Source organism: Muntiacus reevesi, chromosome 1 (genome assembly GCF_963930625.1).
Source record: "Muntiacus reevesi chromosome 1, mMunRee1.1, whole genome shotgun sequence".
NCBI lineage: Eukaryota > Metazoa > Chordata > Mammalia > Artiodactyla > Cervidae > Muntiacus > Muntiacus reevesi.
In genome coordinates, this window is record NC_089249.1 from 47,708,844 (window position 1) to 47,849,324 (window position 140,481).

Genomic DNA, 140,481 nt, shown 5'->3' on the forward strand with positions numbered 1-140,481 from the left:
CTGAAGGCAGGGAGTCCCCGGAGAAGGAATTGCCTCACTTTGTAGACCGGAATCATCGGCTCCCTGAAGAACGTTTAGGGAGATGGATTGTGAGTGTGTTTAATTTGGGGGCTGTGTCTTTAGTTTTGACATTGCAGAGGCGGAAGATCATGTTTGTGTTGAGGCCAGGCCACTGTTGAACGATCACATATGGCTGGGTGAAAGCCACTGTAAAGTGTATTTATCCTAAGAGGAGGGACTACTCCACTCCCCCTATCAAAGCCAAGTGGAACATTCCAGATGAAGTGGCTTATATGCTTCATGTACAAGCCCCAAGGACTGGCTTTAGGATGATCCGGCTACTCACCTGATGAACATGTTCATTAGCCGGTTGTAGGAAATGTTATGATTATAGGGTGTCTTTAGTACACACCCTGGTGCCTCAGCAGGTAAAGAATCCACCTGCAATGCAGGAGACCAGTGTTCGATTCCTGGGTTGGGAAGATCCCCTGGAGAAGGGAATAGCTACCCACTCCAGTATTCTTGCCTGGAGAATCCCATGGATAGAAGAGCCTAGTGGGCTACAGTCCATAGGGTTGCAAAGAATTGGACACAACTGAGCAGTTAGCACTTTCACATTTCACTTTAGTATGCATACCTCATATAATTTTCCTGCTGCAAAATTGGACAACAATAGCAGAAGCCCTATCAAACTTGATGTTTCAGCTTCCTTGTGATTCTTTTTTTTATAATTTAAATTTATTTATTTACTTATTTTTGGCTGCACCAGGTCTTCCTTGCTAAGCAGGGGCTTTCTCTGCTGTGAGCGGAGGCTACTCTCTAGCTGTGGTGTGTTGGCTTCTCATGTTGCAGCCATGGGCTCTAGGTGCATGGGCGCAGTAGCTGTGGTGCACGGGCTTAGTTCCACGTGGCATGTGGGATCCTCCTAAACCAGAGATAAAACCCGTGTTCCCTGCATTGGCAGGGGGGTTCCCAACCACTGGACCACCAGGGAAGTCCCCTTGTGTGATTCTTACTGGTACTGAGAACATTAAAGTAATTAACAAGAAAAAGGGGTGAGATGGAGGGGAGCACCCTGGGCTGTTCCAGCAGAGAAGAAGTCTTTAGATGGCTATTGAGAAATGAGGGGAATGATGGTGGACTTTTGATGGTGTTGAAACATAGTTGTTGATAAACTCCACTGAAGTTTATCTGATGGACCAATTGGATCCTCTGCTGGTCCATCAACATTAAAAGGCCCCAAATTAATTTATTCCACTTACTCCATTGTGTAGGGGTTTTACAGATTGGAAGGCAAAAATTATGAGAAGTGTGCAAGGCAGCAGTTAGCTTAATCCAGGTAAAGACTGATGGATAGGCCAGTGTCATCTTGGTCCCACCTCCCAGTTGGGGACTCAAGGCCATATGCATTTAAGTGGATAAACAGCTGGGGTGTCTCAGGGAGGCGTTTCTGGGACTCCTTGACAGGAGAGCTCAATACACTGTGATTCCACTGACAGATGAATGGATCAAGAGGAAGTGGTACATATCTACAATGGAGTATTACTCAGCCATAAAAAAGAATAAATTTGAGACAGTTTTAGTGAGGTGGATGAACCTAGAGTCTGTTATATAGAGTGAAGTAAATCAGAAAGAGGAAAACGAATATAGCATATTAACGCATATATATGGAATCTAGGATAATGCCTTTTAAAAAATTTCTGTGTAAAGCTTATTTATTTAAATTTATTTTTAATTGAAGGATAATTGCTACAGTATTGTGTTGGTTTCTGCTGTGCATCAGCAGAAATGAGTCACAGATGAACATGTGTCTCCTCCTTCTTGAACCTCCTCCCACCTCTCACCCCATCCCACTGCCCTAGGTTGTCACAGAGCTCCAGTTTGAGTTCCCTAAGGCATACAACAAATTCCCACTGGCTCTCTATTTACATACGGTAGTGTATATGTTCCTAGGCTACTCTCGGCATTCGTCCCACACTCTCCTTCCCCACCTGCAGGATAATGTCTTTTAATGAACCAGTACATTTACACAGTACAAACAAATAACTGATTACACTATTTTTGCCAGGGTAGGGGGAGATGAAAGAAATAAACTCCAAATTTAGTTCAGTGTTTGTCTATATACAGGTCGGTACTCAGCAGAGACACTTGCCGAACCAAGAGCTGACTTGCAGCTGCCAGTGCAAAAAATGAAAGTCCTCACTGCTAACGTGTGTTGCTAGGGAATGAAGGTGTGAGTGCTGGGGGCAGGCAGGGCTGCTCCAAGGGTTATCACTCCAGGAACTGTGGGTTATCACTCCAGGCATTACCTGTGATACTGCCTAGGAGGAGTGCCTCTTGGAGGCAGGAACAGAAGCCCTTTCTCTTCCTGAGACTGCTAGCAGTTTTAACACTGCCACCACCAAGAGTGGCCTGGCCAGGGCAAGAGCCAGTGTTTCAAAACTGTCATGGAGCTGGATCAGCAAACGGTAGCTTTTGCCCAGACGGAACTCTGGATATTTCTCACAAACTCTCAGCACTCACAGCCTAGATGTCTCCTTATCCAAGTTGCTTGTCCACGTGTTCTTATCCTTATAAGCCCCCGAGGGGCCCCGCAGAAGCTTGCTTATGAAAGACAATAGATGAGGTAGGGGCATCCTGACCCAAGGCACTTCATTCTTACATCAAAACAACTTTCTATTTTTTTAAAGTAATAGGTAAGAGTAAGACTTTTTAAAAAAAAATTTTTATTGGAGTCTAGTGGCTTCACAACATTTTTTCTACTGGAGAACAAAGTGAATCAGCTATATGTATACATTTATCCCCTGTTTTTTGGATTTCCTTCCCGTTTAAGTCACCACAAAGCTCTGGGTAAAGTTCCCTGTGCAGTAGGTTCTCATTAGTTATCTGTTTTATAGTCTTCCCTGGTGGCTCAGTGGTAAAGAAATTTCCCTGCTAATGCCGGAGACACAGTTTCGATTCCAGGGTTGGGAAGATCTTCTGGAGCAGGAAATGGCTATCCTCTCCAGTGTTCTGGCCTGGAGAATCCCATGGACAGAGGAGCCTGGAAAGTTACAGTCCATGGGGTTGCCAAAGAGTTGGACATGACTTAGCGACTAATCAACAGCAACAAATAGTATCAATAATGTATATATATTAAATCCCAATCTCCCAATTCATTGCCCTCCCAAGCAATTTTATTTCTAAAACAATCTTTTTGTTAAAATCTTTACCCTGAACTAGTGGATTAAAACAGCTTCACTGACATAAATAAGCAGATCTGAAATCATATCAAACCAATACCCAATAGGATTTCCATCTGAAATGGAACCTGGGGAATAGAAAATGGAGACACACATGCGTACTCAGGAGAAGGGAACTTAAAAACGAGAGACTGAATTCCATCAAATGCCTGACTTTCGGAGACAAAGACTTATCTCCTGACCAATGAATGCCCACCAAGATTTTTTCCCCTTCTCAAGCCAATGAACCTACTGCTCGGACCCTGCCAATAAATCTAGCACCCCCCAAATGCTCAACCTATAGCTTGCTGGAGATTGCATTTCCCAAATTGCGATTCTTTTACTGTTTCAGAATAAACTCAATTTCTGGTCATTGGAGCTTGCCTCAGTTTATCACCTTTGGTTCAGATCAGCACTGACAAGGTCAAATGGCAGCCTGAAAAACTGAGTGGGCAGTGCCCTGGAAGGCCTTCTGTTCATACGATATGATGGGGAACTAGACCAACGGTCAATGACCAAAGGGAGCTGCAGGGACTGGCCAGTATCTTTGAACTCCTATTTTTCAGGCTACGTCTGTTACGAAGGGTATCACTTGGGAAGCAGTTTCTGACAACTGCTTCCTGCTGGGCCTTCAGACTGGGTGGTGTATGGCTCCCAACAGAATTATGGCTGTGCAATTATAAATCTTGATGATCAAATTCATAACAAGGCCCCTGATTAGACTTGACAAGATACAATGGCAGCGTGCATGCCCAATGTGCCATTCCCATTGGGTGCTGTGCGCTAATACACATCACCCTTGTTTTGTGGATGGAAAGCTATTTAGCACAATAGGGAAGAACAATGAGTACTGGATGGAATTAAAAGAGGGGGACATCACGTGGTGGACTTGAGTTCCTGGAGACTGGCCCTGCCCTGAGACGTGGGATACTGCGAGAGGCCCCCGGGGCACACTCAGACTAAACTACATCTAGATGTGTGTGCTCAGTCATGTCTGACTCTTTGCAACCCCATGGAGTGTAGCCCACCAGGCACGAATACTGGAGTAGGTTGCCATTTCCTTCTCCAGAGGGTCTTCCCAACCCAGGGATCAAACCCACCATCCCTTGCATCTCCTGCATTGGCAGGCAGGTTCTTTACCACTGAGCCACACTCACCTAACCCCTGTGTGGGGTTACCCAGTGTTTTTGGATGCAAAACATGTATCCTAACTGCACAGGGGTCATTAGTACCCAAAGGCAACAACATGTACAGTGGACTGGCCCAGAGGACGGGTAGAGGCCTTAGGGGACATAGGTGCTGGTCTAGGTGTCCTGGGACAAATTGGAGATTGCTTTAATGAAGAGTGACATTCAAAAGAAAAGATTTATTAATTACTCTAGGCAGAACGAAGGGGGTTCTCAGGAGCAAAGCAAATGATATGAGTCAGCTTGGAAAAACAATGAGGCTTTAGCAAAGTGGGTCAGGCAAACTCAACCAATAATGCTGCATAATGCTGGACCCAGCATTCCCATTTCCTTTCCCATTGGGAAAGGGCCTGTACCCTGGCTCAACAGACTGTCTTGACCATTTTTTTACAGATGGAGGTTGAAGTGGCCATGGGGCAGTGGCCCTCTATCTTAGCTGTTGAAGCCCAAAGGGCTCACCTGTGGGAATCATATGGCCCCACAAACTTATGGAAGTTCTTTAGGGGGTTGTCTCAACCCAGATTAAACCAAAATAAAACATATCCTATGGTGGTTCAGATAGTAAAGAGTCTACCTGGGTAGAGACCCTGGGTCAGGAAGATCCTCTGGAGAAGACAATGGCAACCCACTCTAGTATTCTTGCCTGGAGAATCCCATGGACAAGAGGAGTCTATAGTTCATGGGGTTGCAAAGAGTCACACAACTGACCGACTAAGCATGCATAGTATAGTTAGTATAGCTATTCCATAAACCTAAAAAAAATCTGTCCTATAAATGCTATACTCAGTATAAATGCTCTGACAGATCTCATCAATTTGCTGTAAGGAGTCTGTTGGCCAGAACTCCTACTCAATATCATACAAGATATCATACGAGGTAGCCAGTGTAATAGTGAAAGTCACTCAGTCATGTCTGACTCTTTGCGACCCCATGGACTATACAGTCCATGGAATTCTCCAGGCAAGAATGCTGAAATGGGTAGCCTTTCCTTCTCCAGGGGATCTTCCAAACCCAGGGACTGAACCCAGGTCTCGCACATTGCAGGCAGATTCTTTACCAGCTGAGCCACAAGGGAAGCTCAGCCAGTGTAATAAGTGAAGAAAACAAATAAAAGCCATACAGATTAGAAAAAAAGAAAACTGTTTTTTTGAAGACAACATGACTGTTTATTAATCTACAAAAAGTTTCCTAGAACTAAGAAGTGAGTTTAACAGGGTTGTAAGATACAAGGCCAATATACAAAAGTCAATCATATTTCCATATATCAGCGACACACAATTAACATTTGAAATTTTAAAAATACAATTTGTAGTAGCTTCCTCTCTCCATAAAGTACAGATCTTGCATACAAAACTTATGTGTAGGATCTGTATGCTGAAAACTACAAACCACTGTTAAAAGAAATCAAAAAAGATGTAAATAAATGGAAAGATATGTTTATGGGTCGGAAAACTCAATATTGTAAAGATGTCAGTTCTCCCCAATTTGAATCATAGAGTCAATCATCTTCACTCAAAAATCACAGCAGGTTTTTTTTTTTTCTTTTTTTTTAAAAGAAATTGGCAAGTGGATTCTAAAATGTATGCGGAAAAGAAACTGAAAGGGACTAAAAAAAGAACAATAATTGGAGAAATTACATCACCCAATTTCAAGACTTAGGAAGCTACAGAAGTCAAGACTGTGATGTTAGCAAAAGGATAGACACAGGCCGATGGAGCCAGCAAAGAGTCCAGAAATAAAGTGTCACAAATATTATCAACTGACCTGACAAAGAAACAAAGATAATTCAACTGAGAAAGAACAGTCTTTTTAACAAATGGTGCTGGAATAATTAGACATTTATATGCAAAGACCAAATACTTCAACACATACCTCATACTTACACACACACAAAAAGGCTCATAAGCATAAATTTAAAAAGTGAAACTGTAAAACATCTAGAAGAAATGTTTCCCTTTTATTTATTTATTCAGTTCAGTTCAGTCGATCAGTTGATCAGTAGTGTCCGACTCTATGACCCCATGGACTGCAGCACACCAGGCTTCCCTGTCCATAACCAACTCCCGGAGCTTGCTCACTCATGTCCATTGAGGCGGTGATGCCATCCAACCATCTCATCCTTTGTCGACCCCTTCTCTTCCTGCCTTCAATCTTTCCCAGCATCAGGGTCTTTTCCAATGAGTCAGTTTTCGCATCAGGTGGCCAAAGCATTGGAATTTCAGCTTCAGCATCAGTCCTTCCAATGATATTCAGGGCTGATTTCCTTTAGGATTGACTGGTTGGATCTCCTTGCAGTCCAAGGGACTCTCAAGAGTCTTCTCCAACACCACTGTTCAAAGCATCAATTCTTCACTGCTCAGCTGTCTTTATAGTTCAAGTCTCACATTCATGCATGGTTACTGGAAAAACTATAGCTTTGACTAGATGGACCTTTGTTGGCAAAATAATGTCTCTACTTTTTAATATACTGTCTAGGTTGGTCATAGCTTTTCTTCCAAAGAGCAAGTGTCTTTTAATTTCATGGCTGCAGTCACCATCTGCAGTGATTTTGGAGCCCAAAACATAAAGTCTCTCACTATTTCCATTGTTTCCCCATATATTTGCCATGAAGAGAAGGAACCGGATTTATTCATTAAGTTTTTTTTTTTTAATTGGGTAACTTCTTTACAATGTTGTGTTGGCTTCTGTCATAGAACAATATGAATCAGCCATAAGTGTGTGTGTGTGTATATATATATATATATATATATATATATATATATATATATCCCCTCCCTCTTGAAACTTTCCTCCTCATTCCGGGCACCATTTCTTAAAAAAAGTTTCCTCCTTTTATTTTGTTAAAAAAAAAAGTATAGTTTTTAAAAAATCTAAATACCCTGGAACAATGATTAAGGAATCATACTGTCTGGCTCTAGGCTATGGCAAGAGCAGGAGGCTTTCATTCTCTGTCTAAAAATACAGCTCACATTATTTACTGCTCAAAAAAGGAAGTTGGATTTAATACTTTCAAGGTCAACCTTAAATAACCCATCCGCTGGGTTGGATCTGAAGACTCCTGGAGTGTGTGCCTTGGAGCTTCCCCACCTTGAAGGGCCCCAGCAACAGTCATAACATTAGACCCAGAGGGTGGCCTTTTATGGAAGGAGCAGTCAGCTGCAGCAGCTCCCCTCTCAATCTTTCCAGCTAAGACCGTTTCTACTGGGCAGCACGGTAGATAAATTCTGGGGCCCCAAACATTTACAAACAACAAGAGAGCCTGAGAAGATCTGGAGTTCTTTGGGGGAAGAAAAGAAAATACAAGCATATTTGGAGATGCTGTGGTTTGATACCAGACCACTGCAATAAAGCGAGTCACACGAATTTTAGGGGGTTTCTCGCTACATCTAAACGTTATATGTACACTGTACTGCAGCCTATTAAGTGTGCAATAGCATTATGTCTAAAGACCAACGTACATGCCTTCATTTAAAAATACTTTATTGCTAAAAATGCTAACCATCATCAATAATTCAGGGTTGTCACGGTTTGTTTTTAAAAACCCACAATGTAGCGAGGTAAGCCTGCAAGACAAGAAGAAGTAAAGTAAAAGTCAGGATGCTTCTTCTGGTTGAAGGAGGCCGGCCTCCATCTCTTTATCAGCAGAATGTGAACTTGGCCTCTCAATTTATGTCTAAAGCATGGATCTTTCCCTTCACCCAACCTTGCCAAATACGGCCTTCTCTGGTGTTCCAGGGGCTATGACTCCATGCTTCCAATCAGGGTATAGGTTTGATCCTTGGTTGGGGAGGTTTGCTGTATGTCACACGGTGCGGCAAAACAGACAAAACAGAAAACCTTGCCAGACACTTTTGTACTTTGTTTTGAACCTGGGGGTTTGAGAGTCGGCTGAGGACTTCATGCCTGCGGGGTATGGAGGAAGTCTGATGATTTGAGAAAACCAGTCCATTTTATCTATTCAGAGAAATTCTCTTTTTTTACCTACCAGGACTCTAGAACCAGTCTAACAGGGCCTATCCCAACCATGTGCAGCTAAACTGGGCAACTGACTTACCCTCTCTGGGCCTCAGTCTCCTCATATGCTAAATGGGAATAGTCCTCATACCTGCCCCCTGCGGGTCTTGTGAGAGCTGCATAAGGTAGGGTTGCATGGCATTGAGAACACTGACTGCCACATTGTCAGAGATTGTTGGCCAATACTGTCTTCTCCTGAATTCCATATACCAGCCTCGTGGGATTATAGGTGATAACATTTTATATTCCATAATTTTGACCTGTGCCTCTGACATGGCTCCAATGAAATCGCGTTTCTCTATAAATCCCAAGGAAATCAATGGCCTAGGTCTCAATCTCCTCTTTATTTGTATGTGGGTACAGTTCATAAATATACTCACCAATTTTTTTCCTCCCCATCCCAAACTCGCCCTTATACCTTGAACCCCACCCAAGCCCTTGGCTAGAGAGACTCGCTTTCCTGTCGAGGAGGGGAGGGCGGGTGGTCCTCCTTGTCACTCCGGCTTCTTGTTGGGTCTCTCTCCGTCCATTGAAGTGTGGGCCCTCAAAGGGCCTCTGAAGCTTGGGAATGTTGAGCACCATGACTCTGCCAGGGGGTCCCAGTTCTTGAGTGACCGTGTGGCTGGCTCCGTTCCATGCCAGGCTTGGGATTCAAATGCCAGGGGGCAGCGGTTAGGGTCACACGCCCTGTCCGTGCCTGAGGCCGAGCCGGTGCGGCCCCAGCGGGCAGGGAGTCTGCAGGGAAGTCCTGGGCCTGCTCAGGTGGCCTTGAGAGTCCCGCCGGGGCGCCGTTCCCAGCCAGCGCCGGCCCTGCTCTCAGAGAGGCAATGTCTGAGGCCTGGCCCCTCAGGGTCCAGCTCTCGGGGCCCTTCCCAGGCCCTCAGTCAGGCCTGTGCGGGGAGGGCGGCCTCCCTTCTCCTGGCTCCTCCAGACACCGTCTGGCATGGCTGACGCTTTGGGTCCTTGGCCGTGTCAGAGGGCATAGCACCCCAGTGTCTCTGTCTCAGCCAGGTGCCAAGCCTTGCCATCCTCCTGGTAGGGCATGGAGAACCCGGGAGGGCGGGGGGCACCCTCTTCGGGGATGGGGTATGGAGGCTCTGGGGGAGCGGGGGGGTCTCCGGGGCCCCGGGCTCCCCCCAGGACCGGCCCGTTGTAGATGTAGATGTTGCCGGTGACCGTCATAGAGCCGCCGGTGACATGAATGCCGTTGGTGCCTGTGGGAAGGAAGGCAGAGTGAGGGGCCGAGGCGTCAAGGTTGAGAGGGCCGCCGCGCGTTGCCAGCACGGGACTACCCAGGGCCCCATCCGCCATCTCCCCTTTCCTCCTTCTCCATGCTCTTTGGTTTCCTGAGCTGTGTTCATTCCGTTTTCTTGGTTTTCAGTCTCGTCCCTTCTCTGTAGTCAGGACACTGGCTGTTGCCATCTCCTCTTTTCTGCCTGGCTCACACACTCTCCCCCTGCCCACCCTCCCTCCCTGTCCCTCTTCTCACCGTGGGCCACCTGGCCTTGTTCTGGGGGCTCAACATCCAGGTCCCTGGCCTGGCTCAGGGGACTCTGCTGTTGGAGCACCTCTTCCTCCAAATTCGGGTTCGCTGGGACGCCGGCCGAGGCCAGGGTCAAGTCTCCAGGGGTGGGCAGAAGTGGCTTTACCAGGTCAGGAACATGTGTGTTGAACCTTGGGGGCTCCCAGTTTCCATCAGCAGGATTTGATTCCTCTCCCTGCAGGACAGAGGCCGAGAACCAGCCAAGGACGGGGGCCTCAGACTCCATCTTTCTTTAATTCCCACCCCCACCCTGTGCCTAGGCAGCTCCATACCCTCCTCATCAAGCTTCCTGCCTCAGGGCCTTTGCACTTGATGTTCCCTCTTCCTGGAGCACCTTCCCTGCTACATCCTGCTACAGTCGGGCCCTCTGTTTTCTTCAGCTCTCTGCTCAAATATCAGCTGATCACAGAGGGTCTCTCTGTCCACTCGAAGATAGTATACCCTCACTGCTTGCCACTGCCACTGTCCCCACCACCTTCCCACCCCAGCATGCTTTATTTAGCATTTGGGCTCAGTTGCTCAGTCGTGTCTGACTCTTTGCAACCCCATGGACTGTAGCCCACCAGGCTCCTCTGTCCACGGGATTCTCCGAGCAAGAATACTGGAGTGGGTTGCCATTTCCTTCTCCATATTTAACAGTTGTCACCACCTAATACATAGTCGTCTAACTTTATCCTTGCTCCACTGGTAATAGACTCTGGGAGGGTAGAGACTTTGCTTTGCTCACTGCTATTTCCATAGTGCCTGGCACATCGCGGGCTCAATAAATTATTAGTTGAATGATTAAATGGATGTTAAAGCTGCAGATTCTTTTCCTGCCTGCCCCCCACCCCTATTCCCCTGTCTCCTGTCCCCCTTGCTGCCTCCCTAGCCTCCCCATTACCTCTGGGTGCCTCTTGAGCAGGGATCCTGGAATAGAAAATGAAATGGCAGGCCTCAGACCCCCAGGCTTACCCCTCCACACCCCACCCCACAGCATAGCACTGCCCACCCTGGGTTCCCAGAATGATCAGTCTGTCATTACCCTTATCTCCAGCCTCAGAGTGAGGGGGCTGGTTAGATGTGATGTCTGCGTTGGGAACAAGTGCTGGGTGTCTTGAGGGTGTGAAGGAGCAGAAGTGTTGGCCCTGAAGGAGCTGAATATTCCCTCCAGCCCCCAGCCCCAGCTGGATGCGCACAGACCCAGGCAGACATCCCTGCCGGCCTCTGAGTCTTTCCTACCCAGCTTTCTGCAGAGAGAGGGGTGGCTCTTCCAGGTGTAGACGAAGACGGTGGTGAGGAGCAGAAACAAGACCAGAGGCAGCACGATGGCCAGCATTAGCATCGTTCCTGGAGGACAGCAGACAGGACGAGGCGTGAGGACCCGAGGAGAGCAGTGGGTGGATGGGGCAATTAGGGAGCAGCTCTCCAGTTCTCAGGCCACCCAGATGGAAAACGGGGAGCAGGCTTCCCCTCCTGCTACTGCCACTGCTCAGTCCTGTCCGACTCTTTTCAACCCAGGCTCCACTGTCCATGGGATTTTCCAGGCAAGAATATTGGAGTGGGCTGCCATTCCCTCCTCCAGGGGGTCTTCCTGACCCAGGGATGGAGTCTCTTACGTCTCCTGACTTGGCAGGAGGATTCTTTACCACTTGTGCCACCTGGGAAGTTCTTTCCCCTTGTAGACCCACTGCAGTTCCTAAAGGAAGAGTTGGGGAAACTTCCCTTGGGTTACAGAGAAGGGGCATGGAGCCTGACCGGGGTGGGGGGCACACCCCTCACCGAGAACCAGGAGAATCAGGAGGCTCTGCCTCGGATGGAGATGTTTGGGGTGAGTGTGGTTGGCCACCGGCGCAGGGCAGCCCTGTGGGTGAGGACAGGCACTAGGGCTGGAAATGGGAGTGGGAGGCAGTAGCGGAGGGTGGACTTGGGGTTGTGAGCAGACTCAGGCTGCGGGGTAAAGCCACGTTTCTGCAGATGTGACTGTCTGACAGCAAGATATGCAGCAGTAGGAGCTGAACCTGTCCTTCTGTAGCCATGGGAGTGTTTACAGGGCTGACAGAGCCGGTGTCCCAGCTGCTGAACTCTGCCTGTTTTGGCTGCCTGGATGAGGGGGGCTGCTGGATGTCCACTGGCTTGCTTGGGGCAGCTCCCAGGAGTGGGAGGGGAGGGGAGGCTGGGCTTCTCAGGCTTCCGTGTACAGCCATGGGCAACCGTTGTCTTCCTGTGGGCCTTGTACTGCCACTGACAGCATGGGTCCACTGTGCCAGCCACTTTTTCTCTCACCTGCTCCTGCGGAAACGCAGGAGGACTTGGACACTGGGAGTTCACCCTTGGCGGTCCATCTAATTCTGTGGCCTAAGTGAGTCCAGAATGGGAGGTGTGGGGAAGAATTAGACCGAGGGTCTTGGACACCTGGGTTCCTGCCCAGTTGTGTGTTTTTCATATACAAAATGAGGAGATTAGCTTACGTACTCTCTGAAAGTCCAGCTCTAAATACCAATCTGAGAATTACAGAGCCAAGGACATGAAGACCTATTAGCATCAAAAGATGTGTGCTTCCAAAGAAGCATATATTCAGAAGTGTTGCATGGATATGCCAGCTGATGGGAAGGATGGGGGGAAGGGATAGTTCGGGACTTTGGAATGGACATGTACGCACGGCTATATTTAGAATGGATACCCAACAGGGACCTACTGTATAGCATAGGGAACTCTGCTCAATGTTCTGTGGCAGCCGGGATGGGAGGGGAGTTTGGGGGAGAATGGGTATATACATATATGACTGAGTCCATCTGCTGTGCTCCTGAAACTATCACATCGATAATCAGTTCTGGTGGAGGTGGTTTAGTCGCTCAGTCGTGTCCGACTCTTTAAGACCCCATGGACCGCAGCCCACTAGGCTCCTCTGTCCATGGGAATAGGCGAGAATACTGGACTGGATTGCTATTTCATTCTCCAGGGAATCTTCCCAACCGAGGACTGAACCCAGGTCTCCTGCATTGCAGGCAGATTCTTTACCGATCGAGCCACCAGGGAAGTCTCGTTAATCAGCTGTGGGGGTGGTTTAGTCGCTAAGTCATGTCCAACTTTTGCGACCCCATGGACTATAGCCTGCGAGTCTCCTCTGTCCATGGGCTTCTCCAGGCAAGAATATGGGAGTGGGTTGCCATTTCCTTCTCCAGGGGATCTTTCCAGGCCAGAGATTTAACCCAGGTCTCCTACATTGCAGGCAGATTCTTTGCCAACTAAGCTATGAGGGAAGCCCTAATCAGCAATACCCCAAAACAAAAGAAAAAAAAAAAAAAGCCAATCATTTTTAATATACATTTAAAAATTAATAATAGAATGTAGAAAAGGTTATGATATAGTTGGATGAAATATTAAGTTACAAACATTCAAATGACTCCACTTTTAGAAAAAATGGTTTTTTCTATTGTGTGGAAAAATGTCAGGGAAGATAAATTCAAAAATGTTGCGTGGATATGCCAGCTGATGGTTCTGCAGGTGAGGTTTAGTTTTGTTTATCTGAATTTTCTAATCTTCTACAGTCTGCATGTATTATGACATGGGTTTTGGAGTAAGAAAGACCTAGAACAGGTCTTCCTAATACCAACTACCACATGGGTGATCTTGGGCAAGTTACCTAACCTCTCCGGGCTTTGGTTTCCTCATCTGTCAGTAAGGATAACAATAGGACTATTTCATAGGATCATTATGAGGTTTAAATGAGTTAGTGAAAGTCAAGTCCACAGAGTGTCTGACGCACTAGCTCTTATTAAATGGAAGTTATGATTATCAACACTCAGCCATTTTTTAAAATTAAGGAAATAAACTTTCCCCTGATTGATAACAATGACAGTCATTAGAAACATCCTATAATTCTCTATAAGGCTTCCCCAGTAGTTCAACAGTAAAGAATCCGCCTGCAATGCAGGAGACGTGGGTTCGATCCCTTGGTGGGGAAGATCTCCTGGAGGAGGGCATGGCAACCGACTCCAGTACCCTTGCCTGAAGAATCCCATGGACAGAGAAGCCTGAGGGCTATGGTCCACCGGGACACAACGATAGCGACTAAGCACGAGCATGCATAATCCTCTTGCAGGCAAGGAAAGCAATAATTCCACAGAAAAAACCAAGAAAGCATCACATGTAGAATCTTCTCTCTAGTGATGGAAGGTGTAACCTACTATACTCAGTAACTGGGTTATGTGAGGGTGGCATGTCCAAAATGATGACGGTGATATCAGATACAGTTATATCTATATCTATATATCTATAGTTTATATCTATATCTATGTCTCTGTGTAGATGTAATATTGTATGTAACTTTTAAGTTATATGTAGAACATATAACTTTAAAAGTGCATGTATATGTGTGTAAGTAACCTGACCCAGGGATACGCCATTGTTTCTTTGAGGAGCTTCTTGCAACTCTGAGAGGAAAAGGTTCATCATTTCCCCATTTTTTTTAGGTGGGTGGAATTAATGCATCTTCCCAGATGCCCCTCCCTATGCCCCTGGGCCCTCACCTGGCATGTCGGGGGGCTCTTGTGGATTTCTGCAGCTGGTGTCAGACTGGGCGGTGCCCGGGGCTTCCTCCACGAGGCCCTGGTCCTCACACCTGTGGAGGAAAGAGCCCAGCTCAGGGGGGCTCCCGGCTGGGAGCGGAGCTGGTCTATGGAGCTGAGCATGAGGTGAACTGTCATCGGCTGGTGCTGGGAGGGTGGGAGGAATGCAAACCGGGCACGCTCACCTTGTGTGGGGCTGGCAGCGGGCGGTGGGAGAGGAGGTGTTCTGGAAGTGTCCAGCTCTACAGGGGACACAGTTGGTGTCAGCCTCCGTGACTTCATCTGGCAGGAGAGAAGCGCGGGGCAGCCAGGGTGAGTGGGCACAGGGGGCTTCCGTCCAGCCGTGGGCTTCTGTGACGCCCGCTGGGCGGCCCCCGCCCCACCCACCCTCCCTAGTCTGTACTCCGCAGCATCTTTCCTTCCCTCCCCATTGCCCAGGTTCCTCTCAGTTCTGGGAGCACCTCGAACCCTGCACCGTCCCAACTCCATTTCTCTGGAGGTTCCATCTGTGAGCCTTTCTCAGGGAGGGAGAAGCATTTTATTACACAGAGAACTAGCCATCTGGGACGTCACCATGGACACAGCACCCTGCACCCAGTCAAGAGCGCCCGCCCAGCCTCCTTCCCACCCTCTGCTGCCAGTGACCTCTGACCTTTGAGCTCGGCTTCGGTGCCAGGCGGGCAGTTGGAGAGTGGCTCGCAGTGCTCACACTCAGAGTTCCAAAAGACGCAGTACATCCCCGGCTGGCAGTGGCACTGGGTCTTGCGGTCGCTAGTGCAAGGCATGATCTCCACGAAGCCCAGCACTGCGGGGGTGATGGGGGGGGGTGCTCGGCCCAGTGGCTGCACTCCAGGACATCCCAGCCCCCCACCCCCACCCTGGAACACCTCACTCACTCTTGTCACAGGGGCGGCACAGCTGGCAGAAGGAGAGATGATTCCAGTGCTCGTTGTACGAATTCTCGGGGCACGTGGCACAGATGGTGTTCTGGTGGCGGCTACATTCGGTGGAGACGTATGTGCCTAGGTTGTGAGTGGGGCAGAACAGTCAGGGGACTGGGGTTCCCGCGGTGCCCTCTGCTGCTAGCTACGTGACCCTGGGCCTGTCCCGGTGTCTACATAGGATGGTCGGCCAGTGTCTCTCGCTCTCTGTTTCTGCCAGCTGATTTCCCTGGGAGCTGGTGTCCTGTGTCTATCCGAGGCAGCAAGGCGGGCTGGAGCCCCCTGTACCCCGCCTCCCCATCCCAGACTTCCTCTGGCCCAGGCCTCTCACCTGGGGGGCAGCGGGAGCAGCAGAGGCGATGCTTGGACTCGTAGTATTCCTTTTCCTGGTCTCCGCAGCTTTGGTTCTCCGTGTGGTATGGGAGCCCCTTCAACAGGAGATGGAATCAGGGGGGTGAATTATTCAGGGGTCAGCTGGGAGGAGCAGAGGGACATCAGAGAGGATGGCCCATACCCCTCTCCCCTAGCCAAGCCCGCCCCCACCTACCTGCATGGGCGCCCCCCTCACCAGCTGGGGCTGGGATGCGGCCAGGAGACCCCAGACGCCCAGGATGAGTAGCCCCCAGGCCAGGCCGCGGTGGGAGGTGGCCCACGGCAGGCGCATGGCGGCCAGTCAGCCTGCCAGCCGAGCAGATGGATGGAGGCCTGGGAGGGAGGTGGAAGCCTGGACGTCCGGGCCAGTGGTGGCAGAGCCCGGAGGCTGGGACAGGACTTGACGGACGCACCCCGGGGGCCGGAGTGGCCGGGCCTGGCCTGGCCTCCAGGGCTCCAGCGCCAGCGCCGGGGCTCAGGAAGTGGGAGTGGAGGGCCGGCGCGGGGCGGGGACAGGGAGCCGCTGGAGCCCGGGCGGCCTCTGTCGCAATCGGGAAGAGGAACAGGCTTGGCTGGCCGACGACGCAGGGCGGGAGGGGCGGCCGGGAAAGCACGTGAGGGCAGCAGGGCCGGAACCGGGGCCTCCTCCCTTCTCCGCAGGCCTGACTGGAGAGGAGGATGCAGGCCAGGCTGGGCCGGCTGGTGGGAAAGGGGTGGCGGAGCCAGCGGATGATCCTCGGATGGTCACTCGGGAGCCCAGCTGGGGCAGAGGGGACCCGGGAGCAGATGGAGTTCCAGACAGAGCCGTGTCTGACCAGATCTGAAAAAATGGATGGGCTTGGGACTGTCAGACTTGGAGGGTGCAGAGACCCACAGGGAGCCACGGACAGCCAGCCAGACCAGCATCTGGGAGCCAGAAGTCCCTCTTGGCAGACTTGCTGGACTCCTGGGTTCCCGCCCTGTTGTATGAATTTTTAACATAAACTGCAAAAGAGTTGCCCCCCCGCCCCTCCCCTGAGTCAACCCAACCCACAGAGCGGAGGGCACGTGTCACCTAGGAGACACTCCAGAGGGTACAGCAGCCCCTGCCCTTCCCCCCCTCCACCCCCATGTCCTCAGAGAATGCGGGGATGTGAAGACCAAGTTCCCATGGTCAGGGTGGCCAGGCCGGGGCTGGGCAACCACCCCCCTCAGTCCTGAGACCTCACCTTGGAGCCTTCGGATCCCTGAGCTGACAGCCCGCCTGTCCAGGCCTCTCACCTTAAGGATGAGGACCCTGAGGCCAGGATGCCATGTAAAAGAGACCAGGATTTCAGGAGGGCTTGGTCTGGCCCCTGCCCTGCTTCTTCCTACCATTTCCCTGCAATTCATTAAGGCATCCTCGCCCTCCCCCGCCCATGCCAGGGAGTCTGGTTTCCACGTTTCCGTGCTCCTGGCTAACTCCCACCTGTCACTGAGGCTCACCTGGGCTTGGGGAGGCACCCCAGCCTGGGCTGCCCAGCCACTCCGCCCAGACCCCTCCTTGTGGCCCGCTGCTTATCATCCACCGGCCACTGGCCTTTCGTGCTTGGGAACAGCCTGCCCTGGAACTGCAAGTCTGGGTTCTGGGAGCTTCACACGGAGTCCGGTATGGACCACGTGGCCAGTACATATTTATGGACTAATCTGATGATACCTTGCCCACGTCACATAGCCAGTCCATGGCAAAGTGAGCCTAGAGTCTGGGCTCCAGATGTCTGGGTCCTAGCTCAGTCCAGCAACTGCTTCCTCATGACTCAGGGGAGCCCCTCTAGGCATGAGCGGTTGACTTGCTGGGCATACCTCCTTACCCTGGTTGGTCTGACTGGCTGGACAGGCTCCTGGTGGAGAAGCAGGGGAGCCCTGGGCAGGGGTGCACCTGTGGGGTCAGGGGAATCACAAAAGAGTGAAGTGGCCTGCCTGAGTTCTAGACACCTCTCTTCTCTCCTGGTACAGGCCCAGGACTCGTATTCTTCCAGTGAATGTCCTGGGTTGCCCTGGGTGGCGGGGGGAGAAGTGTCAGAACAGGCATGCACGGCTCAGGTCTAGGAAATGGAGACTGGGACTGGAGCAAATAAATGCAGAAAGATATATGTGCGTTTTGACTTTAGATCCATTTTTCTGTTTTTTAAAGACATTTATAAAAATTGAATTTTAGTTTATTTACAATATTGTATTAGTTTCAGGTGTTGCTGTTTAGTTGCTAAGTCATTTCCAACTCTTTTGTGACTCCACAGACTGTAGCCTGTCAGGTTCCTCTGTCAGTAGGATTTCCAGGTAGGAACACTGGAGTGGGTTGCCATATCCTTCTCCAGGGGATCTTCCCAACCCAGGGATTGAACCTAAGTCTCCTGCATTGGCAGGTGGACTCTTTGCTGCTGAGCCACCAAGGAAGCCCAGTTTCAGGTGTACCGCAGTTATTTTCCCAGATTCTTTCCCATTATAGGTTACTATAAGATAGTAATTATAATTCCCTGTGTTATACAGTAGGCCCTTGCTATTTATCTATTTTATGTGTAGTAGTGGGTATCTGTTAATCCCATACCCCTAATTTATCACTCCCTGCTCTCTTTCCCTCTTGGCAACCATAAGTTTGTTTTCTATGCCTATGAGTTTGTTCCTATTTTGTATATAGAATCATTTGTATTTATTTTTAGATTCCACATTAGTGATCTCAGATCATGAACTCCTTATTGCCAAGTTCAGACTTAAATTGAAGAAAGTAGGAAAACCACAAGACCATTCAGGTATGACCTAAGTCAAATCCCTTATGATTATACAGTACAAGTGACAAATAGACTCAAGGGATTAGATCTGATGGACAGAGTGCCTAAAGAACTATGGACGGAGGTTTGTGACATTGTACAGGAGGCAGGGATCAAGACCATCCCCAAGAAAAAGAAATGCAAAAAGGCAAAATGGTTGTCTAAGGAGGCCTTACAAATAGCTGTGAAAAGAAGAGAAACGAAAGGCAAAGGAGAAAAGGAAAGATATACCCATTTGAATGCAGAGTTCCAAAGAATAGCCAGGAGAGATAAGAAAGCCTTCCTCAGCGATCAATGCAAAGAAATAGAGGAAAACAACAGAATGGGAAAGACTAGAGATCTCTTCAAGAAAATTAGAGATATCAAGGGAACATTTCATGCAAAGATGGGCACAATCAAGGACAGAAAATGGTATGGACCTAACAGAAGCAGAAGATATTAAGAAGAGATAGCAAGAATACGCAGAAGAACTATGCAAAAAAGGTCTTCATGACCCAGATAATCACAATGGTGTGATCATTCACCTAGGGCCAGACATCCTGGAGTGTGAAGTCAAGTGGGCCTTAGGAAGCATCACTACAAACAAAGCTAGTGGAGGTGATGGAATTCCAGTTGAGCTATTTCAAATCCAGAAAGATGATGCTGTGAAAGTGCTGAATGCAATATGCCAGCAAATTTGGGAAACTCAGCAGTGGCCACAGGACTGGAAAAGGTCAGTTTTCATTCCAATCCCTAATAAAGGCAATGTCAAAGAATGTTCAGACTACCGCACAATTGCACTCATCTCACATGCTAGTAAAGTAATGCTCAAAATTCTCCAAGCCAGGCTTCAACACTACATGAACTATGATCTTTCAGATGTTCAAACCGGATTTAGAAAAGGCAGAGGAACCAGAGGTCAAATTGCCAACATCTGTTGGATTATCGAAAAAGCAAGAGAGTTCCAGAAAAACATCTACTTCTGCTTTCTTGACTATACCAAAGCCTTTGACTGTGTGGATCACAACAAACTGTGGAAAATTCTTAAAGAGATATGAATACCAGACCACCTGACCTGCCTCTTGAGAAACCTGTATGCAGGTCAGGAAGCAACAGTTAGAACTGGACATGGAACAACAGACTGGTTCCAAATCGGGAAAGGAGTACATCAAGGCTGTATATTGTCACCCTGCTTATTTAACTTATATGCAGAGTACATCATGAGAAATGCTGGGCTGGATGAAGCACAAGCTGGAATTAAGGTTGCCGGGAGAAATATCAATAACCTCAGATATGCAGATGATACCACCCTTATGGCAGAAAGTGAAGAACTAAAGACCCTCTTGATGAAAGTGAAAGAGGAAAAAAAAAGAAAGTGAAAGAGGAGGGTGAAAAAGTTGGCTTAAAGCTCAACATTCAGAAAATTAAGATCATGGCATCCAGTCCCATCAGTTCAGTTTAGTCACTCAGTCGTGTCCGACTCTTTGTGACCCATGAACTGCAGCACGCCAGGCCTCCCTGTCTATCACCAACTCCTGGAGTTCACCCAAACCCATGTCCATCGAGTCGGTGATGCCATCCAACCATCTCATCCTCTGTCGTCCCCTTCTCCTCTTGCCCTCAATCTTTCCCACCATCAGGGTCTTTTCAAATGAGTCAGCTCTTTGCATCAGGTGTCCAAAGTATCACTTCATGGCAAATAGATGGGGAGACAGTGGAAACAGTGACATGCTTCATTTTTTTGGTCTCCAAAATCACTGCAGATGGTGACTGCAGCCATGAAATTAAAAGACACTTGCTCCTTGGAAGAAAATTTATGGCCAACCTAGACAGCATATTTAAAAGCAGAGACATTATTTTGCCAACAAAGGTCCGTTTAGTTAAAGCTATGGTTTTTCCAGTAGTCATGTATGGATATGAGAGTTGGACTATAAAGAAAACTGAGCAGTGAAGAATTGATGCTTTTGGACTGTGGTGTTGGAGAAGACTGTTAAGAGTCCCTTGGACTGCAAGGAGATCCAACTAGTCCATCTTAAAGGGAATCAGTCCTGAATATTCATTGGAATATGATGCTGGAATATGATGATTCATTCATGCTGAAGCTGAAACTTCAATACTTGGGCCACCTGATGTGAAGAACTGACTGATTTGAAAAGACTCTGATGCTGTGAAAGATTGAAGGCAAGAGGAGAAGAAGATGACAGAGGATGAAATGGTTGGATGGTATCACTGATTCAATGGACATGAGTTTGAGTAAACTCCAGGAGTTGGTGATGGACAGGGAGGCCTGGTGTGCTGCAATTCATGGGGTTGCAAAGAGTCAGACATGATTGAAAGATTGAACTGAACTGATATTATTTTCCTTCCTCTGTCTTATTTCACTTAGTATGATATCCTCTGTGTCCACCCAAGTTACTGCAAATGGCAGTATTCCATTCTTTTTTATGGCTGAGTAATATCCACATATGTATATATTTATATGTACACACAAGCACACACACACGCATGCACACACACACTGCATCTTATTAAACCAACTGTCTGTTGATGGGCACTTGGGTTGCTTCTGTGCCTTGCTTATTGTAAACAGAGCTGCTATGAACCCTGGGCTGCACGTATGTTTTCAAATTAGTTTTTGTCTTTACTGGATACATGCTCAGGAGTGGGATTGCTGGATCATATGTTATCTCTATTTTTAGGTTATTAAGGAACCTCCATCCTGGCTATATGCAGAGCCAGCTGGAAAGGACTTTGGCAACCACCTGGGCTGCCTTACACACTCCACCCTCCTGCTCTCTCCTTGAGGAGCCTGGGCCCCACAGTGGCAAAGTGTCATTTAAAAAGTAATTAATTAATTCATTTGGCTGCACTGGGTGTTCTGTACTTGGGATCTTTGACCTTCATTATGGCATTTGGGTTCTTTTTTCAGTTGCAGCATGTGAGATCTTTAGTTGCGGCATGCAAACTCTTAGTAGTGGTGTGTGGGGTCGAACTTGGACCCTCTGCTTTGGGAGCTCAGAGTCAGGGAAGTCCTGAGTGTCATTTCTGAAGTGGTATAGTTTAAAAGTAAAAATGGAAATCATAGAATAATGTCTGTAACATAGTCCCATTTATGGAAAAGCTATATATTTTGTTTTTTTAAAAATACATGGAAGTCTATAAAAGCACCCAAAAGAGATACAGATGGACACAAATGATAGTAGCACCCAGAGTCAAGGGGTGGGAATGGAATGGGACTGAGAGGCTTTTATTGATCTGCAAACTTCTGTGTTATTGGAAAACTGTTATGAGGAAAATGTGTTCAGGTTTTTTTCCCCCTGTGCCTTAAAAGATAATATTTAAAACGGAGCTATGACACAGGTGCAGGCCTCAGGTTTCCATTTTTTTTTCACCAGAACAAGCTTGCTCTGGCCCATTCCAGATCTGGAATGCTGCTGTCTCTAAGCTGCCACACCTCGGCAGGTGCTTCGGGGACACTGAGCTCGCTCCCCAGCTCAGCCCAGACCGGGCCTTGCGATCCTGCTCACTGAAGCTTTGAAGGTAAAACTATTTGTCTTGCAGCCTTGGGCCAGTGACTGGATTTCAGGCATCAACTGGCAAACGGACGTGGCAGGGACGTGTCTCTTTGAACCTCTGAGATGGGACAGGCAGGGTGCTGGTTACTCCTCCTGTTGGTAGGATGTCCTTTGGGAAGGCGGGGATAGTAGACAGAGCTTCTTAGGGAGCCTGGGAGACAGTCCAGGACCCAGATGGCTGGTGGGAGTATGTGAACCTGCCTGACTTTCAAAACCAGGTGCAGGGGAGCCCCAGTTCCCCACGAGACTGTGGCTGGTCTGTCTCGGGGTGTGTGGCAAAAGCCCTAAGCAGACAATCCCCCACTTGCCGAAGAAGAATTCTGCTTCTCTTCTTCATGCTACTGCTGTTTGGTTTTGTGTCCACAGAAAACTGGCCTGACTTTGCAGAGGGTACTTTCTTCAGCTGGAAAATGAAGAAAAAGCCAGTCTTTCCCTTCTCCACAGAGGGGTCCCCTAAGGCGTTGGGGAAGCAATGGGGTGGGTTTGGAAGCCTGATCGACAGCAGCTCTCACTTTAAGAGGCCACAGGAGACTGGCCACAGATGGGAGCCTTCGTTTGTTTTGCAAGACCCAGCTGAGATGGCGCCTTCTCCGGGAAGTCTTCCTGAATCTCCTGGGTTAGTGCCTCTCCCTTCCGCCTCACCCCCAGGCTCCCTCAGCACTTGGCTCCTCTCTCTGTTACCAGGATCCTTGTCTTATGACTTCATGACCTCGAGGGCCTGTCTTCTTCTATCCAGCTGCATCCAGGCTCAGACTGGGCATGTCTGCATGTCCCAGCCCCCCTCCTCCCGGAGGCGAGAGGAGCCAGTGGCTACCTCCTTCGGGGTCACAGTGGCAGACCTCTGGCCTGGGCTGTGTGCTTGGGTCTCTGTGCCTCCTGGGCCCTTCTCTGATCCCTTCCCCCTTTTCTGCTTGGTCCCTCACTCAGAGATTTTGGAGGAAAACCATGGCCCCACGTTGAGTTTTTCCTTCCTTCCAGGATTGGTGCAGCCTTGGGCCAGGCTCAGCTTCTTCCTCCCCACTCTCTTCACGGTCAGATCCCTCCTGCCTCCTCGGTGCCCGCTATCCTGGGCTCTGCCCAGTGCCCTGGCGGCCCCTCTTCTCTGAGCACACATTCCAGCAACCCCGTGACCACAACTGGGGACGCGACACATTCCTGGTCCGGCAGCCAATGGCGTAAAAAGGAACAGAATGTCCCAGGGCCCCGCCCAGCCCCCAGCTGCACCTGGGCCCCTCCCTGGGCTGGACAGGCTCGGGGTGGGGGTGAGGGGTCAGGAGGGCAGGACCAGCTGGGAGAGGCAGAGGGGTGCTCCTGGGCGGGGTCGGGAGGTGTTCACACCTTAGTGAGCCGGGAGGAAGCCTGCGGGCCTTGCCTCCTTCTTCTCCAAGGCCCAGGGGTGAGGCTGACCCAGGGATGCCCTTGGAAGGATTCCCCAGGGAGGGGCCCTGGTTCTTGGAGGCCCACTGGGGGCAGTCCCTCCCCCTGCCTCTCCTTCAGTGGTGGGGGAGGGGGACTCCTTTTGGGGCTGGCTTCCTCCTCCTCACCCCCCTTTCTCTGCCTGTCCTCCATCCATCCCTCCCTCCCGGTCCTTCCCCCTCTCCTCCGTCCACCCACCATCTGGCCTTCCCTGTTCTCCTGGTCCCCACACCTTAGTCTCACTCACCCTGGGTTGTCCTTTTTCCTTGCTTTGCCCTCCTGTCTTTGCGTTCAGCATCACCTCCAGGTTCAAGACCTCCATCCCTTGCCTGCCTTCTAGTCTCCCGGTCTCCCTGCCTGCTGGCTTCCCAGGATTTCCAGCCCTGACTTTTCTTCTCGCTTTTCCAGTCCGGGTGCTGCAGGTCACCTGCCCTCAGGAGCCCTCCTCCCTCGGGAGAGCTCTCAGCTCTGACTCCTCCTCGGCCCCTCCTCCTGCCCGGCTCACCTTTAATTGAGATGCTAATGAGGCTTCTGCTGCTTCCATCCCGGCCCGGCGGGCTGGCTCCCCAGTCTGGCCGCTGCACCTGTCAGGTGAGGGGGAGGAGAAGCCGGGCTGCCAGATTCAACTGGAAAGGAACCAGTCCCAGTCCAGCCACAACCTGGGAGTGGGAAGCAGAAGGCAGCCCAGATCTCTCAGAGCCCGGGAGGGAGTCAGGTCACAGCCCGAGGTCAGGCCCGGGGGCCAGAGGAGAGAGTCCAGACCGCAGGGGAGAGAGGGCCGGGTGGGGAGGGAGAGGAAGAAGGGCAAGATCAGAGAGCCTGACACCCGGAGAGGAAACCGGCAAGAAAGAGAGCCGAGAGACCCGAAGAGAAGCGAAAGGCAGAGAGAGGGACAGAAAGAGAGAGACGGAGGCAGAGAGAAGCTAAGACACAGATATTGGAGGAAGAAGACCAAAGACAGAGATTGACTGAACAGAGGAGACAGAGGATACAGACAAGGAGAGTCTAGGACAGAAACCAAAGGGAGCCTTATCAAGGAGGCAGAGAGGCCACTCAGGGGAGGCTTGGCTCCAGCTCTTCTGACCAGACTCTGGCAGGTCAGCAAGCTCCCGGGGACGGGGCCCGGGGAGGAGGGGGAGAAAGTGGGCAAGAGGTGGGAGGAGAGTGGGATGAGGGCACGGGCCCCAGGTGATGAGGATGGAGGAGGCACCCAGAGCCCAGAACTCAGCCTGGCCCCTTGCCCTCCCCGACCCCCACAAGGGCTCATGAAGGGAGACAAGCCTGAGGAGCCGGGGCCAGGCCCCGAGCCTTCGGGCCCCCCGCCACCCACGGAGGAGGAGGAGGCCCTGCTCGAGTTCCACCGCTCCTACCGGGAGCTCTTTGAGTTCTTCTGCAACAACACCACCATCCACGGCGCCATCCGCTTGGTGTGCTCACAGCACAACCGCATGAAGACAGTCTTCTGGGCCGTGCTCTGGCTCTGCACCTTCGGCATGATGTACTGGCAGTTCGGCCAGCTCTTCGGAGAGTACTTCAGCTACCCCGTCAGCCTCAACATCAACCTCAACTCGGACAAACTCATCTTCCCCGCTGTCTCCATCTGCACCCTAAACCCCTACAGGTAACCTGAGTCAGACGTCCCTCTGGGCAGGAGAGGGGAGCCCTCGACGTGATGGGCCGGCCACTCTGCCCAGGGAAGACTTCTTAGTGCCTGGGTCTTCTCCAGTGCGGGCTTGTTGGATCGACAGTCTCCTCCTCCACCCCTTCATCCTCCTGAAAGTGGGAGGGAGCGCGGATGAGGTCAAGATGCTGATAAGTTCAGAAGGGCAGGGTAGGAATCAGCCCCTCCTCCTTATCAGGAGATGAATCTGATGGAAATCCTGCAACGAGATGATTGCAGGTGTGGTGGGGGGGCGGTAGTGGTGGTGGGAGCTGGCTGGGGCTGGGCCCTGGCAGGGTGGTCTGGGTTGAGAAGGGCAGTTTGTGTTGGAGAAAGCAAAGTGTGGGAGTGGTGGTGGTGGAGGCTTGCATTAGCCTCGAGGCGAGGTTGGGGGGTGAGTGGGGTGTAGTCACAGAGCCAAGACAACAGGGCAGGATAGAAGCTGCTCTGGTCAGGCTGTTGCCCCAAAGGCCCAGGTGACCCTGCTGAGCTTTGCAGTCCACCTGTCCAGGTGTGGTGTTTGGGTGTGTCCTGAAGTTTTGGGTTTCACCAGCGTTCTTGGCCAATTTTCGGTTTGGAAGCCAGAGGGGGTGGAGGTAACCATGGAGAAGACAGGAGGGCAGGGTTGGGTGTTTACACACACCTTTTCTGTGTGTTCACTCGGTCCTGCCACACCTCACATCTTGGGACACCTGCGGCAGGCCAGACACGGCTCTAGGCACCCAGCGAATGGGTTCATCAATAATTCCTACAATCGTTGCTGAAGGCCAAGTACTTTGCTAGGTATTGAAAGATAAGATGGAAGAGATAGGCATACAAATAACCTCAGCGCGCTGTGACAGGTACCATACACATTGTGAGCTAGAGTCAGAGTGTAAGGTTTATGAGTTACTGTGTATGTGATCGCATGAATGTGCGTGAGCAAACAAATGAGGTGTGTGTGCAATTGCAAGTGAGTGGGATTGGTCACATATCAGGGGTGGTGTAGTCTGTCGTGTCCAGAGGTGTGTCATGAGCTGATCAGGGTTGGGACATCCTGTCCTGAAGAGAAAACACTGCTCTGTCACTTCACTTATATAAGGCCCTCCTCCTCCTGCATGATGCCCAGGTTAAGAGGCCAGTTACTGAGAAGCTGCTTCATGCATCAAACCACTGGACGCAGTTAAGAACTCCTCGGGCAGCTCCTTTAATTCTTTCAACAATCCTTCGAGGCAGATATTGTTATTATTCCTGGGTTACACTTGAGGAAACTGAGGCAGAGAGAGCTAAGGCACAAGGTCACAGACTCCACTGTGACTTTCCCTGTTTGTGGGGGTTGTTCAGTCACCAAGTCGGTCTGACTCTTTGCAACCCCATGAACTGCAGCACCCCAGGCTTGCCCGTCCACTATCTCCCTGAGTTTGCTCAAACTCATGTCCATTGAGTCAGCGATGTCATCCAACCATCACATACTCTGTTGCCCACTTCTCCTGCCTTCAATCTTTCCCAGCATCACTGGTCTTTTCCACCCTGTTTGCCTGATTGCAAACCCCTGCCTCTTCTTAATACCCAAAATACGGATGTGGAATAATGAAGTTTCTGCTCAGATGTTACATCTCATTTCTTATTCCTTGTCTGGGTTTTTTTGTTTGATTTTTGTTTGTTTTGTGCAGCTTGTAGGATCTTAGTTCCCTGATCAGGGATCAAACCTGCACCCCCTGCATTGGAAGCGCAGAGGCTTAACCACTGGACCACCAGGGAAGTCCCTACATCGCATTTCTGAGCTTGTCTTATTCCCTCTCTCAGCCTTCTTTCTCCTCCCCTGGTGCCTGCGGCTTTGCTTCTTTTCTTCCCAACCTCAGTGCTCCCAGACCTCTTCCTTCCCCAACTTCCCCCACCCTCATCCCCTGGGGCAGTGGGGAGGGGAGGGCAGGCAGGCATGAGGAACTAGCCAATAGTAGGCTCTCTATAAAGACTGTGGTTGAAAGATGTGGGTGAGAGATGGACAGTGCAAGGATAAATCTGTTGAGGCCTGCATATTTTCCAAGGTTCTGCAGGGTGCAAGGCCCTGGGCAGTAAAGGAAAACGCCCCAGGGAATGAAAACCAGAGCCCTGGCCTCTGGGGCTTGCAGGCTGGGAGGCAAGTATTCTCACCGATTAAAACAATCCCTCCTGCAGGAGTTAGTGGGGAGACACCCAGCACGCTGGATAGGAGGGGTGTCAGAGAAGGCACCTCAAAACCGGGGAAGGATATGGAGCCCCTACTATGAGTTCGGTCCTGCACTGGGAGTTCTCTAAGCACTACCTCATTTAATCTTGACAGGTCCATGGAGACAGGCATTATTATCATTTCCATTTTGCAGATGAGGAAGTAGAAGTGAAGTGAGCAGGGTCAAACAGCAAGTGATAATAAAAAATAACAACGAGAACTTCTCTGGCAGTCCAATGGTTAAGGCTCCGCACTTCCAATGCAGAGGATGCCAGTTCAATTCCTGGTCAGGGAACTAGGACCTTACATGCCATAGGGTGTGGCCAAAAAAAAAGAAAGAAAGAAAGAAAGAAAAAACACCAATGATAATGGCTAACACACATAGTACTTAATATGTGCCAAACAAAAAAAATTTATATTAATCAAATTATTTAATTTTCACAACAGATCTCTTATGTAGATATCAGTATTACTCCCATTTTATAGATAAGGAAACTGAGGCCCAAAGAGGCTAAGTAATTGCCTAAGTTCACACAGGGAACTAGTGATGAAACAGATTAAAAAATCTGTTGCCACCCCCCCCCCCCCACCGTAGAAGCCAGTGAATCTAGGAGCAGTAGCTGAGTCGAAGACCAAGTATGTTTGCTTTCAAAGTTCTTTCTCCCATTGCAGTTTAAGGAAGGGCCAGGCAAAGGTATCCAGAGGTGGGGGCTAGTGGGAGCCTGTGGGGAGCAGCAGGAGTCCAGAGCGGGGGAGAGGGGAGAAGGGAAGGATCCGGGTTATTGGTTCCTGTTCCAGGAGAGAGGCAGGGGTGGGTGGACAGGTTGATGCAGCCTGGTGGGTGGGGACCTGCGTGTGACTCATGCTGCTAGCTGGTGTGGGTGCTGGAGGCAGAGGCAAGATAGGTGACTCGGACTGGGGAGCAGGGAGGGGGTGGAAGTCGTGGAAGAGATAGAGGAGCTTGTGAGATAACTGGAGACAAAGTCAGCCCAGGTGCCCACCTGCAGGTGGCAGGAGTGTGGCCAGCAGAGGGGGAGGGGTATTCTGGGCTGCTCTATAACTGCCAGGAAAGGGGATAAGGCTGAAGACCTTCATACTAAGCGAGGAGGTGTTGAGAGTCCAATGTGAAAGGTCAGCCACAGCGATCCCCATCCCCTTTCTGGTTAACAAAGGGCTTTTTTCACCCAAGAGAGGGGGCCAGACAAAGCCACATCCTCGGCAAACAGAGCCCAAGAGCACATACTTTTCATTCAATCCTGGGAGGGACTGAGGCTGGTTTTAAGGAAGAGTGTGGCATTCTTGTGGCAAAGAAGGTCATGGAATCTTCCTTCCCCCCAGAGAGCTGCACTGAGGGAGGGGAAGGCTCTGAGCCAGGCCATCCAACCTTGACCCTGAGGTGGACCCTGTACTGCCCCCCACTCCCCCCAGGATCTAGAAAGCAGGTTCTGCATTGGCAGGCCTGGCAGGGACTAAAAGCCCAGACTTTTAGAGCTGGCACCTCGCCTCCCCACCCACCCACCCAGTGATGGACTCCTTTGTGTCAGGAATGTCACTTATCTCTGCTGATGGAAAGTTCTTCCTTAGGTAAAGCTGCAGCTTACCTCACCGTAACTTCTGCCCTCTGGCCCTGGTTCTGTCTTTGAAGCAGCTCTAGAGACATCTCCTCCTTCTTTGCCCAGTGGTCATCAGTTCAGGGGATCCAAGGACAGCAGTCACCAGGCTGTCATTTCGGCATCCATTATCATGATCTGATCTCTGTCACAGGCTTACTGGATAAGGAGGGAACTACCAGCCCAGAGTCAGAGGAGAACACAGAGGCTCTGAGAAACATACAGGTTTTGCAAAGGTCACCCAACTGTTTAGGTGGACGAATCAGAATTGGCACCTGGTCTTCGGCTCCACTTTTCAAAAAATATTAATTAATTAATTTATTTTTGGCTACACTTGGTCATCGCTGCCATGTGTGGGCTTTCTCTAGTTGTGGCGAACAGGGGCGCAGGCTTCGCATTGCCGTGGCTTCTCTTGTGGAGCACCAGCTCCAGGCGAGTGAGCTTCAGTAGTTGCAGTGCACAGGCTAAGTTGCTCAGCCCCATGTGGGATTTTCCCCTCCCAGAGATCCAGCCCGTGTTCCCTGCATCGGCAGGTGGATTCTCAACCACTGGGCCATCAGGGCAGTGCCTCTACTTCCCTTAAGATCACAAAGTCACAGGGCTGTTGAGTGGCAGGCGGTGCTCTCCTGTCTCCTCAGCTTTCTCTTCTCCAACAATAGGTTACTATTATTTTACTATTGTTCTTATTGAAGAACAGTTGTGACCATAAAAACAATAGCTGCAGTTAGACAACACTCACTCTGCCAGCTCTTTTTCTTCCTATGTTTCTCATATGTTAATTCACTTAGTCCTTATCACCACGCAGGTAAGTGGTAAGGCTAGGAAATGAACCTGGGAAGCTGATTAGAACTCCATTCCTATAACTTTTACTGCTTTTTTTAAAAAAAAACTTTTAATGTTATATTGGAGTATAGCTGATTAACAATGTTGTAATAGTTTCAGTTGCACAGCAGAGCAACTCAGCCATACATACACATGTATCCATTCTCCCCCAAACTCCTCTCCCATCCTGCCTGCCCCATAACACTGGGCAGAGTTCCCTGTGCTATACAGTAGGTTCTTGTTGGTTATCCATTTTAAATATAATTGCTGTTCTTTTAATGACCAATAACAAACAAATCTCAGAATGTCAAACACACACCTTTGACCTCAGCTACATTTTTCTCCTATGAGAGGATGAGGGGCAGCCTGCTAGACTTTTATGAGGGAGATGGTGGCTGAGGACTGTGAGGTTTGGACTAGGCAAATGAGGACCACCATGTGTGTGTGTGTTAGTTGCTCAGTCTTGTCTGACTCTTTGTGACCCCACAGGCGCAAAGGCTCCTCTGTCCATGGGATTCTCCAGGCAAGAATACTTGACTGGATAGCCATTCCCTTCTCCAGCGGCTCTTCCCAGCCCAGGGATCGAACCCAAGTCTCCTGCATTACAGGCAGACTCTTTACCATCTGAGCCAACACGGATTGTCCTCCATATCGGTGGTACCATTTTAGACTCCCGCCAGCAGCAATTTCAGATGCTCCACATTCTCACCAACACTTGATGTCATCAGTCTCTTCATTTGAGCCTAATGGATGTTAAATGGCACCTCATTATGGTTTTAATTTACATTTGGGGACTAATGATGTTGAGCATCTTTTCATGTGTTTAGTGACCATTTGAATATTTGGGGGGTTCCTTTTTAAAACAATGACATTTTCTTTTTGATTTGTAAGAGGTTTTTATATTTCAGGATTTCTACTTTAGATATTTTTTTATTCTAAGAAATTTTGCCTACCCCAAGGTTGTGAAGGTATCTTTGATGTTCCCTTCTATAATCTTTATGGTTCTGAATTTTTTGTTTGGGTTGCTTGACTTAATTTTTGTATACAGACTAAGGTAGAGGTTGAGGTTCTTTCTTTGTTTTCCCCCTTTTTTCATACAATATCCAGCATCATCTTTTTTTTTAAAAAAATTATTTCCTCATTGAGCTGAACAGGTGCTTTGGTCAAAAATCAGGTTGACCATGTATATATTTGAGTTTATGTCTGGACTCTATTCTGCCCCATTGATCTGTTTATCCTTACATAAGCACTACACTGTTCTTTGATTACCATGGCTTTACAGTCTTAAAGCGAGGTAGAGTAAGCACTCCACCTTTGCTCTTCTTTTCCAAACTTGTTTTGGCCATTCTAGATTTGTGCATTTCCAAAGCAATCTTAGAATTGACCCGTCAATTTCTTCAAAAATGTCTGCTGGGTTTTCCGGGTGGTTCAGTGGTAATGAACCCGCCTGCAACGCAGATGTAGGTTCAATCCCTGAGTCTGGAAGATCTCCTGGAGAAGAAAATGGCAACCCACTCCAGTATTCTTGCCTGGGAAATTCCATGACAGAGGAGCCTGGTGAGCTACAGTCCTGGGGTCAAAAAGAGTCCCACACAACTTCTCCACTGAGCATGCATGCACAGCTTGAATCTAAAGAGCAATTTGTAAGGTGGCATATGAGTTCCTGATCTACTAACGTCTGCAACTCCTTTTATTTTGGTCTTTGATTTATTTCAGCAGGATTTTCAGTGTACAGGTCTTGTACGCCTTTCATCAGATTTACTCCCAGTATTTCATGTTGTTTATGCTATTTAATACGGTGCTGTGATTTCATTTTCCATTTTTTTGATCGCTAGCATGCAGAAACATTTTTTGCATATTGGTTTTATATCCTGTAACCCTGTTTATTTATCGGTCCTAGGTGTTTGTTTTGTTTTGGTAGATTCTATCCCTAAGGTCCTGCTACTTTGCCTGGACTTTCATGATGGAGACGATATAGGCCCTGTATTGAGAAGGAATGTGAGGATTTATACTGGACAGTGTTTAACTCACGATTCTTGAGCCCCACCTGAAACTCCTTAAAACTGAGTCTTTGGTGTAGGAGGGCGGGGAAAGGATAGTGTGTGGTATCTGTATTTTTAAAGTTCCTCGGAAGGTTCTAGACGTGCAGTTGAGACTCTCTGATTTAGAAAGTGTCAAGTGGCAGACGGTCAAAGGCCACCCTCGCGAAGAGCGGGGCGGATGGCCCATGCACCATTTTGGTCTGTGGGAGTGAGTGTCTGGGCCTTGCCGGCCCACCCCCTCTTCTGCCCGGGGAAACGGCAGACAAGTTCCGGGTTCCCTTACAGGCCAGGGCGAGTGGGAAGAGAGCACCTCCCGCCTCTCCCTTACGATAAACATGCGGCAATAAATGCCGTCCCCGCTGGGGCTCACTGTCGCCTCCAATCACCCGGAGGCGGACACACCTGTCTGCGCCTCCCCTCGCCCCCGAGATAGCCCAGGAGACCCCAGAGCTATTCCCCGCCAACTTCTCTGGGTTGAACTGATCTCACCCGTTACAGACGGGGAAACTGAGGCACGGGAGATAGTGGGGGGCGGGGGGCGGGCGAGGATTGTCACCAGGCCGCCACCTCCTAGTCCGACGGTTCACCATCGCCCCTTCCAGGTACAAGGAAATTCAAGAGGAGCTGGAGGAGCTGGACCGCATCACGGAGCAGACGCTCTTCGACCTGTACGAGTACAACTCCTCCAACACCCTTGTGGCCCACGCCCGCTCCCGCCGCGACCTGCGGAAGCCGCTGCCGCACCCCCTGCAGCGCTTGCCAGTCCCGGCTCCGCCCCACGAGGCCCGCAGAGTCCGCCGCGCCGGCTCCAGCGTGCAGGACAACAACCCCCAGGTGAACAGGAAGGACTGGAAGATCGGCTTCCAGCTGGTAAGGCCCCGCCCAGGCCCCGCCCACCGCCCGGAGGCCCCGCCCCTCCCCTCCCCTCCCCCTGCCCCCACCCCAGCCCGCTGGTTCCGCCTGCGCGCAGGAGTCGGTTCAGCTCCCGGCCCTGCGCGACCCGCCTTCGCTGCCAATGATTGAGGCGGGAGTCGGCGCGCTGGCAAAATAAATAGGTTACATGTATGAATAAATTTGAAAATTAAAATTAAATAACGTCTCTCTGGGCGCCAGCTTGTGGAGGCTCCTCGATGGGGGCCTCTGTGGGAGTGTTTATGGGGATGGGAAGTCAGATCTACTGTGGAAATGCTCTTTCTGAATTCTGATCCCGTGTGGGACTCACTTGGGACCTTCCAGGGTGATGGGGCCTTGGGGTTCCAGCAGGCCCAAGACAGAGAATTGTCATTGTTGTTTACAGTTGCTCAGTTGTGTCTGACTCTTGGCGACCTCTTAGACTGTAGCCCACCAGGCTCCTCTGTCTATGGGATTTCCCAGGCAAGAATAATGGAGTGGGTTGCCATTCCCTTCTCCAGGGATCCAACCCAGGTCTCCTACATTGATAGGCAGATTTTTTACCACTGAGCCACCGGGGAAGCCCATATATCTATATCTATATCTATCCTCTCTCTTAAGCCTCCCTCCCATCTTTATTTATTTTTTTTTTAGTTTTCTTGCTGTCATCTCCCTATTCTCTGTCTTGGGCTTCCCCGGTGGCTTCCTGGTGGCTCAGATGATAAAGAATCTGCCTGCAATGCGGGAGACCTAGGTTCGATCCCTGGGTCAGGAAGATCCCCTGGAGGAGGGCATGGCAACCCACTGTAGTATTCTAGCCTGGAGAATCCCCATGGACAGAGGAGCCTAGCAGGCTACAGTTCATGGGGTTGCACAGAGTCTTACATGACTGATCGACTAAGTGCACACACACATATATATACATATATGTATATATATATTTATGGCTGATTCATATTGTATGGCAGAAACCAACACAATATTGTAAAGAAATTATCCTCCAATTAAAATAAAAATAATAATAAAGATTAAAAAAAAAAGGGGAGCGAAGCAGAGAGAGTACCCAGAGACCAGGGTTCCAGTCCCCTCTTTGATACTGGGACAAACTGCTTGATCCTTCAGTATTCCTATCTGTGAAATGGGGAGAAGAATCCTTGCTTCACCCTCCTCAGAGGCTGCATAAATGACCGCAAGGTGTGTGCAGCTCCCAGTCTCCTCCATCAATCCCATGCTCTCCAGGTCTGCTGTCCTCCAGGCTTTGGCTTCTCCCACCCTGGCTGCCCGCCCCTTTCTATCAGTCATTAGGACCCCAGACCATTCATTGCTTGACCTTGCCCCACCCTGCTTACCCTTGCTGCTGGTCCTCTGATGCTATGGTCTCTGTGTCCAGTGCAACCAGAACAAATCGGACTGCTTCTACCAGACGTACTCGTCAGGGGTGGATGCTGTGAGGGAGTGGTACCGCTTCCACTACATCAACATTCTGTCCAGACGGAGACAGGACACCTCTCCCTCGCTGGAGGAGGACGTGCTGGGCAAATTCATCTTCACCTGCCGCTTCAACCAGGACTCCTGCAATGAGGCGTGAGTCCTTCCCTGCCGCCAGGCTTCCTGCTCTGCGCCCCCCGTCCCCCCAACCTTGGGTCTCCTTTGCTGGATCATCCTGAGACCCAGCATGGAAGGCACCTTGGAGTGCTGGTTGAATAACTGAATGCCTGCAGGTGGGGAGGAAGGGAAAGTATTGTCCGAAGGTCCAAACCTCTGCCTGGGGAATGGCCCTGCAGGACATGGGTGGCTCCCTGCTCCCTGGGTCTTCCGCAGTGTCAGATGGGAGCCTTGGGAAGGCCGGGCTTGAAGTCTGGCTTTGAGAATCCAAGGACTGAAGCATGGCTCCCTATTTTCCTGAGGCGTCTTTTTCACTGGTATCTAGCTCGAGAATGCCTGGAAGGTCATCTGGTTCCCTGCCCCGCTGGCTCAGATGATGCAGGCAGCAGTGGGTTGCGGACATAGCATGGACTGAATCAGGGACTAACCCTCAGTTCCTGCTCCGGGTCTGTTTCTTCTGGACCAGGTGACTCTGGGCATTTCACTCCACTGTTCAGAGTCTATGTTTTTGTTTGTGAAATGGAGGGAAATGAGATTCTTTCAGTGTTCATTGAACCAATATTTTTGACTATCTGGACTATGTGCCAGTCATTGTTCTGGGCATTTGGGATACGTCAAAAAAGAAGGAAAAATCCTTGCCCTTCTGATTCTTTTTCTTTCTTTGGCCACACTTGGTGGCATGCAGGAGGATCTTAGTTCCCTGACCCGTGCCCCCTGCAGTGGCATCTCAGAGTCTTAACCACTGAACCACCGGGGGATTCCCTTGGCACTTTTCCTTGAACGAGGAAGATGATAACATCTATCTCCGAGTGCATGAGATAGAGTTTGAGGGCACTTTATATACTGCAGTGAGTCATGGGTCTCATGCCTCATGGGAAGTGACAGTCACGCAGGTGAAGTGACTTGACCTTGGACACCAGGCCAGCCAGAGCCAAGGGTCCCCCTCACACTACTGCATTGCCCGCCTGGCATTCTTTCAGTCATATCTCCTCTCATAATGTCCTTGCAAAGAGGTCATGGCTGCTGCCAGCTCTCTGAGGGCTTGGGGGGAGGGGGAGGCTAGGAGTAAGGGAGGTCCCCTTCTGAAGCCTCTGCTCGCCCCCACCTTCCCGTCCGTATTCCTCAAAGTTCAGGCACCATCTCCCTGCCTCTTCCCGGCCGCGGAAGGGCCCGAGGCAGCATCTCCACCCCACAGGGACCCTGTCCCTTCCTTGTCACTGAAGGCTGTCAGCAGGGCCAGGTGTCACCTGCTTCTGCCCCCTGCTCCCCTCACCTGGAGCACACACTCTGCCCCGCGCACACCTGTGTTCCTGGCTCGGGTTTGTGTGTTTGCTTGAGCACAGGTGAGACGGTAGCAGCACCGGAGCCTGTGGCAGCCCACACCTGCCACCGAGTCGCTCTGTCACCCTCTCACTTTGCCCGCCCCAGGCTCCCGCCTTCTCTTCAATGGAAAGTCCATAGTTCATCTCAGTCTTGACACTTAGGTCACTTCCTCACTTCAGAGCCTCATCGTTTCTCACTGGGGTTATCATAGCCCCCTAATCTGTCTCTCTGCCTCTCGAGCCTCCCTTTATTCTGCGACCGCAAGAAGCTTTATTCTTCAGCGTTCTGCCTGCGCTTCACTGCACTTAACTATTCCAGACAGTCCTGTGTGAAATCCGTCAGTGTCTCTCTGGCCTTCGGGATCGAGTTGAGGTTCTTTATCATGACTTTCTCAGCCCTTTCCTACTCTGGATTCAATTCTCTTGCCTCTCTCTCTATGACCTTTTCTTTAATAACAGTGTTATTGAGTTGTACTTTGCATACCACAAAATTTATCCTTTGAGTGGATACAATTCAGTAGTTTTTACTATATTTACAGAATTGTGCAACTATTAACACTGTCTAATTTTAGAATGTTTTCCTGTCTCCCTATGTCATCCCCTCCTCCAAGCCTTGGGAACCATTAATCTACAAACCACTGTCTCTATGGATTGCCTACTGGGGACATTTCATATAAATGGAATCACGTAATATGTGGTCTTCTCTGACTGGCTTCTTTCATTTAGTAAGGTTTATCCATGTTGCAGCCTGTATCAGTAATTCCTGCTTTTTTTTTTTTTTTGACTGCGTCACAAGGCAAATCTTAGTTATCCAACCAAGGATCCAACCCTGGTCCCCCCTGCAGTGGAAGTGTGTAGCCCTAACCACTGGACCACCAGGGAGGTCCCCCAGTTCATGCCTGTTTTTCACTAAATAGTTTTCCATTGTATGCTTATGCCACATTTAGTTTATCTATGCTTTGGTGGATGAACATTTGGGTGTCTTTCACCTTTGACTGTTATGAATAATGCTGAATGCTGCTATCAGCATTCCTGTACACGTGTGTGTATGGACGTAGATTTTCATTTCTCTTAGGTAGATACTTGGGAGAAGGCAATGGCAACCCACTCCAGTACTCTTGCCTGGAAAATCCCATGGACGGAGGAGCCTGGTAGGCTATAGTCCGTGGGGTCTCGAAGAGTCGGACACGACTGAGCGACTTCGCTTTCACTTTTCACTTTCATGCACTGGAGAAGGAAATGGCAACCCACTCCAGTATTCTTGCCTGGAGAATCCCAGGGATGGGAGCCTGGTGGGCTGCTGTCTATGGGGTCGCACAGAGTCGGACACGACTGAAGCGACTTAGCAGCAGCAGCAGGTAGATACCTAGGAGTGGAACTGCTGGGTCATATAGTAATTCTATACTTAACATTTAGAAGAATGTCTGACTCTTTTCCAGGTATCTGTACCATTTTACATTCCCACCACCAGTGTGTGAAGGTTGCAAATTCTCCACATCCTTGCCTTGTTATAGCTGTCATTTTGGCTTTAGCTGTCTTAATGAATCCCTATACCCTTTTTTTTTTTTGGCTGCACCATGAGGCTTGTAGGATCCAGCCCCGACTAGGGATTGAACACGGGCCCATAGCCATGAAAGCTCTGAGGACCACTGGACCACCAGGGAAATCCCTGATTTCCTATACTCTTAATAGCAAATTTATATAGCCCTTATTCAGTGCTAAGCACTGTTCTAGGTATCATTTAATCCTCCCAGAATCCCTATGAAGTCAGCACTAGTATCATCCCCATTTTACAGATGAGGAAACTGACACAAAGAGATCAAGTGCTTGGGCTGGTCTCCCAGCTGACAGTCGTTAGAGCTGGGGTTCAAGTCCAAGTAGCTTTGCCCTGGAGTCTGTACTCTTCACCATCATATTACACTCTTCTCATACACCCTTGTAATGCACTCAATGTGTTTCCGTTTGTATGTGTTTTTACCAAGTGTGTGTGTAATGTGGACATAAATGGTGTTGTATTATGTATCTCATGTTGCCTTTCACTTTTTAAACTAAGCTCTGTGAGTTTAAGATTCACCCATGGTCTGCTCTGTGGATTCCACCTGCGGCAGACAGCCCGTGGTGTCCCTGTCCCCTCCCCTCTGAGCAGGGCTCCCAGGCCTTGTAGGACTGGCCTCTTCCTCTTTCATCCCTCCCTGAGCACAGACTGTGCTCTGGAAATGCTGCCGTCCTAGCTCTTCCCAGAATGTGCGCTAGTATTTCACACCCTGAGCCTTTGCTGTTTGAGGGGATGGACTATTCCAGATCACTGAGTTCCATCTCCTCGTTTCATAGACTGAGGACAGTGAGCTTAAGAAAAATGGCTTGCTTAAGGCTATGTTGTCAGTGCCCCCTTCCTCATCTCTGTCCAGCCTTCTTCCCTCCCCTACTTCTCTTCCTTCCTCCTCTACCTCCCCCAGCCCAAAGCCACATCCCCTTCTTCTCCCTGACGCCCCCATGGCTCGGGAGTTAGAACAGATACTCCCTGTTGGCTGGGAAGTTCAGTTTAGTTCAGTTCAGTTGCTTAGTTGTGTCTGACTCTTTGCGACCCCATGACTGCAGCATGCCAGGCTTCTCTGATTGCCTTCCTTGCCAGATGACCTGCATCACCAATTCCCAGAGCTTGCTCAAACTCATGTCCATCGAATTGGTGATGCCATCCAACCATCTCAACCTTTGTCTTTGTCGTCCCCTTCTCCTCCTGCCTTCAATCTTTCCCAGCTTCAGGGTCTTTTCCAGTGAGTCAGTTCTTGGCAAAGTATTGGAGTTTAAGCTTCAGCATCCAGTGAAGCTGAAACTTCATCTTCAGTAAAACTGAATATTCACCTTCCAGTGAATATTCAGGACTGATTTCCTTTAGGATTGACTTGTTCGATCTCCTTGCAGACCAAGGGACTCTGAAGAGTGTTCTCCAGCACCACAGTTCAAAAGCATCAATTCTTCGGTGCTCAGCTTTCTTTATAGTCCAACTCTCATATCTGTACATGACTACTGGGAAAACCATAGCTTTGAGTTAGATACCTCCTATTCTGGTGTGGGCTCTGGCTGCAGTCCACACAGCTTCCCTGTTGGGGGGCATGTGATTTGCTGTCAAATCATGTTCCTATTGTAGCAACACAAATCTAAGACTCCTTTCTCTTTGTTCCCAAGCCTGTCCCAGCCCTGCTTTGGACCTCCCAGTGGGAGGCATGCTGTTGCAAGACTCGTTCCTGCCCTCGGACCTGACCTTCCTGGTCTCACTGTCTTGCCCCCTCCCCCCACCACTTCCTTTCTCTTCCATTCATTCATCAACTATTTGTTCTCGATCTCCGTTTCTCCTACATGCCAAGAACCACGCCATTAACCCAGAGACCATTCAGCCATGAAGGCAATGTGTTTCCTGTCCTCAAGGAAATTATAATCTGAATGGGGAAGTAAGATGTAGACATGTGAGAAGCCAGGGATGCTGCAAGAATTCATAATGTAGTGCAGCATCGAGATGGGAGAGGCCACAAGGCCAATGATGTCGGGTGGCCTGGGGGAAGGAGCCTGGGTGAGAAGGTAGCTGACCCGGGTTTGAGTCCCGTCTCATGCTCGCTGCTCACCTTGGGCAGCTACTTGATCTCTCTGAGCCCGTGCTTCCTCTCTTGTGAAGTGGGGATGATGCCTAGTGAGAGGGCCTGGGTGAGGCTCCAGCACCACGTCTGCACATAGTAGGTGATCAGGAAACAGAGTGCTCTGAAAGTCTTGCTCTCCCTGACCCCTGCACCTCCCCTCTGACCCCCCCCTCTCTCTCCTGAATAGGAATTACTCTCACTTCCACCACCCGATGTATGGAAACTGCTACACTTTCAACGACAAGAACAGTTCCAACCTCTGGATGTCCTCCATGCCTGGGGTCAACAACGGTGCGCTGTCCCGACCCCAGCCCCAGCTCCTCCACTGCCCTGTGTGCCCACATCTACCTGCCTTGAGCTCCTGTCCTAGAAATGCTCCAGGCCTCACTGCAGCACGCCCATCTATATCCTGGAAAATCCTCTTTGCTTTTTCTCCCCTGTGGGTATCACGTATTCCACCCCAGGTGTGATAGGAATCCTACCCTGGCTCTGCCTGGCTCTGCACCCCAAATCCAGCTCGTGCATGTACGTGCTCAGTCACTAAGTCGTGTCTGACTCTTTGTGACATCATGGGCTGTAGCCCACCAGGCTCCTCTGTCCATGGAATTCCCAGGCCGGAATGCTGGAATGGGTTGCCATTTCCTTCTCCAGGGGATCTTCCTGAACCAGGGATCAAACGCATGTCTCTTGCATTGGCAGATGGCTTTTTTTACCACTGAGCCACCAGGGAAAGCCCCCGAATTCAGCTCAGGGGTTGCCAAATCCATTTGTAGGTCTTCCTAACTTGCTGCCCTAGGAGGCTTAGAGACCAGGCAGGGTGGGAGGATGGGTTTCCACACCCTGATGCTTCTCTCAGCCAATGTACCCTGCCCCCTGGCTCTGTCCCCCCCCCACCCTTCTCCCCAGGTCTATCCCTGACACTGCGCACAGAGCAAAATGACTTCATTCCACTGCTGTCCACGGTGACTGGGGCCCGGGTGATGGTGCATGAACGGGATGAGCCTGCCTTTATGGATGATGCTGGCTTTAATCTGCGACCCGGCGTGGAGACCTCCATCAGCATGAGTAAGGCAAGGATGCTGCCCGGGAGACCTGGGGAAGACCCCAGATGAGGGGCAGACAGAGGGCTTGCAGGGGTGACGCCAGAGGACCAGAAGAGGTTGTGATGGGTGAGCTTCGAGCATGTAGTGGACTTCGGGAGCAGAAATCTGGGGTGAGGGGCCGGGCTGAGTGGGCATTAGGAAATAGGTCTCTGAGGAGTGCGCGTGGGATGAGAGCACTGGGAAGGGGTTTGGAACATGCTGAAGGTTCCAGGGAATGCTCCAGGCTCCCTAACACCTTCTCGGAAGTAGCCCTGAGGTCATGTTGCGAAATGACCAGGAGGGTAGGGAAAGATAGCCGAAGGACATACAGCCTGGGACTGAGGGAAGACAGAGGTCAGGAAGAGGCCTGGACCACTTGCTCTGACCTCTGACCTCTGACTGCTTGGTGTCTCTGGGTTCTTAGGAAGCCGTGGACAGACTCGGGGGCGACTATGGCGACTGCACCAAGAATGGCAGCGAGGTCCCGGTGGAGAACCTTTACAATACCAAGTACACGCAGCAGGTGAGGCCCAGCCTGTTTCCATGGCAACTGTGTCCAGCGTGGGTCAGACGTAGCCACCAGGTGTGCATGATGGGCGATGGGGATGGTGGAGAGAGGGGTGGAGGCACACTGGGGGGGCTGGTTTGTCCTCCCCTCCCCTGCCATCCTGGAGTGGGCAGGCCTGACCCCATCCCCCTTCACGCTCCCCTCCCCCAGGTGTGCATTCGTTCGTGCTTCCAGGAGAGCATGATCAAGCAGTGTGGCTGTGCCTACATCTTCTACCCACGGCCCGACGGCGTAGAGTTCTGTGATTACAGGAAGCATGATTCCTGGGGTGAGACTGCGGGAGGCCAGCCCCCGCTCCCACCCGAGCCCAGGACTCTCCCAGGAGCCCTGCACTCTCAGCGCCCCCACTGTAGCTGCCGGCTCCCACGTTCCCCAACCGGTTCTCCCACTGACTCCTGTTCACTGGTTCTGAGATGCCACCCTGTCCGTTTTCCTCTCACTCTGTCTCTCTTCTCTGTTCCTCCCTCTCAGTTTTTCTCTCTCTTTTGACTTCTGGGTGTTTATAATCAGATGTCCCCATTTAAAAGTAACTTACGGGACTTCCCTGGTGGTCCAGTGGTTAAGAATCCGGCTTGCAAAAAAGGGGACGCAGCTTTGATCCCTGGTCAGGGAACTAAGATCCCACATGCTGTGGAGCTACCGCGCCCACGAACCGTAACTAGAGAATCCGTGAGCCTAAAGGAAAGATCCTCATGACACAATTAAGACCTGACCCAGCCAAATAAATAGATAAGCAAATAAATATTTTTTAAAAATAAAAATAACTTGCAGCAAAAGGAAAGAAGAACACGTGAGGAAGATCACCCTGGGTTCCTTGCCCTGCGGGTGGCATCCTGCTCACTCCCTAGGGTACCGGCAGGGCTGGTGCTGGGCGCTGGTGAGACAGTGCTGGTCGCAGGAAGAAAAGACTAGAAATTGTGTGAATCTGCCTCATTCCCTAACACCTTCCGGTTTATGTATGTTTTATCATGCACGTAATGTATCAGTTCAATAGGAACAGGTGTATCATTTAGAAATGACTTGTGGAAGAATTAAAACGTTAAAACTAGAGGAAAGCACAGTCAAAAGAATCTGGAAGACACTAGATTCTCCTCCTGGTCCTGATCTAGGAGCAGATCAATCTTTTTTCCTTTTCTTTACAGTTGAGTTATTCAGCAGGGAAGCTGAGAGAGAAAGAAAGTCCCCAGCAAGAGAACACAGAACATAGAGGGCGAGCGTCCTTGGTCCACACCCCCTTATCTGGCACAGCCGACCCCTCCGAGGGGAGAGGGCAGGGACACGGCAGATCCAGAGTGGAGAGCAGCCTCCATCTGTGCATTTCTCCGCCTGCTTTCTTTCCTGGTGCTGCTCTCTCAGTCCTCCCCCGACCCATGCCCTGCAGTCTTGGCCTCTGATTTCTGGCTTTCTGGCCTTGGAGAATCACAGCGCATCTGAGCTGGAGGGAAGCTCAGAGGTCATCTTGCCTGATGGGCCCCTTTCTCAGACGAGCAAGCTGAGGCCCAGAGGGAAGACGGGATGTCCCAGGACATGCAGAGCAGGCACTCTGCCCACTGTTCCCCGGGCCCCCGAATGCTGATTGCTAAGTGGTTGTGAGTTTGAAAAAGATCCTTGAGAGAAAAATGAGCTTGCTGTTTGCTAGAAGCTGTGAGGATGAGGGAGAGAAACTCGGCCGAAGACACAGTCTGCAGAGTTTCCTAAGGACTGCTTGCTCCTCAGCCTAACTGCTTCCCAGTCTTCCTAATTAATTCTGTGATTAATTACATAAACCCTGGTATTCAGAGGGATTTGGGTCAGAAATGAGGAATGACCCGGGTGACTGAAAGTATCAAGAGTAACAAAAAAACCTTACTTAGAGTCTGGGAAATAGGGGTGAAGGGGAATCCATGATCCCAGTGAAAGTGAAAGTGCTCACTCTTTGTCACCCCATGGACTGTATAGTCTGGAATTCTCCATGCCAGAATACTGGAGTGGATAGCCTAGCTGTTCCCTTCTCCAGGGAATCTTCCCAACCCAGGGATCGAACCCAGGTCTTGCTGTATTGCAGGTGGATTTTTTACCAGCTGAGCCACAAAAGAAGCCCAAGAATACTGGAGTGGGTAGCCTATCCCTTCTCCAGCAGATCTTCCCAAACCAGGAATCAAACTGGGGTCTCCTGCATTGCAGGTGGATTCTTTACCAACTGAGCTATCAGGAAGGTCCTTAAAAGTGAAAGCCTCTCAGTTGTGTCCAACTCTTTGTGACCCCATGGACTTCACAATCTATGGAATTCTCCAAGCCAGAATACTGGAGTGGGTAGCTTTTTCCCTCTCCAGGGCATTTTCCCAACCCAGGGATCAAACCCAGGTCTCCCGCATTGCAGGTGGATTCTTTACCAGCTGTGTCACAAGGGAAGAGCATGGTCCCATTATTCATTTTTTGGTAACAGATGTATTGAGATAATTCGCTTCCTGGATAACTCACTCATTGAAAATGTACAGTGCAATTTTAGTATTGTGTGTGCCTAGTCACTCAGTTGTGTCCGACTCTCTGTGACTCCATGACCTGTAGCCCTTCAGGTTCCTCTGTCCATGGAGATTCTCCAGGCAGTATAGTTTTAGTTTTTTTGCATAGTCATGGAACTGTGTGACAATTGTTGCAATCAGTTTAGAACCTTCTCACCGCTCCAAAAAAAAAAAAATTTGTACCCGTTAGTGGTCTCCAAGCTTGCCATTCCCTGTATCCACAGGCCCTCCCCCTGCCCACCCCCCCAGCCCCTCAGAACCACTCAACTACTTTCTCTCTACTATAGATTTGCCTCTCCTGGACATTTCATAGATCACAATATGTGATCCTTTGTGCTTAGCTTCTTGTACTTAGGTTTTTCAAGGTTCATCAACCTGGTATCAGGGTTTCCCTGATAGCTCAGCTGGTAAAGAATCTGCCTGCAATGTGGGAGACCTGGGTTCTATCCCTGGGTTGGGAGGATGCCCTGGAGAAGGGAAAGGCTACCCACTCCAGTATTCTGGCCTGGGAAATCCCATGGACTGTATAGTCCATGGGGTCGTAAAGAGTTGACTGAGTGATTTTCACTTTCACTTTCCACCTGGTAGCATGTATCAGTACTTCATCCCCTTTTATGGCTGAATAATATTCATTGTATGGATAAACCTCATCTTGTTTATCTATTTATCAATTAATGGACATTTGGGTTGTTTCCCCTTTTTAGCTGTTGGGAACAATGCTGCTGTGAACATTTGTGTACAAGTTTTTTTGTGGTCAATGTTTTCAGTTCTCCGGGGTGTGGAATTGCTGGGTCATTTGGTAGGTTTAGGGTTTCTCCAATGGGTCAGTGCATAAAGAATCTGTGGGCACCTCCAACTAATAAAAAAAAAAAAAGAATCTGTGGGCAATGCAGGAAATGAAGGGCACATGGGTTTGATCCCCAGGTTGGGGAGATCTCCTGGAGAAGGGCCTGACAACCCACTCCAGTATTCTTGCCTGGGAAATCCAATGGACAGAGGAGCCTGGTAGGCTAGAGTCAGACCCGACTGAGCAACTGAGCACACATGCATGTAGTATAGTTTTTTATGTTTAACTTTTTGAGGAACTGCCAGACTGTTTTCCACAACAGTGGCACCAATTTATATTGCCAGCAGTGATGAGTTACAATTTCTTCATGTCCTCATTGACACTTGTCATTGTCCTTTTTCATTATAGCCATCTTGGTGGTGGTGGTTTAGTCACTAAGTCGTGTTCAACTCTTCACAATCCCATGGACTATAGCCCTCCAGGCTCCTCTGTCCATGGAATTTCCCAGGCAAGAACATAGCAGTGGGTTGCTCTTTCATCTCCAATAGCCATCTTAGTGGGTGTGAAGTGGTATCTCATTGTGGTTTAATTTCATTATTCTTATACAAAAATTGTTCCCACTTTTCTTTTTCATTTTTCAACATTTGTCTGTATCCAGAATTTGCCGGCAATGTGGGAGACCCACGTTCAATCCCTGGGTTGGGAAGATTCCCTGGAGAATCCCATGGACAGGAAAGCCTGGGTGGCTATAGTCCATGGGGGTGGCAAAGAGTTGGACCCATGACTGAGCGACTAACACTTTCACTTTAACAAGGGTGTAGCCTGTTGTTTTTATTTTTTGCTGGACTTGGCTTTATTTCTTGTTCTGGTGCTGTCACTCAGGAGCCCTTCCTGTTTTGCTCCATAATACTCTTGTGCAGTGGGTGCCAGAGGTCTTGGGAGACCTGGAGGGTGTGGGTGAAGAAGCTGGAGGGGGTCTAGGATTATGAGCACGTCTCTGTACCCGCAGGTTACTGCTACTATAAGCTCCAGGATGCCTTCTCCTCAGACCGCCTGGGCTGTTTCACCAAGTGCCGGAAGCCATGCAGGTGAGCATCCCCTCCTGGAGCCCAGGTTGGTCGTCTGGGTACCACAGAGGATCCTTGGTCCAACTTTGAGTGGGAGAACTCCACCCCTACCCCCTTCACTGAGCACCTTCTCCATCCCCAGTGTGACCATCTACAAGCTCTCTGCCAGCTACTCACAATGGCCCTCCGTGACATCCCAGGTAGTGTATGTGTGTGTAGCACTGCTGTCTTCTTTGGGCATATGTGTATGAGTGTGTTTGACCCCACCCCCAGCTCTGTAAGCCTGAAGAGTATGGGGGTGACCCCACTGACACTTCATCCCCTCCCAGGACTGGGTCTTCCAGATGCTTTCCCGACAGAACAACTACACCATTAAGAACAAACGGTCAGTTCTACCCTGGTCCCCAGACTTCCCTGCCCACTAATGCAGGAGTCTCAGGTTTGATCCCTGGGATGGGAAGATCCTCTGGAGAAGGAAATGGCAACCCCTTCCAGTATTCTTGCCTGGAGTATTCCTTGGAAAGAGGAGCCTGGCAGGCTCCAGTTTATGGGGTCCCGAAAGAGTCGGACATGGCTAAGTGACTAAACAGTGACAATAATTCCTTTCCCTGGGTCCCAGCCTGGGGAAAGGAATCTGTGGGAGGGAAAGCAGACCCAGGAAGAGGGATGGGTACAGCTGATTGGAGGAGAGTGTTTTTGAGCAGCAGAGAAATTAACCCTGGGCTGTCTCTTCCCCTACTCCAAAGGGATGGAGTTGCCAAACTCAACATCTTCTTCAAGGAGCTGAACTACAAATCTAATTCTGAGTCTCCCTCAGTCACGGTGCGTCCTGCCCCACTGAACCTGGGATTCTCCGGGGGCGGGGGGTCTTTGTCAGGGGCCTGTCCATGAACACAGGGGTTACCTCTGTGGGGCCTGAGGGTTTGGGCCTCGAGGTGGGGGACCAAGGGGAGAGGGGGAGCTCTAGAAGGGTGGAAGGATGCTCGCTGGGGTGAAGTCTCGGGGCGGGGCAGTGACGGATGATGGGGAGAAGCCTCTCGAGACAGGCCTGGGTGTCGGCCATCCCCATGGTGGCCTCATTCTTGGTTTTCCCTGGAAGAAACCAGCCAGCAGTCCTGTGCTCCCAGAGGAGGGGAGCAGAGGCCAGGGGCCCTGGGGCCAGGAGAGGCCGAGTGGAGTGGAGGATGGGCTCCCTGCCAAGTGCTCAGCGTGCCTCTTGCCCTCACAGATGGTCACCCTTCTGTCCAACCTGGGCAGCCAGTGGAGCCTGTGGTTTGGCTCCTCCGTGCTGTCCGTGGTGGAGATGGCCGAGCTCATCTTTGATCTCCTGGTTATCACCTTCCTCATGCTGCTCCGGAGGTTCCGAAGTCGATACTGGTCCCCGGGCCGAGGGGGCAGGGGCACCCAGGAGGTGGCCTCCACTCCAGCCACCTCCCTCCCCTCCAGTTTCTGCCCCCACCTGGCTTCCTCCTCCTCATCCCCGCCGGACCCTGCCATCTCCCCAGCCTTGTCAGCCCCTCCACCTGCCTATGCCACCCTGGGTCCCCACCCAGCTCCATCAGGCTTGGCAGAGGCCAGCGCCTCTGCCCACGCTTCGGGGGAGCCCTGAGAGGGAAGGACGGTGTCCCCTCCCCAAGGCAGGCACTTCCCTTGGTGGGAGGGACCCGGCCTTGGCAAGATTCAAGAATGTTTGGCGGCTTCCTCTCAGAGCTGCCCAGCTGCCCCTGGTGTGTGCGTGGGTGGTGGTGGGGGGGGGTGGGGGGTGAAGCAGGATGGATAGGGGGCTACGGAAATTGCCTGGAGACCCCCGGCCAGCATCACCCCGGTTCCTCCCCGGACCCGCTGGTCTTGCCTCGAGAACACTTTGCTCTCCCCCACCCCAGTGCAGCCAAGTCCTCTTTTCCCTTGGATCAGCCAAGCCAAACTTGGATCTCTGACAAACAACTTTCCTTGGAAACAACGGACGACCAGAACAAAACAGACAAGGGCACACAAAGGCGTGTGTGGTTTCCTTCCTAAAGATGGCAGATTCGGCTCCAGAATGGCCATCCACACTGCCTTCCAGTGACACAGGCGTTTGCTCCTCTTCTTGAACGGGGGTGGGGAACCCCACCCCAAAAGCCCCCTCAGTTAGTTGCTAGGCAATTCTGTTTGCCTGACTCCCAGGGCAGGGACTGGGGCAGCGCAGTGTAGTGAAGACCTGGATTCCCAGTCAGCCTCACTACCCCATCCCCCCTACGGAGCCTTGCCCAGTGCCTCTGCCCCGCGTCCTTGTCCTTTGTAACTCTGGATATTTGCTCAAGCTATTTCCTTAGCCTGGAAGCCTAACCCCCCACATCTAACCCTCCAGCATCTGCTGGAGAACTCCTATGCATCCCTGAGAACCCTGCTCAGATACCATTACTTCTGTGAAGGCTTCTTCCCCACCCTGTCTTCCCCAGATCTTACCACTTCCCTCTTCCGTGGACTCCCATCACACACCATCACATCTATGGAAGTGCTGATGCTGCATTTAATTTTCCTGTTCATTTGTCTGTGTCCCCAGCATGACCGAGCTCACAGTGGTTAGGGATTGAGTCTTATTCATTCACGTATCCTCACAGTCTAGCCCAGTGTCCCACTTGAAGCAAGTAGGCAGGTACTTAATAAATGTTGCATAAAGAATGTCTGGAGGGACGTCCGTGGGTCAGGGAACTAAGATTCCCCCATGCCGTAGGGCGTGGCCTAAAAGAAAATGTCTGAAGAGCTGGATGGCACCATGAGGGGGCAGGGAGTGGGTGCAAGTCCTGGGTTGCTGCCCAAGCACAGCCCTGGCTTGGGGAGGGGGGCGCAGGATAGTCTCCCATTCCCCTGGCTGCACGATGGGAATGACCATCCTTCAGGGGCCTTGGGAGAGACAAACCGTCTTGCTAGTTCTTCCACAGGCATTGCTGAGCATCTGCTGTGTGCCCATCACCATGTTCAGGTGGGAGGTGAAGACAGGTGCCCTCCGCCAGGAGACCTGCTGTGTAATGCTTGGGGTACGTGTCCCTGTCCACGGCCTGGACCCCTTTCCTTCCCGACCTTGGTCACCACCATCTGTAATCCTCTCCTGCTGAGTACCACTCACCACCCAGCTGCAGCACCCTCACCCGCCCACCTCTCCATCAGCTGCCCAGTGCTGGTGGAAGAGGATGGGACTCAGCCCAGCCTCCTGAGGAGCCTCGAAGCCTGTGTATTCTCATCCTCACATCATCACAGAGAAAGCAGCAGCGGGCATCTTCCCAGCTTTTATTTTAACAAAGGAGACGCTGAGGGATGTCGAGTGGAACCGCGGTTTCCAGACCCCCGACTCCTTCCCCCATGCTGAGGGATGTCGGAGTGGAACCCTGGTCTCCAGACCCCCGGCTCCTCCCCCAACACCAGCATCAGCCCTGGGAGTCAGGCGTCACCCTTCCTCACCCTCCTTAGGACCAAATCCTGATGCCTTGATCTGGCTCCCCTCACTGCCCCCCTGAACCCTTGTGGTCTTGACCTGAGAAGCCACGTGAATCTTGGGAAAGAGGGGGAGATGGCAAAGGGAGGGGGAAGGTAAAGGTCGTGAGGAGGAAATGATGCGATGACTCTGGACTTCCCTTTCCTAGACTCACAGCGATGAGGGGAAAGTGCTGGTGTCACAACAGTTTCCTCTCTGAACCTTCAGGTTCAGCCTGCTCCTGTGTTCTTTGGCCCCAGCCCGCCCTGGCTCCCTTTGCCCTGACTGGGCGGGGGGCGCCTGTCGGACAAAGCTGGAGCTATTAAGGATGACAGAAGGCAGCCCCTACTCCCCATCCTTCCCCGGCCTCCCCCAGTCCTCGCTGGAGTTTCTCCTGCCAAAAAGCAGGTCCACCTTGAGGTCTCCCTTCCATCGGTGTGTTGCTGTTTGTTTTTTTTTTTTTTTTAGCTTTAAAAATAGTTTATTTCCTTCTTCACTGACATCCCCTCCCCACACACACATGCACATCCTGACCATTATTCAAAGCATCGCAAATTCAATAAAAACTGATGTTAATGTATTCATCTGACGCGATTCAAGATAGAGTGGATTTTAAAAGCAAACGGATGCCAATTATGGGGGCTTCCCAGGTGGCGCTAGTGGTATAGAACCCACCTGCCAATGCAGGAAACACAAGAGACTCGGGTTTGATTCCTGGATTGGGAAGATCTCCAGGAGGAGGAAATGGCAACCCACTCCAGTACTCTTGCCTGGAGAATCCCATGGACAGAGAAGCTTGGTGGGCTACAGTCCATAGGGTCGAAAAGAATCTGACACGACTGAAGCGATTTAACATGCAAATGTGGGAGGGGACGAGGGCAGGAACCCGTCACGTGTGGCGTGTATTTTTCTAGAGTGTCTATTTTTTATTTTTTGGCTGCCCTGTGTGGCATGCAGGATCTTGGTTCCCCAACCAGGGATAGAACCCCATGCCTCCTACGTTGGGAGTGCAGAGTCTTAACCACTGAACCACCAGGGAAGTCTCTCTAGTGTTCATTGAAATGGGTAGTGATCAGCACATGTGAATCGTATGAGCAGTTATCCAGAAGGAGCACATGCAGGAGCGGGGTGCTGTCTGTTTCCTCCTTCTCTGTCTCAGGTTGATCAGACGGGTAGAGGAGACAGAGTTCACCCTGTCTCATGTTCCTATGGAGCTTATCAGGTGAAGTGACTTGCCCAAGTTCATGATTTGCACAGAACCAGCTGGGAAACCAGGTCTCCCTGTGACACATGGGGTTGGAATGACTGGGCTGGGGCCGGGACCCACGTCACCGCGACTGGGAGTCCAGTGTCCTTTCGATGACTCTGTGCTGCTGCGGGGTGTGTGACACGTGATGGAGAGAGGGGGCTCTGTTATCTGAAGCTCCTTTCCCTTCAGCCTTTGCTCCACAAGCCCTAATAGCCAATCCCAGTTTGCCCCCTCTTCTTTAAAAAAAAAAAAAAATTTTATTTATGTAGTTTTAGTTGCGTGGGGTCTTAGCTGCGGCACACAGGCTCTCTAGTTGAGGTGTGAGGGCTCAGTAACTGCAGTACAAGGGCTTAGTTGTCCGTGGCCTATGGGATCTTAGTTCCCTGACCAGGGGTCAAACCCATGTCCCCTGCATTGGAAGGCAGATTCTTAATCACTGGACCCCAGAGAAGTCCCCTGCCCCTCTTGGGTTTCTCTGTCTCTCCCTTACCGCGATTCCTTCTTCCCAGGAGGGCTTATGCCTGTGCTCTCACCTCTTCCACAAGACTAGTTAGCTGTTCATGGTCCTAGGTCCACCCACCTCTCACCATCTTTATTAAACAGAATTTTATTGAACAGTTGAATACCATGTTTCTCAAGGCTTTAAGCTTGCTGAGTAAAGAGGCATTTATCCTAAACAATGAAAGAGATTCTCCTTTTGTGCCGGGCTATGTGCAATGGCATTGGCAGTTGGAACAGACTATTAAAAATTTCTTGGAACATTAAAAATAGGACACTGACACCTGAAACTAATACAACATTGCAAATCAACCGTATTTCAATAAAAATTTAAAAGAAGAATAGAAAAAAAAAAAAGCACAGGACATTGAAGTTGTTAGTGTTAATACAAAATATTAACATTATTACCACTGGGGAATTCCCAAGCTGTCCAGTGGTTAAGACTCTGTGCTTTCAAAGCAGGAGTGTGGGTTCAACCCCTGGTCAGGGAACTAGGATCCTACATGCTGAAAGCCATAGCCAAATAAATAAATAAAACACATTGCTACCACTGACTGATCCTAAAGGAAATCAACTCTGAGTATTCACTGGAAGGACTGATGCTGAAGCTGCAGCTCCAATACTTTGGATGCTGGGAAAGATTGACAGAAGGAGGAGAAGGGGGTGACAGAGAATGTGATGGTTGGATGGCATCACCAACTCAATGGACATGAGTTTGAGCAAACTCCAGGAGATGGTGAAGGACAGGAAGCCTGGGGCACTGCAGCTCATGGGGTCACAGAGTAAGACATGACTTAGCAACTGAACAACGACAACAACCACTGATTGAATGCTTAGTATATGTCAAACCCTTGCTAAACACTTTACGTCATTTATCATCCATGCATGCAGTGTGAGGAGTACCAGCAAGCTTCCCATTTTTAATACGAGGAACCTGAGACTCTCTTAGCGTCTTCACACTGGAAACTGGGCAATTTGACTCTTGCACTGTATTTCAATGACTCGGCTTCTTTAAGAGCTCTGCTTTGGATCCACTCATGCTGCACTTGGAGCCTCCCTGGGTGATGGTAGAGGTGATCCTCATCCTCTGTGTGTCCAGCTTTAATCCTCTAGTGTCTCAGAAGCTGGAGGATGGGGTAGAGTGAAGTCAGCCAGAAGTACGAGTATCGGGTTCCATTGACACCTACCTGGGATCACAGAGGGGAGGACAGGAAGGTTCAGAGAGGGTGGATTCCAGGGTTGAGGGTTAGCTGGTGGATCAAGAGAACAATGAGTGAGGAGCTCCGATGCCAAGTCACAAAACCCTAGGCCCTCCTTACTCCGTCTGGTCTCCCTGTATTTCTAGCAGTCTCAGCAGCTGGAGAACCCGGGGCCTGGACTGGGTCTTGGGGATGCTCATCACATCCAGAGAACATTTGGGTTAATGTACTCCGTTGTGGGATTCATCTGGGAGACGTCCTGCACAGATGGGCGTGGCATAAAACATCCTAAGAGTCGAGGGTGGGGTCTGACTGACTCAAAAGGATTGATAGAAAAGTGATGATTATCTATTGCAACAAAACAGGGCCCTTGGTCTGAGGTCAGGAGTCTGCGGGCTGGGCTGGCCCAGCAGGGCACATGACCTGCACGTCTCTGGGCCTCAAAGCATGGAAACATACACACTGCCATATATAAAACAGATCGCCAGTGGGAATTTGTTTTATGACTCAGGGAACTCAAACCAGGGCTCTGTAACAACCTAAAGGGGTGGGAGGTGGGAGGGAGGTTCAAGAGGGGGGGGACATACGCATATTTATGGCTGATGCATATTGATGTATGGCAGAAACCAACACAATATTTGAAAGCAATTGTCCTTCAATTAAAAGTCAATTTAAAAAACAGCAACAACAAGGAGGGGGTCCTGTAGTAGATTATCTTTGAGGGCAGTTTGGATCGATGTATTTGGGAATATTTGGGAAAAGGGCATTGGGAACGTTCTAGCAATACCTGATGGAGTGAGCTGTAATTCCATCAGGCCTCATGATGTCACCTTCTCCATGGAAGCTGGGCCAGGCACTGTGGCTCTCATTTCATGGCTGAGGTCTCTGGGAGGTTCAGCCAGAATCAGCAGTTGGGGGTACCGCCCGGCACAGATCTGATGAGACCTGGTGGAGTGGGGAGTGGGGCAGGTCAGGACCTCCAGTCAGAGTTAAGCTTTACTCTGAGGTTTGGATTGCAGGTGTACATTCCCAAGAAAGTGAGACATTAGGATGTCATTGGAGAACCCTGGGAAAAGGGGAAGAGCCCTGAGGACTGGGATCACGTCTGGCTTCACTTACCTGACTGTGACAGCGTGAGAGAGGGTCTCTTCATTAGGCAGACCGGAACACAGCAGACCACCCCGCTAAAAAAGCAGAGAGTTCTGAGCTGGAACCCAGCGAATCTGACTCCAAAGCCCTGTCTTTCTCCTGTTCACTTGGGACAGGCCGGGCGTTGTGGGAGAGGAGGCGGAGGGCCGGGAAGGGTGCACCTGGGTGTTTGGGGGGGAGGGCGTGGTTAGACCCGGGCACGTGGCTTCTGGATCCCGGAGCCCTGCCTCTGTCTGACTACAAAGGGTTAAGGGACCTTGCCCCCCCACCCCTTTCCTCCCGCCTCCTCCCGCCTCCACCCCAGGCTCTTCCTGTCCTGAAGTTGCAATACCCCATCGGCCTCTCTCCCTTCCCCTCCCACCTCCTCTCAGCTCAAGTTTTCTCGGAGTTCTCCCGGCTCCGGGCCGCAGGGCTGGCCTTCCGGGTTTGAGGTCCTCCGGACTGGGCTGTGTCCCCGCCCAAGTCTCAACCCTCCACTCCCCGACCCGAGGCCCGGGCTCCGCTGGGGAGACGCAAGGACTGTGTCGCTGCCACTGCCGCGGGCCGCCACTGCCCCAGCCCTGATGGGGGATTGAGAGGCCACAGCTGGCCGGACATGGGCCTCCCCACCGTGCCTGGCCTGCTGCTGCCACTGGTGAGATGGGGAGGGGGCCCAGGGCGGGGTGGGCAGGCGGGAGAGGGGCGCCTGGGGCTGGAGAGAGCGGAGGGCCGGGCCCAGCCCCAGGCCTGCGCGGGCCTGCCGGCACACACTGCCCCGTTCACCCGCGGCCCGGAGCCGGGGGCAAGTTTGAAAGGCCAGGAGGGAAAGCGGCCCCAGGCCTGGGCAGGCTGGGAATGTGGCGGCAGGTGCCCATAGGGTAAGGAGGGGCAGTTTGTTAGGAAATCGAAAGGAATGGGAGAAAGAAGGTGGGTCCTCTCAGAGTCCGGATGGTTCTGCCCGGCATGTCGGATGGTTCTGCCCGGCATGTCGTCGTGTTGGGCCGCGGAGAGGCGAGGCTGTCTGGGCGCCGGTCTGAGAGTGGAAAGCAGGGGCTGGACGCCGCTCGTGAAGTGGGGAAACTGAGTTCGGGAGGTGGACTGGGATGTGGTGGCCTGGGGGTGGTGGGCTTGGGATGCTGTGTTGGGGGCATTTGGGAAGGGAGTGGGTAACCACATAGGGGCTGGAGATCCCTCGGCCTCCCCAGGCCCAGGCCTCCCGGCCCCCGGGGGGGCACTCTTCACCCTTGGTCTGTGGCCTCTGTCTGTCGGATGGACCCTCGGAGGAGGAGGCCTAGAGCCCGGGGCCTGTCCCCTGGCCCCCTCCCCCGACCCCAACAACAGATCGCTTGCTTTCATCTTCCACAGCTCAGTTTGGGGAAGTTGGTAGACACTTGTTTTCGTCACTGGAAAATGTCCCTTTCTCTTGCCTCAGCCTTCTTTGAGCGTATCCTTGACCCCTCCGCAGTGGTCCGGGGGTGGAGACCCAGCCCCTCTACCTAGTTCGGGGGACCGAGTTGGCCTCTTTCTCCTGGTTCACTCTTCCTCTGCCCAGTCGCCACTCCCCATCTTGACTCCCCCAACCTCTCCTCCCCGCCCACCCTCCTTCCCCCAGGGTCTCCTGCTGTGTGCCCTAATCATTCCTTCTTTTCTGTCTAGTCTCCCCACAAGTCCAGACTTCCCAGAGTCTCCTTTTTGAACCTTTCTCTCCGGTTCCTCTCTCTTCTCTGCTCTAGTCCACCTTTCTAGACACTAGTTCCTCACGAAGCACCCCTCCTCCCTCTTGATCTCCTTCGTCCATTCTTCCACACCCCCAAGCCCACCTTTCCCTTCTCTCCAGGCTGTCCTCACAGGCTCCCCCCTTTTCCCTCTCCCTGGCTCCTCTTCTCTCCTGGGGCAAACCACCCGATCCAGTCCTGTCTCCCTCAGGTACTAGCTGTCTGGACTTGAACGGGTTATGTAACCCTCCACGTCTTGCTTCTTTATTTCTAAGATGGACAGAATAGTCCTCACCTGATAATGTTGTTGTTTTGGTTTGTTTTGTATTTCATTTTATTATTGGGGTATAATGGCTTTACAGTTTGTCTTAGTTTCTGCTGCATAGTGTCGTTTCAAAGATGACAGATGGATATATATCAGGTATTTCATTCCTTTGTGCCTGCTTGGTGCTGGATAACTGTTTGAGGTGCTGGCAGTGAACATGGTCTTTGCCTTCATGGGATCTCTGATCTAGTGGAGGAACAGTGTATGGCAAACGGAAAGCACTCAGTATTAATGACAGCTTTTCTACTGGTAGTAGTAGAAGTGTGTGTGTGTGTGTGTGTGTGTGTGTGTGTGTGTGTGTATTGCTTAGTCATATCTTGCTCTTTGTGACCCCATGGACTGTAGCCCGCCAGGCTTCTCTGTCCATGGAATTTCCCAGGCAAGAATCCTGGAGTGGGTAGCCATTGCCTTCTCCAGGGGATCTTTGTGATCCAGGGATGGAACCCGGGTCTCGTACATTGCAGGCAGATACTTTACTGAGTCACCAGGGAAGCCAGTAGTGGTGGTTATTGCTCAGTGGCTTCTGCATTTGGAAAACAGAGGTGCAAGGAGCTTGGATAGATAAAGAAAGGTGTCAGGTGCCTGGGGTTGCAGCTGATCCAGTCCAGGTTGGGGTGTGACAGCTAAGGGAACAAGCTCAGCCTGGAACTGGAGGGGACACAGGAGGTGTGCGGTGCTGGGTAAGGCTGTCCCTGGGCCAGTCAATGGGCAGTGCAGGCAATACGGTGTGTGTAAGGGGGCAGAGGGTGGTGGAGGTAGGAAGAACGCAGGAGACACTGACAAAGCACACAAGATCTTGCTGCTCCCAAAGAGCTTACAGTCTTTTAGCCAAGAGAGCTTACAGAAAAAAAATGATTTTAGAGATCTCGGGGGAAATGCCCACAAAAGCGTGATGCGGTGCCCTGGAACACCGATGGGAGGCAGAACCAGGAGCGGGGTGAGTGCTGTCCTGTCTGTGGATCAGTGCCCAACTCCCTCCCCAGTTGCCCATCTCTGACCTAACTAAGAAGTCTTTTGTATCTGCATCTTATCTTCCCTGGCGGTCCTATGGGACCTGCACTTCAAAGGTGCTCCTCCTTGGTTTGTTGAATGAATCAAGAATGGAATGAGGGAGGGAATGCCTCCTGGAAATGGGGTTTTGGAGCTGAGATTTGAAGTCACAGACAAGCAGGAGACTGAAAAAAGGGATACTGGTCTGAGGGAGAGTTTGGGCTTCCCTGGTGACGCTAGCGGTAAAGAACCTGCCTGCCAGTGCAAGAGACGCAAGAGACACAGGCTCGTTTCCTAGGTTGGGAAGATCTCCTGGAGGAGGAGGAAACGGCAACCTGCTCCAGTATTCTTGCCTGGAAAATCCCATGGACAGAGGAGCCTGGCGGGCTACAGTCCATGGGGTCGCAAAGAGTCAGACACAACTGAAGCGACTTAACAGGCACGGAGGGACAGAACAATGGGGTTGTATGTTGGAGACCCAGTGGGGTTGTATGCTGGAGGTGGCAAGAAGCTCAGTGTCTTGACTGTAGGGGTAAGACTCTGTTGAGGAACAAATAAAGTAAGGGGGCTCCCCTGGTGGTCCAGCGGCTAAGACTCTTGAGCTCTCAATGCTGGGGCCCTGGGTTTGATCCCTGGTTGGGGAACTATATCCCACATGCCACAACTAAGACCCTGTGCAGTCAAATAAATAAATAAAAATAAATATTAAAAAAAAGAAAAAGTGAGAAAGAGAAACTTGAAGGAAGTAGGGGAAGGGACAGAGAGAGAATCTTGACTGTGATCCTGGGTAGAGGAATTCCGTTCATTCATTCATTTCTTCATAAATGATTCTCTCATGTCCGCTGTGTCCAGGAATGAATCCAGAATAGTAGTAGGTACCTCTTCAAGTTCTCATTCAGGGAAGGAAGGAGTGACCTATGGAAATGATGTTCAGAGTCAAGGCGAGAAAGATTCCTACACCTGTGGGTGCAAGTTGAAGCTTGAATGCAGATAAGCAAGGGTGTAGGCTGGACCGGAGCAGGGAATAGGCAAGGAGACAGTGGCAATGATCGGGAGTGAGGCAACCCATGGAGACGACTAAGAGATGACGGAGGAGGTCTGGCAAGATGGACTACAGACCTGGATTGCGGCATGGGAGGGATGGGGACCCGGAGGAGAGAAGGGTGGCCAAGACAAGTTGATGCTGTGATATCTGTCTAGATCAGGAGGTTGATGGGTTTTGTCTGGGGGCATGTAGAGGGTCTGGGAATTTGCCAAGTGAAGTGCATATCTGACAGGCTCAAGCAGAGGTTCTCAGACTCTTACCTGCCTTGTGTTCAGGCAGGAATGTTCAGACTCTTATCTGTAAGCGCTGCCTTCACTCACCAGGGATGCTCAAAAGGAGAGGAAGGCTTGCCAGCATCTCCTGTGAGATTGTGCAAGTGGGTGTGCGAGTGTGTGGGAAGGAGGGAGGAGTTTTCCCCTGGAGATAAATGTATTCCTATAGTCCAGCACTGACTCCTATCTTCCCACTATGGTTATCACTAGCTTTTACTGGAGTGGAAGAGAGATAATCATAAAAATTCAGTCAAACCACATTTATTTTGCCTCTACAGTTCTGTGTGCAAGGGATTAGACAGTATCTCTGACCAAAACACTTTCAGATCTCTCATCACATAGTTTATGGTCTACTTGGGGAGATTATTATCTAGTCACCCAAGGCTGTTATGTTATGGTAAGAGCCCAAAATAGATATAATAAATTCATGTTTTTAAAGTTCACGGGGTGGGGTTTGCATGGGATGAGCTGGAAGGGGGAAAGCCTTTACTGATGGGGGGCTTCAGGGGAGGGAGGACGGGCCTCAGCAGAACCTTGGAGGAGAAGCTGTCTTAAGCTCCCCAAAGATTTTGACATCAAATGAACAAAACGCACTTTAATGAAGAAGTGAATGGGGGACGGGACAGTGAGGCGGCTGGTCAGAGCGAGACCACAGGGGCTGCTGTCAGCTCTTCCACCCCCACGCTGCAGCCCCAGGGCAGGAAGTCGCACTTAAAAGCCTCCCCAGGCGGAAGTTGTGGGGGAGTTGGAGGGGTGCTGGGCCACCTCCTCAACTGTCTCTCCAAAGGCACCCCAGCTTCCTGTCTTTGCCCCAGGTTGACTGGGGTCTGGGTGCTCAAAGCTCACCCTCTGTTTCTACTGTTTTACTGCAACCTGCCAATGCAGGAGACATAAGAAACGCGGGTTCTATCCTTGGGTCCGGACGATCCCCTGCAGGAGGGCGAGGCAACCCACTCCAGTATTCTTCCCTGGAGAATCCCACGGATAGAGGAGCCTGGCGAGCTACCATTCATAAGGTCTCAAAGAGTCAGATAGGCTGAAGCAACTTAGCACAACGTGCACTGCAAGATGCAATGACTGAAGCTGCGCTCGGTGCCAAGGGATGGCGCCCACTAGTGGGGGGACCTGAGGCCCTGCCCCTAGGATCCAAGTGGGCTGGCTGGGGGTGCAGGTGGGGACTGCCCCCCCCCTCCACCCCAGAAATGGTGCTGGTTGCCTTCCATCCCTGTTTGATTGCTCCCTCCCTCATGGAACTGGGCGTTCAGAGCTCGGGAGTTTTTCCTGTGCAGCCTGTGGGCTTGCGGGAGGGGCTGAGGAACCCCAGAACTGGCCTTGTTTCCTAAGGATTATTTGAGGACCCCAGGGAGGTCCCCAAGCCCAACCCAGCTGGCCAGAACCAGCTGAGCTGTGGGAAAGCAGTGAACTCAACTGGGAGGGCAGCCTTGGTTCGCTCCCTTCTGGAGCTAGGGTGGGTCAGGGGGCCCTTGTCGTCGTCGGGGGACTGGCAAAGCTGGGAGGAGGAGGGGTCTGGGTGAGGCTGAGTCTAAAGGAAGGATGCTGAGGGGTGGGAAGGAGCTGAGTGGCCCTCCGGGAGGGGGAGGGGCGGGTAGTGACCTGAGAGGGGGAAGCCCGAGGTCACCGGAGACTTCCCTTTGGATGGAATGGGATAGGGAGCCATTTCCCGAAAAAGTGGGCCAAGAGGGACAGAGACCCATGGCCTGGCTGTTTGGAGGAGGAGGAGGGGAGGAAGGGGGATGCTGCGTGGGGATAAGCCTGGCCCCCAGGCGGAGGGAATCAGATGGGATCCAGATTGCGTGCGTGGTCCTGATCCCATCAGCCTTTCAGCTGACTCATGACCCTTGAGGAGCCGGGGAAGCGACGGGTCCCCTTGCCCTCCCCTGGATTCCCTCCCTCCCTCTGGCCTGAGTCACTGGGCGGAGCTGCTGGGAAAAGATTTCCCTTTCCCGGATCTGAGTTAACCCCCAAAGTGCTGGGGATTGCAGCAGGAGGCCTGTGGCCTGAGAAAGCCTCTCTGCCTCCTTCTTGGGAAGCTGATTCCTCACCAACCTGCAGTCCCTGGAAAGCTGCACCCCCCCCCCCCCAACAACCCTGGCTCAGAACTGGACCCCCAGTCCGCCCCCATTCTTTTTCCTGACGCTGTCTCTGCAGGTTGGCTCTGCTTCCAGCCGCCTGGATGTAGTTCCAAAGTCCCCTGACCTTAGGTGCTCTGAGCCCTTCTTCGGGAAAGGAACTGCACGGACAGGATTGGGAAGCCCTTCCCATAAACATCCCCAAACTCTTCCTGTTGCCCTGGAAGCCCCAGGCCTGTTGTCAGGAGCTGTGGCACGGGGCTGGGGTGGCTAGGGAAGGGTGCTGCCTCTGGGTAGGGGAGGCGCCCTAGAGGGTTGCAGCTGGGTTTCTGAGTGTGGCTTCCTCTGGCTGGGGCTGGGGCTGAGGCTTCCGACTGCTGCAGCGACACCCAGAGGGGAACTTGGGGGTGACCTGCTTACAGTTTACCTGCTCTGCGCTGCCAAGCCCTCCTGTCCTGGCTGGGGTCTCTGGGCTCTGATTTCCTGCCAGTGCAGTAGACATAGAAGACTTGGGTTTGATCCCTGGGTTGGGAAGATCCCCTGCAGGAGGAAATGGCAACCCACTCCAGTATTCTTGCCTGGAGAATCCCAAGGACAGAGGAGCCTGGTGGGCTACAGTCCGTGGGGTCGCAAAGAGTCGGATATGACAGTGTAATACAGGAAAGGGCACGACCCTAAAGATTCGCCTCTGTGAATGTTCACAAAGTGAATATACCGTGAGCACAGCACCCAGATGGAGAAACGCCACCTCAACCTTTAGGGTTGCTCATTGGAAGGAAAGAAAGGCCTGTTCTCAACCCTCCAACTGAACACCTGCCCTGGTCCAGTCCTGAGGGCTGGTTTGGGGAAACAAGGATAAAGTACAAGCCGCACCTGGGATCTTCCAGCCTTGAGTTGGAGGAAAAAGGATGGGAAAACGAGAGAACAATGGTGATGGCACAGTGCCAACAGCCTAGGCAGAGTGTGGATGGGGGTGTCCCGGGGAGAAGACTTGAGAAGGCTGGGAAGGCTTTAGACTTGCTACCTCTATGATCCCCATCCTCCCTCTCCTGAAGGTCCTCCTCCATCTGACTCCTCCCCAGGTGCTTCCGGCTCTGTTGGCAGATGTGTACCCCGCAAGGGTTCACGGGCTGGTCCGTCACCCTGGGGACCTGGAGAAGAAAGAGAGTTCCTGTCCCCAAGGAAAATATAACCACCCGCAAAATAGCACCATTTGCTGCACCAAATGCCACAAAGGTAGGAGGAAGAGATCCCCGTGGGACTTCTGTCGGGAGGCCCTGCTTCTTCCTTTGCATTTTCCAGATGTTCTAGAACCTGGCTTGGTTGCCTCTCCTGGTCTGGGGCTTTCTCCCTCCTTTCCTCTCCTAGGGATTTTGGGGAGGCGCCCAGGCTATCCTCCCAGGCCTGGGGCTCCTCCCCTGAGCTCCTGGCTGCAGCCTCATTCCAACTCCCGAATCACAGGTACCTATCTGTACAATGACTGTCCGGGCCCGGGGCTAGACACAGACTGCAGGGTGTGTGCCTCTGGGACGTACACCGCCTTGGAGAACCACCTCAGACGATGCCTGAGCTGCTCCAGGTGCCGGGATGGTGAGTCTCAGGAGGGCGCGGGGCTCTGAACAGACTGGGTCAGGTGGGTGTTCGGAGGGGTGTGCAGTCTGTCTCTAGGGGAGGGGACAGGTGTGTGCTGCTGGGGGCGGGCAGGGACGCTCGTGCACAAGTGACTGAGTGCATGGCTGTGAGTGTGTGTTACACAGAGAGACACACCAGATGAGGAGCGTGGGGGCTCATACCCCATCTCCTCCCCTCATCAGAAATGTTCCAGGTGGAGATTTCCCCTTGTACAGTGGACCGGGACACCGTGTGTGGCTGCAGGAAGAACCAGTACCGGGAATACTGGGGTGAAACCGGCTTCCGGTGTCTGAACTGCAGCCTCTGTCCCAACGGCACAGTGAACATCCCCTGTGAGCACGGCTGTCCCAACCCCGCTCCCCGCCCCATCTCCATCTACAGAGAAGGGTCTCCGCCTTGCGGCACCCCTGCCCCTCCCGGCCCTCCCTCTGGCCCTCAGGGTGAGGGGCGTCCTCTTTCAGCTGTGCGGCTTGTCCCCCCACAGGCCAGGAGAGACAGGACACCATCTGCCACTGCCACATGGGCTTCTTCCTAAAAGGCGCCAAGTGCATCTCCTGTCATGAGTGAGTCCTGCCGCCAGCTGCTGGGTGCTGGATTAGGGTGGGAGGATGGAGGGGTTCTGGGGGTGCTTTTGCTCCTACGGGATGCTTTTTTTTTGTTGTAAATTTTTATTTATTTATTGGCTACAAGAGGGCTTTCTCTCATTGAGGAGAGCAGGGGCTACCCTCTAGTTGGGGTGCACGGGCTTCTCATTGTGGTGGCTTCTCTTGTTGCAGAGCACAGGCTCTAGGGCACTCGAGCTTCTGTAGTTGTGGCACATGGGCTAAAGAGTCGCGGCTCTGAGAGCCGGGGCTCAGTCGTTGTGGCACACGGGCATAGCTGCCTTGAGGCATGTGGGATTTCCCGACCCAGGGATTGAATCCATGTCCCCTGCATTGGCAGGCAGATTCTTAACCACTGGACCACCAGGGAAGCGTGATACTGGCTGTTTGGTATGGGAGACACTTCATGTCGAGATGCCAGCGAATTTTCCCTGCCCCCAACTTGTTCAGAAATCTTACGAAGTCTGAGGAATAGAGGCTCATTCCCCCAAGGACTTGCAGTTCCTTTTAGACATTCAGGTCTTTTTCTGAGGACATTCAGATTCTTGGGTGACAGACTCTGCTATTGATTCTAGGAATACACGTTTACATCTCTGAAATCAGACTGCATCTTACAAGAGTTGATGGCACAGGTGGCAGCTGTATGTAGGATGTAAATAATGATGCCTGTGACTGTTAGGCTTGATGCCACACGGTCTTCCCTTCCCAGTCCTTTTGACCGCGCCTCCTCACTCCTTGCTCTGCACACTTGTTTCCAAAGAGGAAACTCTGAGGGTTCTGCAGTTGAATTGCCCTGGGTTTAAACCTCAGGCTAGCCACATATTGGCTGTGTGAGTTTAAGCCAGTGACTTAACATCTCTGAGCCTTAGTTCTTCTTTACCTTTAAAGTAAAGATAATGACATCAGGTTGGCAAAGTTGTAAAAACCACAAAACATAACTACAAAGTGTCTGATGAGAAATTAGTTTCTTTTTCCCACTAGTCTTTTTCTTAAATCACTTTTACACCCTTTCTGTGTGGTTCTCTGCGTGAGCTTGTGAGTTGGGCAAAATCAGCTCTCCTTGTTTGCAGATTCCTGCGGAGAACTCACCTCCTCAAGTTCCTTCCAGAACCCCTGATGTAGTTCTCATCCTTCTGTGCTGCCTGCTACCTGCTCCCAACATGGGAAGACGTGCTTGTTCTAGTCTGGCTTCCCCCAGCAAAATGTGTTTTTCAATGGTTCACATGCGTGCTAGACCCCCTCTCAAAGTCAGGTGCTGTCATCAGCAGTGTCATCTACAGAAAAAGTTCTTTCATCTCTCTGGCACTGGATTCTCATCAGTAAAACAAGGCTAAAATAATTCAAAGGACTTCCCTGGTGGTCCAGTGGCTAAGAGTCTTCTCTCCCAATGCAGGGAGTCTGGGTTCCCTGGTCGTGGAACTTAGATCCCACATGCCACAACTAAGACCCAGTGTAGCCAAATATTTAAAAACAAACAACAGAAAACCATTTCAATGACAGTCAGCATGTATCAAGCATTTACTATATGTCAGGCATAATTACTTTACTTAATCCTTAGTCAAAGTAGGATCTCTGTTTTACTGATGAGAAAACTGAGGCTTACAGGTGAAGTTATGTGCCTGTAGTCACACAACCAGAGTCTGGTGACTCTGACTTTGACTGGTGGCTCGGTGGTAGAGAATTCGCTGCCAATGCAGGAGACACAGGAGATGCTCATTCAATCCTGGGTCAGGAAGATCACCTAGAGAAGGAAATGGCAACCCACTCTAGTATTCTTGCCTGGGAAATCCCATACAGAGGAGCCTGGAGGGCTACAGTTCATGAGGGCACAAAGAGTCAGATATGACTGAGCACGCACACACTGATTGCTTTTAACTCTTCTCTACACAGTCTCTTCAAGATCAAATCCAGCTCTAAAATGAAATATTTCTGGGATCAGCTAATTTTTTTTCCTTCCTCTGCATCAGTTGCCAAGATAGGATTAATTTCCATTCTATCGCAAGATATCTAAATATTTGTAAAGGGCAGAATTTCAACAATCCGTATGGGTCTTTCTATTTTTTCCCCCTATATTCCTCTTAATGCGGGGCCTCTACTCACCAGCACTGTCTCTTTTAGGTGTAAGAACAAGGAATGCGAGAAATTATGTCCAACCCGACCTTCAACTGGTAAAGACTCTCAGGACCCAGGTGAGGAGAACTATCCTAGTGCCCAACCAAGCCCGGGGGCCCTTTCCTGGTCTTGCCCCCGCCCGCATCCATCCCGTACTGCCCAGGCCTCTGACCACGTTCTGCTCCGTCTCCAGGCACTACAGTACTACTACCCCTGGTGATTGTCTTCGGGCTTTGCCTGGCATCCTTCGCCTCTGTCGTTTTAGCATGTCGCTACCAGCGGTGGAAGCCCAAGCTCTACTCCATCAGTGAGTGGGGACTGTGGAAGAGTAAGGGGACAAGGGAGGGCGGGGTGCACAGGCACGAGGGAGATTAAGGGTGTCCTCTTAGTTCCCTGCTGAGGACCCCACTGGCCCGAGCTGGTCCCGGATGGCTGGCGAGAGCTCGGACTGCATCAGTGATTCTCTCGTCCCTGGGGTCACATAGGCCCTGAAGCGTGTCACCACAAGGGCCCACCACCAGTCCTCTGCGATGGGCGCTGGGGCTGAGAGAGGAAGTGAAATTTGTGACGCTCTGTTTCTTTTTTTCTCAGTTTGCGGGCAGTCGACTCTGGTAAAAGAGGTAAGATGAAACCGGGGAATGACCCCCAGTCTTCCCTGACTGTCCACTGTTACCTTGTAACACCCAAAGCACCCAGAATCAACCCCACGCTCTAGGTCTCCCCTGATTCCCTCTAGTCCGGCTCCCATCCATAATCCAGAAGAACTGGGGCTGTGGGGCTGTTTTTCCTCTTGTGCTAATGCTGTGCCGTCCCTTCCTCAGGGGGAGCCAGAACTCCTGGCCCCGGCCCCAGGCTTCAACCCCACCACCACCATCTGCTTCAACTCCACCCCAAGTCCCACTCCTGTCTCCATTCCCCCTTACATCCCCTGTGACCGGTCCAGCTTCAGAGTCGTCACATCTCCCTCCAGCGAAATGGCCCCGCCCCATCTAAACGCTGGCCCCATTCTCCCGGGGCCTCCGGCCTCCACCCACCTCTGCACCCCAGTTCAGAAGTGGGAAGCCAGCGCCCCCAGCGCCCCCGATCAGCTCGCGGATGGTGAGTTCCTCATTCATCCTCTCTGGGAACCCCGGCCCAGGAGGCGGGTGGGCGGGGCGCCCTGTGTCGCGAGCGCGGCGGGGGGCTGGGCCGGAGGGCTGCCGCTCCAGGCTCACCACGCTGCCTCCTTGCAGCCGACCCCGCGACCCTGTACGCGGTGGTGGACGGCGTGCCCCCGTCGCGCTGGAAGGAGTTGGTGCGGCGGCTGGGACTGAGCGAGCACGAGATCGAGCGGCTGGAGATGGAGAACGGGCGCCACCTGCGCGAGGCGCAGTACAGCATGCTGGCGGCCTGGCGGCGGCGCACGCCGCGGCGCGAGGCCACGCTGGAGCTGCTGGGCCGCGTGCTCAGGGACATGGACCTGCTGGGCTGCCTGGAAAACATCGAGGAGGCGCTGGGCGGCCCCGCCCGCCTTGCGTCCGAGCCCCGCCTTCTCCGGTGAGGCCCCGCCCCTCCGACTGCGGGCCGCCCCGCCCTGCGGACGGCTGCTTCCTTCCTGCGCCAGGCATCCCGGAAGGACCTGCGAGATGCCCTCTGGACCTCCTGGTTTTTTTTCTGGAGAGGAAGAGTCTTGTAGGAGCAGGCACGATCTGGCAGCCACTGACCTGGTGCTACTCCCTCAGTGTACATAGCTTTTCTCGGCTGCCTGAGCACTGCTGGCGGGTCAGCTGTGTGTAGTATGTGTGTGTCTCCATGTAGTGCGTGTCTGCGTGTAGCGTGTGTCTGCGTGCAGTACGTGTGTCTGTGTCTCTGTATGTGCGTCTGTGTGATGTGGAGTGTGCCCGGAGCCCCTGGCAGTGGTTGCGAAAATGAGGGGCACCCTGTCTCATTGCCTGTTTTTTTGGACTTGGAGAACCCAGCAAGGCAACTTGAGGACCCTACGTTCGTCCCTGAGCCGGTTTCGCAGTAGATAAGCCATCTTTGTATCCACTCTGCACATCCACTCATCCATTCTGTACACTAATAGAAACTTTGTCCCCCTGCCTGGACCAGCTGAACTGTCCCTAGGCAAGGGGGGAGCACAGAACAATGGGGCCTCCCAAGGGAGCTGTGGACTTCTGTAAATACACTAAAATCCTCCAATTAAAGCTCTGCCCTGGAGGGAGTGGTTTTTCTGAGTGATGACGCTATTGTGGGAGGCGGGGGAGGAGGAGGCCAGAGCCCTGATCCTGGCGGGGCACAGATGGAGTCACGTGTGCTCAGTCTGTTACAACCGCCCCTGGCCCCCACCCCAGGTTCTCTTTGCTCCGCCCTCATCTAGCGCTGCTTGGACGGTGGATTTCACGCACAACTTTATGTGGGGCTTCTGGGTATCTGTGATACATAAATGTACAGTTCTTGATCCCCAAAGTCCTCTGAGCAGGAGGGGCAGGATGCCTGGGGAAATGTCCTTGAGGTAGAGTCCCAGGGTAGAGGTGGTGACGAGCACTCATCGGAAGAGATTTCCTCCTGGAGAAATGCTAAGGGTCTTTCGTGATTCTCACGCCTCTCTGAAAGGGAAAGAAGCAGGTGTCAGGTAGACGTGGGTGAAGAGTGAGACTAAAGGCTCCTCCCTGCCATGACACCACCACCCCCATTCCTGCTCTCCTTTATTTTTTGCCTTTGTGCAGTGGCTAAGTCATGTCTAAGTCATGTCCGACTCTTTGTGACCTCATGGACTATAGCCCACCAGGCTCCTCTGTCCATGGAATTTTCCAGGCAAGAATACTGGAGTGGGTTGCCATTTTCTTCCGTAGGGGATCTTCCCGACCCAGGGATCAAACCCATGTCTCCTGCGCTGGCAGGCAGATTCTTTACTGCTGAGCCACCTGGGAAGCTCTCCTATGTTGACCCATCTCACCCTCCACCCCCCTTCACTACCGACCACCACCTCTTGTATCCCCGCTGGTTCTACACTGGCCTTTCCCTCCACTCCGACCCAAGCTAGCTTCCTTTCTGCACTTACGACGTGGTCAGGGGTGTGTCCAGGTGTACGACATGAGACCCTCGCATCCTCTGCAGTTGGACCCGAGTCAGCTTCCGAGGCCTGCTGTCCCCAGGCTCAGGGACGCCCTCGATCCTTTGACTGGCCAGTTCCTCGCGGATCTCTCGGAGCATGTCCTCGGGCCGGAGGGGGTGAGGGGAGGGGGTGTAGTCAGGTCCCTGGGAGGGATACCCCTCTTCTTCTTCATCCCCTGAGGACTCCCAGGGGCTTTCCTCAGAAGAGTCAGCATGGGTTGGGGAGGAGGACAGCTGCCCCCGAAGTTGGGCCCTCTGCAAGGTTTCCACCACCACATTCTCGCCCACTGAGGTCTGGTCTTCTTCCTCAGATGAGGTTGGTGGGTCTACCCTGGGAAGACTGCCTGCTTTCCGGACACCTTCCTCGGGCAGTACAGGGGCGCTTCGGCGTTGGGGAGCCTGGGGGTCAGAAGGCTGGGGACGCAGAGGGACATCTCGGAGTTCCAGGGTGGAGAAAGTGAGGCGAGGGTCCCGCCGAAGGGCCCTCAAGCGTAGACGGCTCAGTGGGGAGTGGGGCTCTTTGGGAGAGCCTGGGATGAGAGTGCCATAGCCAGAGTCCGAGGTGTCATCTGGTACCAAGGGGGCATCTTCATCTGTGTCTTCTGTCACCACCAGGTGCGGGATGACAGTCGAGGACTCGCAAGTCCTAGAGTTAATAGCAAATGGTCAGAGTCAGATGCTGAGGGGTCAAGTTCAAATACAGGGAATCTCCCTCGACCCCTCCATTCAGAAATGGCCCCTCCTTCAAACTTATTTTGGTCTTACTTTTTGCACTTCATTGATTGTTTTTCTCATCTCACTGGCTAGACCACAAGCTCCTTTAAGGCATTTTAGCCCCTACATTCAGGTCCAGAAACTTGTTATCAAGTATTTGCTCTTTCCTGAGCTCTGCTGAGTTCCCCACCCCCTCCATGGATGGAGTCTTTTTTTTTTTCTCTGTAATAAACCATGATGCTCAGCAACTGTTATTTTGGATGAAGCTCTCACATTATCTGTCCAGATTTGAACTAGCCGGGTTCCTATAACCCTGACATTCTTGAAAACCCCTGGCCTGGGGAGCCTATTTCTCTCAGGGAGTTTGCGCCTCTCCTGTCTGTTTCTTTTATCCTGTGCCCACCCAAGGCTGGCTAACCCAAAGATGGTCCTTTACAGGGCTGGTGCCAAACTATAGGCTGGGTTCCTCAATCAGGTCCCACCTACCCCCCACCAGCCAAAGTTGTCATTCCTAGCCTCGTAGTTTCCCCTTCCTTTCCTCCCAGCCTGCAGCCCCCCTACCCTGGGAGAACTTGTGCTCCCTGTGGTTCTTACCTGCCCTCCGTGCTGTTTTGAGAGCCCTCCTGGGAAGGCGTGGAGGGCCTGGTGCCTGGGGACTCCCCATCTCGGTCGCGATAGAGAGCCAAGAGCTCCCTCTTCTGTTGGATATACTCCTCTGCCTTCAGCTTTTGCAGGGTGGCCTGGAGTGTGGAAACTTTCATTAAGAGCTCTCCTTTATTGAGCACCTGTTGTATGCCAGGTACCATGCTAAGTGCTTTACAGTTTTATCGTACTTCATCTTCACCACCCTACGAAGCAGATTTTTTTGCTCCTACATTACTCCCAGGACTTCCCTGGTGGCTCACTGGTAAAGGACCCACCTGCCAATGCAGGAGACTTGGGTTCGATCCCTGGGCTGGGAAGATCCCTTGGAGAAGGAAATGGCAGCCCTTCCCAGTGTTCTTGCCTGGAGAATCCCATGAACAGAGAGGCCTGGCGGGTTACAGTCCATGGGGTTGCAAAAGAGTTGGACATGACTTCGGACTGACCTACAACTTTACTCCTGAGAAACAGAGACTCTGAGGTTAAGTAACTACCAAGGCCATGCCTTGGGAAAGTGGGATGGAGCCAAGATTTGAGTTCTTGAGCTGGTCCTGGGGGTAGGTGGGGGAACAGAAGTGCCCTTTCCCAAGCTGTACCATTCTTCCTGCCTCTCATGCCCCTTGGCAAGCCCTGTCTCTGGCTTGTTTTCTCCTTCAAGAAGCCGTTCCTGATTGGTGGTGATAGTGGCATAATTGCTCTGAATGATGCTGGATCCTCAGGTTACTTTTCCTCCTACCTGCAGGATGGGCAGGGCTATGCTTTGTCCTGGGCTGAGGACTCTGCTGTTCCTCAGAGATGAGGGCAACATCCTTCCAAGAGGAATGGAAAGAGGATATACCACATTTTGTCCTCCTTAGCATTTTCCTACGGGCATCATCAGAATAAAAGAGTGATGTCTGAGCAGTTGTTCATAAAGCCCTTCTACATGAATATGGATATTGGATACACATCACCACCTGGCAGGGTGGAAGCATGGATGTTAGCCCATTTTACAGATGAGAAAACAAGACTTATGAGTGGACTTGAACCAGGCCGCACAGGTAGAGAGAAGCCTTTGTGAGTCCTAGTTCAATAACTGCACTATTTTTCAAGGGCAGCCTTAAAGGGTCAAGAACGATGCGAGGACAACTTTTCTCTTGGTGGTGGGGAAAGGCGGCAGCGGAACCCTTGGAGAGGCTGAAGGCAGAGGTTTGGCAAAAAGGCTGTGGTGGCGGCTGCTGCAGGCAGCGCTGGTACCGGCACAGACTGAAATGGCCGTATCACTGGAAATATAGAAGGACTTCCATGCTGGTGAGCAAACGGTTCCTGCCTGAGCCTCACGCCTTCCTTCCCCAAGGTCCAGCAGCTGAGAGATAACATCTGGTACATCGGGGCCGCTAAGACCACACCCCCAAGCTCTACTCTGATTGGTTGAGGCTCATTAAGGAATTTGAATATGCTCCGGCCCCACCCCACCCAGACTTTAAGTACATGAACCCGCAACTCTTAGGCACCAGGACCTTCCCAAAGCCTCTCTAGAAACACAGCGAGGTAAGGGGAGCTGGGTCTGTACAAGAGACATGTTGGAGAAATGGATGAACAGACAGGAAAATGACCTCAGGCTCCTATTTCCAATTTTCCCGCCCTGGCTTCCCAGTCACTGTCTCCTGCGAGGATTCTCAGCCGTCTCGGTCTCGTAAGACTTGGTATGTTGGCCAGAGCCAGGGTGATGGTTCCTGGGGGCAGGAGACCACCACGCCAGGCCAGGTCCAGTGACCTGAGTGTGGTGAGGGAAACGAGGTGGGAGGAGCTGGTCTTGGGGTCGGGGCAGGGCTGGGGCAGCCTGCTTGATGTTCGGCACCCAGGGATCCAACCTACATTTCTTGCATCTCCTGCATTGGCAGGTGGATTCTCTACCACCGATTCACCTGGGAAGCTCCACCCTAGCCCTAACCCCAAATTACAAAATGATCCCCAAAGAGTCTAGTTAATAACCATCACCATATGTTGTTACAAATATTTTTTTCCTTGAGAAAAGGACTTTTTAGGATTTTCTCTCTTAGCAACTTTCATAGTTCATCCTTATCTCTCACCTGAACTCCAGTCTGTTTCCATATTTCCACAAACCCCCCACAAGCCCTTAAATCTCTGGGCTTCACAGGTGGCTCAGTGGTAAAGAATCCACCTGCCAATGCAGAAGATGCTAGAGATGTGGGTTCCATCTCTGGGTGAGGAAGATCCCTTAGAGAAGGAAATGGCAACCCATCCCAGTATTCTTGCCTGGAAAATCCCATGGACAGAGGAGCCTGGCGGGCTACAGTCCATGTGGTCGCAAAAAGAGTTGGACACAACTGAGCACACTTGCACTGCTAAGAGATCTCCACTTGGCTGTCTCCTACGACTTCATTTCCAAAGGCTTCTGTTTAAAACGGAAACCTCACTATCCCAGCCCCACCCCCGCCAGGAAGCAGCAACTAAACAAACAGGTTTCCCTTTCTGATGATTTCAGTTGTCTTTGCCAAAGCAACTTTTCACACAGGAACCTTGCAAGCAAGTCATCCTTTGTCCTTGTGGATCTGAGTTACCATGAGCTGGCACCACATTGCCTGTTTAATCTGAATAGTTTCTTTGAATCTTCCCTGTGAGACAAGGACTGTTATTATTTAAATCCATTTTGCAGGTGAAGAAATGGAAGATGAGCCTCATAACTCCCCCAAGGTCACCCAGTCAGTAAGAGGCAGAGTTGGGGTCTGAACCATGCATTCAATATAGGCTTCTCTTAGTCTCCCTAAGGCTCACCTGTCTCTTCTTTCTTCTTTAGCTCCTTTCTTCTTTTTCGCATCCTGTCCCTAAGGCCATGGCACTCAACCTCAATGTTTCATATCCAAACTAGTACGGTAAATCTCCTGCCACCACTCTCCCTCTCCCAGCCCACCTGTCACATGGCCACCTAACAATTTAAGACCAGACACACAGATTTCACCATGGCCTTCCCTTGCTCAAGAATCTATGGCAACTCTTGTGTCAACCTGCTAACTAAATTCAGACTTGTTCAGTCCACACTCTTCTGCAGGCCCTGGGGTCCCTGTAGAACTCGGCCTGTCATCACTGGCTCCACACAAAACCCTTCGCTCCAGACTCAGAAGGCATGCTTACTGTCCCCCTCCTCCCCCAAATAAATCCAGCCCAATTTCTCCCTTGAGTCTTCTGCCTGGGGTCTTCCCATCCTTAAAGTCCAACCCAAATCTTCCCTCTTCTTAAAAAAAAAAAAAAAAAGTTTATTTATTTATTTAGCTGGGTCAGGTCTTAGTTGCAGCATGAAGGATTTTTATTGTGTCATTCGAGATATTTCACTGTGGCACTGTGGCACCCTGCGGCATGTGAGATCTTAATTCCCGGATCAGGGATTGAACTTACAACCCTAGCAATGCAAGGTGAATCCTCAACCACTGGACCACCAGGGAAGTCTGCTTCCCTCTTCTTTGGCCATTCTGCTCCCATAGTGGGTTGAATAGTGGGCCCAGACAGACAGGTCTAGGTCCTGACTCCCAGAACCTGGGAATGTGGGTTACTTTGCTTGGAAGAAGGGTCTCCGCAGATGTGCACAGATTCTAAGTGAAGGATCTCAAGATGAGGTCTTCCTGGATTTGGGGCTAATGAGTAGTGTCTAAGAGACAAGAGAGGGATACTGGGACACAGAGACACTCAGAGAGCTGGACCATGTGAAGACAGAGGCAGAGAGTGGAGTGATGCTGCCATAGGTTAGGGATCACCTGGAGCCCCTATGAGCTAGAGGAGGCATTGAAGGACGCCCCCTAGAGCGCTGGCAAGGACACCTTGATTTTCAACTTCCAGCCTCCAGAACTGTGATGGAGTACACTTCTGTCATTTTAAGGCACCAAGTGGTAAGCAACACAGCTGCATTTGGGGAACTTCCTTGGTGGTCCAGTGGCTAAGACTCCATGCTCCCAATGCAGGGGGCATCCGGGTTCAACCCCTGGTCAGGGAACTAAAACTCACATGCTGCAACTAACTAAAGATTCCCCATGCCACAACTAAGAACTGGCACAACCAACCAACCAACCAACTAAATAAATAAATATTTTCAAAACTATAGCTCCATTTGGGTCTCGCTGCTTTTGAACTCCTCTAGTTTTTGTTGCAGGAATCTGCCCAGGGTCACTCACTGGGTTAACATTTTCACGGGCTCTGTGTCATTTACAGGACAAAGTTCAAGTGCCCCGAGCATGGCATCTGGAGACCACGTGATCTGGCAGGGCAGTGCTGCCCTTGTGCTGGATGCCCTGGTAACGCCGCCCACTAGGCTGGTGATGGTCTTAACACACACGACTGCCTCCGATTCCTGACCTTCGCACACTCTGCTCTTCATCTGGAATGTCTTTCCCACCCACCTCATTCCCCCAATGTGCCCCAAAATATCCACCAACTGGGCTCAGACAGTAGCTCCTTTTGAAGCCTTCTCATCATCCCTACCCTCTGCACAGTCCCTGTTGCAACCAACCCCCAGACAGAGTGAACCACGCTCTGCTCCGTTCCTTCCACACGTTTCTGTTACATGTATGCCCATTTGTCTAGATGTGTGTATTCCGTGAGGGCAGAAATGGCATTTTATACTTTTCTGATTCCCTAGCCCCTTGCCTTTTGTATGCAGCAGGTGCCCCTCTGCTGACTGGAAGCCCAAGCTCGGCAGTTAATTGTTTCACAGCCTCAAAACCTTCAGGGAAGTGTGTCTTGGCTGGCCCAGAGATAGGCACCCAAGCTGGCCAAAAGCTTTCTTCTAGGCTCTTTTTTCTTTTATACTTTTTTTTTTTTGGCTATGTCCCATGGTTTGTGGGATTTTAGTTCCCAGACCAGGGACTGAACCCATGCTCTTGGCAGTGAAAGCACAGAGTCCTATCCACTGGACCACCAGGAAATTCCTTCTTCTGTGCTCTTAAGGATGGTCAAGGCTGTGTCTTCCTCTGAGGGCACACCAGAGAGGCAGAAGGTCCGGTCTGAAGCTGAGTGCTTCTCCCCTAGCTTCTCTCTCCTCTCCTTGATCCTCCCCTCCTGTGTCTGAGCTCCAGCGCCCTCCCCAACCCGGCGCCCAGCATCACATACCTGGGCCTGCTGGGTCTTCTCCAGCCACCGGGCCCGGTCGGCAGCGCTGGGACAGTGGACAGTGAGGGCGCTGGAGACACACTGGAAGTCAGTGAGGTGGACCAGCAGGAAGCTGCCTGGGGGCAGGAAAAGGTCTGCTTCCAGGGCTGGGCCTCATCTGATCCCCAACCCCACCTCCGCTTCTGCGGCCGAGGGGGAGGGAGACAGAAGAGGGAGACTCACTGGGATCACGGAGCGGCCGGCACACAAGCTTCTCCAGCATGAGGGGCGGGCGGATAACCTTGGGTTTGTCTGCCTTGCGAGGGGCCTTGGTCACCAGGAGCACGTCAGAGAACAGGAACAGGTATACATCCAGCTAAGGGCGCACAGAGAGAGATTCAAGGGTCAGCTGAAGCAGGGCTGGAGGGACAGGGGTCAGGCATGGGTGTGCGGGCAACACAGAGCAGGGAACTGAGAGCCGGGAGCCCCTCAGTGTGGGCACGTCTCTTTACAGGAAAGACAGTGGCTGGCGTGGGTCACAGCAACCAGCAGAGCAAGGCCAGAACCATGTCTTCTTCCCAACACACAGGGAGATGCATGGACACCCACAGAGATATGGACACACACAGAGACACAGACACACACAGAGAAACATATGGACACACACACAGATACACACATACCTAGAATACAGACATAGACACACAGAGACACAGAGAGAGACATATGGACACACACAGACACACAAAAATATACACACAGAGAGACACATGGACACACACACAGACACACACACAGACACACAGATACACACAGAGAGACACATGGACACACACACACACATAGAATACAGACATAGACACAGAGAGAGACACATGGACACACACACACATAGAATACAGACATAGACACACAGAGACACACAGACACACAGACACAGACATAGAGACACACATAGAGACACATGGACATACACACATAGACACCCACATAGACACAGAGACGCACACAGAGACATATGGACACGCAGACACACACACAGACACAGACGAATACACAGACACACACACAGAGACACACACACAAAGACACACACAGACACAGAGACACACAGACACAGAGAGAGAGACATATGGACACACACAGACAAAAACACACACACAGACACACAAAAAGATACACACAGAGAGACACATGGACACACACACAGACACACAGACAGACACATGGACACACACACACATAGAATATAGACATAGACACACACAGAGAAACATGGACACACACACATAGAATACAGACATAGACACAGAAAGAGACATATGGACACACAGAGACATAGACACACACACAGACACACACAAAGATACACACAGAGAGACACATGGACACACAGACATAGACACACACACACATAGAATACAGATGTAGATACACAGAGACACAGAGAGAGACATATGGACACACACAGACACAGACACACACAGAGAAACATATGGACACACACACACAGACACACACACAGACACAGACACACACAGAGAGACACATGGACACACACACATAGACACACACACACATAGAATACAGACATAGACACACACAGAGAGACACACAGAAAGATACACACAGAGAGACACACAGACACACATACACAGACATAGAGACACACATACAGACACAGACACACACAGAGAAACATATGGACACACACACACAGACACACACACACATAGAATACAGACATAGACACACACAGAGAGACACACAGAAAGATACACACAGAGAGACACACAGACACACATACACAGACATAGAGACACACATACAGACACAGACACACACAGAGAAACATATGGACACACACACACAGACACACACACACATAGAATACAGACATAGACACACACAGAGAGACACACAGAAAGATACACACAGAGAGACACACAGACACACATACACAGACATAGAGACACACACACAGACACAGACACACACAGAGAGACACATGGACACACACACATAGACACACACACACATAGAATACAGACGTAGACACACACAGAGAAACACAGAAAGATACACACAGAGACACATACACAGACATAGAGACACACATACAGACACAGACACACACACAGAGAATACAGACATAGACACACAGACACACACAAAGATATACACAGACACACAGAGAGACACATAAACACACACAGACACATGGACACTGGCAGAGATACACACACAGAGAGACAGACATGGACATACAGAGACACACACACACACACACACACACACACACACACACACACACACACACACACACACACACACACAGCCCCCTCCTCCCATTTCCAGCCTCTGATCCAGCCTGGCTCCCAGGGCCTCTCCCTTCCTCCCCTTCCCTTCCCTTCCATCCTCCCCGCCCCTCACCTTCCCTTCACGCCCCTCCTTCACGCGCGCGGGCCCCTCGAGCAGCAGCTGCCTGGTGTGCTCCGGGGCGACCCCCAGCATGGGGGCCATCAGGTCCAGGGTGGAGAACGGTCGCAGGTTCTGAGGGTGCAGTGGGCAGAGCGGGCACTGGGAACCCCGCCCCTTGGAGGACTGCCTCCGGTTCACCCCCCACCCCGCCCCGGGACCCGCCCCCCAGAGGAACGATGGTCACACGCGTAGCCCTTGGCACCTCTGCTCCTCCCCGTCCAGGCCTGGGGGCCGTACTTTCCCGAAGCCCCCTTCCCGCTGTCTCTCTCACCTTCTCCACCTCCTCGCTGGACGGCTCCAGCACCTCGTAGGGCCCGACGCGCCGGGCCGCAGCCGCCAAGCTCTCCTGCTCTTCGCCCTGGCGCACCTGCTTGTTGATGTGCCGCAGAAAGGATTCCATCGCTGCGATCTGGGGGAGCGGGAGGGAGAGGGCGCGGAGGAAGACGGCTCAGCTCCTCGCCCGTTCATCCCACCCACCGACGACATCAGCGCCACACGGGCACATACGCAGGAGGAAGGAGAGTTCAAGGGCTCCCGGAGTTGCGTCCCCACACACCAGCCCCCGACAGCCCCCCTCCCGCAGGGGTCAGCCCTCTACCATGGCGGTCAGGGCCTCCCGGGCCTGGGGCTTGGGGGTCCTCTTGAGCACAGCCTGGAGCAGCAGCGGGTACTTGGTGATGCGCTGGTGGGGCTTGATGAGCAGGTCTCCCAGCATCTGCCTCCCTGAGCGCTTGTGCTTCTCACACCACTGCCAGGGAAGTGGGGCAGGGGTCAGGGACTGCAGGCCACCCTCCTGCCTTGGACCAAGGTCCGCGGTGTCCCCCTTCCCCAGCAACTCCTCTCCCACCTGCACGAAGACGTGGAAGAGAGGGTTGTGGTCCTGCTGCTCCCGGGCGTAGGCCATGGTCTGCCTCACTCGCAGGCAGTATAGGACGTAGGGCTGGAAGCGCTGGCTGCACTGGAGGGACAGGTGTGGGGGCGGGGAGCGGGCAGGGGAAGGAGGGATGAGATACCAGCTCCAGCCACACACAACACGAGGAGCAGCCTGGCCTAGACCCTCCCTCCAGTGCCTGCCAATCCAGACCCTCCTCAACTTCCAGCCCCGCTCCCTGGACTCCAAGGAGGAGTTGAGGTCCTGAGGGGTCGACCCGCTGCTGCCCTCTGAGCTCCATCCTCAGCCCCCTCGGTGTCCCGCTACTCTGGACTTCACCCACCATCAATAATTCAGTGGGATCGTTGTCAGGGCGCTGCAGATCCCATTTCAGCCCAGCTGTGGAGTGGCGACCTGAGGCTTGCCCAGAGCCCTGCCCTGGAGAAGGGGGCCACAGAAGGCCCCCAGGAGACTGTGCCCCCACCTCTCTACCCCAACCCAGCTGGGCAAGGCCATGCCCCCTGGCTGGGGAGCTGGGTGGAGGTTGGAGCCCGGGCCTCTTGCTTGCCAGTGCCCTGTGCTCTTTCACATCCCCTCCCCCCGGGCTCCCAAGGGACAAGTCACTAAGCCCCCAGTCTAGTTCCCTGATGTTTGTCCCTGGATCTCTGTCCCGGACATCAGATTTCATGATGTGTGTAGCCCTCCCCTGAGACAGTTGCCCTCTGGGATGTTCAGAAGCCCAAAAAGCCCTGGGAACAGAGGTCATACTGCTGAAATGAAGGCAGGAGATGAACTGGTATTTGGGGGTAAGGGCCATGTCTTTGGACTCGCTTGAATCACATCAGGATTCCGGCGGCAAGGGCTTGCCTGCGAACAGGACCCCTCGGGGCCCTCCCAGTTCCACCCCATCTGGAAGTGGCCCCTGTCCCCTCCTCACCGTCAGGAAGCCGTCTTGCAGGCTGACTGGGTCCAGAGGCTGGCCTGAGGCTCGTGTCTCCTCTAGGGTGGGCCCCAGCACCTCTTCCCAGAAGCTCCGGTGGGCTCGAATCAGGCTGGGGACGTTTCCAAACAGAGCTTCAGCTGACACCTGGGGGAGGGAGGGGCACTCAGCCATGTGCCTGGGCAGGTGACCCGCGGGCTGCGCTGGCCACGGACAGGCAAGGCCAGCTGAGCCTGGGTGGTGGGGGCTGGGGTCTAGAGCAAGAAGCAGAGTGGGGAGGGCAGGAGGTGGGGGTCCTAGTAGATGGGGCAGTGGCATTTCAGTTCTCTGTGACCTTGCCCTCCCCAGACCCCGGGCTCAGTCCACCCACACCACACCAAGTGCCCACTCACTTCCGTCAGCAGGCCCACGCGCTGCAAGTTCAGCAAACCCGCAGCTAGGAGCTAGATGCAGGGAGAGAGGGTCTTAGCACCTGGCCTCCTCCTCTCGGACCCCAGCCTCACCCTTCACAGCATCCCCACCCCATCTTCAGTACCGCAAACCTTTCTCCCAAGACCCTGGGCAGGGGGCTCTAGGCATCCTGCCCCTCCCTCTCCAACAACCCTGTCCCATCCTGGTCTGGATGATGGGGGGTGATTCGAGGGCCAGGGCTGGGGTCGCTGGGCAGGTGGGTGGGGGCTCACATCCGTCATGATCTTGAGCTTCCGCACGTAGATGAGCTCCGTGGTCAGTAGTTCCCACAGGGCCTCCTGCTGGTGGCAGAGCTCCCGGCTCATCTCCTGGGTGGGGATGGGGCTGGTGAACGATGACAAGACCAGCTGCCGCCATCTGCTAAATGCTACTGGATCTGCGTCCTAGACAGCCTTTAACCTTCTCCCAGTCTTCCAGTGTGGAGGGGGTATTTGTCATCCTCATGTCATGAGGCACGCAGAGCCTTGTTGTCTTGTCCAAGGTCTCACTAGTATGTGGCGGGGTCTCACTAGTACCTGGTGGGGTCTCATTAGTATGTGGGGGTCTCACTAGTACCTGGCGGGGCCTCACTAGTATGTGGGGTCTCACTAGTACCTGGCGGGGCCTCACTAATACCTGGCGGGGCCTGATTAGTACCTGCCTGGTGGGGCCTCACTAGTACCTTGTGGGGCCTCACTAGTACCTGGCAGGGTCTCGCTAGTACCTGGCGGGGGCCTCACTAGTACCTGGCGGGGTCTCACTAGTACCTGGCGGGGGTCTCACTAGTACCTGGCGGGGCCTCACTAGTACCTTGTGGGGCCTCACTAGTACTTGTCGGGGGTCTCACTAGTACCTGGTGGGGTCTCACTAGTATGTGGGGTCTCACTAGTACCTTGTGGGGCCTCACTAGTACCTAGCGGGGGTCTCACTAGTACCTTGTGGGGTCTCACTAGTACCTGGCAGGGGTCTCACTAGTACCTGGCGGGGGTCTCACTAGGGCCTGGCGGGGGTCTCACTAGTACCTGGCGGGGGTCTCACTAGTATACCTGGCGGGGCCTCACTAGTACCTGGCGGGGGTCTCACTAGTATACCTGGCAGGGTCTCACTAGTATACCTGGTGGGGTCTCACTAGTACCTGGCGGGGTCTCACTAGTACCTTGTGGGGCCTCACTAGTACCTGGCGGGGTCTCACTAGTACCTGGCAGGGGTCTCACTAGTACCTGGTGGGGCCTCACTAGTACCTTGTGGGACCTCACTAGTACCTGGCGGGGTCTCACTAGTACCTGGCAGGGGTCTCACTAGTACCTTGTGGGGCCTCACTAGTACCTTGTGGGGTCTCACTAGTACCTGGCGGGGTCTCACTAGTACCTGGCAGGGGTCTCACTAGTACCTGGTGGGGCCTCACTAGTACCTTGTGGGACCTCACTAGTACCTGGCGGGGTCTCACTAGTACCTGGCAGGGGTCTCACTAGTACCTGGTGGGGTCTCACTAGTACCTTGTGGGACCTCACTAGTACCTGGCGGGGTCTCACTAGTACCTGGCAGGGGTCTCACTAGTACCTGGTGGGGCCTCACTAGTACCTTGTGGGACCTCACTAGTACCTGGCGGGGTCTCACTAGTACCTGGCAGGGGTCTCACTAGTACCTGGTGGGGTCTCACTAGTACCTTGTGGGACCTCACTAGTACCTGGCGGGGTCTCACTAGTACCTGGTGGGGCCTCACTAGTACCTTGTGGGGCCTCACTAGTACCTGGCGGGGGTCTCACTAGTACCTGGCGGGGGTCTCACTAGTACCTGGCAGGGCCTCACTAGTACCTGGCGGGGGTCTCACTAGTATGTGGGGTCTCACTAGTACCTGGCAGGGTCTCACTAGTACCTGGTGGGGCCTCACTAGTACCTTGTGGGGCCTCACTAGTACCTGGTGGGGGTCTCACTAGTACCTGGCGGGGGGTCTCACTAGTATGTGGGGTCTCACTAGTACCTGGCAGGGTCTCACTAGTACCTGGTGGGGCCTCACTAGTACCTTGTGGGGCCTCACTAGTACCTGGTGGGGGTCTCACTAGTACCTGGCGGGGGTCTCACTAATACGTGGTGGGGCCCCGATCTGAAGCTTCAGTGACATGCCTCTAAGTGCTGTCCCCGCGGACTGCACTTCCCACGGCCTTTCCCTCCTCTGGGCCAGAGGTGAGGAGGGTGTTTGTGTGTCTCGGACCCCACGGGGACAGGCTCACCTTGTGCCCAGGCACCAGCTCCTTCCAGGACTTCTCAATGGCCACGCTGTTGTCGCTGCCCTCCCCGATCTCCCAGTGCTGCCGGTCCTCCCGGGGCAGGCGGGGCATCCCAAACATGCTGAAGGTATGCAGCCTCACCTGCAGCTCGTGGGCCTTGGTGACTTCCTGGGGGCGCCGAGAGGGGATTAGTCCTGGCGCCTGGACCACCTGGCCGGGCAAGGGCTGTGTGTATGCATGCGTGCGTGTATGTGGGAGAGCTCATCTTTAGGTGGGTTGATAAGGAGTCTGGGGCCCTTGAGGAGAAAGGGGTCTAGAGCACTCCAGAAGGAGAAAGGGGTCTGGGGCTCTCAAGGAGAAAGGACAAACTTTCTACATTGTTTTTTCTTAGTCAATATAACAGTGTATCTTGCTTGAGGGCATGTTTCCCCTTAACAAGAACCTTCTGACTAATCTTGTTATCTTAAGACATATTGTGGGAGTGAGTCTGGTAAGACCTTTCTATTGTTAGTTCTAATCTTAACTTAATATGTATATTGTGGGAGTGGGTCTGGTAAAACTATATAGGGCCCTGATAAAACTAGAGAGGGGGACACTCTCTGTCCCCCTTCTGATGTCTGTGTCAGAAGCTCTCTCTGTCCCCTTTCACTTTAATAAAACTCTGCTACACCAAAGCTCTTGAGTGATCAAGTCTGGTCCCTGGTCCTGAAGCTAAATCTTCAGAGATCATGAATCTGACATCGTTCACCGTAAGTTATCATATGCGTGTGTCTCTGTGTGTGTGTGTGTGTGTGAATGGGAGGTGGCAAGCAGCCCTGAGCATGAGTGGGGACATGCAGGCCTGGCAGGGGGCGAGGATCAACCCTGGCTGGGGTTATAGCAGGGGTCGGCACAAGGCTGGAACCCGCATGGAGAGGCGCCTTGTCTGCAGGAAGGTTCCTGACTCCGGGCTCCCTAATCAGAAAGACAGCTTCCAGGTCTCTCCTGAGTCAGACCCCTTCAGAGGGACCTTCAGGTGGGGGCCAGAAGGGGGCTTAGGGAACCAGCGGTCCCAGGAATATTTGGACACTTGCCCGTAAAGCGGACATTCTTATGAGACAGCCTGGCTGGGAGAAGCTCCCCTGAGAGGGTCTCTAGACAGAGCTGCACTTGGCTTCTTGGAGGGGCACTGGTGTTCTCAGCTCTGATCGAAGCTCAGGCTGGGAGCTCGGTGATGGGAGGAGAGGGATCCCTCACCTTGAGTTTGGGGGAGTGAGGTGTCCCGACCCCAAAGGGACCTCCTTGCGTCTTCTCGGGCACTGGTTCTCGAAGCCTCAGGGGAGACAGGCGTCTGGCCGGGCCAGAACCCGTGGTGAAGGGGACGTAGCCCTGGAGGAGTCGGCGACTGGGATCCTGGAGGAAGAGCAGGGGGAGCTCTGGGCGTGCCCCCTTCCCACAGAGGTCCCAGAGAGACAGAGTGGGGCCCGGCTTAGCTCTGGACAGCGTCCCCTACACCTGCCTGCAAGTTGGGCTGGCTCACCGCTCCCCTAAAACCAGCTTAGTGTGAGCCGCTCCGGCCCTGAGTCACAGTGGCCGCTGCCAGGGAGGCTGCCTAGATGGGCAGGAGCCAGCCAGGCAGGGCAGATGGGCCGGGGGTAGAAATGGCCTCATGCAGAGCAGGAGCAGAGGCACGTACACGACTGGGCTCTGCGTGTTCCCCAGTGCCCCCAGCTCCCGTGTGTTCCCTACACTCTGGCTGTGTGTGTGCACAGGGCCCGGTGCACACGCACTCTGCGACCCACGCACGTGGGAGTGAGGGCACACACATGTGTGCCCTCGCATCCCGTTGGGAGTGGCTGCCCTTCTGTGGGAGAAGTTGGGGCTTGGGCCAGCAGTCCCTCCTGGGCAGGCCTGGTCACATTCCTTGACCTGCCTGTGGCCTTACTTACGCCACAGACTTCCTAGTCTCCCTTCCCGCCCTCGGTGGTGTCCCATGGCCAAACCCTCCTCCAGTCAGACGAGGGATACCCCCGGCTGGAAGCAGAATTGACCTCAAGGTGGAGGGAAGCCAAGGGAAAGACCGCTCGGCCTCCACGCCCCTTTCCTTGGTCAGCGCTGGAGGCTGGCCAGCAAGGTGGAGCCGGGCTGGAGCCAAGGCAGGCCCCCACACCCCTCTCCACCTATAGAGTAGGGACACCTTGAACCTTTGCTCTTCCTCCAGGCCTGACTCAGAGGAAGGCAGGTCTCAGAGAGCTGCTCACAAGCTCTTCCCTAGTAGAGGTGGGAGTCTGGAGGCACTGAACCCTGGGTTTGGTGACCTACCACCCCCAGCTCCGTGCCTCCAACAGCACCAAGGGCCTGGCCCCTCCTGGCTCTCTGCCTCACCTGCCCTGTCTGTCTGGGGTGGGTGTGCAGTCCCGGGACCCTGGGCCCACACAACCATCCTCTCCCTCACAACGCAGGAGGGAAGACAAGGGTGTGGTCTGGGAAGAGTGCCGCCCAAGGCCTGGCAAGGGGACAGAGACTTAAAGCCCGGTGTCCTCCCGCCTGCCCTGCCCAGGTCACCTCTGGGGCACGGCCTGGACTCACCAGCAAAAGGCCTCCTCGGGGATTGACATTGCCTGGAGGATTCACGACCGAGGCCCGATACCTGCCTCCATAGGTCTCAATGCGGGAGGCCACCAGCCCTTGGAGGGGACTCTTATCGGGAGGACCCAAGGCCTGCATCCCTTCTCTCCTGGGTCACCTGCAAAGGGTCATCACTCCAATGTGCAGGGGAAAGGGGCCTCCTGAGGCTGCAGAGAGAATATAAGGATGGAAGGGCCAGCCTTAGTGGAGGGTGCCAGGCTGGAGGCAGAGGCAGAGGGGGAGGGGAAGAAGCAGAAGGGAGGGGGAGAGCCCAGTTTGCTTGTGGGGGGAGTACAGTGGCCTCATCTAGGGCTTGGTGAGGGTTGGGTACACTCCCACATGCTGGGCAGAAAGCCCCTTGGAACCATACTCCCTCTCATTCACATGTGCACACTTGGGATACCAGTTCCTGCACTGACTTCAAAGGATGTTGACATCCTAAAGAGTAGCTGGGAGCAGGGGTCACAGACAGGTTCCCTGCTTCCTGGGTGCCCCCAGGTGAGGGGGATGCCCCTTGCACCTAGCAACACCCTTCCTTCCCCAATACACAGGAGTGGGGGTGGGGTGGGAAGTTGTGGGGGGTGGGGGGGTGGGCAGGGGCAGTGAAAACAGCCCGATCTGCCATCTGTTTTTGCATAGTCCACAAGCTAAGAATGGCTGTTTTACATGTTTAAATAGTTGGAAAAGTCAAAAGAAAAATAAATTTTAAAAAGTAAATAAAATCATGAAAAAGAAGAATAGTTAACAACACAGAAAGATTATATTCAATTCAAATTTCCATGTCCCTAAAGAAAGCGCTATGGGATCACAGACACATTCCCTCCTTGGCCAGTTGTGACTTCCTGCCTGCCAGCTATGACAGAGACCGCAGCGGCTTCAAAGTCTGAGATATTTACTCTCTGGCAACCCATTCCAGTATTCTTGCCTGGAGAATTCCATGGGCAGGCTACAGTCCACGGGGTCGCAAAGAATGGGACACGACTGAGTGACTAACACACACACCCCCGGAAAGGAACGCCCCACCCTTCACCTGGACCCTCAGGCCATGGGCAGGTCTGAGACCGCTGGCCTTAGAGATGAGCAGAGCGGGAGCGGGCTCTGTTGGGTTTCGCCAGCCTCTGGGAGCTCCTCGGTGAGGCTGGGAGACCCGCGGGGGGCTCCCTCCCCTCCCCTAAGCCTCGTAGAGGCCTCCCCGCTCTCTGGGTGGGCGGGGCTTGGAGAGGAGAGACCGCCTAAGCCATTGGGGTGTCGCTCCAGGTGGGCCCCGGAACCCCGCTCCGCCCTCCCCTAACCTCTCCTCTGATTTATGAGCTGGGGAGCGCAGCGTTCCTTGCCTCCCAATAACCCTCCCTCCTTGGGCTCCGAGTCCTTCTCCCCGCAGCCCCGGGTCCCTTCTGAGCTTTGACCCGCTTCCCTTCCTCTGGGGCCCGCGCCCCCAGCCTCCCGTCCCGCCCCGCCCTCCCGCCGCTCACCTGTGCGCGCAGCTGACCCGGCGCCCGCTGCTCGCGCCGCCAGCCCCGCGGTCTCCGACGACGGCTCCCCCGGCGATGCCCGCCCCGCGGCCCGGCCGGGTCTGGGACCGAGCGGCCCGCGGGACCCGGGCTGCGCGGAGCCGGGCCGGGAGGGCGGGGGCGGGGCGGGGGCGGGGCGGCGGGCTGGCTCCTCCCTCTCCCGCGGGCATCCGACCGCCGCGCGGCGGGCGCCCTCGGTCCCTGGGCCCCGGGCGGCTCTGCCTCGCTGCGCAGGGCCCCCTCCTCTCTTCCCCTCGCCCCTGAAGTCTCCACCCACCCAGTCCGGCCTGTCGCCCTCGCGCGCTGCCCTCCGGGTCGGCGGTGGTAACGACTGAGTGACCCGCTGCAGGTGCCCACCTCGCTTTCCGCGTCGGTGAGTGGCCGGCTAGCCGCGTGTCCCGGCCTCGGCCTCCTCTTCCTCCTTTAACCAGGCAGGAGAGCAGGACCGGCAGCAGAAGGGACCTCGGGGATCAGGGACCCCGGGGGCACTGCCCCCTTCTGGCAGCAGAGTCCAAAGTGTGACCCTTATCTCTGCTTGTCGGCTCCAGCCATCTGGCGGAAGGTTGGACTTCACCTTTGCTCCAGGGATGGCGCCTCAAGCCGGGCTGAGGCTGGCCCAACACTTCTCCCACTAACCAAGCCTGGGGGTGGGCGGACCCGATGGCAAACAGCCACACTCCCGCCTTCAAGAGGGCGTCTGAGCATCTACGGCCACTAATAAAATAGACACGGTTTAAGGAAGGGCACACTTCACATTCCCAGTCAGGACACGTAGTCTGACAGAAATACTGGATATCAGAAATCAGAAGTGTCCATAGATGTGTGGTCACTGTCATCTCACACTCAGGGAGCCAAAGACACATTGGAGGGTAGGAGGGAGGTGGGGGCAGGTCTGAATGCAATGGCTCCCGCCCTGCACCGTGTTCGTGGTCTTCCTCCTGTGAGTCGGCTATGCGGTGAGGTATAGGGACACTTTCAAAAGCTCCCTCTCTCACTGTATTGCTGGCTTATTGAACCCACCAGTAATCTCAGGTGTTCCAGTCCTCGTTGACTGCGACAGCTGTGTTTGATGTGGAAGAGGGATCTTTATCCTTTGATGCTTTCTAGTTTCGTCCACCTTCCTCCTATTTGCCCTCCAAGTACTCTCTTGTTCTGAGCTTGCTGTGATGTGATTGCTCTTGTAGTTCAGAAGAGCGATTGGTACCTCCAGCTCTGTACATCCTTATCTCCTGTTTCCTGCTTTCCAGTTGATTCGGATCAGTTTTTAGTGAGAGCAGTAGGATGGGGCAGGAACTGGGATGGAGAGAAGCCTTTATTCCATCCGTGTGTGTGTGTGTGTGTGTGTGTGTGTGTGTGTGTGTGTGTGTGTGTGAAAGACAGAGAAACCCAGAGATAACAAGACTAGCCATGAGGGAAAGACAGCCAGTAAACAGGAGGTGGTGATTACTGGCAGTATTAAATGACACCCCAGACATTGCTGGTGCCAAGGATGCCATCCTAGTGTCTCTAGGAAGGAAGTGGAGGGAGTAAGAATAGAATTGAAATTGAGAGACCAGAGGCAAGCCCGGACTTACAGGCTCTGGGGAGAGCTGGCTGGACTGGCCCAGTGGATGTGAGGGCGTTAACCCTTTCACTTCCCTCTAGGCTGAGATCCAATCTCCACCTGCCCCTGCCCCAGGGCCTGTCTTCAGCCCCTCTGGGAGGCAAGGTTCCCAGGGGAAGCTGGAGTCTAGAAGCTGGGGGAGTGGCCGGCAGGAGTGTGTGGGCTGGGAGGTGGGGCTCCTGTGTTCTGTGTGTTCTGCTCTGGCCTCCTTAGATGGTTCCCCTCACAGTCTCCCTAGTCCTTCGGTGCTGCGGAGAAAAGACCCCTGCCTGTGATAGGCTGAGAGGGAAACACAGCTCAGGGAGCTGAAAGCAACCTAACGACTTGGAGGTTGGCAGGTTGGCCTCTACTGAGTGGAGCTGGGGTGGGGGTGGGGACACCTGGATAGTGTCTTTCTTCCTGGCTGACCCCCACCTTCCCTCACACCCCTCCCTCTTTTTTCTGGCTGCACCACACAGCTTTCAGCATCTCAGTTCCCTGACCAGGGATTGAACCTGCGCCCTCAGCAGTGAAAGCACGGAGTCCTAACTGCTCGACCGCCAGAGAAGTCCCCTGGCTTGAGTCCCATTTCTCCTCTGAGCCTTGGTTTCGGCCCTAGTGCAGATGACCCCATCAAGTCCCTAGCTGGACCCCGCAGCTAACGAAGTGTCTGTCCAGGAGGAGAGCTCTGAGGACCAAAAGTGTCTGTCCAGTATGGCATGAGGGTAACTTCTGGGGCTGGCGTAGGGAACCCCAAGTCCCTGCTGCCTTTCCTCACAGGTGGGAAGGTCAGGGAGATTCCCCTGATCCCTGAACTCTGCCCAGCCCACACCTCTCAGGGCGGGGCGGGGGCCATCTGAGTTAATGAGGTGCTGGCAGGCACTGGCAGCCAGGCAGCTGATCGGAGGTGTGTCCTTCTCTAGGCAGAGCTGGGAAGGGTGAGGTTGGGCGGAGGAGCTGAGGATTCCAGCTGAGAGGCACCAAGTCACGTGAGACAGATAAAACCAGCAGGCCAGGCCAAGGGGCACAGCTGACAGCGCCTTAGATGGGAACTGATGCCCTCCCTCCCTACACCGCTTACTGGCAGTGTTCTCTGTGCCAAGGTGCGAGGGGTATATAGAATACACATTCCTAATATGAGTGTCCGTATTGAATAGTACAGGCTTCCCTGTACTACCCTGTAGTTCAGCTGGTAAAGAGTCTGCCTGCAATGCAGGAGACCCGGGTTCAATTCCTGGGTTGGGAAGATCCCCTGGAGAAGGAAGTGGCAACCCACTCCAGTATTCTTGCCTGGAGAATCTCATGGACAGAGGAGCCTGGTGGGCTACTGTTCATGGGATTGCAAAGAGTTGGACATGACTTAGCAACTAAACCACCACCATCCACTCCAGTGTTCTTGCGCTTTCCCTGGTGGCTCAGGCAGTAAGAATCTGCCTGCCATGCGGGGGACCTGGGTCCAATCCCTGGGTTGGGGAGACCTGGGTTCAATCCCTGAGTTGGGAAGATCGCCTGGAGGAGGGCATGGCAACCCACTCCAGTATTCTGGCCTGGAGAATCCCCACGCACAGAGGAGCCTGGCGGGCTACAGTCCATGGGGTCACAGAGAGTTGGACATGACTGAGTGACTAATCACAGCACAGCAGCATTCCTAATACAGAGATAGTCCCTGACTTCCAGGAGGTTACAAAAGAATGGGGAGACAGACAGACTAGTGGGGAACAGAACATTGGTTTAGAAGTTACATGTAAGGAATGAACCAAGAGCTGTGGGAGGGACTAATAACTACATAGGATGGTCAGGGAAGGCTTTGTAGAGGAGGTGAATGTTGTTTTGGGGCTTTGAAGATAACTAGGAGTTTGCTAGGTAGAGTAGGAGGGAAGGGCATTTCTGGAGGATGGAATGGCATAAACAAAGACAGAGTGTTTAGAAAGGAAGGGGAAGAGACTTCCCTGGGGGTCCAGTGGTTAAGAATCCGCCTTCCAAGGGGAAGCTGATTCAGATTAGGGAACTGAGGTCCCACATGTCTCTGGGCAACTAAGCCCTTGCACCACAACCAGAGCGCCCTCGAGCTGCGAGGAAGACCCAGAACAGACAGAAAAAAAAAAAAAAAGAGAGAGAGAGAGAGAGAAAGTGGGGAAGGGCAGGACTCCCAAAGGCCTCCTGAGAGTCTGCCCTGATGGCTTCCTGGGGAAATCGCCCCCTCCCAGCTGCCGATTTCTGGGTGGTGGCTTGAGAGGACTAACTTCTTCCTGGTGTTCAAAGACCTCAAATGTATGGTCCCGGTTATGCTTCCTGTCTTTCACTTGTTCCCCTGCTTTGTCCCTGGACTGTCTCCATCCTCTGAATCTACATCAGCTTCTCTGGCTCCATGAACTTGCTCAAGCACATTGCCCTGGCCGGCATAGTTATCACTTCTGACCCCTTGTCCCTCATCTCCACTTCCACTTCTTTCAACATCCTGCATCCTTCAGTTCATTTTCCTGATAGTTGCTCAACCAGAGTAATCACTTTCTTTCCTGCTTTCAATGCCTTGGCCACCAAGCTCCTTTGAAAGGCACCACCTGATCTTGCTGCTGTGGGCATAGGTGCCCAGAGCCCTCACTGGACTCCTAGCTCCTTGGGGACTGGTGCAGGCCTAGCATCGAGGTCTGTGGAGTTGAATGGGCTTGACTTACTAAAGGACCCAGATAGAATGAACTTGTAGGTAGCATGTCATCTCTCTGCTCCTGCCAAAGTAACCACCTTTGTTTTTTAAATAAATACTTGGAATGCTTCCCTAATTTCATTGGGGCATTCCTGGTTCATTAGTGAAGCTTCAGCGTTTCCTCAGTGGCGCTCATCTAAAGGCTCCTGGCTCCTCAAGACAACCACCGCACGTAGGTTTGACCTTGCACACCAGTTCTGATGGATTAATAGTGGAGTCTTTTAGAATACTTTTCCAGGGCTTCCCCAGTGGCTCAGAGGTAAAGAATCTACCTGCTACTGCAGGAGACATGGGTTCGATCCCTGGGTTGGGAGGATCCCCTGGAGAAGGAAATGGCAAATCACTCCAGTATTCTTGCCTGGAAAACTCCATGGCCAGAGGAGGCTGGTGGGCTACAGTCCACGGGCTCGCAGAGTTGGACACATCTGACCCACTAAGCACGCAGCACTCACCTCTCCCCAGAGGGCCCTGGTCTCCCCTAGTGGCAATCCATGGAAGTGCAGTTAGATTTTACTTGTCTGGGAGGCTAGGAGTGGAGTTGGCCCCCAGTGAGAAAGGCCCCTGGCCTTTCTCAGTGAGTTGGCAGCTGTGTGGTCTCCCAACTCAGCACTCCTCGCCGTGCAGGACGACTGCCTGACGTCCTTGGCAGATGGTCCTCGCTGCTGCCTGATGACCGCCAGCAAAGCTGCTGCCCAGATTGCCCCTTTGTTCCAGCAACTCTGATCAGTGACCACCCCTTCCTCCAAGCAGTCATTTGACTTCCTCTCTCAGGTCTGGACTGATGGTGGGTGTCCACCTGCTCAGCCCGAGTGACTCAGAAGCACACAGAATGAAGAATTTTAAGGCTCTGGGTCAGTCTTTGCAAAAGTTTTCAAGGTGAGGGTAGCTCACCACCCCCAACCTCAGTCAGCTTCTGTGAGCACTATGGCCCTTGTCACGAGTCCAGGCTCACAGCCAGCCCTTGCTCGTGAAATACACAAAATATATGTGTTTTTTGAGGTTCATTTGCCCAGAGAGATTGACTGTCGGCCCATCTCATTATGATGCATCTTGCCCAGCCTGGGAAGGTGGGCAGCTCTTTCACTCCTAAAGCAGACGCCAGCACAACAGTCCTAAATCATTATTTATAATTTGATTTGACAACCCTGAATTTCAGGAAGTTCTTTCTCATCTCTGACCCAAATACCTCCTGCTCAAGCTTAAAGTAATTTCCTCATGCTCAGGGGAATACCTGTCTCTGTAACATGGACCCCTTTTTGGATAATTGAACCACAATTTGGGTCACAGTTTGTGGCTTCCCAGGTGTTGCTAGTGTTAAAGAATCCACCTGCTAATGCAAGAGACTTAAAAGACACTGGTTTGATCCCTGGGTTGGGAAGATCCCCTGGAGAAGGAAATGGCAACCTACTCCAGTATTCTTGCCTGGAGAATTCCATGGACAGAAGAGCCTGGCGGGCTACAGTCCATAGAGTCACAAAGAGTTGGACATGACTGAAGCAACTTAGCAAGCACACTAGGGTCATTTTAGCAGCATCCTGAAACCTTGGATCCACTCCCCATCCTTCAGAGACTTAGATTCTCAGTTTGGGGTCATGCGGGCAGCCTCTAGGTCTCAAGAACCGTCCTCTGTGCCTGGCACTGTGTTCAGTGGAGACCAGTTAGCTCTCTTCCCTGCATAACCCAGTGAAGCAGGGCTGCCTGTATTAGCCCACTTGATAGATACAAAAATGAAATTCAGATGGAAAGCCCCTTGGCCAAGGACATGAAGCCAGCATGTGAAACAGCACATGGAACATCCGGCAAGTCTTCAGGGCGGGCATTGGTCCAAGCATTAGCCTCACAGGAGATCTCTGTGAGCATTCTGGAAAGATGTCTTCTCTGACCTCGCCCCCATTTCATCCCCATTTTATGCTCGTCCCACATGGCACTTGTGGTAAAGAACCTGTCTGCCTATGCAGGAGACTTAAGAGACGCGGGTTTAATCCCTGGGTCAGGATGATCCCCTGGAGGAGGAAATGGCAACTCACTCCAGTGTTCTTGCCTGGACAATCCCATGGACAGAGGATACTTGCAGGCTACAGTCCATGGGGTTGCAGAGAGTCGGACACGACTGGGCACACAAGCTCGTCTCCACCCTGATCCTGCATTGATCCTTTGTATCTGCCTAGATGACCTTCAGTCATGGTCCCATGCATTCCTTACAGTCATTGTTCAAAGGCAGGCCCTTCACAAGGGCTTTTGGGGCAGGTGAACTTGACTTCTCCAAGTCTCCATCCTTGTATGTAAAATGAGGATAATAATACTAATTTTTGGATCATTATGATAATAACAGGTTAACTTTTTATTAAAGCAATTACTAGGTGCAGGCATAATTTAGCACGTGACATGTGTAATTTCATTTAATCCTCACCAAAACCCTTCGAGTTAGATATTAACCTCATTATAACAGATGAGGAAACAAGCTCAGAGAGGTTACGTAACATGCTCACGAGGACAAAGTTAGCAAGAGAAGCCAGGATTTGAACTCAAGTTGTCTGGCCCCAAAACCTGCACCTCTCACCTCTCGCCTGTAGAAAACAAATGGGTTACTGATGGTGAAGAACAGGGAAGCCTGGTGTGCTGCAGTCCATGGGGTTGCAAAGAATCAGGCATGACTTAGCGACTGAACTGACCTTAACTGAAAGCCTGCCATGGGGCTAGGAAACCAGAGGAAACTGCCTGCCTTGTTTCCATCTGAAAGGTTGTCTCAGCATCCAAAGAGACAGAACTCTCATTCCTGAAGCCTTGAGAAGTGATGCTGGCCTTTGCTCGGGGCTCTCCTGGGGCACAGGGCTCTACAGCTCACCACCAGCACTGTTTCCTTAAAAAAAAAGCATCTTCACGGGATTTTGCTGTCGGTCTAGTGGTTAAGACTCCGCGCTTCCACTGTTGGGGAAATGGGTTCAATCCCTGGTTGGGGAACCAAGATCCCGTGTGCTGAGCGGTACAACCAAAAATCATCTTCATATATCACCCTATCCCCCAAATATCACTCCTCACATCTGTTCAGCCTCTCCTCTCTGTCTCCTCGAAAACCCTCTTCCTGATCATCTGTCCTGGAGCTGCATCCTCTTGCCGTTATAAAGTCACCTGCCCTGGTCTTTCAGCAGATTTTTCTGAGAAGCCACTGTGCTCAAAAGCAGATAGTCAACTCCCATGAGGATGGATGATGCTTGTCTTGGTATCTGGACTCTGGGCGCGTCCAAGGCTGATAGGAAACCCTAGCGGGCTGAGAGGCCAACTGAGAGGCGATTTAGAGCCTAATTTAGGGCCCTTTCCTCATGGGCCTCTGTCTCATCTCCCTTTTCCTTCCCCTCCTCCAGTCCCCCGGGGGAGGGAGGAAAGGGGAGTTATTCGACCCTCCTGACTCATCCAGTACACATTCTGCACAACTCAGATTGATCCCTGCCCGCTCATCAGGCCCCTCCAGTCCCCGTCCCCCCTCCCACCTTTGGTTCCTGTTGCTTTCGCCACCCCCGCCTCTCGCCCTGCCTTCACTGTTACCAAACTTTCCCTGGTGGGTGTTGCGTCTCCTTAACTAGGCTGCGTACTCCTCCAGAGAAGCAGCGACAGCATAGTTTTCCAGCTCAGGTGTGGAGTCAGGCAGCCTTGGTTTGAATCCTGATTCTGACCCTTTGGCTAATGTGGCCTGGGCAAGTTATTTAATCTCTGTGTCTCTGAATCTTCACAGCAGAAGCATCTATCTCATATGATTGTATGAGGACCAATTGAAAGTGTTGAAAAAGCTAAAGTGTAAGTCGCTCAGTCGTGTCTGACTCTTTGCGACCCCATGGCCTGTATGGAGCCCACCAGGCTCCTCTGTCCATGGGGATTCTCCAGGCAAGAATACTGGAGTGGGGTGCCATGCCCTCCCCCAGGGGGTCTTCCCAACCCCGGGATTGAACCCAGATCTCCTGCGTTGCAGGTGGATTCTTTACCGTCTGAGTCACTAGGGACCAAGTGAGTTAATATTAAAAAGTACTTAGAATGTGACCTGACATTGTATGCTCAATACAAGTTTATAATATAAATAAAATGCAGCAATGAGCAAATAATTAATTACTGTTGAAATAATTAGGCTTCAGAGCAAATTAACAACAAGGAGAGAAGATACTACAATACTAGTAAGTGGCAGCCTTGCAAAATATGTATTTAATGATTGTTGTTAAATGCATTCTTTACGGGAGAATCACATCACAGTGCTGTTAAAAGTTAACCTAACAAGGACACAGTAGGAATAAACAAATGAGCTGAGAAATGACTGACGATTGACTGGCAGGAGATGATCCAGCAAGCAAGAGCCATGTATCCAAATTAAAAAAAGAAAAAGAATGATTTTCCATTATCTAATAATTTAGGGGCCAAAGTTAATGAAAAAATTTTCTATAAGTCATTAAATGTTTGCAAAAATATAAAGCACTGAAGTTCCTCTGATACATGTCCCTTTTATTTAAAGACCTCAAGTAATAGCTCAGTTGGTAAAGAATCAACCTGCATTACAGGAGATCTTGGTCACGATTCCTGGGTCTCGAAGATCCTCTGGAGAAGGGATAAGCTATCCATTGGAGTATTCTTGGTCTTCCCTAGTGGCTCAGCTAGTAAAGAATCCACCTGCAGGGCAGGAGACCTTGGTTCAATTCCTGGGTCGGGAAGATCTGCTGGAGAAGGGAAAGGCTACCCATTCCAGTATTCTGGCCTGGAGAATTCCATGGACTGTATAGTCCACGGGGTCACAGAGTCAGACACAACTGAGTGACTTTCACTTTTACTTTCTTTCGCATTCAGCTGTTGAAAGTAAATGTGAAACTTTTCACTTCCTCCTCCTGAAAGTCGTGTAAATATGCAGAGGAGAACAGACCCAGACAGTACCGACCAAGCTCTTCAAGGCTGAGCACAGCCAGGGCGCAGGTGCGCCTCAGAGCAGAGAGCGTCCATTGCCCAGATGCTCTTTAGTGAAGTGAAAATCGCTCAGTCGTGTCCAACTCTTTGCGACCCCATGCACTAGTAGCTGACAGGCTCCTCTGTCCATGGAATTCTCCAGGCCAGAATACTGGAGTGGGTACTCATTCTCTTCTCCAGGGGAGCTTCCCAACCCAGGAATCGAACCCAGTTCTCCTGCATTGCAGGCAGATTCTTTACCAGCTGAGCTACCAGGGAAGCCAGATCCTCTTTAAGAATCATGAATATTTTTAAGATAGATGGATAAGGCATGGCGCTGCATCACCAGTTTGAAACCTGCATCATGTAGAGTACCATCGCTCTTAGAACTTTCCCCGCTTTCTGCTCAGGTGTTCGCCCTCAGGAATCAGGCATTTTTGGACAATGTTGGGGTGGGTGGCAAATGGAAATGAATAGGGCCATGGGGCTTCCCCAGTGGTCCAGTGGTTAAGACCCTGTGCTTCCTCGGCAGGGGGTTTGGGTCCAGGGAAGTTCTGCCTGCCTTAAGGTGTGGGCCCTCCATGATATAGCCAAGTCTAGAACACCCCAATGGGGCCCGAGTATGTTTTTATCATTTATTATTTACCACTGCATTATGGACTCATTTTCTATTAAATCCTTAAAAAAAATTTTATTATAGTATGTGCTGTACTCAGTCACTCAGTCGTGTCTTTCTCTTTGCAACCCCGTGGACTGTAGCCCACCAGGCTCCTCAGTCCTTGGGATTCTCCAAGCAAGAGTACTAGAGGGGGTTGCCATGCCCTCTTCCAGGGGATCTTCCCGACCCAGGTATCAGACCTGCATCTTTTATGTCTCCTGCGTTGGCAGGTGGAGTCTTTACCACTAACAGCACCTGGGAAGCCCCAGTTTCAGGTGAAGAGCAAATTAAATCAGCTATACATATACATATATCCCCTCTTTTTTAGACTTTTTTCCCATATAGATCATTACCGAGTATTGAGTAGACTTCCCCGTGCTATACGGCCGGTTCTTACTATCTATTTTATATATGGTAGTGTGTAATATCAATTCCAGTCTCTCAATTTCTCTCTCTTCACCCCCCTGCCCCTTACTGCCTGATAACCATAGGTTTGTTTTCTGCATCTGTGACTCTATTTCTGTTTTGTAAATAAGTTCATTTGCACCTTTTTAGATTCCACATGTAAGCACTATCATGCTGCATTTATCTTTCTCTAAGATAAATATTTATCATGCTATATTTATCTAAGTGGAGTGACTTACTTCACTCTGTGTGACAATCTCTAGGCCCATCCACAACTTATCTTCTTTTTAGTGTCACATTGGAGAAGGGCATGGCAACCCTCCCCAGTATTCTTGCCTGGAGAATTCCATGGACAGAGGAGCCTGGTGGGCCACAATCCATGGGGTCGCAAAGAGTCAGACATGACTGAGAGACTAATACTTGTGCCCCAAACAAAAAGATACATGTGACAGAGAAGACGGGAAGCAGCGTCACAGGCCTGGGGCGCTTCAATTAGAAGGGAAGGGAAGTCGCTCAGTCGTGCCGACTCTTTGCGACCCCATGGACAGTAGCCTGCACCAAGCTCCTCCGTCCATGAATACTGGAGTGGGTTGCCGTTTCCTTCTCCAGGGAATCTTCCCAATCCAGGGACCAAACCCGGGTCTCCCGCATTGTAGGCAGACACTTTGCCGTCTGAGCCACCAGGGAAGTCCATTCAATTAGAAGAGGACTCATCAAAACTGATATTTTGGTGTCATTTTGTTTGGGGCCACAAAGCTTTTGCATTCCAAGCATTAATATAATACTTAATAATAATTAGTAACAAAAATCCAGGAGGGGTGACTGAGGCATACCTCAGTCACATGGTGTATATTACTTTTTACCTGCTCCCTCCCCTCCCTATTAGACAAAATTATTTTCAGCAACAATCATGAAAAGAAATGATGACATTTCATATTTGTCCTGACTCAATGAGAAATGTTTAACCTGTGATTTACCCTCTTTTTCGCTGTTTAAAAACAGAAAACATCTATTCGTCCTTTAGATCTCGGGCCCCTTAAAAGTTGGGGCCTTCTCTGACCCCTGGAAGTGTCCTCTGTTTGTGTCAAAAACCCCATGAAAGATGGGTAAAAAGATGAGGGAAGAACACTTCACGGAGTAAGGACTTCAGGTAGGAAAGTCAAGCGCCCATACTTCCCAGTGTGGGGAGTTTGAGGAGTGGAAATACGTTCAGGATGGGGGGCTCAGGGTCAAGTGAATGTCGGGGGTTGTGAGCAGGAACTCCAGAACGGCCCATGGTTTATCTGTTTGCTGGCCTTGCCAAATATCACCGTCTGCTGTTCCAGGAGGTTCCCAGAAACCAATCCACAAGTCCAGGGCCCTGCCCCCCCAGGGTTGTCTGGGCAACCTCTGTTGGTAAAGAATTCTATTTACTACCTTCTGACTCATGCTTACCTGTGGTTTCTATGGCTGCCACCAACAATGAAGCATAAATCCATTCCTGGAGGGTGGGGTCTGCAGGGTGGGGCTGCCCTCTTCCTTTTTCTGGCTCAGAACTGGGCAGAATTTCTCAGACCATAGCAGAGGTGATGGGAGTTGGGGGAGAGTCTTTGTCTATGGAATTTCAGGTGTTGGGCATCCTTTGGGAGGGGATTCGGAGAAGTGGGGGCGGGAGCTGAGCAGGGTAGGGGCACAGGTCTCTGCATTCGGGCCTGGGGTTCATGCAGAAAGAATAGTGTGGCCCCAAGCTTATCAGAAGCCCTCTCTGTCTAAATAATTATGGAAAGAGAGTCTTGGGGTACAGAAGAGTTAGAGCAATGAGACTTCCCTGATGGTCCAGTGGTTAAGCCTGCCACCAATGCAGGGGGCTTGGATTCAATCCCTAGGCGGGGAACTGAGATCCCACATGCTGCAGTGTGGTGAAAAAAAAAAAAAGCATTAGAGCAAGATTCAGGAGACCTGGGTACTTTCTTCACCAGAGACAAACAGGTTTTGGGCCTCAGGATGGCGATGGGGATGATAGACTGGATTTATAAACACAAAGCTGAGGGTGGGGTGTGGGAACTGGCTGATGACAGCTGGTGAGGACATACACAAAGGAACCAAAAGAAAGGCAGTCAGAGGGACAGAGGGTCTTTAAAAAAGACCATCTCATACTGATTCACTTTGCTATATACCTGAAATTAAGACAACATTGTAAATCAACTATACTCCAGTAAAAATTAAAAAAAAGAAAAAAAAAAAAAAACACAAAATACCATCTCATCACATACGTTTGCATAGTCTTAGAGGTTACAAAGCACCTGTGTGTCCATTTTCTCATTTGCTTTCCACAGAGCCATGTGAGGAAGCCAGAGCAGGAAATACAATCTATCCTAGAACGGGGAGACTAAGGCTTATCGAAGTTGACTAACATAGTCAAGGTCAAAACCAAGACTAAGATCTAGACATCCCGGCTCCCACTCCAGTGCCCTTGAAAAACCAGTGTTCTTCAAGTTTCAGCATCTACAGACCATTTTAGTGGGTGTCTAGTACACACAAAGTACAAAAATTCTGGACACATTTAAAAAATGATCACAAACTCTAAAATAGTATAAAAAAACATTTAAAAAGGTAACAAATCAAGGAGAAAGATATACATGAAACCTTCACTAAAGTATTTATATTGAGGTCGATGTCAGATAATTTGAGTCATGTCTCAGGTTTGAGTCATATCCAACCAGTTTTTTTTTGTTGTTGTTCTGTTTCCACTCAATTAGGACAAGTTAAGGAATGAGGTTGAGTGCTTCATGAGACAGGCCTGGATAACAGATGAAACTTACATTCAGAACTGTGCAGAGCATTCTCATGGAAGATGGTTTGCTGAACAATTAGGAATGAAGTCTGCAAGTTGAAAGACTCGACTATTTAACTGTGTGGTGGTTTAGTCCCTTAGTGTCCTGTTCAAACTCTTATGACCCCATAGACTGTAGCCCGTAAGTCTCCTCTGTCCGTGGGAATTTTCCAGGCAAGAATACCGGAATGGGTTGCCATTTCCTTCCCGAGGGCATCTTCCCCACCCAGGGATTGAACCCAGGTCTCCTGCATTGCAGGCAGATTCTTTGCCTTCTGAGCCATCAGGGAAGGTGGGGGCAACTGGGGATTCCTTATCCAATCCTTGACTTGGTTCAGCTTTGGAAAGTACTTCTTATTCTGAAGGCTTCCCTGATAGCTTAGTTGGTAAAGAATCCGTCTGCAATGCAGGAGACCCTGGTTGGATTCCTGGGTTGGCAAGATCCCCTGGAGAAGAGGAAGTCTACCCACTCCAGTATTCTGGCCTGGAGAATTGCATGGACTGTACAGTCCATGGGGTCCCAAAGAGTCCAGCACAACTGAACAACTTTCATTTCTCTTTCTCATTCTGATGTAGAATTACAAGTTGTGTGTGTGTGTTAGTTTGCCATGTCATCAAAGTAGTTTTAAAATTCTCCCAATTATATATTTTTTATTTCTTTTTCAAAGAAATCAAATATTGGGACATAGTAAAACTTTGATGAGGAAACTGTGCCAGAGTTCTAGCTTTAAGAAGTCCTGATGCTTTATGCCAATGTTACAACTGTGAAATTTTGGTCCTGGGTTCTGATATATAATTAAGACATATTACTTGAGCAGTTCAGTCAGTTCAGTTGCTCAGTCGTGTCTGACTCTTTGCGACCCCATGGACTGCAGCACGCTAGGCCTCTCTGTCCATCACCAACTCCCGGAGTTTACTCAAACTCATGTCCACTGAGTCGGTGATGCCATCCAGCCATCTCATCCTCTGTCATCCCCTTCTCCTCCAGTCTTCAATCTTTCCTAGCATCAGGGTCTTTGCAAATGAGTCAGCTCTTCCCATCTGCTGCCCAGCAACTGGAGTTTCAGCTTCAACATTAGTCCTTCCAATGAACATTCAGGACTGATTTCCTTTAGGATGGACTGGTTGGATGTCCTTGCAGTTCAATAGACTCTCAAGAGTCTTCTCCAACACCACAGTTCAAAAACATCAGTTATTCAGTGCTCAGCTTTCTTTATATGCAATTGAAGAAATGCTCTTTATTGGTATTCTTATTTATTGTCATCCCACATTTCATGTTTTTTTGGTTGTGAGCATGTGGGATCTTAGCTCTCTGACCAGAGATCAAACCCATGCCCCCTTGCATTGTAAGGCAGTCTTAACCACTGCACCTGGGAAGTCCCCACCTTTCAAAAATTCATATAGTGAAAAAAAAAATTCATACAGTGAAAAAGAAGAAGTAAAACTTTTTATTTTCAGATGATATGGTCATATTTATTTAAAAAAAAATACCCTGAAGAGTTTTGGTGAAAAAAAAAATCCCAAACAAAAAACAACCAATCCTGATTAGAGATAATAAGTAAGTTCAGCAAACCTGAGGGATGTAAGATCAATATAAAAATCAGTTTCATTTCTATTTGCCAGCAATGAGCAATCTGAAATTAAGAAAGCAATTCCATTTACAATAACATCAAAAAGAATAAAATATTTAGGAATAATTTAACCAAACAAGTGCAAATCTCGTACACTCTGAAACATTGAAAGAAAAGGACATTTAGACAAATCTAAGAACATCCTTGTTCATTGTTTAGAATACTTAATATAGTTAAGATGGCAATGCTCACCAAATCGATCTACAGATTCAATGAAATCTCTGTTAATACTGCTTTTTTTTCCCCCAGAAATGGACTATTTAGGCGAATCCTAAATTGCATACAAAATTGCAAGGAACCAGAAACAACCAGTACAGTCTTGAAAACAGAAAGACAAGGTTGAAGGACTCACACTTAACAATTTTAAAACTCGTGACAAAACTACAGTAATCAAGTCAGTGTGGAATTAGCATAAGGACAGACATAGATGGGATAGAATTGAGAGTCTGGAAGCAAACTCATACATTTATGATCAATAAAGGTGCCAAGACGATTAAATGGGGGAAAGATTAGCTTTTTCAACAAAACATGCTGGTAAAACTAGATATCCACATACAAAAGAATGAATTTGAGCCCTTCCTTCATATCATAAACAAAACTTAACTCAAGGGATTTCCCTGGTGGCCCAGTGATTAAGACTTCACCTTCCAATGCAGGGGGTGCAGGTTCCATCCCTTGTTGGGGAGCTAACAACCCACATATCTTGAGGCACAGAAACAGTATTGTATATAATACATTTAATAAAGACTTTAAAATGGTCTACATTAAAAAAAATCTTTAAAAAAGAACTGAACTCAGATCAAAGACCTAAAGGTAAGAGTTAAAACTATAAAAATTTAGAAGAAAACATATATGAAAGTTCGTGTGACCTTTGATCAGGCAATAGATTGTTAGAAATGAGAACAAAAGCACAAGCAATCGAGGAGGAAAAAATACAAATAAATTGGACCTCATAAAAAATAAAACTTTTGCCGTCAAAGAACACTAACAAGAACGTGAAAATGCAACTCACAGAATGGGAGAAAATATTTGCAAATCATATATAAGATAGGGAGCTAGGGTCCAGACTATGAAAAGAACTCTTACAACTCAATATTAAAAAGATCACCTAGTTAAAAAATTGGGCAAAGGGTTTGACCAGATATTTCTCCAAAGAAGGTAAACAAATGGCCAAAAATCACATGGAAAGATGTTTTTAACATTACTAGTTACTAGGGAAATGTAAATCAAAATGATAATGAGATGGTACTTCACATCCACTAGGATAGTTATAATAATTAAAATATAATTATAATTTATAATATATAATTATAATATAACAGCATCGACAAGTGTTGGTGAGAATGTAGAGAAAGTGGAACCCCCATACATTGCTCCTGGGAGTGTAAAATATTTCAGCTGCTGTGGGAAGCAGTTTAGCAGTTCCTCAAAAGGTAAAATACAGAGTTACTGTCTGACTCAGCAATTTCATTCACACTTACCTGAGAAAATTGAAAACATTCATTCACACACATGCTCGTGCACGAATGTTCATAGCAGCGTTATTCAAAATAGCCCCAAACCAGAAACAATCCAGTGTCCATCTACCGATGAATAAATAAACAAAATGGGGTCTATCCATACAGCAGAATATTATTCAGCTGTAAAGAGGAGTCAAGTACTATTATGTGCCACAACATGGATGAACTTTGAGACTATGGTGCTAAGTGAAGGAAATCAGACAGAAAAGACCACATCATGTAAGATGCCACTTACATGGAAATATCCAGAACAGCAAAGCCATGGAAGACAGGAAGTAGATTAGCAGTTGCCAGTGGTTGGGGGAAGAAGAGAATTTAGACTAATAGTTAATAGGAATGGGATTTCTTTTTAGGGTGATAGGAATATTCTAGAAATTAGATAGCGTTGGTGGTTGTACAACAGAGTGAATATACTAAAAATATACACTTTAAAAAGGTGAATTTTGGGACTTACCTGGTGGTCCAGTGGTTAGGACTCCACACTTCTATTGCAGGGGCATGAGTTTGATCTCTGGTCAGGGAACTAAGATCACAGCAGTGTGGCCAAAAAAACCCCCTAATAATTTTTTTTTTAAAAAAGTGAATTTTATGCTATGTGAATTGTATCTCAATAAAAATGCTAAAACAAAACAGAATTCATGTGAACTTCTCTGCCCTCCAGCATCCATATACTTCCCAGGGCTTGGCAGAAGGAAGCAGGTTCCTGTACTTCTATTTCTATGACCACGTTGAAAAGAATGTATCCTTCGTGACTGCAGTTTGACTCATGATGAAAATGTTTTCTGTTTCCTCCAACACTGAATTGAGTTCAGGACACATATTGAGGACTGTCAGTGGTTCTCTGAATTAAGCAGTGTTCAAACCAGCATTCATGTAATGATAATAAATAACTCATCTTTATTGAGTACTTCCTTATTTTTTTAATTGCTGGATGTTTGATCTCCATGGCAGCATGCGGGATCTTTAGTTGTGACCTGCAAACTCTTAGTTGCAGCATGTGGGATCTAGTTCCTTAAACAGGGATTGAACCCAGGCCCCCTGCACTGGGAGCCCAGAGTCTTAGCTACTGCACCACCAGGGGAGTCCCCATTGAGTGCTTTTGATATGCCAGACATTGCTTTATGTGCAGTTCTTCACCCAACCACCTCTGTAGGCATCTGTACCTGATGGTGATTGCTCACTGAACTTGGTTTACCATTGTTCTATGACACCCAGCAGTGGCATTTCATCAAACTGCTTTCTTGCCAAGTATTTATATCACTAACTCCACAACTGGTTTGTCTGTCTTTTCTGTTCTGTTGCTCTGAAGAGTGAGGGCAACTAGGAGTCATGTGCTCTATTTTGGGGAACTTTTTCTATCTCTATCACAAAATTAAATTTTTATTCTGGGAAATGCTATATTGGGCTTATTCTGGAAAAAAAAAAATCAGTAGGCTTTACCTGTGACCAGTACACAGGTTTTGATGACTTTGAGCCTTGATTTGACATTTTAGAGTTGATAATGTACTGGGGACGGGGTGAATCATCAACAAAACCCAGTTTCTGGGACTTCCCTGGTGGTCCAGTGGTTAAGACTCCATGCTTCCATTCCAGGCTTCCACTGGTTTGGTTCCTGGTCAGGGAACCAAGATCCCACATGCCACAGTGTGGCAAAAAATAAAAAAATAAAAAAAAGACTCCCAAACCTTCCGGTTTCCAGATAATGTTTATGGTAGTTCCTATTTGCAGTTTCTCTTTTTCTTATTGTGTGAAATAATCACTCATATTTCCCTTCATCTCAGCCCCTCTGGACATATTATACCCCACTGAATGCTATTCACACTTTACGGATGGCATTGTTCTGAGTTGTCATCCCCGCTTTTATGAGTCAAGGAAGCACTTTTGAGGCATTGATGATTTTTTTCTAATTCGGGGCTATAACAGCAGGGCAGTAGGAACATATAAGGCACATTTTACAAGGTAAACAAAAATGTGCATACAAAAGAAAAATGATTTGCTCCCATTGATGAAATATTTAAGAACACGAGATATTTAGGATTGTAATAACTATTAATATAATGAGATGCAGTGATAGCTGTGATCAAAGCCACATGTCAAATGTGAAAAATGAAAAGTGGTGAACTGGGGTGCTTATTGGGCTTCGCAGGTGGTGCTAGCGGTAAAGAATCCGCCTGGCAATGCGGGAGACCTGACACAGGTTCAGTCTCTGGGTTGGGGAGATCCCCTGGAGGAGGGCACAGCAGCCCCCTTCAGTGTTCTTGCCTGGAGAATCCCATGGACAGAGGAGCCTGGAGGACTACAGTCCATGGGGTCGCAAAGAGTCGGGGACGACTGAAGTGACAGCACACACGCAGGACGCTGATTATTTCTTTCCCTAAAACTCCCCTCAGTCTCTCTGTGGGCTCAGTGATACAACTTGCCTAGGAAACATTTCAAAGCGACAACAGATTTTAAATTCCTCAGAGACAGGCTGCGGGGAAGGAAGAAGACAGAAGAAAGTGGACAAAGGCTACCCGAGGTGCTGAGACAGCCTGGTAGCTGTGAAAGTGAAAGTGAAGTCGCTCAGTCGTGTCTGACTTTTTGCAACCTCATGACCCATGGACTGTAGCCTACCAGGCTCCTCCCTCCATGGGATTCTCCAGGTAAGAGTACTGGAGCGGGCTGCCATTTCCTTCTCCAGGGGATCTTCCAAACTCAGGGAGAGAGCCTGGGTCTCCCACATTCCAGGCTTTAACCTCTGAACCACCAGGGAAGCCCTGGTAGCGGGAATCTTGCAATTCTCCCCCTTGGCCTGGGAATCCTATGCAACAGTTCTATGTCACCATCAGAGGGCGCTGTAAAACTAGAGATGGTAGCCTTGAACCTGCTGAGTCGCTTTAGTTATTCCCCAGGCATTATTCGGAGAAAGCAATGGCAGCCCACTCTAGTACTCTTGCCTGGAAAATCCCGTGGACGGAGGAGCCTGGTAGGCTGCAGTCCATGGGGTCGCGAAGAGTCGGACACGACTGAGCGACTTCACTGTCACTTTTTACTTTCATGCATTGGAGAAGGAAATGGCAACCCACTCCATTGTTCTTGCCTGGAGAATCCCAGGGACGAGGGAGCCTGGTGGGCTGCCGTCTATGGGGTCGCACAGAGTCGGACACGACTGAAGTGACTTAGCAGCGGCAGCAGCTGGCATTATTGATTTTTAAAAAATCTTTCTTTTTTTAAGACATAATCTTCCATGAAATGGCCTAGATGTTCATTTTGCTCTTTTCTTTCACAGTTCGTCCCACAGCCAGCTTAAATCCCTTGAAAATCCAAAGATGAGTTTAGTTTCGTCTTCGTTTTTCTTTTTTTTTTTTAATGATTTTATTTATTTATTTATGGCTGTACTGGGTCTTCATTACTGGAAGGGCCTTTCTCTAGTTGCTGCAAGCTGAGACTACTCTCTAGCTGCAGTGCGTGGGCTTCTCATTGGAGTGGCTTCTCTTGTTGCAGAGCAACGGCTCTAGAGCACAGGTTCAGTAGTTGTGGTGCACAGGCTTAGTTGCTCCGAGGCATGTGGGATCCTCTGGGATCAGGGATCAAACCCATGTCCCTTGGCAGGTGGATTCTTTAGCTCTGAGCCACCAGGGAAGCCTCTGACCCAGGCGTTTTTGCCAGCTAACTTCTAGCTTTGTTTTTCTTTCTTATACTCAGGGCTGTTAACCTGGTGACTCTGGACAGTCTTCTAATCATCAGTGACCAGCCAATATTTATGTGTAAAATATGTGTGCCTGTGTTTAGCTTCATTATTTTTTTCTAGGGGGAGGATTTTTTTTAAAAAGCTCTTCTGGATCTTAGTTGCCACTCTTGGGATCTAATTCCCCGACTAGATGGAACCCAGGCCCCACTGTGTTGGCACAAAGTGTCTTATTACTCACTGGACCATCAAGGAGGTACCTAGAGGTAGGTTTTATAGTTTTAAATCAAACTCTCAAAGGGATTTGCAACCTTCCCATCCACCCAAAGCAATAGCATCTCCTTGAGAGTGTAGAATGCAATGATGTTAGGTACTGTTGACATCTATTAGTAGTAAGCACTTGTTATATGTAATGTCACAGAGGCTGAGTATATGTTCAGTCGTGTCTGACTCTCTGCAGTCCCATGAACTGTAGCCCAACAGGCTCCTCTGTCCATGGGGTTTTCTAGACAAGGATACTGGAGCAGGCTGCCATATCCTCCTTCAGGGTATCTTCCCAACCTAGGGATTGAACCCGCATCTCCCACATTGCAGGTGGATTCTTTACTGCTGAGCTATTGGGGAAACCCAGTATAACATAACAATCTCTAAAATTTCCTTGCAAGATATCCCCATTTTGCAGAAAAAAACAAAAAAAAAAAAAAACAAAAAAAACCCAAACAAAAAAACCTTTACAAAACCCCCTGAAGTTCAAAGAGATGAAAGTACTTTGCCTCATGTCACACAGTTAATTAATGGCGAGTCTGAATTTAATTCCAGGAATGGCTGCCTCGAACTGCGCTGTTGCTACGCTGAGAAATAAAAGAAGCCAGAGATTCACTCATTCATCAGTGAAGACTGGGTGTTTGCCCAGCACCCTGAGCTGGGTGCTGGGATAGAGGGGGAGCTGGACAGCCCTGCTTCCAACCTTCTTGGAGCTTAGCACCTGGAGGTAATGGTGGCGACGGTGGTCCTGTCAGCAGGAAACAGGCAGTAAACAAATAAGCCTGTAATTGCAAATTGAGAAAGGTATTCTGAAGGAAACAAAGGGAACAGTGACATAGTGGAACCATATAGTACATGTGTGTGACTGGCTTATTTCTGGTAACATTATGTCCTCAAGTTTCATCTGTGTTGTAGACTAAATCAGAATTTTCATCATCGGGGAGGAAGAGGACCTGGATCAGAGGCCACAGTGATGGGTGGGTCTTTCGCGTGGATGCCACCGGGTAGAGTGAGCAGTTTCTGGGACGAGCAAGTCTGGAGCCAGGAGCCCAGTCTTCAGGGAAGGAGGGGGAGTGGCCAAGAGGCCAGAGGACGTAAGCATTTACCTTTCCTGAGACTTTTTCTGTTAGCTGACCTGTAAGGGTGGGGGTGGGGGTGATAATCTCTCATTCCCCAATTGCTGTGAAATTAATGTGTTGCTTAAATAAGTGGTCTACAAATTGTCATTACACAATGACCTAAGTCTTCCTTTCCTTCTCTGAGTTTGGGTGCATAATGGCACCTGTCTCCCCCAGGGTGGCTGTGAGTGTGAAATAAATGCATAAACTAAGCATAGAGTAGCGCACCTGTGTCTGGCTGTTGATGACCCCGTGGACTATACAGTCCGTGGGATTCTCCAGGCCAGAATACTGGAGTGGGTAGCCTTTCCCTTCTCCAGGGGATCTTCCCAACCCAGGGATCGAACCCAGGTCTCCTGCATTGCAGGTGGATTCTTTACCAGCTGAGCCACCAGAAAACTGAGATCATGGCATCTGGTCCCATCACTTTATGGCAAGTAGATGGGGAAACAATGGAAACAGTGATAGACTTTATTTGGGGGGCTCCAAAATCACTGTAGATGGTGACTGCAGCCACGAAATTAAAAGACCCTTGCTCCTTGGAAGAAAACTTATGACCAACCTAGACAGCATATTAAAAAGCATTACTTTGCCAACAAAGGTCCGACTAGTCAAAGCTATGGTTTTTCCAGTAGTGAGACGTGAGAATTGGACAATAAAGAAAGCTGAGCGCAGAACTGATGTGAACTGTGGTGTTGAAGAAGACTTGAGAATCCCTTGGAGATCCAACCAGTCAATCCTAAAGGAAATCAGTCCCCAATATTCATTGGAAGGACTGACGCTGAAGCTGAAACTCCAATACTTTGGCCACCTGATGTGAAGAACTGACTCATTTGAAAAGACCCTGTTGCTGGGAAAGATTGAGGGCAGGATGAGAAAGGGCGACAGAGGATGAGATGGCTGGATGGTATCACCGACTCAATGGATTTGAATTTGAGTAAACTCCGGGAGTTGGTGATGGAGGCCTGGTGTGCTGCAGTCCATGGGGTCGCAAAGAGTGAGCGACCGAACTAAACGGAGCTGAGGTCTAGAGGGCTTCTGGTGGAGCCGCGGAGGGTGAGGAGGGGCGGGGCAGGGGCTGGGAGTGGGCGGGGCGCAGAGCGCGGGGCGGGGAGCAGGGCCAGCAGGGCGTCCCGGTGGCCACGAGGGGGCGCCGCGGGGGCGGAGGGAGCGGGTCTCCTGGCGAGCGAGTGACTCACGGCGGCGGGAGGGAGGGAGGGAAGATGAGTCAGCCGTCCTCCGGCTTCCCGCGCCCGCCGCGCCCCGGCAGCCGCCCGGAGCTGACCCTAGGGAGGGGCCCCGGGGTCGCCGCCAGCAACCGGCAGGGCCCGGGATTCCTCGAAGCGGGGGCGCGCTGGGCCTAGCTCTCGGCGTCTTCTCCCTCCGGGCCGGGGCTTCGGGAGGAGACTCCGCGAGCGACCGGGGCTGATGATCCAGGGCGGCGGGTGCCAGCTTGGGAGCCGCAGAGGCGCTGCCCCCCGGGCTCGGGGTGGGCGGTGGTCCTGCCTGCGGGGCGGGGGTGGGGGGTGGGAGGGAGGAAGGAGTGCTTCCCTGGGGAGCCGCTCCCGCCAGGCCGGCGGGGTCCGCTAGGATGCTCCGGGTGCGGTGGGCTGCGGACGGCGGCGCAGAGAACCGGGTCGCCCCGCCCTGCCGCCAAAGCCGCACCCAGAAAACCTGCCCTCTTCCTTGGCGCGGAGGCTGTTTTCGCGTCTTCCCAACCTGATTCCCGATGCCCTATGCCCGGTGCCCGGAGAGGGTCTGACTCAGACCTTGGGGGTCAGAGCTGCCCGAGACCTCGCGGAGCCTGGGCCCCGGCCTTGCGTGGGCGATCCAGCACAGGCAGGGAGGTGACTTGTCTAAGAGCCCCAGAGGGGAGACCGATCTCCTGAATCGGGACCTCCTACTCACAAGCCCGTGAAAATGAAAGTGAAGTCTTTCATGTCCGACTCTATGCGACCCCTTGGACTGTCGTCTACCAGGCTCCTCAGTCCATGGAATTTTCCAGGCAAGAATACTGGAGTGGGTTGCCATTTCCTTCTCCAGGAGGATCTTCCCGACCCAGGGATTGAACCCCGGTCTCCCGCGTAGGCAGACGCTTTACCGTCTGAGCCACCAGGGACGTCAATTCGAGCCCGTGGAGAGTGCTTAAAATAGTTCCTGGCACCTAGTCAACCGTTATGTATAATAAATAATATATATGCCTAATAGCTCATCTTTGTGGGGTACTTACTGTGTGCCTCTATGTGTTCTTCATGGATTGCTTGATTCTCATAACTGCACTAAGACATAAACAGTATTCTTATCCTCATAGGTGGCTCGGGAAACATGCTCAGAGAAGTTAGGTAACTTGCCCAAGATCACACAGCTAGGAAGTAAGTGTGTGAGAGTTAGAGTCTGACCCCCTGAATTCAGAGGCTGTGTGCATGAGACTGACTTCAAATACTGGTGAGGTGCAGGTGTTAACACAAAAATTAACTAGTCGATCTAAGAAAGAAATGGGAGATTTTTATTGGTGCCCAACTGTGGGGTTATAACCTGAGAACAGCCTCTCAGAAAGCTTTGAGAACTGTTTGCCCTGTTAGGGGCTTCCCTGGTGGCTCAGACGGTAAAGCGTCTGCCTGTAATGTGGGAGACCTGGGTTCGATTTCTGGGTCGGGAAGATCCCCTGGAGAAGGAAATGGGAAACCCCTCCAGTACTCTTACCTGCTCCTGTCCTTGGGTTGCAAAGAATGAGACCTGGTAGCCTCCGGTCCATGGGTTGCAAAGAGTTGGACACAACTGAGCAACTTCACTTCACTTGGCCTGTTAGAGGTCAACACACGGTTCTGTAACAAGGTTTGAGAGAGGGGGCTGTACATTAAATGACAGGTTATTGACAGTTTACACGATCCAGATCCACAGGCGCAAAGCACAGTCATGGATTATCATCTTACAAGATTAAGAAAGAAGTTTATCTCTTAAGGAATTGCGACCCTTTATGAGATTAAGAAAGATCATGATCGAAGAGGAGGTTGGGTTAATGCAGAGACATCACACATGTACGCACACACACATATGCAAAAGCAGGAGGAAGGAACCCAAAAGGACAAAGAAAAAATTCATGTTTAAATTATGTCTTGCCTTAGAATTTGGATTTTATTTCATCGCAGGACTATGCTGCAGGTGGTTTGCTTCTCAGGGTGTCTGAAGAGCAATGGTGTTAAACTGAGAGCTGGCTAGATGCTAGGGGTTGGGGTCTGGTGAGCTCTGTCCCTCCAACCAGAGCCCAAGTTCTGCAGTTTCCCAGGTGCCACAGGACAGAAGAGAAGCTAGCCTTCTGCTCCCTGGTCTCCGGGCCCCCTCTTCTGGCTCCTTTGGTGGCCCACACTCACTGCTTGGGGGAACATTGCCTTTCGCAGTTTCCCAAGTACCTGCCAACAGAGAGAGATCGACTTGAGGATGTTAAACACACAGACCCAGCCCGTGGCAGAGGGGTGATTCTCAGCCTTGATCTTACATTGGTGCTCAGTGGACTTTATGCCTAGGTCTTGCCCCCTGCAGATTCTAATTAGATAGATCTGGGAGTCCCCCTGGGCTTTGGGGTGATCCTCGAGTGCAGCTGAGATTGAGCACAGCTGCTCCAGTGGTAGAGTCCGGAGGGTGAAGGTGGCCTTAGGAATCTCTACGTTTAAGAAGCTGCTCATGTGATTTTCAGGTTGCTCCCCTGTTTGCCAACCTCTGGTGTAGAACACACTTTCTTCTAATTGTCTTTGAAAACTGCCCCAGATTCTTACAACTGAACTATCTGCCTTATGCGTGTGAACTGCCTTGCAGGTTGTCTTGGAAACCTTGCATCAATTCTCCCATGCAAGAAAGGGTGCAGGGTCCCTGCTTAGCTTCTCCTAAGCCCCTACCTTAGTTTATAGGCTTTCTCTCCTTACCAGAGACCAGCATTCTCACCCATCCTGCTAGCTTCGTTGCTCAAAAGTTCTGGGCAGGGTGGTCAGCTCCTCTGAGCTGGTGGTCACCTGGAGGCGGAACTCTTGCACCCTGAGGACTCAGCCATGTTGACCGCCCAAGGGCCTCAGGGAACCCTCACGCCCATCCTCTTTCCCCAGGTCTCAGTAGACGGTGTTGTCATGACAAGTGAGCTGGCTAGAGGGACTGCTCCCCCCTTCCTCTGGGACAGGTTTTTAGCCCTCTTTTTTCAGTGTTGTCTTCTGCCCTGAGGGCTTCCCTGGTGGCTCAGTGGTAAAGTATCCTCTTGCCAATGCAGGAGACTTGAGTTGGATTCCTGGGTCTGGAAGATCCCCTGAAAAAGGAAATGGCAACCCACTCCATTATTCTTGTCTGGGAAATCCCATGAACAGAGGAGCCTGGTGGGCTATAGTCCGTGGGGTCATAAAGAGTCTGAAAAGACTTAGCAACTAAACAACAACAACAATAAAATAACAACTTCTGCCCTGGAGTAAAGTTAATCTGTCATCTCCCAGCTTGATAGCCAACCCGTGAATCTGGCTACTGTGAGTTCTTCTGGTTTCTTGGTGCTCATGTTAGGTGTGAGACTAGGAGTTTAGGGCCCAGAGTTCTGGACTGTGCGCTCCAGGGTATGTTACGACCCCCTGTGATCTTCTCCCCATCACTCCAGGTCCTCTGGCAGCCCTGTGCCACTTCACTCGGATCACCCGCTTCCCGATCTCTGTCCCTGCCCGAGTGCTCCACCCTCCACCCAGAGCTGCCACCCATTGTTCTCCTTGGGAGTGGATGCATCATGGGAAATCACTGGGGCCAAGGAGGAAGGAAGGAGGGACGGGAATGGAAGGGGCGGGTGATGGAAAAAGTGACTGCCAGCCATTGCCTGGACGTGAGCCTGGAAGGCAGGGCGGGGCGGTTGCTGTGGTGATGGTCAGAAAAGCACGCTGCCACTGGTTTCCTGTCCTTGGCACTGAAGGCTACTTGTGTGTCTTTCCTGTCCTGCTCTGATACCTTTAGGCTGCCTCCTGGGACGGGGTCCAGACCCCCAGATTTAACTCTCGCACCTCAGGTTCCCAGCCTGACCAAAGGAAGGTAAAGAGCATATGCTGAGTATTCCATCTGCCCCTGCAGACCTTCCAACCTTCTCCACGTGCTCTGTGCCCCAGCCGGCTCACCTCTGTGGGCCCCTCCTCCTGGGCTCTCTTGCTCTCTGGCTTTGGGTCAGAAGCCCAGGGGGCCTCACCATCCCTAGCTGGTCTCCCTCAACCCCCACCTGCCCCTCCATGATTAGCCCCTCCCTGGGCACCCCTTTCTCTCTATTTGCTGCTGGAGGGATCCTGTTAACAAGGAGGGAGGGATGAAGGAGGGCAGGCACTTCAGGACTCCTTTCTCTGATCAGGCTCTGGCAGGCTGGCCGCGTGGGCGGGGTAGCCTTGAAGGTGTAATCTGAGCTGTACCCAGAAGGCTGCCCTGCCTAGAAATAGCTTGGCTGAAATCCTGAAGTCCAAGGGTCACTCTCTGGGTTAAAGAATTTCTCTGTATTTCTGTATTGCATATAGGGTTATTGTTACTATCTTTCTAAATTCCATATATTTGCATTAGTATACTGTATTGATGTTTTTCTTTCTGGCTTACTTCACTCTGTACAATAGGTTCCAGTTTCATCCACCTCATTAGAACTGATTCAAATGTATTCTTTTTAATGGCTGAGTAATATTCCATTGTGTATATGTACCACAGCTCTCTTATCCATTCATCTGTTGATGGACATCTAGGTTGCTTTCATGTCCTGGCTATTATAAACAGTGCTGCGATGAACATTGGGGTACATGTGTCTCTTCCAATTCTGGTTTCCTCGGTGTGTATGCCCAGCAGTGGGACTGCTGGGTCATATGGCAGTTCTATTTCCAGTTTTTTAAGGAATCTCCACACTGTTCTCCATAGTGGCTCTATTAGTTTGCATTCCCACTAACAGATGTATAGAACAGTCTTTTGGACTCTGTGGGAAAAGGCGAGGGTGGGATGGTCTGAGAGAACAGCATTGAAAGATGTATATTATCATATGTGAAACAGATCACCAGTCCAGGTTCGATGCATGAGACAGGTGCTCAGGGCTGGTGCACTGGGATGACCCAGAGGGATAGGATGGGGAGGGAGGTGGGAGGGGGCTTCAGGATGGGGAGCACATGTAAACTCATGGCTGATTCATATCAATGTATGGCAAAAAACTACAATATTGTAAAGTAATTAGCCTCCAACTAAAATCAATAAATTAAAAAAAAAGTTTCTCTGTAAAGATCCCACATTCCCTGGAAAGGTGAGTACATTACTTTCATTCATTTCTCAATGTACTTTATAATAGTTTCAGCAGATAAGAAGCTTGACCATAAGCTTCAAGATGCGAAGACTGTCTTTCTTGTGTAGATATGACATGGGGTCTGGTGAAGAGTAGGCTTAAAAAAAATCTGCTGAATAGATTCATCCCTCATTCAATAAATGTTTCTTGAGCATCTACTGTGTTCCAGGTGTTCTAGATGCTTGGGACACATCAATGAATAAACAGATAAAGAGCCCCTTCAGGCAGAGAGATGAACAGTACATTTTATATACATATATATATATGTATATATGTGGTGCTTCCCTGGTGGCTCAGAGGTAAAGAATCTGCCTGCAGTGCAGGAGCCGCGGGAGATGCACATTCGATCTTTGGGTCAGGAAGATCCCCTGGAGGAGGTCAGGGCAACTCACTCCAGTATTCTTGCCTGGAGAATGCCATGAACAGAGGAGCCTGGTGGGCTACAATCCATAGCATCACAAAGAGTTGGACACGACTGAAGTGACTTAGCACGCATACATGTATATGTGTGTGTGTCCAAAGCCTGCTACTTCCCCTGAAGAACCTCGCTGAACCCCACAGTCTCATCCAGACTTCCTCTGTCTCCTTTGCTACAAGCAGACTGTGCCAAGTTGCTCTTTGTGATCCCATGGACTATAGCTGCCAGGCTCCTCTGTCCATGGCATTCTCCAGGCAAGAATACTGGAGTGAGTTGCCATTTGTTTTTCCAGGGGATCTTCCTGGCCCAGGGATTGAACCCAAGTCTCTTATGTCTCCTGCTTTGGTGGGTGAGTTCTTTACCACTAGCACCACCTAGGCTAAGCAGACCAGTCTCTTCAAGTTTCCTTGGTGTATCTTATTTCAGAGACAGTTGACAAGGAAAGCAGAGGCTCCTAACAAAGGAGATACTTGTGGCTACTAGGGAGTTTTTACGCTGGATGTTGTATAATAAACCCCACACTGGTGAAACTTAATGCCGTGTATATGATTGTGTTAAAAGCAATCAAGTACTGCTTGATCCAAGAAGGTGACGTAGGAGGTTCCTGAACTCACCTTCTCCTATGAGCACAGCAAATCTATAGCAACACGTGAAGAAATTCTATAAAAAAATCCAGAAATCAGCTGAGTGAATTCTATACATTGGATGAATGGGGAAATATCCACCTCAAAATGAGTAGAAAGACTGAGACATAAACCCCACCCTACACAGTGCAATGCAGTCAGGAGGGGACTCAACTCCCAGTGTCTCCCTCGGAAGTCAAGGCTTTGAACCTAATATCTTGTGCTCTAGCTTTTAGGACTTCCACTTTTGGGGATGGGCCTGAGACAGGAGATAGATGGGCCCTAGGCTGAACAGTTTCTCCCCTCTGGACAGAAACTCCATGATAGCAGATATTCTATAAGTGCAGGATGATGGAGGAGGCTGGGCCCTGCCCAGATAAGAGATAAAAGGCCACATATTCCTCATTCTTGAAGTTAGGGAGACCTCTTCAACTATATATGCCCAGAAAGGCTCCTTAGAGGTTTAAAAGGGAGGGAGTGCCACCTCATAGTAAGTGATATCAACTACCCATAGGCCTCTTCACTAGAATCCATCTTGGCTAAGAGATGAGCATGGACACATGGGAGGACCCTGAGATGTACCAAATGTGAACTTGGAACCAGGCAAATCAAAATGATTGGCCAAAGGAAACCTGGAAGAAATGTCCCATATACATGATTCAAACTTCCATGAGGGTGCGACTCAGCAACTCTCTCTCTGAGCCTGACCGTGTGTCTATCCACACATACTGTACTCTTCTCCTCCTAATAAGTTCTTTACTTGCTTCACTACTTTCTGTCTTTGTGGTAATTCTTTTCTGTAAAGCTGAGGAGCCAGGGACTTGTCAGTGACCACTTGTCCAGTGTCTACGATTTGGTGCTCTCACCACTGTGACCTGGCTTCAATATCTGGCTGGGAACTGAAGCCCTGTTTCAAGCCACTGCAGGCTGAGGCCACCTGAGATCAGCCCCCCAAAACACCTAGTTCTGAAAGTCAATGGGGCTTGTATCTATAGGGTCCACAAGACTATAGCAAACAAAGAAATAGTTCTTAATGAGCTACCCACCTCCAGGCTTAGTGGAGAGGGAGCAGACAGAAATGTCCTTTTCTCAGTCTTTCCCTGAAGGAGTCCTATTCGCACAACTTAAAAGCTGTTGCTTCAGAGTCTGACTTCCAATCAGCCTGAATCTAGATTGACATCAGAGATCTTCGACTTTGGGACATTGACAGGTCTCAGCATATCCTCAACTACTGGGAGCCATGGAGAACAAAGAATGCAGTTTGGACAATCACAGAGGCTTGAAAGATAATCAAGAACCAGCCTGTCAAGAGCTGAGCTGAGCTGAATGATAAAGTTCATCTGCTACTTGAGACCAGTCTGTCAAGATTGGGCCAGGTGGCTGTTTTATCTGTTGCACAGAAAACAACATGGGAAATAAAGGAAAAAGAAGAAACAGAAGAACATGCTTCAAAAAAGAAAGATAACAAGATAAGGAAACAGACACAAGATACTTACTTGATAAAGAGTTCAAAATAATGCTCATAAAGATGCTCACTGAGGTCAGGAGAACAACGCATGAGCAAAGTGAGGGTTTCAACAGAATTAGAAAAATATAAGGAAGTACCAAACAGAGCTGAAGAATTCAGTTACTGAACTGAAAAATTCAATACAGGGGATCAATAGCAAACTAGATCAAGTAGGAGAAAGGATTAGTGAACTTGAAGACATGATAGTGGAATTCATCCAATTAGAGGAGTAAAAAGAACAAAAGAAAAAAAAAGGGGTAAAGATAGCTTGTGAAAGTGAAAGTTGCTCAGTTGTGTCTGACTCTTTGTGATCCCACGGGACCCAGTGGGCTATAGCCCATGGAATTCTCCAGGCCAGAATACTGGAGTGGGTAGTCATTCCCTTCTCCAGGGGATCTTCCCAATCCAGGGATAGAATCCAGGTCTCCCACATTGCAGGTGGATTCTTTACCTGTTGCACCACCAGGGAAACCCAAGAATACTGGAGTGGGTAGCCTATCCCTTCTCCAGTGGATCTTCCAGATCCAGAAATCAAACTGGGGTCTTCTGCATTGCAGGTGGATTCTTTACCAACTGAGCTACCAGGGAAACCCTAAAGATACCTTGTGAGATGCCATTAGTGGACCAATATTCACTTTATAGGAATTCCATGAGGAGAAGAGAGGGAGAAAAGGACAAAAAGTTTATTCAAAAAAGTAATGGCTGGGACTTCTCTGGTGGCTCAGTGGTTAAGAATCCATCTGCCAATGCAGAGGACATGGATTTGAACCCTGGTGAGGGAACTAAGATCCCACATGTCTCAGAGTAACTAATTCCACGTGCTGCAGCTGCTGAGCCTGTGTTCTCTGGTGAGCCCACGTGCCACGACTAAGACCCAACATAGCCAAAAAAAAAAAAAAAAAAAAAAAGACTCTGAGTTTCCAAGGTAGGGGTCATGGATTCAATCCCTAGTTGAGGAAGTTCTGTATACTATGCACCCGGCCTCCTCCACCAAAAAACCCTAATATGTCATTATGAAAATTAGTATGAAGTTTACTCAAAACATTAAAAATAGAACTACCATATAATCCAACAGCCCCACTTCTGGGTATTTATCCAAAGGAAAGGAAAACAAGATCTCAGAGAAATAATAAATGCAGCCCCATGTTCATTGCAGCATACTCACAACAGCACGATACAGATACAACCTAAATGTCCCTCAATGGATGAATAGATAAAGAAGATATATACACAATGAAATACTATTCAGCCATGAGAAAGATGGAAATCCTACGGTTTGTGATGACATGGACAAAACTTGAGGGCTTTATGCTAAGTGAAATAAGCCAGACAGACAAAGACAAATATTCCATGTTATCTCTTATAGGTAGAATTTTAGAAAGTTAAACTCATAGGGACAGAATGTAGAAAATTAATTGTCAGGGCCTGGGTGTGTGTGGTGGGTAGGGGAAATAGGGAGAGGTTGGTAAAAGCTTGCAAATTTTCAGATGAATAAAATCTGAGGATCTAATGTAAACATGGTTACTTTCAGTTCAGTTCAGTTGCTCAGTCAGGTCCGACTCTTTGCAACCTCATAGACTGCAGCGTGCCAGGCCTCCCTGTCCATTACCAACACCCAGAGTTTATTCAAACTCACGTCCACTGAGTCAGTGATGCCATCCAACCTTCTCATCCTCTGATGTCCCCTTCTCCTCTCGCCTTCAATCTTTCCCAGCATTGGGGTCTTTTCAAATGAGTCAGTTCTTCGCGTCAAATGGCCAAAGTATTAGAGTTTCAGCTTCAGCATCAGTCCTTCCAATGAATATTCAGGACTGATTTCCTTTAGGATGGACTGATTGGATCTCCTTGCAGTCCAAGGGACTCTCGAGAATCTTTCCAACACTGCCGTTCAAAAGCATCAATTCTTCGGTGCTCAGCTTTCTTTATAGTCCAACTCTCACATCCATACATGACTACTGGAAAAACCATAGCTTTGACTAGATGAACCTTTGTTGGCAAAGTAATGTCTCTGCTTTTTAATAAGCTGTGACTTAATGGTGACTTTAGGTGATAACAATGCATTATAAGGCTTCCTTGGTGGCTCAGATGGTAAAGAATCCACCTGCAATGCAGGAGACCTGGGTTCAACCCCTGGGTCAGGAAGATCTCTTGGAGAAGGAAATGGCAACCCACTCCAGTATTCTTGCCTGGAGAATTCCATGAACAGTGGAGCCTGGCGGGCTATAGTCCATGGGGTCGCAGAGAATTGGACATGACTAAGCAACTAACACTTCACTTCACTTCAATGTACTGTAAAATTGCAATTGTCAAGATAGTAGAACTTAAATGTTCCTGCAAAAAAAGCCCCTAAAACAAAAGATAAATATATGAGGTGATGGATATGTTAATAAACTGGATGGGGTAATCCTTTCATAATGCATATGTCTATCAAATAACCCCAATGTACACCTTAAATATCTTACAATTTTGTATGTCAATTATACCTCATTAAATCTGAAATACAATAAATCAGGTAGCTTCTGTGAGTGTGTGTATCAGTGTTTGTAGCTGCAAAATATAAAACTCTTGGTCAGAAAAGTAATTTATTTTAGGATATTTGATGCCCAGGAAACTTCCAAGAAGAGCCAAGAGACCAGCTTGCAAGCCACACAGACCTATTACTAGGCCCGCGAAGGTGCGCCCCCGTCCCTAGTCATGAGCAGGGCATCTCATACGGCCAACATGGGTCCCCTAGACAAAGGAACCTCATGTCCTCAAGCCCCAGATGTCCATGCCTCCATCTCCTCCGTTGCCAGGAAACGTAGCCCTACTGGTACCTGCCTCCTCACACTCTTTCTTCACTCACAATTTTAAACCTCAGTTGGTTGCCTTGGGTGGGTGGAGCTTAGGTCACATGCCTATTCCCTGGCTTAAAAATGAGGCTGGGAAAGCAACTTTTCTGGCTTCTACCAGGCTCTGTCAGTGCGTGTTCTTGGTTTTAGCCAACAGAAACTGACTCTGGTTGACTTAAGTGGAGGGAATTTCCTGCAGGAAAGGTAGGAGAGTGAAGGGGCGGGGCCAGTCTTTTGCGAGGCATCTACTACATGTTTTGTTATTCACATTCTTTCTTTTAATCCTCCTGTCAACCTTGTGAATTAGGTATTGTTACTCCCACTTCACAGATGAAGAAACTGAGGTTCAGTGACTTTAAGGGACTTGCCTAAGATTGTATAGCTGGTAAGTGGCAGATACAGAAATAAAATCTAGAACGTTTTGACTGAAAATTCCATGCTGCTTCTGGAGTTTATTTTTCTCTTTTTATGTGCATGGACTGCCCAGAAGCTCCAAATATTTTCACCACTGCTGGAGTCCTGGCAGCATCAGCCAGTGGGGTGGCTGCCAGGGGCTGTGGCCGTAAAGGAGACTGGGAGGCGGGGGTACGCCTGTGTGGGTCCTTTGTGTCAGGTATTTATAAACCTGGATCTTCTCCCTCACAACAAATATCAGAGGTATTTCTTCTGGCTCTCAGATTCAAGCAAGGTCTCCTCCCCTCTGTTCACAAGAACACTTCCCAGGAGAGGCAGTACCCAGAGGTCAGGTGAGGCCAGGATAGCTGGGGGAGAACTATGACTCCCAGATTACAGGTACCCTGGGGACTTGGGGTCTTCCATAGAGTCCCTTGGACAGCAAGGAGATCAAACCAATTAATCTTAAAGGAAATCAACCCGGAATATTCATTGGAAGGACCAATCTTGACGCTAAAGCTCCAATCCTTTGGCTACCTGATGTGAAGAGCCAATTCATTGGAAAAGGCCCTGATGCTGGGAAAGATTGAAGGCAGGAGGAGAAGCGGGCAACAGAGGATGAGATGGTTGGATGACATCACTGACTCAAGGGACATGAGTTTGCATAAACTCTGGAAGATGGTGAAGGACAGGGAAGCCTGGCCTGCTGCAATTCATGGGATCGCAAAGAGTTGGACACAACTGAGCCACTGAACAAGAACAACATGGGACCGAAGGCCCGAAGCCTCTTCTGCAAGATTTTGTCCTAAACCACGTGGCCTTGCCTCCTTTGGCCACGAATGGTTGGTTCAGCCTCAGCACCACAGGCTGACCAGGGCCCATGATGGGCTTTGGTGTCAGGGCTGTGGCCACATCAGAGCGCTGGGGATGGGCTAGGCCTTATGTTCGAGGGGCAGAAGCAGGAAGAGGCGGCCCACCCGAGAAGTGATTGCACCCTGGGTCCTGGGTACTGTCCCCTTCCTGTTACATGGCCTCCTGAGGGTGGTTGTTCCTGGGGTCCCTAGAATTCTTCAGCGCCTTCTTGCTGTGAATTCCTTACAGTTACATTTTTAGACCTAACGGAGTGAGAGAGATTGTGGTGACCCAATGAGACCAATAAGGAAAGACCCGGATCACAGACCTGACGTGGTCTGCCCGCCACATCCTCATTGGCCGTCCTTGGGGAGCTGTCCTCACCCACACTTGGGTTCCTGGTTCCTGCAGTTCAGAGTCGTAGGAATGCCTGAGGGCCAGAGCCTGACGAGGGGGTAAGATGTGGACTAGAAGCCCAGGTGGAGAGAGAGGAAGGGCCAGAGGGACCAGGGGTGCACTGTGGCCTTCCACTCACGACATCATCATGGAGCTCGGCCACGGGGTGTGCTGTAAATAGCGTTTTCCTCACAGGGGTCAAAGCACGGGTTTGTATTTTAATGTGTGTACTGACTCATTTAACTGTTTCAAAATTCAGAAGGCACAGAAGGGAGTGCACTGAAAATCTCCCTCTTTCCCAGTCGGCAGCTCCCCTCCCCAGGCAACCACTGGAGAGTTTGCTCACCCTTCCGGAAATGTTCCACGCACATAGTAGCAAGCTCACACAGCGCCCTGATGACGCAGATGTTAGCCCGTGATTCCCATCGTCCTGCGCCTGCTTTTCTTCATTGTGAATAAGTGACTAATGTTCTCCTGGGTGAGGGGAGATTAGAGGTCATCCTGGAACAGGTAATAGGGCTGCAGTCTGCCAGGAAGGTGGACATAGTGGGCGGCAGCCTGTTCTGGCCAGGCCCTCAGGGAGGGTGTGTGTGTGTGACTATGTATGTGTGTGTGAGAGTTTTGGTGAGAGTGTGTGAGGGTGTATGAGAGTGTATGTGCATGAGAATACATGAGTGTATATGTGTATGAGTGTGTGTGCAGATGTGTGAATGTGTGTGACTGTGTATGTGTGTGAGTGTGTGTGTGTGTGTGTGTGTGTGTGTGAGGGTGTGTGTGTGAGGGTGTGTGAGTATATGTTTTTGTATGTGTGTGAGTGTGTGTGTATGTGTGTGAGAATGTATATGTGTGTCAGGGTATGTGAGTGTGTATGTGAGGATGTGTTTTTGTATGTGTGTGTGTGTGAGTGTGTATGTGTGTGAGGGTGTGTGAGTGTGTATGTTTTCGTATGTGTGTGAGGGTATGTGAGTATGTGTGTGTATGTGTATGAGTGTGTGTGGGAGGGTGTGTGAGTGTATATGTGTGTGAGTGTGTGTGTGTGAACATCTGTATGTGTGAGTGTGTATGTATGTGAGGGTGTGTGTGTGTATGTTGTGTGAGTGTGTATGTTTTTGTATGTATGTGAGGGTGTGTGAGTATGTGTGTATATGTGTGTGAGCGTCTGTATGTGTGTGAGGGTGTGTGAGTATATGTTTTTGTATATGTGTGTGTGTATGTGTGTGAGAGTGTATATGTGTGTCAGGGTATGTGAGTGTGTATGTGAGGATGTGTGTGTGCATGTGTGTGTGTGAGTGTGTATGCGTGTGAGTGTATATGTTTTTGTATGTGTGTGAGGGTGTGTGAGTATGTGTATGTGTGTATGTGTGTGAGCATCTGTATGAGTGTGAGAGTGTGTGAGTATGTGTGTGTATGTGTGTGAGTGTATATGTGTGTGAGTGTGTGTGTGCATCTGTATGTGTGTGTGAGTATGTATGTGTGTGAGGGTGTGTGAGTGTGTATGTTTTTGTATGCGTGTGAGGGTGTGTGAGTATATGTGTGTGTGTGTATGTGTGTATGTGTGTGAGCGTCTGTATGTGTGTGAGTGTATGTGTGTATGTGTGTGAGCGTCTGTATGTGTGTGAGTGTGTGGGGGAGGGTGTGTGAGTGTATATGTGTGTGAGTGTGTGTGTGTGAATATCTGTATGTGTGTGTGAGTGTGTATGTATGTGAGGGTGTGTGAGTGTGTATGTTGTGTGAGTGTGTATGTTTTTGTATGTGTGTGAGGGTGTGTGAGTATGTTTTTGTATATGTGTGTGTGTATGTGTGTGAGAGTGTATATGTGTGTCAGGGTATGTGAGTGTGTATGTGAGGATGTGTGTGTGAGGATGTGTGTGTGAGTGTTTATGTGTGTCAGGGCATGTGAGTGTGTATGTGAGGATGTGTGTGGGTATGTGTGTGTATGTGTGTGTGAGTGTGTGTGAGAGTGTGTGTATGTGTCAGGGTATGTGAGTGTATATGTGAGGATGTGTGTGTGTATGTGTGTGTGTGAGTGTGTATGCGTGTGAGGGTGTGTGAGTGTATATGTTTTTGTATGTGTGTGAGGGTGTGTGAGTATGTGTGTGTGTATGTGTGTGAGCGTCTGTATGTGTGTGAGTGTGTGTGTGCGTCTGTATGTGTGTATGAGTGTGTATGCATGTGACAGTATGTGAGTGTGTATGTTTTTGTATGTGTGTGAGGGTGTGTGAGTATGTGTGTGTGTGTATGTGTGTATGTGTGTGAGTGTCTGTATGTGTGTGAGTGTGTGTGTGTGTATGTGTGTGAGCGTCTGTATGTGTGAGTGTGTGTGTGTGTATGTGTGTGAGCGTCTGTATGTGTGTTAGGGTGTGTGAGTATGTGTGTGTGTGTGTGTGAGCGTCTGTATGTGTGTGAGTGTGTGTGTGTATGTGTGTGAGCATCTGTATGTGTGTGAGGGTGTGTGAGTATGTGTGTGTGTGAGCGTCTGTGTGTGAGTGTGTGTGTGTGTATGTGTGTGAGCGTCTGTATGTGTGTGAGTGTGTGTGTGCACGTGCCTCCAGGAAGCCTTGGGAAAGCCCTAGTACAGAGCCCCACGTTGCACCTGGTTCTAGGTCTGCCGTCTTAACCTTCAGGCTGGGTTTCCTTCCCACATGGGGGAGTGACAAGAATATCCCTTGGGGCTGTTGGGAGAGTGGGACAAGGATGTGCTGGGAAACCATCCTGCCAGGTGAGGGGTTATTCTCAGCTGGTCAGACTGGAAGAGGTTCTCCATTTCCCCGCAAGGGCATCTTGACCCTTCTCTGCTGGCCTCCCGCCCACTGCTTCGTTCTCCGGAACCGACATCATCTCACCCTGGGGAGTCAACAGAAGCCTTTGCCCCAGCCTCCCACCCCCACCTTCCTGCCCACAGACCGGCTTCAGCCTCACCTCACCTCTCTCCCGCCCTTTCTTGGAGCCTGAAACTTTCTACCTCCGCCCTCTACCCCCAGGTCTTCCACCTTTCCCTCATTCCTGGCTCCCTTCAGCCTATATTCCAACATGCTCAGATTTTTCCATCTGGCATAGTAAACCTGGGCTCCCTTGGGGCTCAGACAGTTAAGAATCTGCCTGCAATGCAGGAGACCTGCATTCGATCCCTGGGTCGGGAAGATCCCCTGGAGAAGGGAATGGCAACCCACTCCAGTATTCTTGCCTGGAAAATGCCATGGACAGAGGAGCCTGGCAGGCTATAGTCCATAGGATTACAAAAAGTTGGATACGACTGAGCGACTAACATTCACTCACGCATAGCAAACCCTCCCCTGACCCCACATCACCCTCAACTGCTGTTTTTCTCCCCCACTGCAAAGTCAAATTCCTTGAAAGATGAGCTTAGCCTCAAACCATGACCCTACTCTTTCCTTCACTTCTTAGCCAGTTTCATGATTTTTAAAACATTTTTGCTTGGCCATGCTTCATAGCATGTGGGATCTTAGTTCCCTCACCAGGGATTGAACGCATGCCCTGTGTAGAGGAAGTGTGGACTCCTAAACACTGAACCACCAGGGAATTCCCCTGTCATATTTTTTAATAGAATGTTTATGGAACTCTACCTGTTGGGTGCTTTTCTAAGCACTTGTGTGTAAGTGACCCATTGAATACCCAGAACAACAATTAAAAGAGGTAGGCACTGTTGCTAGCCCATTTGACAGATGAGGAAACCAAGGGAGAGAGATTGAGTGTGGTCACGCTGAGTACAATCCACACCCAGGGAGTGAGTGGTTGCAAAACCAGGCAGTCTGTCTAGTTCCCACGTGCATGGATCCAGGAAGCAGATTCATGCCAGGTCAGCAACCAGCTCTTTGTCCAAACAATGGAGGCTGTCGGTGAGTTTTGATTCCCCCTTATCCTGCCTTGGCTTGGAACACTTTGGTTTCTTAAATCTTGGTGTTCCTCTTTCTCTTCACCTTTCTTCTCTCTTTCCTTGGGTGAATCCACCCATTCCAGGGGTCACTGGATCTCCTAAGCTATAGTCTGGCAGGCTGCTCTGTCCATGGGATTTCCCAGCAAGAATACTAGAGTGGGTTGCCATTTCTTCCTCCAGGGGATCTTCCCAATCCAGGGATTGAACTCGTGTCTCCTGCATTAGCAGGCAGATTCTGTACCACTTAGCCCCCAGGGAAGCCCCTTGATCCAATTAGGGGTTTACAAAGACTCCAGTCTGCACTGTTTGCCGCAGTCAGTTAACCACCTGGGATCTCAGCTTACAGGTCACTTTCTCAGGAGGCTTCCAAAGACCATCTCTCTGTATGCTTTTCACGTCCACATCTGGCAGTGCCAGATTGCTTTTTATTCTGGACTGTAATTGTCCATTTCCTGGTTTAAGGGCCCTGTCCCCCACCACGTCTGGGGAGTGTGTTTCCTTTTAGATCTGATGGCTTCATGCCTTGCCTGTTGAGAGCACACCATAAATGTGTGCTGAGTGACATTTCAATGATGTGGATCTGGCTGGAACTGTGGGAGGGAAAGGAATTGCAAAGTGGTGGTTTGGTTCAAGAGAAATCAAAGAGAGGGAGGTTCAAGAGGGAGGGGACATATGTTTATCTATGGCTGATTCATGTTGATGTATGGCAGAAACCAAGGCAGAATTGTTAATAGTAAGTTAGGGACTTTGGGAAGGTCATGTCCACACAGCTATGTTTAAAATGGATAACCAACAAAGCCCTATTGTATAGCACGAAGAACTCTGCTCAATGTCAAGTGCCATCCTGAATGGGATGGGGGTTTGGGGGAGAATGGATCCATGTATATGTACGGCTGAGTCCCTTCGCAGTTCACCTGAAACTATTACAACACTGCTAATCGGCTATACCCTGATAGAAAATAAAAAGTTGTAAAAATAATGTAGAGCAATTATCCTTCAATTAAAAATAAATAAATTTAAATGTTAAAAAAAGATAAAGAGAGGAGAAATAAAGTAGGAGTTTAGAATGAACGTATACACATTCTATACATAAAATAGAAACCCCCCCCAAAAAAAAGAAAAAAAAAAGAAAACCCAAAGGACCTGATGAATAGCACAGGAAACTCTGCTCGGTATTCTATAATAACCTGAATGGGGAAAGAATTTGAAAAAGAATATATATATATATATATATATATATATATAACTGAATCTCTGTGCTATACACCTGAAACTAACACATTGTAAATTCACTACCCTTCAATTAGAATAAAATAAAATGAATGTGAAAAAAAGAAAAGAAATATCTAAATAGACGCTCTCCATAGAAATTCATTGATCTGTAGGAAAAAAAGTATGAAAAAAAATATGTGTGCCAATTTGGCAAGATTGAAAAAAAAAAGAGAAGAATCAAAAAGAGAAGCACAGAAGCATAGAAATGCACATAGCCGGGCAGGCTTGTCTGGGTCCGCTTCTCTCACCTTCTCCTCCAAGAGCTGTGGGAAGAGCCTAGGTTCAAGTGGGGAGGATCTGTGTTCATGTCCTGCCCCACCACCAGCTGCAGTGTGACCTAGAGAAAGTTCCTCAACCGGTTTGTTTGTTTCTCATTGACAGAAGCCATCTGAAACCGCAGGGCAGTGGGCCAGGGCTCTGCTCTTTCTCTGTCCTCAGGTGTCCTTGTGCAAATGGCCCCCATCTCCACGCCACTGTTGTCCAACTTAGAGTTGAGTGCCTCGGCCAGACCCTTTCCAAGGGCATTCCCATGTTCAAACCCCCTTACCTCGGTGTATACTTAGATTTTACCTCTGAAAGTTCAACCCAGCAACGAACATCTCTCCCAGAGGAAGGAGGTGATGACATTTCACCTGGCTGTCCTACATCCACAAGATGGCACAGCCCTGCCCACCTGGAGGAGCAATTATAGAAGCTGTTTATGCAGATGGAACAGCCCGCACCATAGGGCTGCTTGGGAATTACATTGACTCTGGGTGCCTAGACAGGAAGAGCTGATAAGACTCACAGCTGATAAAAAAAAAAAAAAAAAAAAAAACCACAATTTTTGTGCAAAGCTTATCTCTTTCAGCTTCACAATAGCCCTGGGTTGGAGGTGGGGGGGATGGTCTTGAGTAGAGGGTGGGCTGCCAACCTGGAGCCACAGGAAGAGCTGATGCTGTGGATCAAGTTCAGAGGTTGCCTGCTGCAGAATGCCTTCTTGCTCAGAGAAGGGCAATCTTGCCTTCCACTCAGGTCTTTGACTGATTGAATGAGGGCTGTGTCCTCGCCACATTATGGAGGACAGTTTGTTTCACTTAAGTCCATAGATTTAAGTGTAAATCTCATCCAAAAACAGCCCTATAAAAACAACCAGAATAGTGTTTGTCTGCATGTCTGGGCACCAGGGTCTAAACACAGTGACATATCACATTACCCATCACAGGGGCTTTCTGTTTAATCCCTACAACCTGGGAGGTAGGTCTTGGGGTCTCCACTGATGGTAAGGAAAGGGAGGCTCAGAGCAGTGATGAGGTTGACTCAGGGCTGCAGTGCATGCCATCACCAATGGGCATCTCCCACGACTACACAGAGAATGCTCCCTGGGCGTTACTCGAAAACCAGCACCCAGGGGCCCAAAGCAGGGACTTGTGAGGTTATGTTCAGAGCCCGATAGAAACAGATAGTCATTTCAGTTTTTATTCATAGCTCTGTTCCTTCTAGGATTGACAAGGGTCTGGGCTAGGGAATCAGGAAGCATCTAGACAACCTATTGATAATGATAATCTCTCCACCTTACTTTGCTTTGATGCTTTATAGTGTTACAGCTTCATAGTGCATTAAAACTGAGCATCCTCAGTGAAGAGGGGAAAAGAGCACTTTGTATTGCAGGCTCCCTTGGTGGCTGAGTGGTAAAGAATCCGCCTGTCAATGTGGGAGTCACAGGAGATGTGGGTTTGATTCCTGGGTTGGGAAGATCCCCCTGGAAAGGAGATGGCAACCCATTTTGGTAGTCCTGACTGGGGAACCCCATGGATGGAGGAGCCTGACAGGCTATAGTCTGTAGGGTCGTAAAGAGCAGAACATGGCGGAGCACACAGGTTTCGTGTTATCCTTCATCGGAAGGACTCTGTGTATCAGAAAGCTAAGCACATCGAGACCACTTACACTGCTGGAAATATTCCTAGTGGAAATAACAATGAATCCTGCTTATTTACGTGTCAAGTTTTTCCAGGCTTCGTTGGCTTGTGGGTACTAGAGACAGTCACGGTTAAGTTAGTCACTAAAGAAAAAAGAAAAAAAAGAACAGAAGGGAGACGCTGAGCAGCTGGGAGCGCACACCTCTCACCATTTAGCTAAGATTGCCTCATTTCTTCATACCTCACTGTGGAAAGTCTAACATCTTCCTCCCCATGCTTCTCTTGGTCAACTGGCCCTGACTTCCTGCTTCGGGCCAACAGCAATCTTATCACCGCTCTCTGCAACGATCCTGTTTGCCAACCTAGCAAGCTTCTCCTTTACTTCAAAATCCACCTCCTCTCCCCCCACCGAGAGGGATCCGTGCCTGTGGCCGGCTTTCCAGGTGCCTGGCGGGGATGATGGAGGGAACGCACAGTGAGGGCTCCAGGCTGGACAGGCGCCCACTTGTTCTTTCCAAATGAACTTCTCGAGGCCTTTCTGCAGCCTGGTTCCGGCTCCCAGTTGCTTGTCCCTCCCTATTTCCTCACTTTCCTTTCTCTGCCTTCTCATCACTATCCTCTTTCTCTCAGAAAAGAACATTAAGTTCCTCCCGGTTTCCTTGGTGGGGAAATTCCATCTTTTGTCACCCAGAGCATTCTTCTTGGCTCTGGGCCTCGCCCTGGCTGTCCTGGGAGTGGGCAGAGGCCTTCTGAGAATTCTTCATGAGAGAAGCGGGCCTCCTCCCTCCCTGGTCTGACTCCTGCCTCCACGGGAGCCTGTCCTGCGCTTCCCAGTGCCAGCCAGTTGAGACTGACACAGATCCCCATCGATCCTAGCTCTGACCTACACGGCTTTGTGATTCATCCACTCCTGCGGCTTGTCCACCGTGGTTGGGCACCCTGAGCTGATGGCAGAAGGGTCTGGTCTGGAAATCGCCCTTGACTTTCTGGTGTCTGGAAAACTCTGTGCTCAGGTGGACACCCGGCATGGTGTTCACAGGATCCACACACACCCCCGCAACTCCCCCCCACCTCAGCCCGCCTCATTGCAAATACTCCGGGCTCTGGTATTCAGGGACCCTCCTCTGCTTCGCAGGAATCTACATACCCTGTTCTCTACTGTGGATGTCGAAGGCTGGACATCCAGCTCCAGGGAGTTCTGATGCCCAGGCTCTGGAGTCCTCTGCAATCCTGAGATGTTCTATGTTGCTGAAGCAGTTCCCTGTTGCTCAGTTGAACCCTGGGGGTCCTGAAAGCTCATTCATGCAAGTCAAGATGCTCTGTTTCCCTGAATAATGCCTCCAGATGACCCAACCTTGGACTTACAGGGACACCCACTACTGTTCTCAGAGACTTCCTTTCTGTGTGACCTGGTAAATTGCATACTGAGGTGGATAGCCTTTGTTTAAGTGAATTCTTGTGGTCTCTTAGCCAGAACTTGGACAGGAAAGGACTGAAAAAGGAAAAAATAAGGTCAAGCTCAGTGTATTTTCACAATAGTTTTTCGTGATCCCTTCTGTGTGTGAGGCAGTGCTACCTTCAGAACGGAGCTGGGTCCCCATTTTCCCACCCCCCCGCTCAGTGGATCTCTGATCCTGTACTCTTTGCCTGAACTTGACCCCAGGAGCTCTGGGCCCTGTGGCTTGGCCTCAGTTCCAGGAGTCAGCTTGTGCTGCCGCCTGGTGTGGGATCACGGGAGACTGAGCTGTGGGAGTGACACTGACATGATGATTTAATGTGACTGCAATCGTCCACCTAGACAGGAGACCAGAAAGAGAATATCTGGGCAGAGGCTTGGCCACCCTGGAGGTGGCTCTGGTGGCAGGACAACCAGACAGTGTTTGGCCACCTGATGTGAAGGGCCAACGCAGTGGGAAAGACCCTGATGCTGGGAAAGGTTGAAGGGAGGAGAAGGGGATGACAGAGGATGAGACGGTTGGATGGCATCACTGACTCCATGAACATGAGTTTGAGCAAGCTCCGGGAGTTGGTGATGGACAGGGGAAGCTGGCATGCTGCAGTCCATGGGGTTGCAAAGGGTCGGACACGACTCAGCAATTGAACAACGACAACTGCCCTCCAGGAGCCTGTGTTCTCCTTGGGGGAGACAAATTGGGGTGATCTGGCTGGGAAAGAAGTCAAGCAGGGGAAGCGGGTAGACAGCAATGAGGAGGCCAGCTGGGGAGTCCTCACTGATAGGATGGCCCTTAAGAGCAGTGAGAAACATGTCTGGGTGTATGTGGGGGAGGGTTTCTCAGACAGGAGAACAGGAAGGTGGCTGCCTGCTTGGCCTCAGCCACAAGGAAAACCATGAGGACAGAGAGTTCGTTGAGACCAGATCGGGCGGAGAGCTTGCAAGCCCTTGTAAAGACTGGCTTTCAGGGACTTCTCTGGTGGTCCCGCGGTTAAGAGTCTGCTTGGCAATGCAGGAGACACGGGTTCGATCCCTGGTCCAGGAAGATTCCACATGCCTCAGAGCAACTAAGCCTCTGTGGCACAACTACTGAAGCCTGCGTGCTTTAGAGCCTGTGCACCGCATCTAGGGAGCTGCCCTGACTCACTGCAACTAAAGCCTGCACGTAGCAGTGAAGATCTGGCACAGCTGTAAATACATAAAAAATTTAAAAAGTAACATTAAAAAAAAAAAAAAGACTGGTTTTCCATCCATGGAAGATACAAAGCCCTTGAGGGGGTTGAGCAGAGGAGTACATGATCTGACTTACCCTTTTACAAGGATGAAAGTGAAGGTGTTAGTTACTCAGTTGTGTCCAACTCTTGGCAGCCCCATGGACTGTAGCCCACCAGGCTCCTCTGTCCATGGGATTCTCCAGGCAGGAACACTGAGTGCATTGCCATTTCCCAACCCAGGGATCCAATCTGGGTCTCCTGCATTGCAAGCAGATTCTTTACCATCTGAGCCACCAGGGAAGCCCGTTTAAAAGCAAGACTCAGACCTATACGTGTTCAGTGTTATATAGTACTTCATCGTGTGTGTGTGTGGGGAAAAATAAACAACAATTTACTTGTCTACTCTCCTTCCATAAGCTCCCGGCATGCTGTTTGCAATAATAAGCTGTTATGAACAGCTGTTACGAGCACAGTTTTCACATCTCTTAGTGTTCTTAGATAAGCATTTCCATTGGGTGGGGGTTTCCATTTCCATACCTACGAGATGAATCACTGGGATGAACATCATCTTAAACTTCTGACCACGTATTGGATTTCCACCTTCACTTGGATTTCTGACTGATGGATGTAAAATCTGGCTTCTGATTTCCTCACTAGCAAAGTCTCTTCCTAAAGTCTCCACATATCAGGAAAAGGCAGCTCCATACTTTCTGCTGGTCAGGTCAACACCTTTGTGTCCTCCTGGCTCTAAACTGTCACCGAATCCTATTAGACTGACCTGACCCTGCCTAATTAGATCCTCCTTGCCTACTACCCCGGTCTAAAGCACCATCATCTCTCACCAGGATTAATCTAATAATCTCTTTTAAAATATAACTCTTTAAAAAGTTTTTATTTATTTATTTTTGGCTGCCCTGGGTCTTTGCTGTGCGAGGCCTTTCTCTAGTTGCGGCGAGCGGGGGCTACTCTCCAGTCGCTGTGCTTGATCTCCTCGTTTTGGTGACTTCTCTTGTTTTGGAGCACAGGTTCCAGAGCTGTGGCATGCAGGTTTCACTGCCCTGAAGCATGTGGAATCTTCCCGGAGCAGGGATTGAACCCGTGTCCCTTGCATGGGTAGGTAGGACTCCTACCACAGGACCACCAGGGAAGACTTAAACTGCATCCTCTTCCTTGGTTTCCCTACAGAGGGAGCTTTTGGAGACCCAAGTCAGGTCAGGACCCTTCCTCTCCCCACACCCTGCAATGGCAGCACCTCCTTCAGAGGAAAACCCTTGGAACGCCCTTGGAATGGCCTATGAGACCATCTGTCTCTTGTTTCCTGTCTGACTCCCTCTCTCTGACTCTCTCGCTCTCGCTGGCCTCTACTCTGTCCCTGGGACCTGCCGACACCCTGCTGCCTCAGGCCTTTGCACTGGTTGCTATACTAAAATAGCTTCAGTGTTCTGCTTTATTCAGTGTTTATTGTCTGTTGCCCTTAATAAAAAGCGCTTCACAGGCAGGGCGTTTGTATCTCCAGCACCTAAAATGGTGCTTGGCACAGTGTGGGTCCTGGGTGGCTGTTTATTGGATGAATCAATGAGTGGATGAGCGTTCTGAGCTGTGTAACCTAAGCCAGACAAAGAGGAGGTGACGTCAGGAGGGGTGAGAAGCAGGGAGCAGATGGTGGGGGTCAAGGGACAGAAGTCCCTGGGTAGGGTGGGAAGGTGGTTGGGTTTGGAGTTCTAGAGGAAGGAGAGACAGGAGGGGATGAGAGGGTGCATACCTGGGTCAAGTGATGCAGAGGCTTTCTGTTCTCCTGCCTCATTGACTGCTTCTTCTCAGGCACCTTTGCTGGTTCCTCCTCTCTAGAACTGGAGTTAAGTCATGAAGACTTGTAAAATTAAGTTAGTGAAAGTGTTATTTTCTCAGTCGTGTTTGACTCTTTGCGACCACACAGACTGCAGTCTGCCAAGCTGCTCTGTCCTTGGAATTCTCCAGGCAAGAGTACTGGAGTGGATAGCCATTCCTTTCTCCAGGGGATCTTCCCAACCAGGAGTTGGACCTGGGCCTCCCGCGTTGCAGGCAGACTCTTTACCATCTGAGGTACCAGGGAAGGTCCCAAACTAAGTTAATACATCTATAAAAATGAAATAGAACAGAATAGGAAATAGCAGAGTTCTATGTGTGTAGGAAGGGTAAGTGTCACGATAAAACTTTATTTCATTGAGGGTTGTATACATGGTGCGTGTGTATCCTGAGTCATATACATGGTTGGGTCAAAGATAAACAAATTTAAAGCCATTGGTTCTGATTGTGGGTGAGGAGGTGGAAAAGCTCAGGGGCCAGGTGACTAGAAGGATTTTGTTGTTAATCTTGAAATCATAAATGCTTCCTAGGGGGTAGTGCTGGAGAGAAGGATAGTTAACCAAGGTCAAAACTCTTTAAGAAATGCCCATGAGTCTGAAAGTGGTCTTTCCTCCTTGCCCAAGACTTCTTGTTCTAAATTTTTCAGTGGTCCTCCAGCCCAGAGCAGCTCGTGGCTCCTTGCCCACCAGTGATTCCAATCTGCCTCGGTATCCTAGCAACCTGCCTCCGATGCTGGGTCATGGTCCTGGGCTGGGTTTCCTCACTCATACTTCTCACTCTTTCCAAGTGTGCTCATCAGGAAAACAGCAACACAATGTTGAAACCGAGCAGGATCCTATGACTCTTACCAATCCCCCACCCCATATCCTCTGCCTGCCTTTTGTCTATGGAAAAACTTTAGCCAAACAATAAGTTTAATCAGAGAAGTGAGAAGATGCAAACACAGGAAAACAATCAAAGGAGACCAAATAACAATAATTTAGTCATTAAGCGTAGTCAAAGGATCTTAGTTCCTCCTCCTGGTTTAAAGATAGTGTTCTGAGCCATATCCTGTGAGCTGTCTTGTAGATACTGAAATCCCCATGGGGTGGAATAATTTAACTACACGATGACCAGACTGTTGCCATGGACCTAAGCTGCCACAATTCTGAGAACTGGCCTCAAGGAAATGAAAACAAATTGACTATGTAACTGAAGATTAACTGTACTTAAAACAACCTAGATGATGCTGGTCAGACCACTGACGACCAATTTCAAGATGACGGTCAGAGCTGACTATGCTGTTTCTGCATGGAGTCCCCTCCCTCTGTCTATAAAAGCTCTAGCCCCTTGACTGTCAGAGCGGGGAGTCACCTTTAGACAGGAGTCTGCTCTCCCCCAACTGCCTCTGGTTGCTGGCATCCATAGTAAAGTAACTTCCCTTTTGCTTTTGAGTGGTGAGCGGGCCCCACCTTTGGTTACAGCGTCAAGGTCAGTCACCGTCTTTGGAGCCCTTCTATGTGCCCTTCTTGCAACCCCACAAGGCACACATCACCTCTTGTTTTATAGAGGAGAGGTAGGAGTCCAGAGGTTGAGAGCCTTGTCCAAGGTCACTTAGCATCAGAGGCAGGATTTATACTCAGGTCCTTCTCACTCCCAGGTGTAGCCGTTGCCAAGCACTTTCCAACCTCCCCTACCAGCTGACTGATGCACTCTCATGGACCATCCCCACAGCATGAGGTTCAGATTTCATGCTTCAGTACAACTACGAAGTACTCATTTCAGGGATGTTGTGTTCTATAGCTCTGACACCAGTTCTCCAGCAGCAGCTGGGTGTCCTACAGTTTAACTCTGTTCTGACACCACCTGCTCAGAGATAGGGCCATATTTCACAGGTTGGTGGCTCAATCCCATGAGATGGCCCACCCCACTTCAGATGTCAGTGCATGACCGGTGCTCTGACCAACTATACATGAGAGGTTCCCACGATCCCATCGTGGGTCCCATTAACTTGCTAGAGTGGCTCAGATAACTCAGGGAACCAGTTTACTTACCAGATTATGGGTTTATTACAAAGGGCATGAAAGGATATGAGTCAACGGCCAGATGAAGAGATACATGGAGTGAGGCCTCCAAGGCAGGAGCTTCTGCTCCTGGGGAGTCTTGAGGCCAGCACAGTACCCATGGATGTGTTATTCTGGTTCACCAGGCTGGAAGCCCTCCAAACCCCACCCATTTTGGGTTTCTATGGAGGCTTCATTATGTAAACATAGTTGATTAAAACATCGGCTATTGGTAGATTCAACCTCTAAACCATTTCCTCTTCCCCAGAGGTGAAGGGGTGGGGCCGAACTATCCAAGCTTCCAATCATCTGGTTGGTTGCCCTGACAACCAGCCCCATCCTTAGGTACTTTCCAAAAGTCACCTCATTTTAACCTCGAGTGTGGCTGAAAGAAATAGGCTAAGATAGTGGCACCTTTATTGCTCTTATCACTGAGGAAATTCCAAGGGTTTTCAGAGCTCTGTGTCAGAAACGGGATGAAAATCAAGTACATTTCTTGTTATAATTCACAATATAATTCACAATATCACCAGTTCTCCCACAGTGCTGAGGCATAAACTTTAAAATTCTTGAATGACTGGTCATCCAGTGGCTAGGACTCCATGCTCCCGAGGCAGGGGGGCCAGGTTCAAAATAGCAATTCCACCTAGTGTGTGTCTACTGTGGTGCAGGTGACTTAGGTTTGCACCTAGTAGGTGAACAGGGCCTGTGGGTGGCAGTGTCAAAGCTGTCGCAGGAAGGGGGACCCCTTCCAGGACCTGAAAGCAGACTCTTGTCTTAACACTCAGAAATGAATTGTCCCAGGAGATACACATGCTGATCAAGCATGATACTTTATTAGGAAGAGGCGCTGGGGCGGAGAGCAGGAGGGTAAGGGAACCCAGAGGACTGCTCTGCCACGTGACTCCGTCTCGTCTTATGGTGATGGGGTTAGTTTCTGGGTTGTCTCTGGCCAATTATTCTGACTCGGGGTCCTTCCTGGTGGCGCAAGCATTGCTCAGCCAAGATGGACTCAAGCAAGAAGGATTCTAGGAGGTGGAAGGACACGCCGTGTCTCCTTTTGACGTTTCCTGAATTTCTCCTGTTCGCGGTGGCTTGTTAGTTCCATGTTCCTTATCAGGACCTCCTGTCGTAAAATAACTCACGCAAATGGTGACCATGGTTCCTGGCCAGGGTGGATGGTTTCAGGCAGTGTGCTTCCCCTAACAAAGTGACCCTCTGTTGTTGGCCCTGTTCCTGACCTGTGCTCTGTGGGGCAGTTCTCCCTGGCCCTGCGGTGATGTGTGGCAGCCCCTACACGTCCCTTGTGACTCTCAGGGGAAAGTCTACAGTAACTTGGAGGTATAAAAGGACCTTCATTCGAGAAGGATACGTTCAGTCTCAGATATTAGCCAAGGCTTCCAACTGCAAAGTTACAACCGTTTTCCTTGGGCCTCGAGGGGTCTGCTCCTGGGAAGGTGTGTGGCCAGCTCACCTCTGCTCCCTCAAGTTCTGCTTCTGAGCTCCCATGTGTGAAGGTTCAGGGATGCCATGCCGACAGTCATATGCATAGGATGAGGTTCTCACAGAACCAGCCTCTTGGCAGGTGGCAGAGGTGCCGGTGGCAGAGGTGCCATTGGCAGTGGGGATTCGGCCCCTCCTCTGAGCTTCGAGGGCCCGGGAACCCCACCTTCACCCTCTGTCCCCAGCCTTAGGACTGATAGCTGTTTCCTGTGGTTATTATTTCTGCATTTCCTCATTCTTCTGATTTTTCAGTCCTCCAAAATTTGTTTAACCAATTCCCTATATTAAATTCTCTCTGGTGAATTACCTATTTTGGATTCTGTCTTCTTGACCAGATCATGGTTGTATATTGGTTATTTAACACTTGCCAACCTACCACAATTGGGAGCAGATGTAGTGGCTGTAGGTGTGGAGTAGTAGTGACTCAGTGCTAAAGAATCTACCTGTCAATGCAGGGGACACGGGTTCGATCGCTGGTCTGGGAAGATTCCACATGCTGTGGGGTAACAAAGCCCATGTGCCTCAACTACTGAGGCCTGAGCTCTAGAGCCTGAGAGCTGCAATAAGTAAAAGAAAGCAGATATAAAATATACTAAACATAACAGCCTATGATTTATGAAGGAAATGATGAAATGTTTGCTTCTGTCGGCCAGGGTTGGATAAACTACTACTTTCCCTGGGAGAGAGATTTGTACTTAATTGAAGTGCCTTGACCGTCCTTCCCTGCTTTTGCTTAAACCACAATGTGCCCAGAATGTCATTCATGGGCCCAACTACTAATGGACAAGAGCTGACTCCAAGTATCAAAACATCCTAAGGCACCTGCACTCTCACCCCATTACTAAAGCCCCCCGCAGGTCAGAGGTGTTATCTGTAGGGGTGGTTAAGGAGTCAAAAGATAATTGAATGGGGGACTTCCCTGGTGGTCCAGTGGTTAAGAAGCCACCTTGCAAGGCAGGAGACATGGGTTCCATCCCTGATCAGGGAAATAAGATCTTAGAGATCCCCAAACTAGGGAGTCTGTGTGCTACAAGAAGAGCCCAGTTTCCCCAACTAAGACCCGATGTGGCCAAATAAAATATATATATATAAAAAAAGTAACTGAAGGCAAATTACAGCCTGAGAGCTTTTTTTAAAAAAACTATCTGTTCCCTTAACTGGTGTTCTGTAAGATAAGCTCAAGAATTTCTCTCTCTCTCTCTTTTTTTTTCTTAAGAATTTCTCTTACTTAACCAGTTTCTGTTGATCCTGTGGGGCAATTTTCTTTTCCAGAACATCATGTAGTTGGAATTATATAATTGATAACCCTTTTTGGATTGGCTTCTTTCACTTGGTAATATGCATTTAAGTTTCCTCCAGGTCTTTACGCAACTTGATAAGCTTTCTTTCTCTCTTTTTTAAAATTTGGCTGTACCTTGTCTTAATTGTAGCATTTGCGCTGTTTAGCTGCAGCATGTGGGATCTTTAGTTGAGCTATGTAGGATCTAGTTCCCTGACCTGGGACTAAACCCAGGGCACCTGCATTGGGAGGGCAGAGTTTTAACCACTGGAATACCAGGGAAGCCCCTCATTTCTTTTTAATTTTCAAAATTACTCTCTGAAATACATTTTATCATCTCCAATTTACACAGGAAGAAATTAAGACCCAGGGCCCTGTTAATCAAATGCCAGTGTTAGGTCTTTTTAATGTAGATCAGTTTCAATGTCTCTGGCCAGTGGGGGACCAGAATTTGCCACCCTCAAATGTGTTTCATTGGCATGTTAATTATTTTAAGCTTGTTATTTTCTAAGAAACCGGAGACCTGAAAGAAATGCTGCAAACCAAAGGAAGGGTCATTCTTTTGTAAGAAACATTGACATTTGTAAGGGAAATCTCCATTTGTAAGGGTGCGTTTCTCATTGTGCCAGGAAGAGAATGACCAGATCTCTAGAAACTCTTTGGAGAAGGAAAGACTTTAATCTGCATCGCAACATTTAACCTCGTTTGCTGAGCTTTTTTCCTCTGGTTCCCTTCTACAACTGGCTCTCCCCACTCTTAGCACCCTGTTTTACCTTTCTGCTAAGGATGGTATTTGAGGCAAAGGTTAGTTAAGTTTCCTGGGTCTTTCCTGCATAGACAAGTTAGAAACTCTTGTTTGATTTTCTCCTGCTAACCTGTCTCATGCCAATTTAATTCTTATATCATCCAGATGAGCCTGGAGGGTAAGAACAAGGTTTTCCTCCCTGACACCCCCTCCCCATGGTTGTGGGGCTTCTCTAGGCCTGCCTGGACTTTGTGGTCCTGGGCAAGTTCACACCTCTTTTCTTGGCCCGTTGAGTTCCCCATGTTGAGAATGTAGAAAAATATATGTTTCTCCTTGTAGACTGAAAAGAAAAAAAAAAAAAAAAAAAAACCACAATGGGCTCAAGAGTAAGGGGATGTATGTATACTTATGACTGATCCATGTTGATGTATGGCAGAAACCAACACAATATTGTAATTATCCTTCAGTTAACAATAAATAAATTAAGGGGAAAAAAGCACAACCAAAAAGTTGAGATTCATGTTTTATTTGGTGGATTTTCTGAGGACTTACACTCAGAAGGCAGCCTCTCAGGAAGCTCTGAGGGACTGCTCTGAAGAGGCGAGTGAGGAGCCAGGATAGCTAAGCTTTTGCAAAAACAAAAACAAAAAACCCCCCAAAAACCCAGATAGTCAGAACTTCAGGCTTCCCTTGTGGTAAAGAATCCACCTGCCAATGAAGGAGATGAGGGTTTGATCCCTGGTCTGAGAAGATCCCCTGGAGAAGGAAATGGCAACCCACTCCAGTATTCTTGCGTGGGAAATCCCACTGACAGAAGAGCCTGGAGGGTTACAGTCCATGTGGTCACAAAGAGTCGGACACGACTTAGCTACCAAAACCCAACAAAGTTGGAATATCAAAGGATCACTGTTCATTAAAGAAAAACCAGTCATCTCAGGTTAATGAATTTAGCACTTTTCTATGTCTGGGAAGATGCAAGAGTCTGGGCTTATTGAAATCATTGTTTTGACATGCACCCCAGCTATCTGGGGCCAAGATCCTGCTTTCTCCATCCTGAATTCCCTCAGGGTGCACAGTTTGCGGCATCTGCAGTGGCGTATGGCTTGTTAGCCTCAATTTTCTTTGTTTACTGATATAGCAGGCAGCATTTTTCATCCACAGCCCAGATGAGAACTGTAACTGGGAGACAGCCTTGCAGCTCAGAGGAACTGCTCTGAAGAGGCAGGGGGCAGGAGGCAGGAGATAAGATGGCCCCAGGCTAAACAGCTGTTTTCTCCCCTGTGGACAGAAAATCCAAGATAAAAGATCTTATCTGGGATTAAGGACCACATATTCCTCATTCTTGAAGTTACAGAGACCTTTCTGCAGAGACACATGCACAGAAAGGCTCCTTGGAGATCAAAAAGGGGAGTGATGTCAACCTACCCATAAGCCTTTTTGCTAGAATCCATCTTGGCTAAGAGATGCGAGTGCACACTTGGTAGGACCCAGAGATAAAGCAAATACAGACTCAGAACCAGGCAAAGCAGGAGGACTGGTCAAAGGAAACCTGGAAGAAATGTCCCATAAAAGTGATTCAAACCATCACGAGGGCGTGACTCTCTTAGCCAGCCCATGAGTCTATCTACACATACTCTTTACCTCCTAATAAACACTTTACTGGTTTACTACTTTCCGTCTCTGTGTGGAAATTCATTTCTACACAGCTAGTGGGCCAGGGCATTGTCTTTGACCACTGGTTCCTGGCGATCTAGTGGCCAGGATTTGGTACTCTCACTGTCTAGGCCTGAACTCAATCTCTGGTTGGGAGTCAAAATCTTGCTTCAAGTCACTGCAGGCTGAGGCCACCAGAGATCAGGGAGGTCAGTACATTTATGATTTTATTTATTTATTTAGTGTGTAATTGCTTTACAATGCCGTGTTAGTTCCTATTGTAAGATGAAGTGAATCAGCTATATGCATATAAATATGCCCTCCCTCTTGGAACACCTTCCCATCTCCACCCTTCATCCCACCCAACTAGGTCATCACAATGGGCTGGAATGGGTGAATTTAACTCAGATGACCATTATATCTACTACTGTGGGCAAGAATCCCTTAGAAGAAATGGAATAGCCATCATAGTCAACAAAAGAGTCCGAGATGCAGTACTTGGATGCAATCTCAAAAACGACAGAATGATCTCTGTTTGTTTCCAAGGCAAACCATTCAATAACACAGTAATTCAAGTCTATGCCTTGACCAGTAATGCTGAAGAAGCTGAGGTTGGACGGTTCTATGAAGATCTACAAGACCTTCTAGAACTAACACCCAAAAAAGATGTCCTTTTCATTATAGGGGACTGGAATGCAAAAGTAGGAAGTCAAGAAACACCTGGAGTAATAGGCAAATTTGGCCTTGGAGTACAGAATGAAGCAGGGCAAAGGATAATAATAGAGCTTTGCCAAGAGAATGCACTGATCATAGCAAACAACCTCATCCAACAACACAAGAGAAGACTCTACACATGGACATCACCAGATGGTCAATACCAAAATCAGATTGATTATATTCTTTGCAGCCAAAGATGGAGAAGCTCTATACAGTCAGCAAAAACAAGACTGGGAGCTGACTGTGGCTCAGATCATGAACTCCTTATTGCCAAATTCAGACTTAACTTGAAGAAAGTAGGGAAAACCACTAGATCATTCAGTTATGACCTAAATCAAATTCCTTACAATTATACAGTGGATGTGAGAAATAGATTCAAGGGATTAGATCTGATAGAGTGCCTGAAGAACTATGGATGGAGGTTTGTGATATTGTTCAGGAGGCAGTGATCAAGACTATCCCCAAGAAAAAGAAATGCAAAATGGCAAAATGGTTGTCTGAGGAGACCTTACAAATAGCTGTGAAAAGAAGAGAAGTGAAAGGCAAAGGAGTAAAGGAAAGATATACCCATCTGAATGCAGAGTTCCAAAGAATAGCAAGGACAGATGAGAAAGCCTTTCTCAGTGATCAGTGCAAAGAAATTGAGGAAAACAATAGAAGGGGAAAGACTAGAGATCTCTTCAAGAAAATTAGAGATACCAAGGGAATATTTAATGCAAAGATGGGCGCAATAAAGGACAGAAATAGTATGGACTTACAGAAGCAGTCCCTTGGACTGCAAGGGGATCCAACCAGTCCATCCTAAAGGAGATCAGTCCTGGGTGCTCATTGGAAGGACTGATGTTGAAGCTGAAACTCTAATACTTTGGCCACCTGATATGAATTGTTGACTCATTTGAAAAGACCCTGATGTTGGGAAAGATTGAAGGCAGGAGGAGAAGGGGACGATAGAGAATGAGATAGTTAAATGGCATCACAGACTCAATGGACATGAGTTTGGGTAAACTCCGGGAGTTGGTGATGGATAGGGTGGCCTGGTGTGCTTTGGTTCATGGGATTACAAAGAGTTGGACACGACTGAGCGACTGAACTGAACCGAACTGAACAGAAGCAGAAATATTAAGAAGAGGTGACAAGAATACACAGAAGAGCTATGCAAAAAAGATCTTCAAGACCCAGATAATCATTATGGTGTGATCACTCACCTAGAGTCAGACATCCTGGAATGCGAAGTCAAGTGGGCCTTAGGAAGCATCACTACAAACAAAGCGAGTGGAAGTGATGGAATTCCAGTTGAGCTATTTCAAATCCTAAAAGATGATGCTGTGAAAGTGCTGCACTAAATATGCCAGTAAATTTGGAAAACTTGGCAGTTGCCACTGGAAAAGGTCAGCTTTCATTCCAATCCCTAAGAAAGGCAATGCCAAAGAATGTTCAAACTACCACACAATTGCACTCATCTCACACGCTAGCAAAGTAATGCTCAAAATTCTCCAAGCCAGGCTTCAACAATATGTGAACCATGAACTTCCAGATATTCAAGCTGGATTTAGAAAAGGCAGAGGAACCAGAGATCAAATTGCCAACATCCGTTGGATCATCGAAAAGCAAGAGAGCTCCAGAAAAACATCTACTTCTGCTTTATTGACTACGCCAAAGCCTTTGACTTTGTGGATCACAACAAACTGTGGAAAATTCTTAAAGAGATATGATTACCAGACCACCTGACCTGCTTCCTGAGAAATCTGTATACAGGTGAGGAAGCAGCAGTTAGAACTGGACATGGAACAACAGACTGGTTCCAAATTGGGAAAGGAGTACGTCAAGGTTGTATATTGTCATCCTGCTTATTTAACTTATATGCAGAGGACATCATGAGAAATGCTGGCCTGGATGAAACACAAGCTGGAATCAAGATTGCCAGGAGAAATACCAATAACCTCAGATATGCAGATGACACTACCCTTATGGCAGAAAGTGAAGAACTAAAGAGTCTCTTGATGAAAGTGAAAGAGGAGAGTGAAAAAGTTGGCTTAAAACTCAACATTCAGAAAACTAAGATCATGGCC

The 140,481-nt window shown here is 50.2% G+C and overlaps 4 protein-coding genes and 1 long non-coding RNA gene across 11 annotated transcripts; 2 read left to right on the top strand and 3 right to left on the bottom strand.

Annotated features, from left to right (window-relative positions):
* Nucleotides 1-8,747: 8,747 nt before the first annotated feature.
* Nucleotides 8,748-16,348, bottom strand: LTBR (lymphotoxin beta receptor). Its single transcript, XM_065942393.1, has 10 exons — nucleotides 16,004-16,348; nucleotides 15,788-15,884; nucleotides 15,412-15,537; nucleotides 15,168-15,320; nucleotides 14,701-14,797; nucleotides 14,477-14,568; nucleotides 11,187-11,294; nucleotides 10,849-10,874; nucleotides 9,912-10,140; nucleotides 8,748-9,636 (listed from the first exon to the last, which is right to left on the bottom strand). The coding sequence occupies exons 1-10, from the start codon at nucleotides 16,118-16,120 to the stop codon at nucleotides 9,395-9,397; spliced, it is 1,287 nt and encodes a 428-aa protein (XP_065798465.1). The 5' UTR covers nucleotides 16,121-16,348; the 3' UTR covers nucleotides 8,748-9,394.
* A 7,688-nt stretch (nucleotides 16,349-24,036) lies between these two features.
* SCNN1A (sodium channel epithelial 1 subunit alpha) lies at nucleotides 24,037-47,910 on the top strand. Of its 3 annotated transcripts, none has more exons than XM_065942381.1 (13): nucleotides 24,037-24,172; nucleotides 24,842-25,202; nucleotides 32,506-32,773; nucleotides 34,185-34,378; nucleotides 39,541-39,644; nucleotides 40,260-40,423; nucleotides 40,860-40,958; nucleotides 41,154-41,271; nucleotides 45,301-45,379; nucleotides 45,501-45,558; nucleotides 45,688-45,743; nucleotides 46,105-46,180; nucleotides 46,587-47,910. In XM_065942381.1, the coding sequence occupies exons 2-13, from the start codon at nucleotides 24,847-24,849 to the stop codon at nucleotides 46,965-46,967; spliced, it is 1,953 nt and encodes a 650-aa protein (XP_065798453.1). In that variant the 5' UTR covers nucleotides 24,037-24,172; nucleotides 24,842-24,846; the 3' UTR covers nucleotides 46,968-47,910. The 3 variants fall into 3 exon arrangements, with proteins under 3 accessions (XP_065798453.1, XP_065798446.1, XP_065798438.1); XM_065942374.1 differs by lacking the exon at nucleotides 24,037-24,172 and adding an exon at nucleotides 24,192-24,678; XM_065942366.1 differs by lacking the exon at nucleotides 24,037-24,172 and having other exon boundaries at nucleotides 24,693-25,202.
* Nucleotides 47,911-48,160: 250 nt separating this feature from the next.
* Nucleotides 48,161-53,064, bottom strand: LOC136173107 (uncharacterized). 2 transcript variants are annotated; one of them, XR_010664177.1, is made up of 3 exons: nucleotides 52,878-53,064; nucleotides 52,546-52,703; nucleotides 48,161-51,809 (listed from the first exon to the last, which is right to left on the bottom strand). It is a non-coding gene; the product is annotated as an uncharacterized lncRNA (long non-coding RNA). The 2 variants fall into 2 exon arrangements; XR_010664178.1 differs by having other exon boundaries at nucleotides 48,161-52,017.
* Nucleotides 53,065-53,231: 167 nt separating this feature from the next.
* Nucleotides 53,232-65,868, top strand: TNFRSF1A (TNF receptor superfamily member 1A). The gene is made up of 10 exons (XM_065942453.1): nucleotides 53,232-53,541; nucleotides 60,406-60,559; nucleotides 60,785-60,913; nucleotides 61,138-61,287; nucleotides 61,440-61,518; nucleotides 63,676-63,746; nucleotides 63,863-63,976; nucleotides 64,261-64,289; nucleotides 64,491-64,767; nucleotides 64,902-65,868. Exons 1-10 carry the CDS (start codon nucleotides 53,503-53,505, stop codon nucleotides 65,207-65,209), a joined length of 1,350 nt encoding a protein of 449 aa, XP_065798525.1. The 5' UTR covers nucleotides 53,232-53,502; the 3' UTR covers nucleotides 65,210-65,868.
* Nucleotides 65,869-66,101: 233 nt separating this feature from the next.
* Nucleotides 66,102-84,762, bottom strand: PLEKHG6 (pleckstrin homology and RhoGEF domain containing G6). Of its 4 annotated transcripts, none has more exons than XM_065942431.1 (16): nucleotides 84,646-84,762; nucleotides 82,739-82,944; nucleotides 81,407-81,562; nucleotides 80,174-80,338; nucleotides 78,176-78,271; nucleotides 77,885-77,935; nucleotides 77,490-77,639; nucleotides 76,529-76,639; nucleotides 76,280-76,429; nucleotides 75,953-76,090; nucleotides 75,634-75,753; nucleotides 73,444-73,576; nucleotides 73,222-73,337; nucleotides 68,074-68,219; nucleotides 66,713-67,411; nucleotides 66,102-66,257 (listed from the first exon to the last, which is right to left on the bottom strand). In XM_065942431.1, the coding sequence occupies exons 2-16, from the start codon at nucleotides 82,874-82,876 to the stop codon at nucleotides 66,248-66,250; spliced, it is 2,379 nt and encodes a 792-aa protein (XP_065798503.1). In that variant the 5' UTR covers nucleotides 82,877-82,944; nucleotides 84,646-84,762; the 3' UTR covers nucleotides 66,102-66,247. The 4 variants fall into 4 exon arrangements, 3 of the variants coding, with proteins under 3 accessions (XP_065798503.1, XP_065798493.1, XP_065798510.1); XM_065942421.1 differs by lacking the exon at nucleotides 84,646-84,762 and adding an exon at nucleotides 84,250-84,389; XM_065942438.1 differs by lacking the exon at nucleotides 84,646-84,762 and adding an exon at nucleotides 83,808-83,883.
* Nucleotides 84,763-140,481: the final 55,719 nt, after the last annotated feature.

Bases quoted from the DNA above. Each gene is read 5' to 3' on its own strand.
- PLEKHG6 (XM_065942431.1), bottom strand. From the start codon at position 82,876: ATGCAGGCCTTGGGTCCTCCCGATAAGAGTCCCCTCCAAGGGCTGGTG. The intron at 77,936-78,175 runs GTGAGCCCCCAC...CCCTGCATCTAG, and splicing joins AGCTCAAGATCATGACGGAT to CTCCTAGCTGCGGGTTTGCT. The intron at 76,091-76,279 runs GTAGAGGGCTGA...CCGCTCCCCCAG, and splicing joins GGGAGGCCCTGACCGCCATG to ATCGCAGCGATGGAATCCTT.
- TNFRSF1A (XM_065942453.1), top strand. From the start codon at position 53,503: ATGGGCCTCCCCACCGTGCCTGGCCTGCTGCTGCCACTG. The intron at 63,977-64,260 runs GTGAGTGGGGAC...TTTTTTTCTCAG, and splicing joins GCCCAAGCTCTACTCCATCA to TTTGCGGGCAGTCGACTCTG. The intron at 64,768-64,901 runs GTGAGTTCCTCA...GCCTCCTTGCAG, and splicing joins CCCCGATCAGCTCGCGGATG to CCGACCCCGCGACCCTGTAC.
- SCNN1A (XM_065942366.1), top strand. From the start codon at position 24,751: ATGAGGGCACGGGCCCCAGGTGATGAGGATGGAGGAGGCACCCAGAGC. The intron at 32,774-34,184 runs GTAAGGCCCCGC...CTCTGTGTCCAG, and splicing joins GGAAGATCGGCTTCCAGCTG to TGCAACCAGAACAAATCGGA. The intron at 45,380-45,500 runs GTGAGCATCCCC...CTCCATCCCCAG, and splicing joins AAGTGCCGGAAGCCATGCAG to TGTGACCATCTACAAGCTCT.
- LTBR (XM_065942393.1), bottom strand. From the start codon at position 16,120: ATGCGCCTGCCGTGGGCCACCTCCCACCGCGGCCTGGCCTGGGGGCTA. The intron at 14,569-14,700 runs GTGAGCGTGCCC...TTTCCTCCACAG, and splicing joins CGCTGCCAGCCCCACACAAG to GTGTGAGGACCAGGGCCTCG. The intron at 10,141-10,848 runs GTAATGGGGAGG...TCTGTCCTGCAG, and splicing joins TGCTCAAGAGGCACCCAGAG to GGAGAGGAATCAAATCCTGC.